The sequence below is a fragment of the Eleutherodactylus coqui genome, chromosome 6, assembly GCF_035609145.1.
Source record: "Eleutherodactylus coqui strain aEleCoq1 chromosome 6, aEleCoq1.hap1, whole genome shotgun sequence".
Taxonomy (NCBI): Eukaryota; Metazoa; Chordata; class Amphibia; order Anura; family Eleutherodactylidae; genus Eleutherodactylus; species Eleutherodactylus coqui.
In genome coordinates this window covers 37,617,102-37,734,987 of record NC_089842.1, presented here as the reverse complement: position 1 = coordinate 37,734,987, position 117,886 = coordinate 37,617,102, and the positions used below count along the sequence as shown (strand labels likewise).

At 44.9% G+C, this 117,886-nt stretch overlaps 1 protein-coding gene and 1 long non-coding RNA gene across 2 annotated transcripts; both read left to right on the top strand.

The window, feature by feature from the left end:
• The first annotated feature begins 370 nt into the window (after positions 1-370).
• Positions 371-11,413, top strand: LOC136632042 (uncharacterized). Its single transcript, XR_010793128.1, has 3 exons — positions 371-486; positions 2,042-2,193; positions 11,279-11,413. It is a non-coding gene; the product is annotated as an uncharacterized lncRNA (long non-coding RNA).
• A 17,732-nt stretch (positions 11,414-29,145) lies between these two features.
• LOC136632041 (uncharacterized) lies at positions 29,146-112,546 on the top strand. The gene is made up of 24 exons (XM_066606608.1): positions 29,146-29,348; positions 33,902-34,028; positions 38,061-38,260; positions 43,507-43,719; positions 47,418-47,563; positions 57,441-57,568; positions 61,364-61,511; positions 73,119-73,251; positions 73,349-73,504; positions 76,537-76,663; positions 76,741-76,952; positions 77,094-77,256; positions 78,290-78,372; positions 79,529-79,689; positions 80,620-80,782; positions 85,300-85,466; positions 88,340-88,406; positions 88,494-88,625; positions 89,920-90,255; positions 90,368-90,483; positions 92,601-92,692; positions 98,432-98,549; positions 105,895-106,014; positions 112,010-112,546. The coding sequence occupies exons 3-24, from the start codon at positions 38,101-38,103 to the stop codon at positions 112,187-112,189; spliced, it is 3,321 nt and encodes a 1,106-aa protein (XP_066462705.1). The 5' UTR covers positions 29,146-29,348; positions 33,902-34,028; positions 38,061-38,100; the 3' UTR covers positions 112,190-112,546.
• Positions 112,547-117,886: the final 5,340 nt, after the last annotated feature.

The window sequence follows — 117,886 nt, the reverse complement described above, 5'->3', positions numbered from 1 at the left end:
ATCAGGGCCCCTGAGCCTTTAGTTACGCCCCTGATTTCATACATCAATTATACTATATTAATAATATATCACATATAATATTTTTATTTGGGCGCCACGTTGGCGTTAACCGATTTCTACGGACTTCCACTCCGCCCACAGCTGACTCCTGCTCGCCAGCTCTGGACAGATTGATCCATCCTCAGGGCTGCTGCAAGGGATCCATGGGAAAGTGTTGCCCTCCTTCCAGAACATCATTCTATAGAGTGTATTACGACAGTATTACTCAACTGCAACGTCTGATATCCCATTTTGTACTTTGCATTGATCTCTCTTGCACAGGCTTATGTTCTGCTGGCTTCTACTGTGAAGGAGAGGCAGCAGACAAGATTCCCCAGAAGACGACCCGCTTTCCGCTCAATGGTCCTTGTCCTGCCGGTCATTACTGCCCCGAGGGAACCCTTTCTCCAAAACCTTGCCCTGTTGGGACCCTGAAAAATACAACAGGTACTGTAGTCCTCCTAAGACCCTTTACACAAGGCTTACATCAAATGTCTCAGCCTGGAGTATAGATGTATCTAGATGCTACTAACACTATCGACATAGTGAGAAGACTATTGGTACAGCAGAATGAGTTTTGACCTCAGGATTTTTGATTTGTCTATGGGATTTGTCAGTATATCTCGACGTCAAAACTCATTATCTTTAAGGGAAGGTTGTATATATGAAGGTAATGATAAACTTTATTCGTATAGAACCAACTTATTCCGCAGCGCTAGGTAACATAGCAACATGGTATGTAAGCTCAAAAAGCCCATAATGATAGAGACAGTAGTGGGGGGGAAGCTAAAGGTCTCTATATTCCGAAATGCCATACAATCAGAATGTTGCATGATTCATTTCTTATGCTACCCAGCGCTAACTCCCGGACCAAACTGCTCTAGGAAGAAGGCCGCCTGCACACGGACGGATTTGCATTGCTGAATTCGGGGCCGGCATACGCCCCTGGATTCCGCAGCAAATACCTTCTATATACATGGTATGCAAAAGCACTTTTCTGTGCCCATCAATCGCGATTTTTCGCTTGCAGGGGAAAAAAATCGCAGCATGTTCTATTTTAGTGCGGGACACACACGGTCGGCTTCCATTGAATTCAGTGGAAGCCGCCTGTCCCGCGGCCCTTCTGTAATGAACATTGCAGAAGAGTCGCGGTATCCGGGTCATCGCCTAGCAATGGCGCAGGAGAATCTGTACTGTGCATGTGCGTCGGCACAATGGCCGGCACATTCGCAGTGCTTCGGCCACCTACACACAAAGACAACTGACAGGTACGCAGGGGTCTCTGACCGGCACATGGTTGGATTCTGCTGCGGTATCCCGCAGCTGGAATCCAACCCATTCGTGTGCAGGCAGCTGAACTAGTAAACTTTCTGTCAAAATACTATATCTGGAGAATCGCTCCACATATCCCATACTTTGTGGAAGTTCTCTGGGCATTTTCTGTTTTTAAAAACAACCTTCTCATAGGGGATGTGGAATTAACCACACTGCACCATTGGGTCACACTAGGGGGTCGTCTGCCATCCATCTTATCGCCACTGCCTTGCATGCAAGTACCAACATTTCATGAAGTAGAATTCTAGGGTAATGCTGCCATTGCTCCTCATTAGAGATGAGCGAGTATACTCGCTAAGGCACATTACTCGAGCGAGTAGTGCCTTAGCCGAGTATCTCCCCGCTCGTCTCTAAAGATTCAGGGGCCGGCGCGGGTGACAGGTGGGTTGCGACGGGGAACGGGGGGGAGAGAGGGAGATCTCCCCTCCGTTCCTCCCCGCTCTCCCCCGACGCTCCCCGCTGGCCCCCGAATCTTTAGAGACGAGCGGGGAGATACTCGGCTAAGGCACTACTCGCTCGAGTAATGTGCCTTAGCGAGTATACTCACTCATCTCTAATTAGTAGGCTAGATTCAGGAGTCACCTTTTGTCCTGGTGCCTTATTGCTATACCGAGGGATCGTATCACCGTGAAGCCTCTGAACCATTTCAGTGATTTGTTTTTCCTAGGTGGCTCTTCCACAGACAGCTGTGTGCCATGCTATGCTGGGTATTTTTGTGCCAGTGTTGGTCTGACTTCACCCACCGGCTTGTGCTCAGCTGGATTCTTCTGCCCAGGAAACTTCACCTCTACCAGCCCTACTGCTTTTCTGTGCCCAAAGGTAATGGTAGCTCTTTTAGATGCCTTATAACTTTACTTACATTGCTTTATTTCTATTTATATAGTGAGCTTGGTTCTGGTGCTGTTTTTATGTATTGACTTTGGTACTGTCTTTATGTACTGAGTTTGGTTCTGGTACTGTATTTATGTAATGATTAGTTCTGGTATAGTATTTATGTACAGAGGTTGGTTTGTGCTGTATTAATGTTATGACCTTTATCCTGATGCTCTATTTATGTTATTAGCTTAGTTTTGATATTGTATCTATGTACGGATGTTGGTTGGTGCTATATTTATGAGTTTGCTTCTTGTGCCGTATTTATGTTAGGAGCTTGATTCTGGTATAGTATGCATACACTGAACTGGGTATGCTGTTTTCTGTGCAAGCAGAATACAGTCAGACTGCCTATCAGAGCAATATATATCATTTTTCTCTTATGATGGGGATGCCAAAAAACATTCACACAGGGTGCCTTCTTACCTAAGTCCTGTTAGCGAAATATTCACTAGTTGGTATGTTTGCAGGGGGCAAAATTAGGTGTTCGAGCACGAGAAAGCTTACAAATCGCGCACAGTATTGAATTTTATAGGAAGTAATCTGATTTATAAGTCAATCCTCAGAGATATTTATACAAAGACATTTGATGCGAGGCTAGAACATGCCTCACTTGTAATAATAATTTATTTTAATTAACATAAAAAACCCACTAGATTAGGTATGCATGGAATGCAACAGCAGAGGAGTATACAACTTACCACTACACCACGAAATATACTGAAAAGTAGACGAAGCCAAAACACACTGAACCAGCAACTGGAAAGCCAATCAAACCATCCCGGTCCTTATTTTGCCTGAATGTCTGATATCTTGAATATTTTTTTGTGATTAGATTCCGAATTTTCAATTAGGTTGAAAGAACGCATACCTTCAAATTTCTCACATCCATGATTGAATACCATAAATCGTTGCTCTGTTCTGTAGAGTACCTTGTACATCCAACAGTGGTAAGTCAAGAGCCTGTGAGGTAGTGTTAAGGGCTCTTGCCTTATCACATGCTATACCATTAGTTATTGCTAGTCCCCAGATCCCCAATACTGATGCTCCAAGAGCTATTATTTCACTATTACTTAACAGTGTGGGAGGTCTCACAGGTTTCATTTAGCTGTCAGAATTCCCTTTTTGCTCTAAATTGTAGTCAAGTATTTGATGCATTTGAATACCTAAGGCCTCGTTCACACAAGTGTATATCGGCCGCGGTTTCCACGGCCGGCCAATATACTACAATCTGATGCATTGAATTCCAATGCATCAGATAACATGGCGATATTCCCGCAGCGTAAAAGTGCCCGGCCGGGTCAATATAGTGCCGGGCGCTTTTACGCCAGGCCGAAAAGATAGTCCTGGAACTATCTTTCTGGCCACAATTCGTCAGCCGCTGCATGGGCCCCTATGGGAGCCAATGACAGCGGCCGGAGAAGGGAGGTGGGAGGGAGTTTAGCAGCATGACTGCTAAACTCCTTCCCCCTTCTCTCCTCCTCTCTGTCTGTTTGCAATGGGGTGGGGCAGGGCGGAGCTAAGTGCTGCCTTGTCCTGCCCCCTCCCATTGCTGGCTGCAAACAAGGGGCGGGGGGGGGGGGCGAGAGCTTAGCTCTGCCCTGTCCCACCCCCTCCTATTGCAAACAGCCTGAGGGTAGAAGGGAGGAGGTGAGCCAGTGAAGGGGAGGGAAAAGCAACAGCATGGCGGCCTTGGTGTATATGCGCCGGGCCCATGCCATCTGAACGGCCACACAAACGTTAGATTTGTATGCCTGTTCACGCATTTTTAAAGCACCGCCGGGTGCATGTGAAAAGCCTACGGCCGTGTGAGAGAGTCCTTAGTGTGGCAAAGTACAAAACATACTGACATATGCCACTCTTGGGCAGCGGTAAGGTAATCTGTAGCTTCCACTAACTAATCCCTCATCCGTAGTATGAATGGACAAAAAAAACATCCTGTTAGCCATGCCCATAGACACTACCTGAGGCTTACCATTTGGTCTTGGCCAATCATTCGCAGCTCTCTTGAAGAGTGTGTGTTCATGGCCTATCGTTTATGACAGACCATCACGCGGTAATACAAAAGTGGCATGGCTACTACCACGTGATCTAGGATTCCAGAGCTGAACATCCTACGCTCCGGCCCAGTGTTCTACCGTTGTCTAACACACTGTACACGTTGATTAGGTAGCCCCTTGCAATTCTGATATGGGGGGTGTTTTGGAAACAGAGTTGCCCCATAATTTGGAACCTCCACAGATGCACACTTTGTCCAGGAGGGATAATAGTGGCATTTTCATGGGCAAATGAGATGGCATGATGATCCCCAGTCCAGGAGCAATTAAGAACCAACCAGGCTTCACCAAGCCATGCTCCAACCAGGAGCGTAACTATAGAGGATGCAGGGGATGCAGTTGCACCCGGGGCCCAGGAGCCTTGGGGGGCCCTTAAGGCCTCTCTTCTCTATATAGGGAGCCCAGTACTATGAATAAAGCATTATTATATTCGGGGCCCCGTTCAAGGTTTTGGATTGGGCCCAGGAGCTTCAAGTTACGCCTCCAACCATTACTGGGGCAGTTGTGCTCTGGTGTTTTTGTGACAATACAGGGATACCAAGAATTCTATCAAATCATGACCTGATCTCCTTCCCAGTGAGGGGGTATAGCCATGAAGGGCACAGAGGATGCTGTAGGGGCATGAGTACATATTCAACAAATATTCAGTTTTCTGCATCATCAACAGCTACAACAAGTACTTCATGATGTTTAACAAACTTTTTGCCCACTCTTCTTGGGTCCGTGTGTGTACGGCGGCACATAACAATAGTCACAAGTCTTTCTCTGGTTCAGGCGCAAGAACTTTTGCAGCCCCTTGCATTCAGCGATCAGTAAGGGTCCCAGCTATTGGGCTTTCATTTATCAGACATGTGTGACTAATATGTTTGATATTCCATAATCATATGTGCTGGTAATATCCCTCTAATGTGTGGACAGTACAGATAATTGGATACAGGACGGAACTGGCTTTAATCACCTGTTGCTAATAACGAACTTTCATATTTCCTTGCCCTCGTGCTTCCAGTGCAATGTGGTTTTGCCTGGTACGATGAGCTCACATTTAGATGCCTACGTCCTTGCAATAATTGCATGCTTTATATTTATCCGAGTTCCTCCCTGACGCACAAATAAATTACATTGTGTTTAGTAAATTGAGCACACAGGGTGACCTCCCTCCCAGAACACCATACTGAGGAGTTATGCAACCATTCATGCATTTAAAGGGATATTCTGGTTCCGGCATGTATAGCTTACTCCTTGTTTAATGGAACGTTATGCAATTGTTCTGTAGATGTTCTATACTAATGGCATTGTCTTACCTCCTAAATATCATATCCATTGTGTAGATCATAAAGACTTGTGGAACTGTCTATAAAAACCCGTCCACAGCAACCAATCACAGCGCAGCTTTCATTATCCACTCTACTGTTCAAGAATGATTCTATTTAACCCTTTGCAATCCAGTTTTGGATTCGGGGTTTCCTTGGGGGCTTTCTCTTTCAGCCATTATATCATCAATGGCGCCATCTGCTGGCTAGAGCCAGTACTGCGGTATGGGACATGCTGGAGAGGCCCCCCCGACAACAGAGCGGTCAGTAATATATAGTAAGAACACCCTGCTGGACGTCTTTCGACATTGAAAGCTGTACAGCCTTTAATCAGAGTGTCTTCAGTGGATTGGAAGGGGTTAACCCCTTAAGGGTGCGGCCCTATGTTTTCTACAGTTTTTGTTTCTCCTCTCCACTCTTCAAAAATCCTAACTCTTTTATTTATCTATCTATCAGTTTATCTGTCCTAGGTCTTGTTGTTTGAGGGACAAGTTGTATTTTTCAATGGCACTATGTAATGTACCATATAATGTACTGAAAAAATTTAAAAAATTCCTAAGTGGAGCGAAATAGAAAAAAAAGGGCAATTTTACCATCTTTGGTGGTGACCTTGTTCCTATGATGTACAGACTTCAGCAAGGACAAAATGCTAACTTTGTTCTGTGGGTTGGTGCAATTCCGACAATACAACCTTTATAGATTTTTTTTTTTTTGCTGTACTGCTTTTATAAATAAAGTATCTTTAGAAAAAAAATTTCTGCCGCCATCTTTTGACAGCCATAACTTTTATTTTTCCGTCACCATAGATGTGTGAGGGCTCATTCTTTGAGGGACATCCTGTAGTTTCTATTGGTATCATTTTGGATTACATATTATTTTTTGATCGCTTTTTATTACATTTTTTCTTGGAAATGGGGTGACCAAAAGAAACCCCGCAATTCTGATGTGTATTTTTCTTCTGATGTGGGGTTGATAACGAGTTACTTTGATTGATCAGACTTTTATGGACACATATGATAAAATAATATGTTTTTGCTTTTTTTTTATTTAGTTTTTTTATTATAAATATTGTAAAGGGCTTTTTAAAAACTTTTTTATTAACTTTTTAATTTTTTTTTTAACCCCTTAACATTCCTTAATGTCCTGCAGCGTAGGGGTATGTATGAAGAGAGATCGCGGGGCGACCTCTCTCCATACAGGTTGGGTGTCAGGGAGCCGTGCGGGTGTCATGGTAGCCAAAGGCCTTCTGAAAGACCCCTGGGCTGTCTTAGCTTGGCTTAGTTCTCTCGTGTCAAAAGATAGAACTTGTCCTATCTTCTGACAGCAAAACACCGGCAGCTCCATAGACTCCTATGGGAGACCATGCGAGCAGGTGGGCAAAGGGAGGGAGTTTAACAGCAGCAAGTGCTGCTAAACAATGATAGGTGCCTCTTGTGAGGCCTTTTTAAGTCATTTTACATTGTTTTGCTCAGCGAGGCATTTCGGCGCTGTGGCATCAGTGCACTGCAAGACCTAATTGCGTACGCCAAAAACACACATGATAGCGAGTCCATGGCTTCTATTTTCCACCAAATGCACGCATGTGCACAAAACTATAGCATTCGAGCATGTGTTCAGCCGCTGGTGTGATACAATGTAACATATAGAGGGGTTACATATTACCCCAACCTGCAGTGTCAGTAGCTCTGGTGTTACGCCCCCCACTGGCAGTGTACATGAGCGCAGTCTGCAGCCGCTCTGCTTGTAAAGTATCATATGAATATTTACCCTACAAGTTTATCACGTCCATCAGATAAGCAGTATGAAGAGATGATGTAATGACCGTCTGGCGCTGAGAACAGCCTGACCCACATCTACTCATCGCTATAAACCGGTTCAAGGCGCTTCAAAAAGTTGCATTTCTTGATGCATATTATATTCACACAAATATTTGCAACTTTTCTCAGTAGTCACTAATTTGAAAAGTAGCCGTGAGAATGCTGGGGGTCTTCCTGGGGTCTTCTGTGGTAGATTCATTCATTAAGACAAAAGCCAGAAAATAGCTCAAATTGTCTGATTTTTAGACCGTTCCAAATGCCTCAACTTTATTATCCCTTTGCAATCCAATTTTGGATTTAGGGTTTCCTAGGGGGCTTTCTCTTTCTGCCATTTCACCATGGTGCCATCTGCTGGCTAGAGCCAGTACTGTGGAATGGGACATGCTGGAGAGGCCCCCGACAACAGAGTGGCCAGTAATATACAGTAAGAATACCCTGCCGGACGTCTTCCGACATCGGAGCTGTACAGCCTTCAATAAGAATGTCGTCAGACAGTGGATTGGAAAGGGTTAAAGGCATTGTGCCAAGTTCTGAAGTTATTCCCTATCCACAGCATAACTTTATGATTGGTGTGTTTCCAACCACTGGGATTTCCAACGATCCCGAGAAGTCTGGTCGGTCCCTGAGAGAATGGAGCAGAGGTCACACAGACTCACCCCTGCTGCATTCACTTCAGTGAGACTGGCAGAGATGATAGAGTTCAAGGACTTCAGCAATCTCTGGTGCCATCATCAAAGTGAAAGGAGCCCCTGCACGACCTTCACTCTATTCACTCAGTGACCAATCGGTCCTCGGGGGGTCCCAGAGGTTGGACCGTCTCCAATCATAACGTTATCCCCAATCCTGTGGATAGGGTAGAACTTTAGAACTTGGCAGAACCCCTTTAAGACATGTGTCTTTTATTAAATCTGCAGTCCAAGCAGCGGGACCATGGACATTGCATCTCCTACTCTCATCTGTGATACAGAGTGGAAAAAATTTGCAGAATGTCCTATTTTCTTTCCATGGACCACTGGTCCAATAAAAAAAGTTCCATGCCTAAGGCTCATTGAAGTCAATGGGTCTGTATGTGAGCCTTTGCAACACAAGCTGTACACGGACACAGATATCAGATGTGTGAATAAGCCCTCAGACTGGCATAAGCCGCAAGCACTCATCTTTTCCCAACAATTGCCGGGCTGAACCTACAACCGTATAGGTGCAGCCTGGCAATTAATGCAATTACACAAGCATTAACAGCGCTCATGTAATAGCAGCCTTAGGCTGCATTCAGACAAACGTATATCGGCTCGGTTTTCACGCCGAGCCAATATACGTTGTCCTCATCTGCAGGGGGGGGGGGGATGGAAGAGCCAGGAGCAGGAACTGAGCTCCCGCCCCCTCTATGCCTCCTCTCCGCCCCTCTGCACTATTTGCAATGGGGAGAGGCAGAACGGGGGCGGGGCTAATACACACAGAACTTAGCCCCGCCCCCATCCCACCTCCTGTCATTGCAAAAAGTGCAGAGGGGCGGAGAGGAGGCATAGAGGGGGCGGGAGCTCAGTTCCTGCTCCTGGCTCTTCCATCCCCCCTCCCCCCCCCCCCCCCCCCCCCGCACACGAGGACAACGTATATCGGCTCAGCGGTCTGATAGCCATGCAAAAAAATCGGCTCCTATCATCGCAGCTGGTCCCCGCGAATTTACACGGCGGGCTGCAGCATCTTGTAGTGCAATGACATCACAGCCTTGAAATTCCTCGGTCACCAGAACAATGAAAAAAGGCATCCCCGCGGGGACTTCCTTCATCCCTCTCCCTCCCTTTGCCTGCCGGCTCACATAGACTCCCATGGGAGCCACCAGCTTTGTGCCATCAAACGATAGGGCAAATCTCGGGGTCAAAAAATCATTCATCTAAAAGAACCCGTAGAAAACCGTAGGTTCCTTTAGATGCTAATTTTTTTCCCCTTTTTTTGCACCCAAAAGTCCTGTTCATTTGCGCACAGCAAAGAAAAACCCGCACTGATTAAAATGTCTAAATAGTCTAATGAGTTCCAGAGGTGTTATTTCTCCTGATGTTTCATGCATCTCCTACCATATTTTGCACACATTTGCGCACCCCTTATTGACTTCTATGGGGATTTGCGGAAAAATAATAGTTTTTTTTGTGGGACCAAAATGATAATATGTGCATATGAATGAACCCATTGAAATCAGTGGGTTCTATTCACTGCGTATTGTGCATGCAAATCCGCCCGTGTGAATCCGGTCTTAGCTGTGGCTATAGCCACCATGGAATTCTTGCGGAATTGCTACAGAATGCCTGCAGTGATTCCGCCATGTGAGAAGGCAGCCTTAGGACAGCTTCACACGCGTGTAGGCGCAGTTTTGCACACCAACATATTTGTGCACTGAGCGAGGCTTTCTGCGCGTGTATCGGCGTATTTTACTGTACTTTTTCTGCGTGCAGGTCAAGTTCATTTGCGCAAATGCCCTGATTGAAATGGCTAACTAGTTGCAGATGTGTTCTTCTGCCAGCAGAATTACGCAGGGTTTCACGCATCTCCTAGCGTATTTTGCGCGCATTTGCAATTTCCCCCATTAATTTTAAAGTGAACCTTTGGTACTAGAGATGAGCGAGTATACTCGCTAAGACAAACTACTCGAGCGAGTAGTGCCTTAGCCGAGTATCTCCCCGGTCGTCTCTAAAGATTCGGGGAGCAGCGGGGGAGAGTTGGGAGGAACAGAGGGGAGATCCCTCTCTCCCCCCCGCTCCCCCCTGCTCCCCGCCGCAACTCACCTGTCACCCCCGCCGGCCCCCGAATCTTTAGAGACGAGCGGGGAGATACTCGGCTAAGGCACTACTCGCTCGAGTAATGTGCCATAGTGAGTATACTCGCTCATCTCTATTTGGTACTCAAATATGCTGAAAAATCCCACAGCGAAATCCGCCCCTCGGCCCGGCCGGTGACCCCGCGTACCTGTCCGTAGTCTTCATATACTGTACCGTGACCGTGCCGAGCCGGCGCACATGTGCAGTACAGATTATGCCGCGCCATCGCTAGACGATGACGCGGATCCCACAACCTTTCTGCAATGATAATTGCAGAAGGGCCGCAGATCAGATGGCTTCCATTTACGTCAACGGAAGCCGTCCGCACGGAATCCGGCTCAAAATAGAGCTTGCTGCGATTTCTCCACCGCGAGCGGAAAATCACAATTGATTATCGCTCATGTGCAGGAAAAACGCTTTTCCATAGCATGCTATGGGCGGTATTTGCTGCGGGATCTGGAGGCGGACGCCCACTCCGGGTTCCACAATGCAGATCCGTCCGTGTGCAGCCGGTCTAAGGGTGGTTTCACATCCACATTGGAACCTCCGGTTGGAAGTTCCGTCACAGACCCGGCTGGTAGAAAAAGTACTACATGCAGCGGAAACCGAACGGACCCCCAATATAGTCAATGGGGTCCGTTCAGCTCTGTATGATTCCGTCATGAAACTAAAACGTTCAGCCAGGGGATTCCACTTTCTGCTCCCTGAACAAAGCAGGAAAACGGAACCCGGACGCAGATGTGAAACCACCCTTATAGGGTTTGGTAAGAACTATAAACTAGTTCGGGAAATGAGAGATTTGCGCTGCGTCTGTGTTTATGGAGAATTAGACATATTTTAGCACACTGCGGCTATGTCAACTATATTTTTGGTCCAGAGATGTAGACCATGAATGTTTCCATTCACTGACAGCAAGCAGATATCTGAAAAAGTTAAGTGATTAAAGACCAAGAACAGAATGTTGCAGACTTTCCTCTACTTTCATAAATCTAGACAAATCTTGATTCTTTTTCCTTCATATTCCCCACCCTGTTTAGGGCCATTTCTGTACTGCGGGCTCTTCCCATCCTCTACCCTGCCCTACTGGGCAGTACCAGCCAAATACTGGGTCTCATTCCTGCACCCCATGCCAGCCAGGATTCTACTGCCAGGAAGCAGTGGCTGGCCACCCGCAGCCCTGTCCTCCATATTCCTATTGCCCTGCAGGTATGTATTATCCCACTGTTATATACCGCACTGCAGCAGTATATATTGGACATGTCACCTTCTTAATTGACATTACTTTTACTAGGGACACTTTATCCTTTACCTTGCCCTAATGGGACCTATACGTCTATGGAAATGAGTGGCCTGAGAGAGAAGGGCGAATGTCTCCCTTGCCCCCCGGGACATTACTGTAGGTAAGACCCCTGTATAAATTCTATATTTATACACATTTTGTAGGTTTGTTGCAGCAATCTGTGACTGTTCCTGTCAACTTAATGGGATGTGCAGAAATTCATGCACCTGCTGCAGAAACAACCTATCCAGAGGTATAGAGCATATTTGCAATTGCAGAACTGTCATCCATAACCCTACCGTATATGGACATAAGCTTACTGCCCTTTCTGATCCACAGGGGAGGTAAGCTGCAGGGTCCTTGTGCAGCCGGTCATTTCTGCCTATCTGGCAGTTCAGAATACACACCCTATGTCCAGAACTTCAGCCGGAGCTCGCTAACTGAATGCAGCTGGGGGCAGATGTGTGCGGGGATCTGCCCGCCTGGTGAGTAGTGCAAAGTAGAAGCTTTTACCATCACTTTATCTGAAGACCATTAGTGTAAGGGAACACTGAACCTCGATATGTGAGTCTGTCTTACTCTAATCATTCATTTTGGCTACGATGGGTGGGCAAGCTACAGTAGATCTCCAATTGCTGTGAGGGAAGCTTTCTGATAAAGCAGACCTCCTCCCAGTGGGACATTGGACTGTATTTTGCAGTATGCCTTTGAACCTTTTCAATGGTTCAATACTTACAGTACTTCTTTGTAGACAGGACTTTTAGCCTTCTCAGAAGATCACATCATCCTTCTCATAAAAGCTAGTACAAGGCTGGAGCATGGACTGTTAATTGCTAAGATCAATGGGTCTAATTGACCCATAACCAACAAAAAGTGCATTGTACATCACAAGAAGCGCTCCACGTGGCAAGCAAGTTATAGCAAAAGAGCTTCATCAATATTTCATTCTTATGTCTCTTAGTAAAAAGGCTCATAGTCTGCTACTCATATTTGCACTGACGTGCCAAAGGTCATGGGATAGCAGTATGTAAATTGATTATGAAGTGGCCGTACTGCAGAAGGCGGCTTGGGACCTGTATAGGTTGTGGGGTGTTATCTTGTGAGTGAGCTTGAAAATTGGCCAACGTGCCCATGGCAAGGTGACATGAAGTATCATAGTGTGGATAGTGGGTGGCTGACAGATGGGAGGCTCCATTTTCAAAGTTGTGCGGGCATTTTACATCCTTCAATCCATAGTGTCATGTGTGTACTGGGAATACATCATAGAAGACATTACCACCCTCCAGTGGACAGCTCAATGGCAATGGCTGTTCATGGGTGTTCTGGCCTAGAATTGTCAGTGCGAACAGACAAATGAGATATGGGAGCAAGAGACCCACCAGAAAACCTCTGTTAACACCACAGCATCGGGCACAGTGCTTCACCGAGTCTCATGAGCTTGCTAACTTGATCCTAGAAGACTGGCAATGTGTGGCATGGTCCAATGAGTCACAGTAGCAATTGTTTCAGGGCAGATGGTAAGGGTTCGTGTGTGGCACAGTCCCCATGAAGCCATGGACCCCGGTCGTTGACAGGGTACTATGTTGGCTGGTGGTGGTTCCATATTGGTGTGGGATGTGTTCTTCTGGCATGGGTTTAGTTCACTGGTTTTCCCATACACATCATCGACTGCTGCCCACTACAATTCACTGCTTGGTGACCATTTGCAGCCCTTTACGGACTCCATATACCCCCACAACGATGGGATATTCCAGCAGGACAATGCACTGTGCCATGAGGCCCAAGTGGTGCATAATTGGTTTTCAGAGCATTCTGGAGAGTTTCTATGAATGGTGTGGTGTCCACGTTCTCCTGACATGAGCCCAATCAAGCATTTTTTGGGTAGTGGTGTAGAGGTCTATTAGTACTTGCACCTACAAACACCTGGGGGAAGCTATCCAGATGACATGGCTCAACATCCCTTTAGATGTCTTTCGTCCCATGACTTTTGGCATATAAGTGTGGAATTTTAAAGCAAGAACATGCAAATAGCCTGTATAACTTGCATCACATTGTCCATGTCCTCATAGTTACTGTACACAGTTGTTCTTGTATGATGAAAGTCTGCTCTTGTTTAGTATCATTAAAGCAATAAAATGGCTTGCCCTAGATACAATAAACAATAATGCAAAAATATATTGGATGCCTTCTCTAGTGCTCACATATTAGTTAAAGGATAGCTGATATATACACAATATGAATGGTCACTGGGGACTGCACCACTCCTCTTTACGATCCCCCATGATGAGGGAGCAGCGATTAATCATGCATGTGTTCACCTTCACCGTAGTTGGGCAATAAGGACTAACAAGGGAATCAGGACTGATTTACATAGTAGCATAGTATGTAAGGCCAAATGAAGCCAATGTCCATCTAGTTCAGTCTGTTTAACCTCTTTGTTGATCCAGAGGAAGGCAAAAAACCCCAAGAGGCAGAAGCCAATTAGCCTTTCGGGGAAAAATTCCTTCCCAACTCCCTAATGTCAGTCAGACTAATCCCTGGATCAACCTCTAATAGTTCCTACCTGCCTGTATACCCGGATCAACAACCCACTGGTCACCTAAAAGTTATATCCTGTAATATCCTCCCCCTCTAGAAAGACATCAAGTCCCCTTTTAAACTCCTCTATGGATTTTGTCATCACCACATCCTCAGGCAGAGAGTTCCACAGCCTCACTGCTCTTACAGTAAAGAACCCTTTTCTGTGTTGGCGATGAAACCTGCTTTCTTCTAGAAGTAGCAGATGCCCTCTTGTTACCAGTCCTGGGTATAAACAGATCATGGGAGAGATCCTTGTATTGTCCCCTAATATATTTATACATAGTTATTTGATCACCCATCTTGTGTTCCTGGTGGGATGGGGCTTATAAAGGCTATGTCCACCTTTGCAACCATCTTTTTGTTACCCCAATCCATATAAAATGAGAAATGAAGCAACTTTGCAATATGTTGTAATTAAAAATGTCCTACAGTTTTTTTTGTTTCTACAGCTCCTATGCAGATCTGTGCGTTTCTATGGTAACAGACTACAAACAATCCTGTGTGGTCTGGTAGCCATATTTACTTCTATCTGTTCTTTATAGTTCAGGAGTCACTGGTGATGGTGGACGGCACTCACTGTTATCTGCTTCTTGCTCAATATAACTGCTTTCTTCTTTGTGGACTTTTCAAGCTTCCTGACGCTCTTCTGTCGTGACTACACACTCTCCCTTCCACTCCTATGTGGAGTCTTATATCGATCTGGGGCCAGGGGCATAACTATAGGGAAGGGAGAAGATGCGATTGCACCCGGACCCAGGAGCTTTAAAGGGGTTGTCTCGCGAAAGCAAGTGGGGTTAAGCACTTCTGTATGGCCATATTAATGCACTTTGTAATGTACATCGTGCATTAACCCCTTGAGTGGCACACCCGGAAATTTTCCGGGAGGAGCTCCACTGCTCATAGTGACATAGCCCGGAAGATTTCCGGGCTATGTATCACTATGGGAGCTGCAGAGCACAATGCCACAAGCTGTGACACTGTGCTCTGCCTGCACAGACCCACAGAGAACAAAGCAAGGGCTTTGAAAAACCAGCAGAAGATATTGCCGACATGTCGGCAACCTCCTGCTTTGTTTACAGGTTGCCATAGAGACCATCGGCTTGTCAGAAGCAAGCCGATGGTCTCTGTGACAGGGAGAGCTGGTTGTTAGCTGTCAGAGGACAGCTAGGTACCAGCTCTTACAGCAGAGATCAGAGAAAACCTCCGATCTCTGCTGTGTTAACCCTTTACATGCTGCAGTCTATGTGACTGCAGCATGTAAAGGGCTGTCACTGCAGCATGTAAAGGGCTGTCACCATCGGACCCCCAGAATGTGATCAGGGGGTCCTGATGGGTCCCTGTGGAAGTCCCCTAAAGGGACAAAAAAAAAAAAAAAAAAGTTAAAAAAAAAAAAAGTTAAAAAATTATAAAAAAAAAATGATAAAAACACTTGTCTCCCTTTACTTTGTAAAAAATCAAAAATACAATCACACATGTGGTATCTGTGTGCGTCGTAATGACCCAGAGAAGGAAGTTAATACATTATTTAACCCCTTAATGACATGGCCCCTTTTTTTCTTTTTTCCCCATTTCTTTTTTTCCTCCCTCCTGTTTAAAAAAAATCACAACTTGTCCCGCAAAAAACAAGCCCTCACATGGCCATGTCAATGGAAAAATGAAAAAGTTATGGCTCTTGAGACGCAACTGCAAAATTAGTTGAAAATCAATGATTAGACCATTTTAAAAAACCTGCCCTGGTGGGCACGACAGGGTGGTAGGAAACCCGCCACTCAAGGGGTTAAATATGAGCCATACAGAAGTTATTCACTTACCCCCTCCGTTGCTGGCGTCCCCGTCTCCATGGCTCCATCTAATTTCAGCGTCTAATCGCCCGATTAGACGCGCTTGCGCAGAAGGGTCTTCTCCCTTCTGGTCGGTCCGGGCACAAGCGGTGTTCTGGCTCCGCCCCCTTCTACGTGTCATTGCGTAGCTCCGCCCCGTCACGTGTGCCGATTCCAGCCAATCAGGAGACTGGAATCGGCAATGGACCGCACAGAGCCCACGGTGCACCATGAGAGAAGACCCGCGGTGCATCGTGGGTGAAGATCCCGGCGGCCATCTTGGAGAAGGAAGAAGTAGGAAGAAGGAAGAAGTCGTAGAGAGGGGATTCGGGTAAGTAAAATTATTATTTTTATTTCAACACATCCCTTGGGTTTGTCCTGTGCTGAACGGGGGGCCTATGCAAAAAAAAACCCGTTTCGGCGCGAGACAACCCCTTTAAGGGGCCCATATATTTGGGGGCCCTGTTACAGATTTTGCATGGGGGCCCAGGAGCTTCAAGTTACGTCTCTGTCTGGGGCCATCCTAGATGACAACAACACACAACACTGTGCCATCACAAAGTCACATGCCATTACCATTATACAAAATGGCCCCAAATTAAAGTGACATAACACACAAAGCAGTTCCATTCCCTACTGCACTACAGAAATGAGAGAATTAATCTTGAACTATGAAATAGTGGGGACATGGCTCCCCCATTCTCAGGGATTGGTGGGGATTCCAGGATTCCATAGTAGCCTATATAAAAGTCCCTTCAAACAAGTTCTGATTGACTAGTTATATCATCACTCCACGGTGTTTGGGCAGGAAATCTGCAGGAAATCTGCTCTTGCAAAAGCAACCGTAGCAAATTAAAAGGTACTTTTTCAAAAATTTGTTTTGTCCTCGTGAACCCCTTACTGACAAGAGTTATAAAAGTACACTACAAGTCGGGTGTCATTGTAAATGTACGTGTCGTTGCTTACCCTAGCAGCCTGGGTCCCTGTAAACGCCCCCAGACCTGCTATTCATGCCGTTCTGTAGCATGGCTTAATAGGATGCCTGCAAATGTATGATGTAATGTGATACTGACGTATTGCAGTATACTGCACATATAGTCAGATGATCACCAATTTAAATCTCCTGTGGGGACTAAAAAAGGAAAATAAGATTAATAAAGTGGGTTTTTTTCATTATTGGAAAATGTTTTTTTCTAAACTTTTAATACTTTTTAAATTTTACTAAGTTCCCATTAGGGGCTGATCCAGGGAACAGTCTGATTGCCATTAGGGAGTCGGGAAGGATTTTTTTTCCCCAAAAGGGCTAATTGGCTTCTGCTCTTGGGGTTTTTTGCCTTCCTCTGGATCCACAACACACGAGGATAAACAGGCTGGACTAGATGGACATTGTCTTCATTCAGCCTAACGAACTATGTTACTATGTTACCAATCATCAACAGAATAAATTCCCAAAGCCCCCTACAACCCCTTCAAATGTAAATTTGAATTTAGAGACATAAATCAAAAGTCTTGTAAATGCTTGAGGAATTAACACACAGAACATATTAGAAAGTTTTACAATTAGTCTGATTTACATAAGATTGAGCAACCCTTTAATTATCCAATAAAAGCACAACTGGTTTGTTTTCTGCAGACGAGACACATTATCATACCCTGAGGATCCTTCTCTGGAGGTGGAAAACACTCTGCTGTGAATATTAATTTCACTGATGCAATCATTTATATTCACTCATTGTCAAAACAATCCCTCCCCTAAAAGCTGTCAGATGGGACGACACTTCCTGTGCGATTGTAACATTGTTATTAGTAAGTGATTACAATATCAGAGCAATTGTGAAGAACTGACAACCTGTAGGGAGGCTCTAGTACCTTGTTGTACCGCCTCTAGCTTAGATGCAAGATGTGATACTAGCGAGCATGGAGGCTCTAGTAACTTGTTGTGCTGCCTCTAGCTTGGATACAAGATGTGATGAGGGGGCATGGAGGCTCTAGTACCCTGTTGTACCACCTCTAGCTTGGATACAAGATGTGATACAGGTGGGCATGGAGGCTCTAGTACCCTGTTGTACCGCCTCTAGCTTGGATACAAGATGTGATACGGGCGGGCATGGAGGCTCTAGTACCCTGTTGTACCGCCTCTAGCTTGAATACAAGATGTGATACGGGCGGGCATGGAGGCTCTAGTACCCTGTTGTACCGCCTCTAGCTTGTATACAAGATGTGGTAACGGGGTGAAATCTCTTCTCTGCGTCGTAGAGGCGTCTAGTGGTCAACAAACTCTACACAAGCGGAAGAAGAGGCCACTACACACAAGGAGCCTCTGAAAGCCTTCTATAGGCCAAGAGGGGAACCACTTTTTTGGCTTCATGTGACAAGACCGGTAATCTAATTACCCCACAACTCTCATCATTTGCATATCTCCCTTAGATGTAACTCCATGACGAGTTTTGCAACAAAACGACAACTTCTTCTAGGGGCGGATTTTTTTTTACAATGAGTGTACACGCGGCACAAGGAAGGTTTTGTTGCTGTTTTATACTTTTATTTTGCTGTCGTTTTCATTGTACAAAATGTGATTTATTTAATTCCTTAATTAGCGTAAAGTAATATACACAGAAGATATACTATATGTCTTAGATCCAGCCTCTAAAAATTTTCACCCAGCTTTCCCATAGCAACACAACACAACACAACTTTAATTGAACTTATGAAGGACATAGAAATGAGTTAAAACCTGACTGCGGTAATGGAATATATAGGACTTGTGTGTTATCTGTTACCATGGAGACGCATGGGTCCGCACAGGGGCTGTAGAAACAAAAGGGTAGGGATATATTTAATGAAGCCTTATGTCAAGGTAACTTTATTTTCCATTTTTTTTTTTTTTTTTGTAAATCAATTTTTATTCAGGTTTTTAACATTAAATGAACATAAACACACAATAGAAGCCATATGAGTTACATCAAGAAAAATGTCTAACAATCGTTAGCCTCTAGATCTGTGTCAACAACTTGTTAGAATATAGCCAAGACCGCTAACAATGGTGCTGAGAGAACTTAGGTATTACACTGAGAGTGCACACAAGGTCTCGAGATAGTGCAGATTTCTACACCGCAGAAAGACCTAGGTCTTAATCTATAGCTCATTGCAACGGCAAATTGAGCTAAAGAGCAAATATGGGGGGGGGGTTAGGGATAGGCAGGAGCAAATGAGGAAAGTGGGTGAGGGAAGCAGTGGTAGAGGGGGAAGGGGGGGGGGTTTGTGAGTGTCACAATAGTCGCATAATTAATCGTTGTCAGGCAGAGAAGGCGCCAAAAGGAGAGATAAACGAAGAACGGAGAAACCAGAGAAGGTAGCGTATGTAGAAGTCACTTACCGGCCGGGTGCTAAGATGGGGGGGGGGCCTCCGCTCACCGGGTCCATATGTCAGAGTCGCTAATGGCCCTCCATGGGAACCACATCTGTAAGAATTTGTCATATGTGTTTCTAGTCCAGCTGTGCATTTCCTCCAGATTGTAGAGGAGGTCCACCCTCTCCTTCCACTGTCTCAATGTAGGCGGTGTGTTTTGTTGCCATAGGGGGGGAATTAAGGCCTTGGCTGAATCTATTAGTGACGCTAGGAGCTTGTTCTTCAGTGGGTGAAAGGAGCTAGAGGGTCTCCACAAAAAGATGATGTCCGGGGATAGAATGAATGTGGGGGAAAGTCTCCGCAGGGTCTCCTCCACCCCCCTCCAAAAGGGCGCCAGGGTCGGGCATGTCCACCAGATATGGAGGTAGGAGCCAATGTCCCCCCTGCATCTCCAGCATAGGTTCTGTGGGGTCAGATGGTGGTCGAATAGCCATTGAGGCGTCCTATACCACCTAGCCAGCAATTTGTAATGAGATTCTTGAGCTAAAATGCAAGGCGATAGGCCAAAGGAGGTTTTAAGAATCAAATTAGACTCCTCAGATGTGAGAGTAATGTTCAGCTCTTTTTCCCATGAAGAGAGGAAAGCCGGTTTATATTCAACTGGCGGGGTAATGAAGGCCCTGCGGAGAAAGGCGATCTTTTTCAGTCCGACCCTGTTTCTGGTTAGAGTTTGTTCAAAAAGCAAAGTCGGTCTGAGTGTCTGGTGTAGCATGAGGAACTCTTCTATGGTATTTTTAATCTGAGCTCTGTGTAAGAAGGAGAGGTTTTCGGTGAAGCCCAAGGATTGAACTATAGATTCTGGGGGGAGGTGAGCTAGGGAGTGTAGGTCGGCGATTGTCAATGAACCGGATCTCCTCCAGATCGACGCCGAGCAAGAGTCCGACGGATATCTCATTAGTCTACCGATCAATCGGAGTGGCAGGATGGGAGATGGGTCCGGCGCCAGCGAGGGTCTCAGTTTGTCCCACATTGCACATGGGCCTCTCAAGAGGGGGTTGAAGCTTCGACCACCGATGCGAGACCTAGCTGGTAGCCAGAGATCCCCCATCAGGGGTTCGTCCGCACAGCCCTCGGCCAGGATCTGGGGCAGATCATCTTTATGAGGGTAGGCAAGAGTTACCCAGTATCCCAGTTGAGACGCCTGGTAAAAATCATGAAGGTTAGGGAGATCGATCCCTCCTTCAGCGCCTCTCCTCATCAGCAAACTGCCGGCCAACCGTGGTCTCCTCCCCCTCCACACGAATCCCGAGAAGGCAGAATTAAGGCACTTGAAAAAGGATCTCGGCAGGAAGATAGGTAGCATACGCATCTTATATAATATTATTGGCAAGATGTATGATTTTATTATATTCTTCCTGCCAAACCATGAGGCCAGTGGGACGTCGTAAGACCCTAGCAGATTCTTCACCTGATCTAACAGGGGAGCGAAGTTAGCTCTGTAAAGGTCCTCTGCTTTTTTAGTGAGCTTCACTCCCAAATAGTCAATTGAGGTATTGGACCATGAAAAGGGGGATTTTGCTCTCAAGATATCATAGCGGGCCGAGGGAATGGAGACGTTCAGAATTACCGATTTCGAGAAGTTGACTTTGAAATTAGATATGTGACCAAACTCCTCTAGTTGTTCCGCGAGCCTTGTCAAGCCCTCTTCTGGATTTGTGACCAGGAACACTATATCATCGGCATATGCTGCCGTATCAAGACATTTATTCCCGACCTTTAAGCCAGTTATAGCCGGGTCCTGCCTGATTCTCCGTAGGAAGGGTTCAAGGGCCAGTATGAAGAGGGTCGGCGACAGGGGGCAGCCTTGACGCGTGCAGTTCTTGATGTCGAAGGGAGGGGAGAGTACCTCATTTATCCTGAGACGTGCATACGGTTGAGTATATAGGGAGAATATCGCTGCGATAAATTCTCCCGGGAAATTAAAATGGCGCAGTACCCCCTCCATGTAGCTCCAATCAACCCTATCAAAGGCCTTTTCGGCGTCCGTGCCTACTAGTGCCAAGGGTATTTTGTGTGACTGTGCGTACCTTGCAGCGTGTAGGAGTCTGAGGCAGTTGTCCCTCCCCTCCCTTCCCCTCATAAAGCCTGCCTGCTCCTCATCGATCAAGCTGGTCATAAAGCCGCCCATCCTTTCGGCGAGGAGTTTCGCCCAAAGCTTCATGTCCAGATTGATCAAGGATATCGGGCGGTAGCTACCGCACGATTCCAGGTCTTTGTTCTCTTTAGGGATCAGGGTGATGTGGGCCTCAAGGGACTGTTTAGGGAGGGGTGATCCCTTCAACAAGTCGTTGAAAAGGTCAGTGAGTTTGGGTATTAGGATGGTTTGGAAGGTCTTATAATAGTGAATGGTAAACCCATCCGGGCCTGGGCTTTTATTTGGCGGGCAGGATGATATTAATTTCTGAATCTCCGATTGGGTAACCGGAGAGGTCAGAGAAGATGTTTCTGCTGGGTTTAGCCTGGGGAGGTTCGCCTGCCTCAGGAACTGGTCTATTAATTGGCTGGCGTCTTCTTGTCCGCACGGGTTAGAGTTGGCTTTCAAATTGTATAGCTTAGAATAAAAGGCCTGGAATTCTTTTGCTATGTCGGGCGAGGCAGTTACCACTTGACCCTTTTCAGATTTTATTGATTTGATTAGATTTTTCGTCTTAGCTTTTTTAATAACAGACGACATGTACCTACTGCCCTTGTTCCCTTGCGCGAAGATAATGTGTTTAAAGTGAAGCTGTTTCTTGTTAAATCTAGCGTCCAGGCGGCGTTTTAACTCTGCCCTAAGGGCTGCAAGGCTTTCCAAATTAAGTTTAGTTTGAGAGAGCTTGGTCACCAATTCCAACTTGGCAATCTCGATCAGTATCCCGTCTATCTCTTTCTGTAAGCGCTTTTTCACACGGGTGCCCAGTGCGATCAGCATGCCACGCATGTAGGCTTTATGGGCCTCCCAGGTCACCGGAGTCGAGGTGTCCCCGACGCTATTTAAGAGGAAGTATTCCTCCAACGCTTTGTTTAGGAGGTCTCTGTCCTCCAGTGACTCTAATATGGAAGCATTCATTCTCCATCTCCATTCCCTCGGTACCTGGTGTGTGGGGCGTAAGACCACGTGCACTGGCGCATGGTCCGAGATCGTAATCGTATCGATTTCCGCCCTCTCGAGGGTCGCAAGGAGGGCGGAGGAGACAAAGATATAGTCCAACCTCTGAAACGAGGAGTGGACTGAGGAGTAATGGGAGAAATCCTTTGTCGAGGGGTGTAGAAGACGCCAGGCGTCCACCACCCCCAAGCCAAGCAAGCACTTCCCTAATTTCTTTAGCTTGCTCTGTGAGACCTGAGAGCGTCCCACTGAGGAGTCTAGGAGCGGGTTGAGCGTGACGTTGAAGTCTCCTGCAATCAATAGCTGGCCCACCGCGAAGTGTTGCAGAGTCTCTAATTGCTGCAACAGCCACTGGATCTGATTAGCATTTGGGGCATATAAATTGGCCAAGGTGACCTTTACGTTATTCAATGTTCCTTTCAGGAAAAGTACTCTGCCTTCTCCATCACTATATTGAGCTTCTACTATCAATCTTACATCTTTGTGTACGTAAACTGAGACTCCCTTTGACGCTGAGGAGGGGTGGGTGCTATGGAAAGCTTGGGAAAAATATTTCCCCGGTAGATTAAATGTTCTGTCTCCCTTAAAATGTGACTCTTGAATGAAGAGGATTTTCGTGCCATACCTTTTGGTGAGAAGAGCTGTGTTGTGTCTTTTAGCCGGTGAGTTTAGTCCTCTCACATTGAAAGAGGTGAGCCGGAGGTCCCCCATGGCACCCGACCTGTATAGAGGAGGAAATAGAAAATGTGACTACACACAAAGTTTAAGAGAAATACTACTGCAACCTGGTACTATTGATGGTACACTGTACAAGGAGTTCCCTGACGAGTTCTTATGTATAGTACTAATGGGAGAAAAGGGAGGGGTGAGGAAACACAGAGAACGAAAAAAGGGGGGGGGGGATAAGGGTACAGGGGCAGACAAAAGCGTCCGCGAGTTCAACAAGTAGTACCTTGGGAGGGGGGAGGGTGTATAGTAACCCGAGTCCCCCACCAAGATGAGGGCGTACTACTGGGGGGGTCTGTTAAGTTACAGGCACCACCGGGGTAGTGGTGTACTCAACACAGCCTGGTCTGACAGGCACTAACGCCGGCCTCTCCGACTGTTTATGGGGTTAGAGAGTGGAAATAGAGTGGGTATATCGTAAGGTGAACCTGGTGCAAATCACTCTAAATCAAGGGTCACAGTTGGGCCACCGCTGAAGGTGTAAAACTTAACACGAAAAAGCCCAACAAACTGTAGAAACTGGGAACGTGGGTCCGGGGTGGGACTCGCCGGTCCTGCTTTTCAGGCGCAACGCGCCACCTGAGGGGACCCAGTCCAAGGGTAGTCCGTGCCGCCTGCTACGGAGTGTGTTGTGTCCGCTATGAAGAGAAATAAATGTCTCTTTCAGAGATGGTAAAGGCTCCATAGTACTCTCCGCAGCAACCTACGGGTGATGGCAACGTAAACCCTCCAGACATGACCTCAGCGACTTCCACCCAACAAGCGGGACTAAATAGCCGAAACTCCTTCATTCGCATTTTATCCAGGGAAATCCTCTTTAGGCCTTTTCTTTTTCTCCCTGGGCGACTTGGAACCTCCGGAGGCCTGCTCTCTCCCAAGTTGCTCCAGTGGGTGGAAGCGGGGGAGATCCGGAAGCGGCTGCCAGCAGGGGAGGTCAAGAGGCTCGATCCCCAACAGCTGCCAGACCCCCTCCAGATCCTCCTGTGAACGGATATTAATCCTTTTATTTTTAAGGGAGAATCCGAGCCCGAACGGGAAGAGCCAGGCATATTTTATTTGTCTCTCTTTAAGGATTTCCAGTAGCGGGCGCATAAGACGGCGTTTAGCCAGGGTAGAAGGCGCCAAGTCTTGATATAAAGAGAGAGTAGTGTCCGCATATGAAAGGGATCTGTGAGTACGGGCAGCCCTTAGTATAGCGAGAGTGTCAGGGAAGGCGAGGAGCTTACAAATTATGTCCCGTGGGGGCTCCGCATCGCCTGGAGGGGGTCGCAGGGCCCTGTGAATTCTCTCAATTAGGATAGAATCAGCTCTCTCCGCGCCCAGGAGCGATCCAAAGATTTCCTTAGCCACTTTAGGGAGGGAGTCACCTGCAAAGGTTTCGGGGAGGCCTTTGATGCGCAGGTTATTCCGTCTACTCCTATTTTCAAAGTCCTCTTGCATCAGGAGGGCTTTATTTAGATGCATCTGCTGGTCTTTCAGAGCTTGCTCCAGTTGCTGCGCGTGCGAAATAACCGCTGAAGAAGAGGATTCTAAATCATCTAGTCTGTGCCCCATTAACCTGCATTCTTCTTTGATCTCAGCGAGATCCGCGCTGATGGGGCGCAGGGCCTGCGAGATCAGTTTTCTCATGAAACCTTTGGATATGGTTTCGCAGTCTTCTCCCTCCGAGGAGTCTCCCTCCCCTTCCCCCTTACTGTTAGACGCGATGAGCTCCCTTGCCGGCGCCATCTTGGAGGGAGGCCGCGGCGAGTGAGCGCTCTTCTCCTTGAAGAAGCGCTGCATGTCCGGTTGTAATTTCGCCGGTCGGGGGGTCCCCTGGTGCTCCACGCTCCTGTCCCTTGAGGTTTTCCCCATTTTAGCGCTTGTTAGCTGCTGATGAGAGGCTTAGGCGGTGCCGTTAGGACGGAGCGCTTCCCTCACACGGCCATCTTGCTCAGCGTCCAGGCCACGCCCCCCTTTATTTTCCATTTTAATTAATAAATGTTGGGGCAGATTTATGATACTGCCTGAAAGAAAAATGTCTGTGTTGTGCACAGCGACCTATCACAGAGCAGATTTCATTTTCAAAGCTTGAATATGAAATGAAAGCTGCACTGTGATTGGCTGCTAGCAACAAGAAAGACAGGCAGCTTTTCTTTTAGACCATTTCATAAATCTGCTTCATTGTTTGTAAATGTGGGCATAGCTTTTAAGTTTGATTAGTGCATAATGAAAAGTTCTGCAACTTTTAGACTCCGGCACAGTTCCTATGTTTGTGAGTAGCATTTGAGAGGTTCAGGCGCAACTTGCATCTACAGCACATCGACACATTACTTATACTTAATTTCTATTCTTCACCATTTCTTATTCTATTCTTCACCATGGAGTGATTAGAATCTAATGATTCTAATCCCGGTTTCCTACAGCAGTCCGGTAGTCCCCGTAGACTTAAGTTTATTAGCAAATCCCAATAAAATTGGCGGGATCCACCAACCAACATCTTATCCTGTGTCCTTGATGATTTCCTTCTACAGGTTTCTACTGCCAAGAAGGCACCGTGTCGCCAACCCCATGCCCTACCAACACAGTAAGAAGCTCTCCGGGAGGCAGGCACAGGGACGACTGTGTGGCTTGCCCTCGGGGATACTGGTGTAAAGAAGGTGCTGTGTAGCTTTCTCTAACTGTAAATCTGACTCATTGATAATCATGAATACTCACAGCAATGGCTTTGTCTTCATGTAGGAAACCCAGTACTTGTTTTGTGCCCACCTGGGCATTACTGCAGTGGAGAGAATCGGAACAATTCTGGACACACGGCTGAACCACAGGAGTGCCCTGTTCACACTTACCGTGCCCTTGCAGGTGCAGAGAGAGCTGCCGACTGCCAGTCCTGCCCCCCTGGCTATTTCTGCAAATTACCAGGTTGGAAACTATATTCATTGATAGTGACTCCCACACAATTTAGGAGACCTTTGAGATCACTAGTGATCAAAATAATGAAGACGCTATTGACTGGGCTACTGTTGTTTGGCTATTTTCCAAATTGGGTAGAAATTGGAAATCAAGCTGATTCTCGGGGCCCCTTCAGTTCTGTGATATCATCAATGTTCTAGTGTTATTTGTGGGAAGAAATGGCCACCTTTCCCGGATATTAATTCAATTACATGTACTTTAGACTAGAAGGTACTCTAGAAGATAAGACACAACTTTAAAAGAACAGTAGGAAAAGAATGTGGAAAAAGGAGAAATCTCTGTGCTTGTAAAGGTTCTGTCACTATTGTAGATAGACTAGAACCATCCGGAAAAGAATGTTCCTAAAAAATTTATTTTTATTTATCACACGACAAAAACAAAGGAGAACATATAAAGGTCTGACTATAACGTCCAATATGCATCGTGCAACGCGTTTCGGGGCTCACATGGCCCCTTTTTTCAAGCACCACATGGACTATTGGATGTTGTGCTTGAAAAAGGGGCTTTAAGGCACTTGGAAATACTACAGTGGACAGGGATTCCGGTCAGGGGCGTAACTAAAGGCTCAGGGGCCCTGATGCAAAACGCAAGCTGGGGCCCCCCCTCTATCTGTATCTGTACCTGTACCCATACCTAAACCATGCTGCCCAGAGACATAACTTGAAGCTTCTGGACCCCAATGCAAAACCTGTAACAGGGCCCCCCAACTATAATGCTTTAGTCATAGTATTGGGCTCCCTACATGGAGAATAGAGGCCTTATGGGCCCCCTAAGGCTCGTGGGCCCGGGTGCAACCACAACCTCTGCATCCCCTATAGTTACGCCCCTGATTCCGGTGCTAGCAGGTAAGGACCTTTACTAGGGTCTTCCCCGCGGGCACGTGGCAAGTTTCCTTCCTTTATATTCACAGGCTCACAATCATTTGCGCACTCACCCACCCATTCCGTTATAGGCGCTGCCCCAAACCATACACTAACAACTTTAGAAAGAAGAAAACAATAGAAAGACTGTTATTGAAGTAAACTAGTAAGATGCCAATACTTCACTGCTAACAGGAATAGACTTAGGAGAGATTTGGGGTAGTTCTCACATGGTATTTTACACAAGTCATCGGTTGAGGGTCGGCCTCAACCACACTTTCCTGCTCCACTGCAGGTTCCACTTTCTGGGTGGCTGTGACTGGTATGCCTTAAATGCGGATTTCCAAGATCCTTTAGTTGGAGTGCTGGAAGAAAAAAGGAGAAGGGTCCCCAGCAGCAGATGCTGCAGGCAGGCTCGGTGAAAGCCTTTCTGGTGGGAGGTAGTGGTATTTCAATATTTAGGGCCTGAGGCCTCCTCACTGATATGAGGAACCCCTGGAAGAAAGCTTTGTTGCACCCCTATCTGTGCTTCAGGCGGTAAGACGGAATTGAAGGTAGTAGAAACCACCTGCTTGCAACACCAAAGTCTTTATTTCCACTTAGCTGTATACGTACAATGAGCTCAGTTTTCCTGAGGTGGTGGTCTCAGTCTTCAACTCATGAATTCCCTCACAAGTGCGTCGCTTCTAGCAAGGAACGGGAGCCCATGGGTAGCTCTATATCTGCTCCCTTCTGCTCAACAGACAGCAACAACTCATCATAACCAACTCTTCTTAACAGAGTCCCCTATTTAACAACTCCTCACAGCCTCCTCCATTGCCAAGACCACCACATTAGTTTTCCTGGCTTTCCTAAAAGTAACAGATGATATATTAATGCAACAATAAAATCAACAGTTACCTAAGCAACAAGACAATCTGGAGGTCTGGTTACCCCTCTTACATCAGCTCTGTGGCTGCACCTGCCATAACTCACTCTGGCACTGGAAAGAGATTGTCTCTGCCACAACATACATTTTTTTGTAACCCCCTAAGAACCAAGCACAGTAAATTTACGGCACTTAGCACTGGGCTTTAATCTTGGCTGATAGTAAAAATACGGCATGGGATTAAAGCTCCTTCTCCTTCAATGTAGCAGGAACAGGTCGGGTCTTTGGCTGTTAGTCACAGGTGATGACCTGAAGGAGAAGGCAGAAGTAGTTTTAACTGCTTCTGCCTTCTCTCTTGCAGGCTACATAGCGCACAATGAGTGCTATGTAATGAGAGAAAGCAGAAGTCTTACTTCCGCTATTCGGGCCAGCGATCACGTGACCACCGAGTACTCCCTGCCACAGCAGAGCTGCAGGGTCTTAGCAGACCCAGATCAACTATTGCCAGTGACTACTGTCGCTACAAGGGGAAGTTTTTCCCTATAATTGGGACTCCTATGGATGTACCAGCTGCAGTGAAAAAGCATGAAATTTAAAAAAAGACAATAAGAACGACCTTCAGAGGTCTTATATGATGTCATGGGGGACATAGATCTTAAAAAAATAGTTACAGAAATAAGTTTAAAAAAATTACAGAATAAAAAAAAAATATATATATATATATATATATATATATACACCCCTGGCGCCAACCAAAACCGTTGCCATATCCCCCCTATAATCTGAAACTATACAAATTATATATCAAAACATCTGAAACAAAATAAGGAACCCGTTCCGGTATTTTTTAAATTAGTATATTTACGCTCAAATAAACAGCTACAAATTTTTAAATAGAAAAATGTTTTTTTTAATTTACTTTTTACCCCTAATAAAACTGAAAAACTGAATAAAAAGTCAATGAAAAGAAAAAAAGACATTAAAAAATAGCCACAGGAAAAAAAATTCAGCAATAATAATCTTGGTAGTTGAAGAAATTAAAAAAAAATAAGGCAGTAATGCCACCATATGGGTAAAATCCCTAGAAAAGTGTCTGGACCTTTAGGACCAAAACACTCTGTCTTTAAGGGGTTAACAAGCAAACCGTTCTGTATATGAGGATGGGCGCTCATAAGCTTTGGTCTGCCAGTAAGCGCATAAAATTTTCATCTTGTGGGGCGTTTCTTCGGAACCCCTTTTTGTCTCTCTCTAACACGGTCGATCCTATTTAATGTAATAGAAATTACTTTTTCAATGTTAGGTACTGTTATGTATGAAGACTACCCATGCCCACCTGGGTACTGGTGTCCAGGTACAAGTGACCCATTGGCCTGCCCTGCTGGCACTTTAAGGACGGAACCAGGAGCTGCATCCATTCAGGACTGTGAGATCTGCCCCGATGGCTATTATTGCCCCAACCCAGCTGTGACTCTGGAAGTTAACATCATTGGAATCCCCTGCCGGTCTGGCTATGAGTGCCCATCAGGTATGTAAATATATGTTCTAAGGCACTTCTTGAACAATCTGTAGCTGCTTAGTGACGGTACAGTGTTTTAGTCCTATTTACAATTTTATAAATGCTCTTGGGCTCAGCCCCCACTTGGTGAATGCCCTACCAGAAGGGGCTATGATATCCTGGATAACTGCAATATCCAGATTTCATTGTGTACCCATTAGTATCTTTCCAATTACACAACACTTTCTCCCCTTCCCTCCTTCCTGACTTGTCCAAACCACGATCTACCTGTACCAAAGCATGTTTGTAACCATAACACAGCTACAGCACGACATGCCCTCTGAACACCAGGAGATGACTGCTCCAGTAAGAAGGTGAAGGGGAGTGCAGGGCAAGTTAGACAGGTCCTAGTGCTGGGGGACTCAATTATAAGGGGGACAGATAGGGCAATCTGCCGCAAAGACCAGGATCGTTGAACGGTGTGTTGTCTTCCTGGTGCTCGATTTTGATACTTCGCGGATTGGGTTGACAGATTACTGGGAGGGGCTGGAGAGGATCCAGCGGTCATGATACACATTGGCACCAATGACAAAGTTAGTGGTCAATAGAGGCCCCTCAAAAACTATTTCACGGATCTAGGATCTGAGCTCAGGGCGAAGACCTCCAAGGCAGTTTTCTTGGAATACTAGTTGTACCACGAGCCAAACCAGAAAGGCAGCAGGAGCTTAGGGAGGTAAACAAGTGGCTTCTCCAGAGTTGGCGTAGGAAAGAGGACTTCAGTTCCTAGAGAACTGGGCTGACTTTGCTGTCGGCTACAGGCTCTACAGTAAGGATGGGCTGAATCTCAGTGGGGAGGGTGCAGCTGTGCTAAGAGAGAAGATGGTTAAAAGGTTGGAGGAGTGTTTTAAACTAGGGACTGGGGGGAGGGCAAAAAGAATAATAAGGCGGAAGACAGTGTAGACAGTGACCTGGGACCAAGTTTTTGTACAGTTAGAACAACTAATAGGACCATAAGTAGCATAATGAATATAAAGAGTAACAACAACCAGATAAATTGTATGGCAACAAATGCAAGAAGTGTGATTAGTAAAGTGAGTGAGCTTCAAGCGAGAATGCCTGAAGAAAATTACAACATAGTAGGAATTACGGAAACCTGGCTTGATGATAAGTGCGACTGGGCAGTGAATTTACAGGGCTACAATCTCTTCAGAAGTGACTGTTGGAAACAGAAAGGGAGAGGCATATGTCTATGTTAAATCCTACTTAATGCTGAGGCTATGAGAAGATATAGATGTAGGAAATTAACACGTGGAATCTCTGTGCTTAGAAATACAGAGAGGAAAAAATAACAAAATCCTGATGGGGTTTTCTATAGGCCACCAAAAATGATAGAAAAACCTGAAAACTTATTATTAAGGCAAATAGAAGAGGTGTCAAATTGCAATGAAGTAATTATTATGGGGGACTTTAATTCTGGATATAATATGGGAAGATGAACCCTGCGGATCTCACAAAGGTGATAATTTCTTGAGAATAATTAAAAATAACTACCTTACCCAACTTGTGTGGGAGCCAACTAGAGGGAGGGCCATCCTGGACTTATTAACTAACAAACCAGACAGAATCATGAGGGTGCAAGGAGAGGGACACTTGGGAAATAGTCACCACAATATAATTAATTTCCATCTGTCATTCAATAGGAAGTCTTATCAGGGAGCGGCAAAAAACTAAACTTTAGTAAAGCACTATTCGATCAGCTCAGAACTACTATCAGCAACAATAATTGGGATAATGTTCTCAAAAATAGTAGTACAGGTGACACATCTAGGCTAGATCTAAGACAGTCTATTGATCTCGTATATCTGGATTTTTCTAAAGCATTTGACACCATGCCTCATAATAGGCTGGTATATAAAATGAGACAGCTCGGATTGGGCGAAAACGTGTGTATCTGGGTAAAGAACTCGCTCAGAGATAGAAAGCAGAGGATGGTAATAAATGGTTTGTACCCTGATTGGGCCGTCGCTAGCGGGGTGCCACAGGGCACAGAACTAGGCCCCATTCTGTTCAATATATTTATCAACGACCTGATAGAGGGGCTGCACAGCAAAATATTAATATTTGCAGATGACACAAAATTATACAATATAATCAATGCAACGGAGGACAATGTACGGCTACAAACGGACCTGGATAAGCTGGGGGCTTGGGCAGGAAAATGGCAAATGAAGTTCAATGTTGATAAATGTAAGGTTATGCACATGGGCAGGAGAAACGGATATCACCAATATACAGTAAATGGGGTACTGCTAGGGGAAAAAATTCTATAAAAAGCAATCAAAAAGTTATACAAACCAAAAGGTTAGAATGAAAACTACTGGTCACCTCCCTTAATGGCGCAATTGCACTTTTTCCATTTCACGGCACTTGGAAATTTTTTAAACTTTCCCAATACATTACATGATACAATAAATGATGTCTTTGAACAATACAACTTGTCATGCGAAAAAAACAAACCCTCATATAGGTTCATCGCCAGAAAAAGAAAAAAGTTATGATTTTTTGAAAGTGGGGATGGAAAAATGAAAAAAAAAACTAACTGAAAGGGCTGCAGCAGGAAGGGGTTAAAAGGCAACTTTGAACCCTGAGACTGAAGATTCAGAGTACAGTTTAGGCCCCCTGTCCACGAACGGGATTTAGCTGGCGGTAAATCGCTGGCAAATCACGCCGTCAAAAGCTTTCCATAGCCTTGCTATGGAAAGCGGCGGCCCCCTGTCCACGAGCGGAGAATCATTGCGATTCTCCGCTTGCGGCCAGCAATTGGCAGCATGCTGCAAATTGTCATGATTCTGTCAGATAGCCTGACAAGCGGAAATTTGTCTGCCGGCTCCTGCTCCCGGGCGGCGACTCCCGCGGTACGGATCCGCCGCGGGATACCACAACACCCGTGCACAGGGGGCCTTAGCCTTAGGACAACCTTTGACTAAAACAGATCAGGAACTGAATGTTTCTCATGGATTTATGGGTAGAGACGGGTACAGTTTCTCCTTATAGGCATGAGAAGACTTGAAAGGCCATGAAATGTTCTTCTGGGAAATTTGGTATGCAAACGGAAGATGGTGCCTCTGCAGCACCACCTATTAGAAGGTAGCCTTCCGACAAGTTGTCTATCCAGTGGATGGATGAAAACTGAAAAAAATGCCCCATCATCGGAGTACACATTCAATCGATTGTCCCCATACAGTTTGCATTAGCCTATGTGATAAACTTGTTATATCATCAATCCATGATGTTCAGGCAGGAAATTATGTACACGGCGGGTGTCGGCTGTCTTTGATAGTTGACACCTGACTGCAATGCTTGGGATCAGACATAACTCCAATCCTGGCAGTTAACCAGTTAAATGTCATTGTCAATACTGATGGTGGCATTAAAATGAATTGACAGAAGGAGAGGGTCCCTCTATCAGCCAGATAGCACCCTCCTAATGAGATCACAGGGTGCAGTTTGGTTACCATAGCAGCCTGGACCCTTGTAAACGCACCCAAACCTGCCGTGGATCTCTTCATATTAATCCCTGCCTATGGCACAGCTTAATAGGATGCCTACCAATGTAGGGTATCATGCAATATTGAAGTATTGCAGTATATTACACATGTGATCAGAGGACTGCCAATTCAAATTCCCTGTGGGGGGCTAAAAAAATTAAAATAAAATTAATAAAGGGTTTTTTTTTAATGGTAAATTTAAAAAATGTTAAGTTTAAAAAAGGGCATTTTGTTCTGTTGATGATCAGTGGGGACTTGGAAAAGGCAAAACTCCCAACAACCCCTTTTAACCCTTTCCAATCCAATTTGTATCCTGGTTTTCCTAGGGGGTTTACTCTTTTTCTGCCGTTATACAACAGCGCTATATGCTGGCTAAAGCCAGTACTGCATGAGGTGACACGTTGGATAGGCTCCGACAGCAGAGAGGCTGGCAATATACAGTAAGAGAGCCCCAACGGATGTCTTCAAACATTGGAGCTGTACAGCCTTAAAGCATAATGTCTTTAGACATCAGACAGTGGATTGGAAATGGTTAACAAGCATTAAAAATTTGGAAAAAAAAAGTCCCCACCACAATCCTCAACAGAAAAATGCCCAAAGTTTCGGACTGCCCTTTGATGTCCCTGAATTCTAATTTCCATCAATCAGAGGTCTTGGTAATGGTGGGGAGTTACAACACAGTACATATTAGAAACTTTCAGAATATGTTTGATTTACATAAGATTGTGCTTTTATGGGGTAATTAAAGAGTTGCACAACTGGTTCCTTTTCTGCAGACGAGACATATTATCATATCCTGAGGATCCTTCTCTGGAGGTGGAAAAGACTTACATTTCCACTGGAGCACTCATTCATGTACACGCGGCACAAGGAAGGTTTTGTTGCTGTTTTATACTTTTTTTTTGCTGCGGTTTTAATGCAGAAAATTGGATTATTTCAAACCTTAAATAGCATAAAGTAAAGTAGTGCTTCAAACTGATACTTGAAGGTTTTTGAGAAACAACTTGAGATAATCCGTGATTTTTTTCGTCCCAGGTTCTATCAGCGAATCGTCTTGCCGAGCGGGATCTTACTGCACGCCACGCACAGGGATTCCCCCGTTATGTCCCAGTGGCTTCTTCTGTCCTGAGGGATCTACTACCTATAACACCAGTGCACAACTGTGAGTATCAGTGTAGTATCTGCTATATAGTTGTAATCAGTGGCATAACTATAGGGGATGCGGTTGCACCTGGGCCCAGGAGCCTTAGAGGGCCCATAAGGCCTCTCTTCTCCATATAGAGAGCCCAGTACTATGAATAAAGCATTATAGTTGGGAGCCCTGTTGTAGGTTTTGCATTGGGGCCCAGGAGCTTAAAGTTATGCCTCTGTGTTAAGGGGTTAAGTTGGGGGGCCCCAAAATAAACTTTTGCACCCAGGCCCATGAGCCTTTAGCTACACACCTGGTTGTAATGCTTCATTGATGGTTTATTGCCCTTTGGTCATATATGTAGAGGGTATAATTCCCAGTTCTTCCCATATACACTGACATGCCAAAGTCATAAGACAGGAACTAATATTGTATAGAACCCCTTGTAGCCCAACGAAGGGTAGTGGATGGATGATATTTGGAGGGATGTTGAGTCATGCTGTAGGTGCAGGATTTTGGGTACAAAAAGGACCTATTCATCACATCCTAAAAATGATTGATTGGGCTAATGTCAGTGAATATGCATGCCATACCATTCATAGGAACGCTCTAGAATGCCATGAAACACTAGCCAATGTTCAACATCACTCACAAGATAACGCCTCACAACTTATATGGGTCCCAAGTCGTAATCTGAGATAACGCCACTTCAATATCAATTTACATACTGCTATCCCATGACTTCTGGAACATCTGTGTTCAGTCATGGCCAAAAGCTTTGAGATTGACACAAATTTGCTGTTTCAGTGTCTTTAGATCTGTTAGTCGGATCTGTTAGTACAATTAAATTATTTCCCAAGTAGAGATGAGCGAATCTACTCGATCGAGCATCGCGATTTTCGAGTACTACAGTACTCGGGTGCAAAGATTTGTGGGGCGCCGGGGGGCGGGGGGAGGCGTGACGTAGCGGGGGGTAGCAGCGGGGAACAGGGGGGAGCCCTCTCCTTCTCCCCCCCCCCCCCCCCCGCTGCAACCCCCCACTCACCCACCGGGCCCCCCGAATCTTTTCGCCCGAGTACGGAAGTACTAGAAAATCGCGGTACTCGGGTGGAAAAGGGGCGTGGCCAAGTAGGCTCGCCCATCTCTATTCCCAAGTTTTTAAACTTTTGTGGACAAATACATCAAAGCAAAGACTCAATATTCACAATGTTGACCCTTATTTTCCAAGACTTCTGTAATTCGCTCTGGCATTCTGGATATGAGCTTCAGGGCCAAATCCTGACTGGCAACCCATTCTTCCTAAGCAGTGCTTGGAGTTTACCACAATGTATTTGTTTTTCTTTGCTCACCCCCTTTTTGAGGATTGACCACTGTGAGGGATTAGCGTTTAGGATCGGTAGCAACCTGGGCATAAGCAGTCAGAGACAGTGACACTTGCGATAAAGTCTTTAGTCCAGGCTTTGCCTGGGTTTATTTCCAAGCAAACAAAGCAAAATACAGGCCTTAACATCAGGCAAACATAAAGTAAATCCTGCTCGTCTGAGCACTTACTATACATGGAGCGTCCCTGTCTACACACTGGTAACCAAAATGGCTCCTGCACACAGCCAGCCAGGACTCTCAGACCTGCAGAGGTCTCAGCTCTCCCCCTAGGCCCTGTAGGCCCAGGCTTTATAAGGCCTGGTACCAGCCCCACCTGGTACGTGGGAGTGACCATCCCACCCTTCACTTTGGTCACTCCAGGAAAAGCCAGCCCGGATTATGTGGCTTGGAGCCACTTACACACTACAACGTGTTAGTGGCTTAATGCTACTAACACTATACTGCCAGCTTCCTCCACCAAGCCCAGGCTGCTCGGTGGCACGTATCTGCCCAAGCGCTCCCCAAGGCAGCACAGGAGAGCATCCTAGGCGACACATACCTGCCCTCCAGCACCTTGCCGGTCACCGTCTCACACCACAGATTCTCAATTACATAAAGATCGGGAAAGTTTAATGGCCATGAACCCAAACTTTCAATGTTTTATCCACAAAGCCACTTGGTTATCACTTTTCTGTTATGATCTGTTGCTCCATCATGCTGGAAAATGCATTGTTCATCACAGAATGCTCTTGGATGGTTAAGAGAAGTTGCTCTTAGAAGATGTTTATATGCCATGCTTTATTCATGGCAGTGATCTTAGGCAAAATTGTGGTGATCCCCCTCCCTTCGAGTGTAGAGCTCAGGAATGGCAGTAGGCAGGCGTGGGTACATCTGCCGCACAGTGAGGCAAAGGCTCTTGAAGGTTGGCCTGATATCAAGAAGGGCAGCGAATAAGCCACTTCTCTCCAAGAAAAGCATCAAGGCCAGACGGACCTTTGGCAGGAAGTACGGGGATTGGACTGCAGAGGACTAGGGAAAGTTATATTCTCTGATGAAGCCCCTTCAGACTGTTTGGGACACCTGGATAAATGATTGTCTGGAGATGAAAAGGTGAGCGCTACCACGAGTCCAGTGTCATGCCAACCGTAAGAGCTCATTCACTGAATGTCACCTGGCCGTTCATTGCGTCCATAATATGTGCCGAAATCATGGTCTTGTGCATGAGGCCTAAAGCATCCTGCGACCATTTATGTGTGGAGTCAAGTTTCATCCAAGGGAGTGGTTCATATCCACAATTTAGCCTAAGAACACTGCCATGAATGAAGAACGGGCTTCTAAACATCCTCCAAGAACTACTTCTCCCAACCATCCAGCAGCAATTTGGGGATGAACAATGCTTTTTCCAGCATGATGGAGCACCAGGTCACTGGGCAAAAGTGATAACTAAGTGGCTCGGTGAACAAAACTTTTTGGGTCCATGGCCAGGAAACTCCCCAGATCTCAATCCCTTTGAAAACCTGTGGTCAATCCTCAAAAAATGGGTAGACAAAAAACAAGAAAGTGTGGTAAACTTCAAGTGCTGAGGAAGAATGGGTCGCCATCAGTCAGGATTTGGCCCAGAAGCTGATATCTAGCATGCCAATGGGAATGCAGACATCTTGGAAAATAAGGGTCAACACTGTAAATACTGAGTCTTTGCCTAAAATTGATGTATTTGTCCATAAAAGTTTAAAAACCTATGAAATGCTTATATTTGTACTTCAGTAACCATAGAAACATCCGACTAACAGATCTAAAAACAATGAAGTGGCAAACGTTGTGAAAACCAAAATTTGTGTCTATTTCAAAACTTTTGGCGATCTACCCAGCATCAAAATAGTCTGATTTATTTTCCTGGGTGCTGTGATGCACGTGTCTTCTAGTGTCTACAAATGTGATTACCCTGTCAAGTATTGCAGTATATTGCACAGCCCATTGTTACAGCCTACTGGGTGAATAGATGGGTTCTCTGATAGCAGAGAGCCCTTTAGCGCCCATTTACAAGCATTGATCATCGTTCAAAAGTGCGATTGTTTTGTGCTCTGTTCTCTGCATTCAGCTCATTTGTTCTATCATGGGGCTGCAAGCTGAATACAATGTAAGCAGCGCTCCCGTGGAGAATACAGCACCATAGACAGTAAACACAGCATGCAGTCTGTGTTAATTTCTCTCCGGCTAAACAATGGATTTTATGCTCACCTAAAAATCATTGTTCAGCCGAAGAGTAAAAAATGGGAGTATTTACACACAACGGTTGACGCTCAAATGATTGAATTTGAGCAAATTTTGAGCAATAATAATTGTGTGTTAATGAGCCTTAACTCTGGGGGACCATCCCATCTGTGCGTTACATGGACAGCTCACTGATTTCATTGGGCTCCAGGTAGTGCTTCAAGGAAAATGATCAGCTTAAACAAGATTCATGGGGGGTCTTCAAGCAGGACCCCTACAATCATCTAGTCACTGAGGGAAGAGACTGCTACATATGTGAGCCCATGTAAAACTTCTGCATATAGCACTAACATATTCTGTAACATGCTTCATCACCTGATGGAAATCTCTTACTTCATCACCAGTAGTTAATGTACTAAATAATTTGCGCTACCTACCTGCCTCTGTGGGGGTTACTTACCTGCCTCTGTGGGGGTTATTCTTGCCTTCCAGTTGCACTTTTCCTTATTACTGCCCTCCTGGAAGTGTCCGCATGATGTCTTGTCCCGGAGGGAGTTCCGCGGTTCCTGGGATCACATTGCGGGATTCAGCAGAAGCATCATGTAGTAAATGTGGACCAGGGACTTATCGCAGTGCCAGCACCTCTGATGTCACATGCCAGCCATGCCCAGCCGGATACAGCTGCCCACAAGGTAAAAGCAAGCTGCCAATTTCACTGCCGTGGTAGTAAAGGTTTTATCATAGGGAATTGGTGGTCAACTAAACGAAATGTGCATCATTATAGTGGAGCTGGACACAAGGGTCACAAAGTACAGACCGATGCATCCGACATTGTGCGGCTCCACAATTCTCAGCTGGCATTTGGCTGAATTTTGTCTCATTTTGACCATTTCTTCATGGTGGGTCATTTTCTCTATGAGGCAGTGTATAAACTCTAACCTAAGGTTAAAAAACACTGTTACATCCTAAGCCTAATCCACCGGCCCATTTTATATATAACAGACTACTGGATAGGTCAGGGGTGTTCCAGCCATAAGGCAGTTTGAGCCCTGTGCCTCGGGCGGCGTCTACTAGCAGGGGGGACTACTCAGCAGATAGGAGAAGAGTAGAGGATCTGGATACTGTTTAGCTAATAACTTAAGGACCTGCAATTATATCGGAAGGGGGTATAGCTGGATGGAAATCAAACGGCCTCTGTTACAGTTGTTACGGCAGAAATGTATGGCCGTTCAGGAAAAGCTGAGTGTACCTTGTGAATGACGTCATGGGTCATATGACGTCATTCACAAGGTACACTTGACTTTCCCAAAACGGCCATACATTTTTGCCGTAGCACAGTAAATAGGGGTCTGTTTGGCGAAGGGAGCCATATTCCTCCTCCCCAAACAAACCAGAAAAAAACTGAACTCCCCAACGCTGATGTGAGCGAGCACCATCTACGATGGGCAGTGGAGCAGAAGGATCTGATGAGATCTTATTGCCAGGGGAATGCTGAGAGTTCTTTCCTTGTAGTTCTCCTACATCCCCTTCCTGTAATGTCTTCTAATATCACATAGTGACAACATAGGCATGCTGGGATTTGTACTTCCCACTCTTATATTCTCCCCTCTCTGATAACCCATCATGTCCTGGCCAAACCGGCATGCCTTCCTTAGGTTAGCTGCACACGGGCGATCTCAAAATCACGTTTTGTTCACGCGATGTTTGAGCATCGGCGCTGCTTTTTCTTGCAAAAACATGGCTGCCGCTTACGATTTTCTCACGAGAAAGTCAATAGGACTTTCTAATGTTAGAAATGCATTGCATTGCACGAAAATTGCAAGTTCGTGTGGCGTGATTTGGTAAAGCGAAGCTCCCTAGGGAAACACAGGCAATAAAAAAAAGAGCAAAACGGAGAAAAATAGGGCATGCTGGAATTTTTTTTTTATGCAACATGGCTGAAAACATCGCATATGTGAAGGAAACCCTTGAAAAGCATGGGTTTCATAGTTCTGGGTTTCACATTCCCTTGTATCGTGCGAAAATTGCGTGATTTTATCGCCCATGTGAAACCGGCCTAAGGGTACGTTCACACAGGGCAAATATACTGTGAGTTTTCTGCAGTGGAAAATCCAGGTTTTTTGCGCCCTCGTGAACTGCATGCACACAAAAAAGAAATGAGAATGAGCCCTCTGACATCGATGGGTTCTATTCTCCGTGTTTATGTGTGCAGGATTTTTCCATGCGCTAAAATACAGTTTTCTGAAGAAGCCCAAATACAGCAGCAGCAGCGAAGTCCACGGGATATAGAGATCCTGTTCGCATGTTGCTAGAAAAATCTGCATTGTAAATTGTCCTGATCTTAAATCCTCAGTTTGTGACATTTTGCTGCAGATTTTTCGTGTGGATGTTATCTCTTTAAATGACCACCAAAATCCACCAAGTAGTCTTAGGGTGGTTTCACAGGTACGAGAAAATTGGGCAATCACTGGTCTCAGCGGTTGCGCGTTGCTCTTACTGCCATCTCCATTCTTTTTTTCGAGACAATTTTTCTGATTGGTCAGAGTGCTCAGCCAATCAGAGGCAGCCCTTTCAGCAGGTGGGAATTTTAAATCCCTTCCTCCTGAAAGCTCTTCATAGCAGTGCAGGAGAAGAGTGTCTGGACACACCTGAGCCCCGGCAGCTGCGGAGAGGTGAGTATATATATATATATATTTTTTTTTTTATTATTTTATTTTATTTTTTTTACACATTTTAGGGATGATTTTTCAGGGAAGGGCTTATACTTTGAGCCCTTCCCTGAAAATCACTGCAGGGCTTGCCAGCAGCTCATTGCTTTCAATTGAATTCAATGGGAGAACATTGCGGTCCTTTGCCGCTGCCGGCCCCATTGACCACAGGTAAAACCCCTGGATGTGACAGAATCCAGGGGTTTCACACCCAAGGAATCCCCTGCTGCAGCAGGGGATAGCGGGCAGTGCACTTTTTGAGTGGAAAAGCGTGTCCAAGTCCGTTTTTTCCAGCGTGCCGCCCACTTCGGTCGTCCGCTTGTGCATTTTGTGCACAAAAATTCACGCATCAAAACGCCCATGTGACTGAGCCCAAAGAAGCACAAGGGGCAAATCTTCAGTAAGTATTGTGTGTGTGTGAGATATATATATATAATAGTATTTATTTATATATGTATACTGTTTTTCCCGGAAGATAATTTTAGGGGATGTCTTATTATACTTACTTAGCAGACTTGGTCCAAGTCTCTCCTGCTACTCTCCGATGCTTTGACGCACTTCTCACAGTCCTTGGCTGCCCAAAGATCACTTTCTGATGGGAAATTCATAAATTCCTCCTCCAGGAAGCAATGGCTCTGATTGGTTCATCAAACGCTGCATTGATTGGCTGAGCAGCACTTGAGAACCAATGAATCCTGTAATCGGGAAGTGATCTTCTGTCGGCAGCCAAGGACTGCAAAAAGCATGTAGGAGCTCCGGAGAGCAGCGGGAGAGACCTGGACCGAGCCTGCTGGGTAATGTATTCCTTTTTAATTTTTAATGTAATGCAGCCAAGGCTTATTTTCAGGGTACGGCTTATATTTCAAGGCTCCCTGAAAATCTTGAAAAATCAGGGTAGGTCTTATTTTCAGGGAAACAGGGTGTATCTATCTATCTATCTATCTATCTATAATGTGTGTGTGTATATATAAAATTATTTTTTAATTCATTCTTTTTAAAAAAAATATATATATTACATTCTCTTTAGTGGGGAGGGCCACTTTGCATTTTGCATGAGGCACCAGGAAGTCTAGGCACACCCTGGGCATCCCATTGTGGTCCAATGACCCTGGTGATATTGCTGTATCTTTCACCTGTATATCAGGTTATTGCTCCACATCTGCCCATAATGTAATATTACTGTAGAATCCGGTTCTCCTGGATCAGTCAGAGTTTGTGTTGCCGGCAGTTCTCTCCGCTGGTGTTTCCACATGACATTACCCGCTGGCCTGGGTGGCGGGCAGCACTTGTGTTATTCATCCCTATGAGGGTGTTCTGTGTTTACATTACAACATGCGGATGTGGAAACATTCTTACAAATGAGGATAAACGCCTTTCAGAATGTTTACATGTATGAAGACACAATGTTACAAGATTCTTCACTGCGATTAGAAATGGTCCTTTTTGAATCTGTTTAAGGTAGCGGTATATATCCTGGGCGGTTATGTTCTGGCGGAACGTACAGTATATTGTATTTATACACCGAGGTGCTCGGTAATTCTGCGTTTCAGGTCCATTCCACAGAGGTTACCTGTTCACACTGTGTGGTCATACAAAAATAGGCAGACAGATCATGACCCTGTGCAGCAATAAAACATCCAGAAAGGCGGCCCCATCGCATAGTTGTGGCGCCAAAGCACCAAAAAAACACAGGTGGAAGTTTATTAACCCCTAAAGGACCGGACACTTTTTTTTAGGAATTTTTACCTATGTGGTGGTTTTACTGCCTTATTTTTTTTCTTCAGCTACCAAAATTATTTTTGCTTTGTTTTTTTTTTTTTCCGTATTGTATAGGGCTGTTTTTTTATGCTTTTTTTCTGGCTGTTATTTTTCTTTCTTCTAGTTTTATTAGGGGTAAAAAGCTAAAAAAAGATTTCTTTCTTTAAATTTACAGTTTATTTTTAAAATGAGTATATCTACACTAAAATAAAGTACAGGAATGGGTTCCTCGCTTTCTTCTGGGTTGTTTTCTCTTATATATATATATAAAATTATTTTTTTTCTGTAATTTTTAAAAACTTTTTTCTGTAACTATTTTTTACCATTTATGTCCCCTATGAGGCCATATAAGACCTCTGGGGGTCATTCGCATCATGTCTTTTTTTTTATTATTTCACCCTTTTTCACTGTAGGTGAGGCATTTATAGGAGCTGCAGATACAGGGAAAAACATCCCTTTGTAGTAACAGTAGTCACTAACAGAGCTGATCTCCTTCTCACTATGGGGGCTGCAGTGAAGAGAACAGGCAAAACAAGACCCCATTTTCAGGATTGCTGAGGGACGCAGCGATCTGCTAGTTATCTCCTATTTTGTGGATAGGGAACAACTTGTCAAAAATCAGAATACCCCTTTGCATACAAGATCTAAGTAGAAAGAAGGCTGCACTGTGCAAGAACTCATTACGGTCCACACCATTAGTAAATTATTGTGCAACCTGCACGTCTCTCACTCCATTCTTCTGCCCCCCCCCCCCCTTATTATTGGTGGTGTGACTATAGGGGTCTCTGAGGTTTAAAGCCTATGTCCACTTTCACAAGCTTTTTCTTAAAATTGCCCTAAAAATATAAAGTGTAAATAAACAGCTTTGCAATAAATATTAATTAAAAACTCTCTGGCATTTTCTTTCTGCAGCTCCAATGCAGACTATGTGTCACCATGGCAACAGACAACAAGCAAACTCTGTGTAGTCTGATCCTGACATCATAATCCCTTCTAACTTTTTTTTTTTTTAGTTTGGGGTAATCTGCCAAATATAGTATGAGATTGCAGGATCACTCTACACTAATTTGTTTTCTGTCTGGCAATTTTTATTTATGACTAGAGATGAGCGAGTATACTCGCTAAGGCACATTACTTGAGCGAGTAGTGCCTTAGCCGAGTATCTCCCTGCTCGTCTCTAAAGATTCGGGGGCGGGGAGCGGCAGGGGAGAGCGGGGAGGAACGGAGGGGAGATCTCTCTCTCCCCCCCCCCCCCCCGATCCCCGCCGCAACTCTCCTGTCATCTGCGCCGGCTCCCGAATCTTTAGAGACGAGCGGGGAGATACTCGGCTAAGGCACTACTCGCTCAAGTAATGTGCCTTAGCGAGTATACTCGCTCATCTCTATTTATGACCTATTGCAAAGTTTCAACTTGAGGGAAGACATGGCTGAACACCTAATGCCTCCATGTGCTTTCCATCCTGTTTCTATAGGTGTGGAGAACTACAAGTCATTTCCCTGTTTGGCTGGCTATTACTGCCCTTCCAGTGCCACAGCACCAGTCCCTTGTCCACCTGGTACTTATGGTAACAGCACTAACGGAAGAGAAGTAGGCGACTGCCAGCCTTGCCCAGCTGGCACATACAACCACCTCTCTGCCCAGGTGTCATGCTTTCTGTGTGGCAGCTCATCCTCTTCTAAGTCAGGTGTGTAGAATCATACATATGACCTGAAATATGTTTAATGGTAATATCGAAAAAGTAATATTTAATGGTTGTAAGTGATGACGGGTGCCTGTAAGCAGAAGTGCATAGAACTGCTTTTGATGCACCATAATGCCTTGTCACCATAATATACTGCTAATCACTGATGCTTTCAATTCACAGTCCAAAGGGAACCCCCTCCACCCAAAAAAATCTTCTACATATTCCCCAATGAATAGTATGTTTGGTAAATGGGATGAACCTGAGGACACAAGGCCGTGTCATGTACTGCTGGGATGTTCAGATGTCAATCAGCGGCAGAAATCAAACCCTGAAACTTGCATTTCTGCAATGGATGGGTTATTCATCTCCCTAGCCACATGTATAGAATCTTATACTAATGTAGCAAACATTAACTTGACATGTAAGACGCTGTGATGACTCAACTACAATCTGCAATAATGTTGTGAATTGAGTTCTCATGATGTACCAGTCATGTTAGTGATTGCTACATCTGTACGCTGTGGGTTTATAATCTGCAACATGGTCATCAGTGGCGGATTAAGTACACCATAGATTCTGGGATGTTTGCACAACTTTGGCAGCCTTCATAATTTTTTTTTGTTACACTCCCAAAAAATAATAGAGCTCACGTTGTGCTCCCACAAAGGAATGGAGCCCACATTGTGCCCCCGCAAGATAATAGAGTCCGCGTTGTGCTCCCACAAAGTAATAGAGCCCGCATGGTGCCCCCACAAATTAGTAGAGTCCGTGTTGTTTCCCCATAAAGTAATAGAGCCCGAGTTGTGTCCCTACAAAGTAGTAGAGCCCGCGTTCTGCCCTCACAAAGTAGTAGAGCCCGCATTGTGCCCCCACAAAGTAGTAGAGCCCACTTTGTGCCCCCACAAAGTAGGAGAGCCCACTTTGTGCCCCCACAAAGTAGTAGAGCCCGCTTTGTGCCCCCACAAAGTAGTAGAGCCCAATTTGTGCCCCCACAAAGTAGTAGAGCCCGCTTTGTGCCCCCACAAAGTAGTAGAGCCCGCTTTGTGCCCCCACAAAGTAGTAGAGCCCGCTTTGTGCCCCCACAAAGTAGTAGAGCCCGCTTTGTGCCCCCACAAAGTAGTAGAGCCCGCTTTGTGCCCCCACAAAGTAGTAGAGCCCACTTTGTGCCCCCACAAAGTAGTAGAGCCCGTATTGTGCCTCTACAAACTTGTAGAGCCTGCGTTTTTCCCACACAAAGTAGTAGAGCCCGCATTGTGCCCACAAAAAATAGTAGAGCCCACGTTGGGCCCCCAAAAAGTAATACAACCCACATAGTGCCAAAAAAATCTAAAGATGCACCAAATGTGTTCTCCAGCATGAGCCACTGAGATAGGTTTGGTGCATTTTCAGACTGTCTGGTCTAAAATTACACTATCTATATGTTAGACCTACCCCAGTGTTTACATTGTAGTGATCGTGTAGATCATTCCAGGCAATGCTTTATTATGGGCCATTTATACGGCGCGATTATCGCTCAAAATTCGTTCAAACAAACTAATCTGTGTAAAAATGTTTTCATTATCAGTCAGCATAAAAAACATTGCTGGATCGCAGGTTTATGGTTGCGTGTAAACGTTCCCCACTTCACATAGCATGGGAAGTTCTGAGCTAGAAGCCAGTGAGAATCCAGCCTGTCTAAACACTCTGCACAAACACTAACGACCTTAGCGGTGGCGTCAGTGCTTGTGCAGTCATTTAGATGACAGTCGTCCCGTCTTTCTTAACCTTAGATTTTTGGATAACCTCCTTATCTCCTATCTACAGGGTAAGGGATACCTTTATAATTGGTGGAGGGTCTCATCACTGAGACCCCTACTGATCCTGAGAATGAGGGTTCTGTGTACCCTCATCATCACCAACTGGGCTAACAACACAGTGAGGAGGAGGCTGAATGGAGTAGCGCATGCGCAGTGCTGCTCCATTCCCTTTCAATGGAGCTGCTGGAGATACCCCAGTACAAGCACTCAGCTATTTTTGTCAATCCCATTGAAATTAATGGAACGGCAACTGTGCATACGTGATCAGCGCTTCATTCAGTCTGACATTACTACGGGAGGGAGAAGTAACTGCAGTGACAAGAAGATGGGGGAAACAGGACCCTCATTCTCAGAATCAGTAGAAGTCTAGCGGTCGAACCCTCATCGATCCTAGAGTTTTCCACTATCCTGTGGGTAGGTGACAACTTTAGATTTTGGGATAACCCCTTGTAAGAGTAACTTGTAATAGTGTTTAGAGATGAGCGAGTATACTCGCTAAGACACATTACTCGAGCGAGTAGTGCCTTAGCCGAGTATCTCCCCGCTCGTCTCTAAAGATTCGGGGGCAGGCGTGGGTGACAGGTGAGTTGCGGCGGGGAGCAGGGGGGAGAGAGGGAGAGAGAGATCTCCCCTCCGTTCCTCCCCGCTCTCCCCCGCCGGCCCCCGAATCTTTAGAGATGATCGGGGAGATACTTGGCTAAGGCACTACTCGCTCGAGTAATGTGCCTTAGCGAGTATACTTGCTCATCTCTAATAGTGTTTTACACATCATTTTTATTACAAGGTTATTATGGTTCATAACTGACTTGTAAAAGCAGTCAAAAACAGACATTACCCATTCAATGGGGGAAGCTTCAGCAAAAGTCTGCTTTCATGTATGTGGTAGATAAGATAACTGCCAGCTTTAGTAAAAGTAAGGCCACCTGCAGATGGCTGGGTCGGATCCGGCTGCGAGAATTCTCGCAGCGTGACCCGAGCGTCTGCAGAGAGCAGTGCATCACTCACCTGCTCCTGCGGCCCCGGCTCTTTCATGTGCCGGCTGCCGGGCAGCCGGCGCATGCGCAGAGCGGAGCCTATGGCCGGGGAGTGATGTTTCTGTGCCACGATTTGTTTGCCGCGCGAGATTTTGCGCGGCCAAATCGCTGCCGTCTGCATGGGATTGCGTTTGTTAATGCAATCCTATGGCAGCTTCAAGGGGTGGAAATTCCGTGGGAAATCCCGCCGTGGAATTTCCGCCCGTCTGCAGGCGGCCTAAATGTTTACTTGTAAGCTTGAGATAAGACAACTGCCAGCTCAATTTTAAGGCTGGAGTCACACAGGGCAGAATTGTCGCAGAATGTCTATGCGGACTTTCTGCACAGAAATTCCGCCTACGTTTTTAATCCTGGGATTAGCCAGCAAAGTGGACGAGATTTTCAAAAACCTTGTCCACACGCTGCGGCTGATCCGTTGCAGCCAAACCGCGATGAAATTGACATGTGGTGCGGAATTCAAATCTGTGGCATGTCAATTCTTTCCCTGTTTCCACGGCGGCCTCTCTCCTCTCAAAAATCCACGGAAATAGGCATTTCTTTGGTGGAAATCTTGTTGAATTTCTGTGCAGTCATTCCGTGAGATTTCGGTCCCGTGTGACCCCAGCCTAAGGGTCCAATTTCTTGTTTGAAAGATCTAATGATGTTGAGTTGGCTCCTGCAGCCGGTTTACACAGGCAGATACAACGCTGTATTCTTCTCTGATGCATCGAATATACATTTTGGCATGTCTAATTGATAAAGCTATGATACCCTTTGAATATCACCTAAATTAAGTGCCTCCTCCAACGCCCTTTAATGTATGTATATTGGTTTGTGTAATGATATAACTGCGTTAACCCACCATGTCTTCATTGGAAATGACCCCAAGGTTCCAAGAACTGTGTCTGCCGAGGACTGAACCGCTCCTTCCAGGAGTCCGATGGTTCCTGCATCTGCCAGGCTGGATTTGTGTTTTATGACAACCGCGAGAAGCAGAGATCAGACAGCAACAGCGACTTAGACTGTCAGCCACAGGTACAGCGGACAGAATGGCACATGTGGGGTCAGCATGATGCAGAGGAAGAAGGCTCCGTTCTGGATGGCTGTCTCTCCCTGAATGAATGGCTTAGTATTAGAGATGAGCGAGCATTGCCCTTCGCGAGTACCTGCCCGCTCGGAAGAAAAGGTTCGGCTGCCAGTGGCGGGCGGGGAGCTGCGGGGGAGAGCGGGGAGGAACGGAGGGGAGATCTCTCTCTCCCTCTCTTCCTCCCTGCTCACCGCCGCAACTCACCTGTCACCCGCGCCGGCAGCCGAACCTTTTCTTCCGAGCGGGGAGATACTCACTAAGGACAATGCTCGCTCATCTCTACTTAGTATGTATGGTTCACCTAAGGGTGCCTTTACACGGAGCAACTGTTCATATAGTCGCTCAAAAAAGTCGTTAAAGCATACAATAGTCGCTGGTTTACTTCTGCGCAGAGCGATGATCATTCATTAGTCATTTGCTCCCGTATCGTTTGTAGAGGGGATCCCCATGCAAATTTGTTTGCAAGCATTTTAAACACGAACAACTGTGACTTTACACCAGACGACTTTTGATTAATGAGTGACTATTCCTGTGGTGAGCTTGAACTAAACAACAAGTGATGAGTGATCCTGTTGGTGACCACTAGAGATGAGCGAGCATACTCGTCCGAGCTTGATGCTCGTTCGAGTATTAGGGTGCTCGAGATGCTCGTTACTAGAGGCGAGCACCACGCGGTACTCGTCTCGATTAAATGAGCACTGACCATTGAATTCAATGGAGCCAGCAATACAGCCGGCTCCATTGAAAGCATTGGGCTGCCGGCGAGCGCGGGATGAATTTTTGGGAAGGGCTTAAAAATATAAGCCCTTACCTGAAAATCATCCTAAAATGTGTAAAAATAATAAAAAAAATGTATACTCACCTTTCCGCTGCAGCCAGAGTTCAGCCGCGGCCGGCCGGCAGTTCTCCTGAACTGCTGTGAGTAGTATTCAGCAGCCGAGGATTTAAAATTCCCGCCCGCTGAATGAGCTGCCTCTGATTGGTCACAGCCTCACCAATCAGAGGCAGCTCTCACTCACCCATTCATGAATTGTAACAGCTGTGGCAGAGGAGAACGATCGTTATGCTGACAGTGCGGGGGGGGGGGGGGGGGTCTCACTCTTGCCACTATTGTGGCTTAATAGTGAGACCTCGGAGCCCGAAATGCAGCCCTGCATGTTGCTCCTCGCCTGCCCTATCCATTTCTGTTTTTTTTTTACATGACTTTGGTGATTTGCTAAGATTTTCACAAATGAAAACCTTAGCGGAGCACCAGTCATATACTAAAATGCTCGGGTCGCCCATTGACTTCATTGGGGTTTGTTACTCGAAACGAACTCTCGAGCATCACTGAATGTTCGACTCGAGTAACGAGCACTCGAGCATTTTGGTGCTCTCTCATCTCTAGTGACCACGTATGGAAATGATGACTATTATAATGAATTCGCTTTTTCGGGTGATTTTTTAGCCAATAGTTACTATCGTTACTCGGGACGAAATTATCGCGATGCTCGAGGGTTCGTTTTGAATAACGAACCCCATTGAAGTCAATGGGCGACCCGAGCATTTTTGTATTTCGCCGATGCTCGCTAAGGTTTTCATTTGTGAAAATCTGGGCAATTCAAGAAAGTGATGGGAACAACACAGCAACGGATAGGGCAGGAGAGGGGCTACATGTTGGGCTGCATCTCAAGTTCACAGGTCCCACTATTAAGCCACAATAGCGGCAAGAGTGGGCCCCCCCTCCCAACAACTTTTACTTCTGAAAAGCCCTCATTAGCAATGGATACCTTAGCCAAGCACCACACTACCTCCAACAAAGCACAATCACTGCCTGCATGACACTCCGCTGCCACTTCTCCTGGGTTACATGCTGACCAACCCCCCCTGCACGACCCAGTGTCCACAGCGCACACCAAATTGTCCCTGCGCAGCCTTCAGCTGCCCTCATGCCACGCCACACTCATGTCTATTTAGAAGTGCGTCTGCCACAGGAAAAGCAGGCACACACTGCAGAGGGTTGGCACGGCTAGGCAGCGACCCTCTTTAAAAGGGGCGGGGCGGTAGCCCACAATGCTGTACAGAAGCAATGAGAAATATAATCCTGTGCCACCGCCATCAGGAACTGCACACGTGGGCATAGCAATGGGGAACCTATGTGCCACACACTATTCATTCTGTCAAGGTGTCTGCATGCCCCAGTCAGACCGCGGTTTTTAATTCATAGACACAGGCAGGTACAACTCCCTATTGTGAAGTCCCTGTGGACCGACAGCATGGGTGGCTCCCTGGAACCCACCGGCGGTACATAAAAATATCCCATTGCATTGCCCAACACAGCTGAGGTAGTAATGTCGTGCTTAATACAGGTGGGCTTCGGCCCACACTGCATGCCCCAGTCAGACTGGGGTTCTTTAGAAGTGGACACAGATGCATTTATAATTCCCTGTGGACCCACAGCATGGGTGGCTCCCTGGAACCCACCGGCGGTACATAAAAATATCCCATTGCATTGCCCAACACAGCGGATGTAACGTCAGCTGTAATGCAGGTGGGCTAAAAATTCATTTGATTACACTGTAGGCGAGGGCCCACAAAAATTGCTGTATCAACAGTACTAATGTACATCCAAAAAATTGGCCATGGCCAACCAAGAGGGCAGGTGAAACCCATTAATCGCTTTGGTTAATGTGGCTTAAGTGGTAACTAGGCCTGGAGGTAGCCCAGTTGAACGAAAAATTGGTTCAAGTTAAAGTTCCAACGCCTTTAAGAGCATTGAAACGTATAAAAATTGTTTAGAAAAATTATATGACTGAGCCTTGTGGCCCTAAGAAAAATTGCCCGTTCAGCGTGATTACGTGAGGTTTCAGGAGGAGGAGCAGGAGGAGGATTAGGAATATTAGACACAGATTGATGAAGCAGAAATGTCCCCGTTTTGGATTGTGAGAGAGAACGTAGCTTCCATCCGCGGGTGCAGCCTACGTATTGTTTAGGTACCGCTGCTGTCCGCTGGTGGAGAAGAGAAGTCTGGGGAAATCCAGCCTTTGTTCATCTTTATGAGTGTAAGCCTGTCGGCACTGTCGGTTGACAGGTGGGTACGCTTATCCGTGATGATTCCCCCAGCCACACTAAACACACTCTCTGACAAGACGCTAGCCGCAGGACAAGCAAGCACCTCCAGGGCATACAGCGCGAGTTCAGGCCACGTGTCCAGCTTCGACACCCAGTAGTTGTAGGGGGCAGAGGCGTCACCGAGGACGGTGCTGCAATCGGCTACGTACTCCCTCACCGTCCTTTGACAGTGCTCCCGCCAACTCAGCCTTGACTGGGGACCGGTGACACAGTCTTGATGGGGAGCCATAAAGCTGGCAAAGGCCTTGGAGAATGTTCCCCTGCCTGCGCTGTACATGCTGCCTGATCTCTGCGCCTCCCCTGCTACCTGGCCTCGGAACTGCGCCTTCTGCCACTAGCGCTGTCGGATGGGAAGTTTACCATCAGTTTGTCCACCAGCGCTCTGTGGTATAGCATCATTCTCGAACCCCTTTCCTCTTCGGGAATGAGAGTGCAAAGGCTCTCCTTATACCGTGGATCGAGCAGTGTGTACACCCAGTAATCCGTAGTGGCCATAATGCGTGTAACGCGAGGGTCACGAGAAAGGCATCCTAACATGAAGTCAGCCATGTGTGCCAGGGTACCTGTACGCAACACATGGCTGTCTTCACTAGGAAGATCACTTTCAGGATCCTCCTCATCCTCCTCAGGCCATACACGCTGAAAGGATGACAGGCAAGCAGCATGGGTACCGTCAGCAGTGGGCCAAGCTGTCTCTTCCCCCTCCTCCTCATCCTCCTCATGCTCCTCCTCCTCCTCCTGAACGCGCTGAGATATAGACAGGAGGGTGCTCTGACTATCCAGCGACATACTGTCTTCCCCCGGCTCTGTTTCCGAGCGCAAAGCGTCTGCCTTTATGCTTTGCAGGGAACTTCTCAAGAGGCATAGCAGAGGAATGGTGACGCTAATGATTGCAGCATCGCCGCTCACCATCTGGGTAGACTCCTCAAACTTTCCAAGGACCTGGCAGATGGCTGCCAACCAGGCCCACTCTTCTGTAAATAATTGAGGAGGCTGACTCCCACTGCGCCGCGCAAGTTGGAGTTGGTATTCCACTATAGCTCTACGCTGCTCATAGAGTCTGGCCAATATGTGGAGCGTAGAGTTCCACTGTGTGGGCACGTCGCACAGCAGTCGGTGCACTGGCAGATTAAACCGATGTTGCAGGGTCCGCAGGGTGGCAGCGTGCGTGTGTGATTTGCGGAAATGTGCGCAGAGCTGGCGCACCTTTCCGAGCAGGTCTGACAAGTGGGGGTAGCTTTTCAGAAAGCGCTGAACCACCAAATTAAACACATGGGCCAGGCATGGCACGTGCGTGAGGCTGCCGAGCTGCAGAGCCGCCACCAGCTTACGGCCGTTGTCACACATGACCATGCCCGGTTGGAGGCTCAGCGGCGCAAGCCAGCGGTCGGTCTGCTCTGTCAGACCCTGCAGCAGTTCGTGGGCCGTGTGCCTCTTCTCTCCTAAGCTGAGTAGTTTCAGCACGGCCTGCTGACGCTTGCCCACCGCTGTGCTGCCACGCCGCGTGACACCGACTGCTGGCGACGTGCTGCTGCTGACACATCTTGATTGCGAGACAGAGGTTGCGTAGGAGGAGGGTGGTTTAGTGGAGGAAGCATACACCCCCGCAGATACCACCACCGAGCTGGGGCCCGCAATTCTGGGGGGTGGGTAGGACGTGAGCGGTCCCAGGCTCTGACTCTGTCCCAGCCTGCACTAAATTCACCCAATGTGCCGTCAGGGAGATATAGTGGCCCTGCCCGCCTGTGCTTGTCCACGTGTCTGTTGTTAAGTGGACCTTGGCAGTAACCGCGTTGGTGAGGGCGCGTACAATGTTGCGGAAGACGTGGTCGTGCAGGCCTGGGACGGCACATCGGGAAAAGTAGTGGCGACTGGGAACCGAGTAGTGCGGGGCCGCCGCCGCCATCATGCTTTTGAAAGCCTCCGTTTCCACAAGCCTATACAGCAGCATCTCTAGGCTGATCAATTTTGCAATGTGCACGTTTAACGCTTGAGCGTGCGGGTGCGTGGCGGCGTACTTGCGCTTGCGCTCAAACTGTGGCGCTAGCGACGTCTGGACGCTACGCTGAGAGACATTGCTGGATGGGGCCGAGGACAGCGGAGGTGAGGGTGTGGGTGCAGGCCAGGAGACGGTAGTGCCTGTGTCCTCAGAGGGGGGTTGGATCTCAGTGGCAGGTTGGGGCACAGGGGGAGAGGCAGTGGTGCAAACCGGAGGCGGTGAACGGGCATCGTCCCACCTTGTGGGGTGCTTGGCCATCATATGCCTGCGCATGCTGTTGGTGGTGCCTCCCCAGCTGATCTTGGCGCGACAAAGGTTGCACACCACTGTTCGTCGGTCGTCAGGCATCTCTGTGAAAAACTGCCACACCGTAGAGCACCTTGACCTGTGCAGGGTGGCATGGCGCGAGGGGGCGCTTTGGGAAACAGTTGGTGGATTATTCGGTCTGGCCCTGCCTCTACCCCTGGCCACCGCACTGGCTCGGCCTGTGCCCACATCCTGACTTGGGCCTCCGCGTCCTCGCCCGCGTCCACATCCTATAGGCCTACCCCTACCCCTCAGCATGGTGTATTACCAGTGATTTGATTTCCCAGGCAGGAAAGAAATTGGCGCAAGCCTGCTGTTAAACGTAGCTGGCTGCGTATGTTTTTTGTTAAAGTTCTGCACCCACCACACACGTACCCAGAACGCTGAGGACTGTCAGAGGCAGGCCAAATAGAATGTTTCCCTTTTTTTTAAAAGAAAAGGCCCACTGACTATATTCAATCAGATAAGAAATGTGTTCCACAGAAATGCAGTTATATGAAGTGCAGCAGAGCGGTGATTTTTCCCAGGAAGGCAGGAAATAAATTGGCGCAATCCTGCTGTTAAACGTAGCTTGCTGCGTATGAATTTTTTACTATCTCCACCCACCACACACGTACACAGAACGCTGAGGACTGACAGAGCAGGGCACATAGAATTTTTCCCTTTTTTTTAAAAGAAAAGGCCCACTGACTATATTCAATCAATAATATATGTCTTCTGGCCCTGCCTACACAATTCTGTCCCTGTAGTATTACTGCAGGGCGCAATGCTCTGCACAGCCGATTTTGGAAAAAAAAATAAAAATGCAACACTGCTAACAGCAGCCTGCACAGTACTGCACACGGTTAAATGTGGCCCTAAGAAGGACCGTTGGGGTTCTTGAAGCCTACACTCACTCCTAACACTCTCCCTGCCTAACCACCACTTCTGTCCCTGGACTATTACTGCAGGGCGCAATGCTCTGCAGACAGCCGATTTTGAAAAAAAAAAAATTGTGCAACACTGCTAACAGCACCCTCCACAGTACTGCACACGGATAGATGTGGCCCTGAGAAGGACCGTTGGGGTTCTTGAAGCCTACACTCACTCCTAACACTCTCCCTACAGCAGCACCAGCAGCAGCACTTTCCCTCAGCTAACTCAGTCACAAGGCATCTGAGGCGAGCCGCGGGAGGGGACGACTTTTATACTCGGGTGACATCTGATCTCCCCAGCCACTCACAGCAGGGGGGTGGTATAGGGCTTGAACGTCACAGGGGGAAGTTGTAATGCCTTCCCTGTCTTTCAATTGGCCAGAAAAGCGCGCTAACGTCTCAGAGAGGAAACTGAAAGTAACCCGAACATCGCGTGGTACTCGTTAAGAGTAACGAGCATCCCAAACACCCTAATATTCGCCCCAGCATCAAGCTCGGACGAGTACGTTCGCTCATCTCTACTCATCATGTAAAATACCTAAAAAAAATTTTTTTAAATTACCAATTACTTACCAATGTACTGCTGCGCAAGGGCAGGTAGAAGCACCACATCCCTCAACATGGGAGGGTAGGGGATCGGCGGGGGAGAGCGGGGAGGAACGGAGGGGAGATCTCTCTCTCCCTCTCTTCTCCCCGCTCCCCGACACAACTCACCAGTCACCCGCGCCGGCCCCCAAATCTTTAGAGACGAGCGGGAATATACTCGGCTAAGGCACTACTCGCTCGAGTAATATGCCTTAGCGAGTATACACGCTCATCTCTAGTCTGGACCTATCTTTTGCCAGAATACGCCAGCCGGTCCCATGGACCAGGGGTCCCCAACTCCAGTCCTCAGGGACCACCAACAGGTCATGTTTTCAGGGTAACCTATGGTAAGTACACCTATGGCAAGGTCTGAGGCATGACCTGTTGGCGGTCCCTGAGGACTGGAGTTGGGGAACACTGCCATAGACTGCTATGGGAGCCAATGAGAGCTGCCAGAAAAGGGAGGTGGGAGGGAGTTTAGCAGCAGCTCTGCTAAACTCCCTCCCCCTCTCCGCCCCTTGCCGGCTGCCTGCAAAGGAAGGGGGCAGGACGGGAGATTAACACACATTGCTGGGAGCCGGCAAGAAGTGCAGAGGATGCGGGAGTTTAGCACACTAGCTCCCTCCCTCTTCCATTGCTGGCAGCCAGCAAGCGGTGGCTAGGGAGGGAAGGGGAAGGGAGCTTGGCAGAGCTAAACTCTCTCTCCCTAACCAATGGTCTGCATGGGCAAAAAAACAGGAGATGCAGCCGTGACTTGGTTATGGCTGCCTCTCGCTCATGTGCTTTTCGTCCGCGAGGTTGCCGAAAAATGCAGCGCCTGTGTGAAGGAGCCCTTATATTGAGGGGGACGGCTGCTTACTACTATACTTGCACATAGATATAGCATACAAATGGTGTTGGGCCACATATTACGTGTAGGGCAACATGCAGGCTTACAACTTATTAGTGACCCAATATTTTAGTCCAGCGGGCTGCTCTGGACCTCATAGGTGAACCATCCTTGGCTCCCCCAGCACCGCATGTTACGGATAAATACGAGGTATTGCTTGATATTTTGGCCAAAATACACGAGCTCACAAGCCCGCAGCAAGGGTCCTCATTTCCTTGTGAGTCCCTACACTGACATCAATTTAAAATCACTGAAAAAAGGGAATATACAGAAAAATCACAGAAAACAACCATATACTTACCAATGTACTAATACAAGAGGGCAGGTAGAAGCACCGCATCCCTCAGCATGCAGACAGACAGAATGCTAAATGGAGAAGCATTGCACAGGTACAAGGCATTGATGAGCAACCACTCACACACCTTTGTATGCCTGGGGAGCCTAGGGTGCCAGTGTGGTTCACCTATGAGGTGCAGTGCAGCCTGCTGGACTACAATATAGGGTGACTAGGTTATAAGCCTGCATGGCGCACTACATGTACTATATGGCCTGACACTCTTCGAATGTTCTATCTGTGTGCAGGTATTTTCTAAGCAGCCACCATCAGTCTAGGGAAGGTTCACATGAGTCTATGCACAAAAATGCTCGCTGCAACGTAGTTGCACCTGCACGAGTGTTGAAGACGTTGCACAAATCTCTGTGCATAGTACTGTACTTTTTATACATGCAATGCCAGCTCACACGTGCGTGGCACACCCTTTCGTGGATTTAATGACTGTTTGAAGCCTAATGAGGTCCAGATGTGTTCTTTCCCCCACGTTTTGTGCAGTGGCACACCCTTCCCCTGACATATTTTCACACCTCCCGTAGAAATTTTTTATGGGACTTTGGCTCGGTTTTCACGCCCAGCCAATATATGTCGTCTCTCTCTGCAGGGGGGAGCCTGGAAGAGCCAGGAGCAGGAACTGAGCTCCTGCCCCCTCTCTGCCTCCTCTCTGCCCCTCTGCACTATTTGCAATGGGGAGAGGCTGGACGGGGGTGGGGCTAATTCTCATAACTTAGCCCCGCCCCAGTCCCGCCTCCTTTCATTGAAAATAGTGTAGAGGGGTGGAGAGGAGGTGGAGAGGAGGCAGAGAGGGGGCGGGAGTTCAGTTCCTGCTCCTGGCTCTTCCATCCTCCCCCCCTGCAGATGAGGACACCGTATATCGGCTCGGCGTGAAAACCGAGCCGATATACGGTCGTCTGAATCCACCCTTATACTGCGCAAAATGCAGGAAAATAGAGCAAGTCCTTTATTCCCCGTGCGCATGAAATGCGTACGCAAAACACACTTATGAGAATAAACACATTGAAATCAGTGGGTTCCATTCTCTGTGTTGAGCGTGCAGATTTTGCGTGTGCAAAGAGCCGTGTGAAGAAGGAAGATGTGTGAGTGGTCGCTCATCAGTACCCGTGCATCGCTCCTCCATAGTATTAATGGCCACTTTCTGGGATTCTTCTGTATGTTCCCTTTTTTTGGTAAGTGTAAAGTACCTTTAGGTTCGCTAATTGTTGCCTAAATTCTGCTCGCAGCTTTCTCCTGCCAAGGTCTACTTTGTTTCCCGGAGTTGTAAATTTGTGCCAGCTAGTGACCATTACTATACAGAATGAGTAACCATAGGCACAAAGCAGGGGCGTAACTATAGAGAATGCAGGGGATGCGGTTGCACCCGGGCCCAGGAGCCTTAGGGGGCCCATACGGCCTCTCTTCTCCATATAGGGAGCCCAGTACTATGAATAAAGCATTATAGTTGGGGGCCCTGTTACAAGTTTTGCATCGGGGCCCGAGAGCTTCAAGTTACGCCTCTGGCACAAAGCTACCGTATAGATTGTTCCATCTCCTTAAAATGTGAGCTGTGAGTGAATGAGAATGTCCTTCTATTCACCCCCTTATTTATTTGACCATTGTCTATACCCCCAAATATTGTAGTCTTTACTCCAAAGGAATGCAATTCTTCTCTATGTACCTTATTACTGTGCAGGTGGAAGAACGCTGTTCTAGCGCTAAAGTGCGCCTCTCCGCTACAAGGAAGTGTGTCTCCCCGGAGCATTATGATTGTACCCCATCCTGCGGCCTCCAGGGCGGAGAGCTCAGCGCAGAGCTGGGAATGTGAGTCTCAGTGATATTGTGGTGACCATTACATGGCGGGGGTGTGGGGTGTATGTGTGTGTGGGAAGAGGGGGGTAGATAACTTTTGAACAAGAGTCATCAGTAAGGGCCTCTTCAAACTAGCGGTTTGCTTTCCGCTTCACTGATCCGTTGTGGAAAGAAAATATTTCCGTTTTCAAGCTTCTGGAGATCCATTCAAGCTAAAGGTGCTCAGTTTCAATATTTTCCGTCTCCATTTTTTAAACTCGATCACTTTTGTTTCCAGTTTCGTAAATGGAAAACACATGGATCCTTTTTTTTTATTGCTTTGTAATCAATGGGTGACAGATGGAACCGGAAGACCATCTTGTTATCATTTCTATTGGTGGTCAGCACGGTTGCCTTGCAATCCTGGGGGGGTCCTTGGTTTAAATCTGAAAAGTTCAACATCAACTTTGAAAGACTCCATCCAGACTTCACACTTGGTCGGATTGGAACCAACAACTCCAGCACTGCAAGGCAGTAGTGATAACAACTGAGCCACCACAACTTGTAACACTGGGGTTCTAGGTTGACATCTGACTATGGGCAACATCTGCATAGAGATTGTGTGTGTTCTTCTCAAGCGTGGTGGCTCAGTCGTTAGCACTGCTACCTTGCAGTGCTGGAATTGTAGGTTCAAATCTGATCAAGCGTGATGTCTGTATTAGCTTCTTCTTGCTCTTTTCATGCTATAGCAATGATAGAACAAGTGTGGTGGCTCAGTGCTGCTGCCTTGCGGTGCTGGAGTTGTAGGTTCAACTCTGATGAAGGGTGATGGGCTGGTGTTTTTCAAAGTTGATGTTGCCCTTGATGAGATTTGAACCTAGGATCCCCATCACTGCTAGGCAACAGTGCTAACCACCGAGCCACATTCCTTGAAGAGCCACCAACACTTGAATGCCGAAAGCTTACAGGAACTTTTCATTTCCTTTACGGTCTCAATGAGACGGGATCAGTTGCAAAGCCGCTAGTGTGAATGTAGCCTGACCTTTGTTGTATATCTGCTGACTCATTCATCAGTAATTGCTTGTTGGCTAAATGATGTATCCAGTTTGAACGAAATGTTACATTTTGTCTAAAAAATATCCACATAAAAGTTTTGTTAGTGAATACATTTGTCAGGACTCCAGTAGAAAAACTATTAATGTCAGCAGCAATCCAAACAGCAAAAGGAATCTATATATTGTGTGTTAGTCTGTGTAATGGCTAGCTTGAGAAAGATCCTGCTTTTTGGATCGAAACGTTGCTGCTGTAATCCATGTCTTGTGATCATTAAAGGGGTTGTCCCGCGCCGAAACGGGTTTTTTTTTTTTTCAATAGGCCCCCCGTTCGGCGTGAGACAAACACAAGGGATGGGTTAAAAAAAAAAAAAGTTTAGTACTTACCCGAATCCCCGCTCTGCGGCGACTTCTTTCTTACCTTAGCAAGATGGCCGCCGGGATCTTCACCCACGATGCACCGCGGGTCTTCTCCCATGGTGCACCGTTGGCTCTGTGTGGTCCATTGCCGATTCCAGCCTCCTGATTGGCTGGAATCGGCACACGTGATGGGGCGGAGCTACGAGGACCAGCTCTCCGGCACAAGCGGCCCCATTCACCAGGGAGAAGACCGGACTGCGCAAGCGCGTCTAATCGGGCGATTAGACGCTGAAATTAGACGGAGCCATGGAGACGGGGACGCTAGCAACGGAACAGGTAAGTGAATAACTTCTGTATGGCTCATAATTAATGCACGATGTACATTACAAAGTGCATTAATATGGCCATACAGAAGTGCTGAACCCCACTTTCTTTCGCGGGACAACCCCTTTAAAAGTAATGATTGACTAAGTGAAGATTCCTTTTGCTGTTTGGATTGTTGCTGAATTTTACAGTTTTTCTACTACGGTCATTTTAAGAGCCAGGATTTAGCTCTTTTCAGCTTGCAACCGTGAACTGGCTGTTTGACCATTCTTTTGGGGGTAAGTGCTGCGACTGCTCTGACTCTGCTGATTTGTCAGGACTCCTTCACATCTGTGCTAGGGATTTCCATTTGAACTTTGCCATGTTTTTGGAGCAGAAAAGCGTAATTTAAACTGAATAAAGAATTTCTGTTTTTCCCCGTTGATATCAGGGGGTTTTCAAGAGAAGCTAAATACTTTAAGTTTGATTCAGTTCTATTAGAATTCAGTTTTATTAACAGAACAAATAGCACAATGTCAGTCAGCACGGAATTCTGGGAAATTTCAACTCTAAAGCTAGCTAAAGTATGAATACAGCTCTGGAGTATAATGCAGGATGTAACTCAGGATCAGTACAGGATAAGTAATGTATGTACACAGTGACTCCACCAGCAGAATAGTGAGTGCAGCTCTGGAGTATAATACAGGATGTAACTCAGGATCAGTACAGGATTAGTAATGTGTGTACACAGTGACTGCACCAGCAGAATAGTGAGTGCAGCTCTGGAATATAATACAGGATGTAACTCAGGATCAGCACAGGATAATTAATGTATGTGCACAGTGACTCCACCAGCAGAATAGTGAGTGCAGCTCTGGAGTATAATACAGGATATAACTCAGGATCAGTACAGGATAAGTAATGTATGTGCACAGTGACTCCACCAGCAGAATAGTGAGTGCAGCTCTGGAGTATAATACAGGATGTAATTCAGGATCAATACAGGATAAGTAATGTATGTACACAGTGACTCCACCAGCAGAATAGTGAGTGCGGCTCTGGAGTATAATACAGGGTGTAACTCAGGATCAGTACAGGATAAGTAATGTGTGTACACAGTGACTGCACCAGCAGAATAGTGAGTGCAGCTCTGGAATATAATACAGGATGTAACTCAGGATCAGCACAGGATAATTAATGTATGTGCACAGTGACTCCACCAGCAGAATAGTGAGTGCAGCTCTGGAGTATAATACAGGATATAACTCAGGATCAGAACAGGATAAGTAATGTATGTACACAGTGACTCCACCAGCAGAATAGTGAGTGCAGCTCTGGAATATAATACAGGATGTAACTCGGGATCAGTACAGGATAAGTAATGTAAAAAATGCTTTTGTCAAGTGACTCAGTTTGGCTTAACATCATACATTGTGTGTACATATCTACGGTACTGTGCCAAAGTTTTAGGCAGGTGTGTAAAAAAAGAAATGCAAAGTTAGAATATCTTGAAAAATAAGTGTTAATTTTTGTCAATTAACAAAATGCAAAGTGAATGAACTAAAAGGAAATCTAAATCAAATCAATATTTGCTGTGACCGTTCTTTGTCTTCCAAATAGTATCAGTTCTTGTAGGTGCACTTGCACACAGTTTTTGAAGGAGCTCAGCAAGGAGGTTGTTCCAAACATCTTGTAGAACTAAGCACAGAACTTCTGTGGATGTCGGCTCGCTCCAATCCTTCTGTCTCTTCATGTAATCCCAAACAGACTGGATGATGTGAGATCAGGGCTCTGTGGGGCTATATCATCGCTTCCAGGACTCCTTGTTCTTCTTTACTCTGACGATAGTTGGTAATGACATCGGCTGGATGTTTGGGGTTGTTCTGCTGCAGAATAAATTTGGAGCCAATCAGATGCCTTCTATTTTTTAAAAAAAATCTTACTGTTCCGTATTTTTTCCTACATCTGCCTAAATCTTTTGCACAGTACTGTGTGAGTATGTATATATGTGTGTATATATATATATATATATATATATATATATATATATATATATATATATATATATATATATAACATATTTGGTTAAGCTGATGTCCAATGTCCTCCACAGGTGCCACTGCTCCCAGTATGTGTCGGCTGAAGAGCTGTGTGATCGCTTCTGCCTCATGAAGGTGCCTCGGATATCAATGAGCTTTGGGTCCAACATGCAGTTTCAGCTGCAAATTGAGGAGTCTGAGAGGAGGAGAAGCAGAAACCTGGTATACGGAGTACAGGCTACTCACTAGCAGATTACTAGGGGGACACATCTGATGCTAATAGATTCCTCCAAGATTTGTCTTTCCTAAATTAGGGCCTCATTCACACGGGCGTCGTTTTTGCGCAGAATAGGCGCATGAAAAAATTGTATCTATTAGGACCAACAGTTTCCTATAGGAATGCTCGGATGAGAAAAACTCGCACCTAACAAAGAAAGGACATGCTGTGCAATGCCTGCATCTAAGATCCGTGCTGCGAGAAAACATAGGACCTGACTAGAGATGAGCGAGTATACTCGCTAAGGCACATTACTCGAGCGAGTAATGTGCCTAAAGATCTCTAAAGATTCGGGGGGCAGGGAGCGGCGGGGGAGAGCGGGGAGGAATGGAGGGGAGATCTCTCATTCCCGCTCTCCCCCGCCGCAACTCACCTGTCACCCGCGCCGGCCCCCGAATCTTTAGAGTCGAGCGGGGAGATACTCGGCTAAGGCACTACTCGCTCGAGTAATGTGCCTTAGTGAGTATACTCGCTCATCTCTAGACCTGACCTATCTTTGGTGTGTGATGTGCAGGAGTCTCCATAGACTCCTATGGGAGCTGGAGTTTAGCTGTGTCGGACGCTCGGAAAAGAAGATTACAAGTCATTAGGAGGATTTCTGCCGACCGAGGGAATTCCAAACAGCAGCGGCGCCGCTGAACCCAGAAACACATTTTAAATGTCCTGCTGTAAAGTCATGTTAGTCGCTACCGGGATGAGGGGAAGCCCCGAGGGTTCAGTTTACCTACCGGGGTTCCCTTAATCCCCACGAGGACTAACAGGAGTTTTCAGCGGGACATTTAAAATGTGCTTCTGGGCAGCAAATTTTAATTGCCCCACTGTAAGCAGCCGAGAATTTCTCCAACCCCACTGCTGGACAATTTACCAGCAGTGGGGGGCAGTAGGGGACTCCCTCAACCTCTCTACTTAGCATCGGATTCCCCAAGGGATTTCTCCATAGCAGGGAGAGAGAAGGGGGCGGGGCTAGAGGGATCTGCGCTCTAGCCCCGTATGAATCCACCCTGGAAACTGTCATACGAGTAAATTTCACCCCTCGATTTCCTGTGTGATATGGGGCGCTATCGACAGATATTGGGGTTTGCATGAAAGCTATTGGGAAATGTTTCATCAGTTGTAATCCCGCTGTGGTACCTAGAAAACCACACGTTAACTCTTTCCAATCCAATTTGTATCCTGGTTTTCCTAGGGGGCTTACTCTTTTTCTGCCATTATAGAACAGCGCTATCTGCTGGCTAAAGCCAGTACTGCATGAGGTGACACGTTGGATAAGCTCTGACAGCAGAGAGGCTGACAATATACAGTAAGAGAACCCCGACGGACGTCTTCCAACATCGGAGCTGTACAGCCTTAAATCATAATGTCTTTAGATGTCAGACAGTGGATTGGAAAGGGTTAAAGGGCAATTAAGCATTTAAAAAACTTCTGATATGTCATAGTGACATCAGAAGTACAGAGCGATGGGGATCCAGGTTCTGAGCCCCCCACCAATTGCTAAAACAAATGGGCAGAAGTGTTCATCTGAGAGCTGTCCCTGTTCAGCTATGTCCATCCCTGCTCAAAGTGGTCTACAGGCTCTACAGAAAGTCTATAAAGTCAATACGCTGCCCGCAATGACAGCTGAGCACTTCTGCCTGTTCGTTTTGACAAGACCTCCACCAATCAGAACGCCTGATATGTCACTGATATGCAGAAAGTTTTTAAAAAGTTTGTTTATACTTTTACCCCTGCCCCCTACAGGATGTAACTTTACATGCTGTCTGTGAAGATGTCCCTTTAAATAGACATAAACTTATGACCTATGGATGGCACAGCCCTAGAAGCTTAGCCCGTGCCAATCGCTGCAGGAGCCAGCTATGATTGATGGCCGGTCGCCGTCTGCAAAAGCAGCGATTAGTGAGAACACTGATCCGCACTGTTAACCCTTTACATGCTACAATCTATGTTGATCTCTGCACGTAAAGGGTTCGTAGAGAGAGGGCGCTCCCTCAGTGATGTCATTGGCCCACTGCGTTGTAATCACAGAGGGCCAATAGTTTGCCATGACAAGTGGATACTTGACAATGGTGCCCGGGTCTGCGATAGCATATTGCAGTACAGATGTACTGCAGTGTACTATCATAGCGATCATAGCTTCACAGATTCAAGTTCCCTACAGGGACATACAAATGTAAAAAAAAAAAGGGTAAAAAAATAGTAATTAAAAAAACCTTTTTTGCGCACTTTCCCCTTTTTGGTTATAATTTTTTTTTTCCAACTCACGTGTTTGGTATGATTGCATCCATAATGTCCTGTACAATACATTGGACACCGCTATTTATCCTGCACACCGAAAGCCGTAAAGAAAAGACTTAAAATAAGCCAAAATACTTATTTTGTTCATTTTGCCTGCCAAAAAAACAACAAAAGTGATCACATAAAGCCGTATGTACCCCAAAACTTGTCCCAATAAAAACTACGGCTCATCACACAAAAAAAACAAGCCCTCACAAAAATAATTTTGGGAAAAAAAATAATTCTGCAAAGGTGACAAAACCTAAATGAATACAATTATATATATATGATTGGTATTGTTATAATCTTACCGACCCACCGAGAAAATGGCTTTAAAGGAGATGTCCCATGAAAGCAAGTGGGTCTATACACTTCTGTATGGCCATATTAATGCACTTTGTAATGTACATTGTGCATTAATTATGAGCCATACAGAAGTTATAAAAAGTTTTATACTTACCTGCTCCGTTGCTAGCGTCCTCGTCTCCATGGAGCCGACTAATTTTTGGCCTCCGATGGCCAAATTAGCCGCGCTTGCGCAGTCCGGGTCTTCTGCAGTCTTCTATGGGGCTCCGTGTAGCTCCGTGTAGCTCCGCCCCGTCACGTGCCGATTCCAGCCAATCAGGAGGCTGGAATCGGCAGTGGACCGCACAGAAGAGCTGCGGTCCACGGAGGAAGAGGCCATCTTCAGCGGTGAGTAGAGAAGTCACCGGAGCGCGGGGATTAAGGTAAGCGCTCCGGTGAGCTTTCTTTACCTCCCTGCATCGGGGTTGTCTCGCGCCGAACGGGGGGGGGGTTGAAAAAAAAAAAAACCCGTTTCGGCGCGGGACAACCCCTTTAATGTTAAATTAATTTGCATGTTGTTCCATTAATGCAACCAGAATCTAACATGTGATGCACAGTATGGCCACCAGGGGGAGCTCTTGATTTGTAAAATGTACACAAGTTAAAGTGACACCAAATATATATTCGTTGCGGCAATTTCTGCAGTTGATCACTTCCACACACGTTAATGGGGTTGAGTTTGCGGCGGCTGCATGGATTCCTGCAAGCCCCCCCCAATCAGTATAGAACAGTCTGCAGTCTATCTTCTCTACACTTAGACAAATGCCTTCTATTCTATTCTGTTATCAGCCACTTCAGACTAGGGAGAGACTGACTGCGGTATTCTTCAGAAGCTTCTACATGTATGACCATCTTGGCATCCCCTCATATAACACTGTTACACCTTCACATAGCAACAGCTTTAGATTTACTGCATCTTAACCCCTTAATGACATGGCCCATTTTGACAATAAGGACACAATGATTTTTTGGTGGATTTTCATTTCCACTTTTCAGCCATAACTTTTTTTATTTTTCCATTTGAGGGCTTGTTTTTTGCGTGGCGAATTGTAGTTTTATTGGTACCATTTTTGGGTGCTTATAATGTATCGTAGAACTTTTATTATGTTCCTTAAAGAGCCAGAAGAAAAACACGTCAATTCTGCTTTTTTGGGTTTTTATTTATTTGGGTTTTTTTACAGTGTTAATTATGCAGCATAAATGACATGATCCATTTTTTTTCTGTTGGCCGGTATAATTACGACAATACCAGAATTATTACATTTTTTTTAGGTTTTTCTGTTTTTGCACACTAAAAACCCATTTTTTTTTTTTTTTTTTTACATCATTGCATACAAAGTCCCATAACTTTATTATTTTTCCATGGTCGGAGCTCCGTGAGGGTTTGTTTTTGCCATGACGAGCTGTAGTTTTTATTAGTACCATTTTGGGGGTACATACAGCTTTTTTGATTACTTTTATTGCAAAATAAACAAAATAAGCATTTTTTTAAGGATTCTTTTAACATTTTTTGTCGCGCAGGATAAATAGTGCATTCCATTTAATAATAATAATAATAATCTTTATTTGTATAGCGCCAACATATTCCGCAGCGCTTAATTTATAGTACAAGTCGTTTAGGATATGATGTTTGATGGATTTGAGATTATCAAATATGTGGGTTTAAAAAAAGATGATACAAACTGGAAAGTGTGTAAAGCAGTGGGGTTTTTTTACACTATTTTTCTTTTATATTTTTATGTTTTTGTAGGGGACTTGAAACATAAAAGCTTTGATAATGCTTTCACAGGCCATGGCAGTCCATGACAACCTATAGGTCCTCTGCAATTTCATGGCGGAGGGCTGGTGATATCATATAGGGAGCACGCATCCATCTGCAAACCCTTTACGTGCCATGATGTACATTGATCGTGGCATGTAAGGGGTTAAAAGTGGGGATCGATGTTCTCATTGATCTCCAGTGTTGCAACGGGAGGCCGGCTAGCATTCTCAGCTGACTCCCGCTGGCACAGGTTCACTTCAGAGCCCACGCCAACCACAGAATGAAAGTTTACTTCCTAGTACCCTGTTGTACCATCTCTAGCTTGGATACAAGATGTGATACGGGAGGACATCAAAGCTCTAGTACCCTGTTGTACCGCCTCTAGCTTGGATACAAGATGTGATACTGGCATGCATGTAGGCACTAGTACCCTGTTGTACCACCTCTAGCTTGGATACAAGATGCGATACTGGCGTGCATGTAGGCACTAGTACCCTGTTTAGCCGCCTCTAGCTTAGATACAAGATGTGATATGGGTGGGCTTGGAGGCTCTAGTACTCTATTGTACCACCGTTAGCTTGGATACAAGATGTGATAATGGGCGGGCATTGACACATACTAGGTCGATATGTTATGCTGACACATATTGGTCCACATTGACCCTCTAGATCGTGCAACTCATAGGCTGTTGAAGTTGGCATCCCAGATGGTCCCATACATGTTTTATTCCATCCTGTAGCAGTCCAAATTCAGTGTTCAGTCACCATTGCAAACAGAGGTGACAAAGGGTGGTTATTTAAAGGCAGTACATGTTATGGGCCCTGTGAGACCAAATGTCCTTCAGTCAAGGACTGTTTCCGACAGACTCAGGGGTGTAACGATGGCGCCACCTGTCTCTAGATGGCGGAAAACAAAACAGTTGGAGCTGCTTGTGCTTGTCGGATGATAGACACTCCTCTCTACTGGTGGTCTGTTGAGGGCATCCTGACCCTGATCACTTCACACATTCACTGTTCCCAACAGTCTGGTCAGAATGGCCCCGGTGGGGGAAAATTCGTTGATACAACCATCCAGCTTCTCAGATCCCAATAATGCGCCCCTCTCAGACTCTGGTACCGGGTGAAATCTCTGGGTCGTAGAGGCGTCTAGTGGCCAACAAGCTCTACACAAGCAGAGGAGGAGGTCACTACACACAAGGAGCCTCCGAGAGCCTTTATATGGGCAAATTGAGAAACAATACTGGTAGCCCAGTGCTTCTCTCCAATGAATTTCAACAGACAGTTTGCTCTACCCCTTTTCTATCTCTTTTTTATGGGCCAAGACTGGAACCACTTTTAGGGCCTCAGGTGGCAAGACCGTTCATCTAATCACCACAACTCTAAACATTTGTATATCTGCCCGAGATGTAACTGCAGACCAAGATTTCAAGCAAAATGACAACTCATTCAGAACTGTTGTACCTTGTCTCCACCACAAGTATGGGTGGAGACCTAGTGATGGGCTGTATACACCCAGTGTACGCCAACAAGCTAGTGATTGGCTATATTGACATAATACAACAGTACCCGGGGCCAGCTTGTTTCCCCCTGATGCCAAACTCATACCCCTTGCACACCGCAGTAGCCAAGACCGCTGTCACTCAGCTCCCTGCTGCTCTCCCCGGCAGACTCTACTCCCATCCCCCCATCAACCGCTGCTGGCCGGGACCGTTATAAATATGCTCCATGCTGCTCTCCCCGACGAACTGCCATGCGGCCTTCCGTTCCCCCTGTGGCTGCTGCAGCCAGGAGCGCTGTCACTGGGGGTCCCCACTCCTCTCCCCCCCAGACTGTCATCTCCGCTACTGGTCCCTCTGCAGCCGGGACCACTGTCAGTATGGTGCACGCTCCTCTCACCACCGCACAGCCATGTGCACTCTGGTTATCCCTGCGGCCGCTGCAGCCAGGACCAGAGCTGTTGCCCGAGATGATGGTAGGCTGCCAGGGACGGGTCGCCTTGGATGCAGGGTGAGGGTTAGTTGAAGTGTTAGGCTTACATTATTAGCTGTAAACACTAATAATGTAAGCCTAACACTTTAACTAACCCTCACCCTGCATCCGCTGCTAGGAGCTTGCTACAGCCAGCCAATCATTAGCTTGTGGCCATACACTGGGTGTATGCAGCCCATCAGCAGGTGTCCACCCATACTTGCGGTGGAGACAAGGTACAACAGTACCAACTCCTTCTAGGTACTGGATTTTTCTTGACAGTTGACTGCGCTACTCTACACTCCAAAAATAATGGAAACATACCATCTCTAAAACTACCAGTGATAAAAACCTTATAATACAGACCCAACAGCTCGAATATGGAGAACGTTAAGAGGGAAAAAAGTTTACTTAAACTTGGATCACTGGTAAAACTTTCCTGTGATGTTACGGCTAGGCTTCTCAAAGCTCTCGGCTCTTGCGCTGTACATCTGTAACCTGCACCTAATGGCTTTTCTGAGAAAACGTTAATGAGCCGTTGCGCAAGTTCACAAACCAGGTGAAGATCTGACCCTTCATGCTCTGACACCTTACATATATCACAGATCTATTGATGTTTCTCGCTCTTATCTGTCTTCATCTTTTCTTCTGAGAGTAAATCGTCTAGCCTCTCATGGGGGCGGATGTGGGGAATAAGCCTGGTAGAAATGGGGTGGAGGCTTAGCTATAGTAATGGCATTAAAAAAAAGTCCTTAGTGGTCCTTCTGGTTCAGCGGCAGCTCTTTTCTTCTAGTTTTTTGTTTGAAAGGTATTTATTGAATAAAAGCACTTACTGTATGATAGAAGTGAGCAGTAGAAGCGTAGAACGTGTCAAGTAGACAGGTCCACAATAGTACATGGGACATAGAGAACAATCAATCAGCAATAATACAGAACTGACTCTAGCCAGCAGGTGGCGCCATTGTATAATGGCAGAAAGAGAAAAGCCCCCTAGGAAACCCTGAATCCAAAATAGGATTGCAAAGGGTTAATTCAGAGAGCAAACAAACTTATCCGAAGAGACCAAAAAAGTGGCTAAGGTTCTCATTGTTCACTTATCGTGGAGCAATAAGGTTTATTATTAGTCCTCTGGAAAGAGAACGGTACCAATAGATGTGATATTATAAGACTTTCAAACCAGCTGGTCAAGCGGATGTAGAAACCTAGAGAGTTCTTGTAGTGAAATACCGCAGAAGGTGAATACTCCACATAGGTTTTTTTCTATTATACTAACGAGGTTAAAAGTTGCAGACATTAAAACACAATATAATGTCCTCACAGTAGTTTGACATATAGGGTGGTGCCTGGGGTCTGGCAACCTCTTAAACAGGATATCAAGGTGGTTGGGAAGATGCTATGCACCTTAGTGGGGACCATATACAATACTGCACAAAGTTGGAAAAGTTCAAAAATAGAAATGTTAATAGTTTTTTCATCCAATTCACAAAGTGACTGAAGAAATGAGAAATATGAATCACATCAGTATTTGGTGTGACCACCCTTTTTGTCTTCAAAACAGCATCAATTCTTCTAGGAACACTTGCACACAGTTTTTGAAGGAACTCAGCAAGGGAGATTGTTCCAGATATCTTGTAGAACTAAGCACAGATCTTCTGTGGATGTCGGCTCGCTGCAATCCTTCTGTCTCCTCATGTAATCCCAGACAGATTGGATGATGATGAGATCAGGGCTCTGTGGGGCCAAATCATCACTTCCAGGACCCCTTGTTCTTTACTCTGAAGATAGTTGGTAATGACATTGGCCGGATGTTTGGGGTTGTCCTGCTGCCGAATACATTTGTAGCCAATCAGATGCCTTCTATTTTTTTTTTATTCTTACTTTGCAGCATTTTTCCACTCCTGCCTAAAACTTTTAGCGCAGTTACTACCGTGTTTTCCCAAAAATAAGACAGTGTCTTATATTAATTTTTGTTCAAAAAGGTTTAACTTTTTTACATGTATAGCTGCCTGGACACTATTTAAATTGACTTTTTTAATTAACTGTTAGCAGGGCCTAATTTTTGAGTAGGGCTTACATTTCAAGCATCCTCAAAAAGCCTGAAAAATCATTTTGCATCCTTAAAAATTTTGGAAAATCATGCTATGTCTTATTTTCAGGGTATGTCTTATTTTCAGGGAAACAGGGTATATATGAGGCTATAGCGATTTCTGGGTACTAGAAAAAGGCCTGAAGTGAGGCCCGTTCCAACAACTATGACTCAGAGGCCACCCACAGAGGTGGATCTACTATACTGTGCTAGGCTACCACTTGGGCTAATGTAGCTGCTATATAATATTTATGCTAATTAAGGACAGGTGAGCCTCCCCCTTGTTCGTGGAGATACATGGTATTTCCTGTTCTCCTGGGGTCTCTGCCCCCAGCATATGTACAAAAGTAATAGAGAAGTCCTGGAAGAGTAACCACTTTCACAGTATTAACCTGCTCCACCCAGTAAATTCCAGGGATGTCCCATGAGATCATATCTTTGGCCACTTGGAAGAGGAGTGGAATATAATTTCATTAAGCACTAATTCAAGGGATTTAATGAGATTTATCCCTGGATACATAAATATCTTAATTAATTTTGGGTGTGTTGGAGATTATTCCAGAATAAAATGTCTGATTTATTAGGGTTGGCCTGTAGGCCGGACGTTACTGCACACTAATCGAGCAGGTCTATGAGATTTAGGAGGGAAGTAAGGGGTTAATAAAGCTAAAATTGAAGTAATCTGTGAAGAAGCTTACATTGTATTTATTGTATTCTGTATGATCAGTGGAAACACCATAGATATATGGATGACATCTTAAAGGGGTTGTCCCGCGAAAAAAAATTGGGGTATACACTTCTGTATGGCCCTATTAATGCACTTTGTAATGTACATTGTGCATTAATTATGAGCCATACAGAAGTTATTCACTTACCTTCCCTGCGCTGGCGTCCCCGTCTCCATGGTGCCGTCTAATTTCAGCGTCTAATCGCCCGATTAGATGCGCTTGCGCAGTCCGGTCTTCTCCCTGGTGAATGGGGCCGCTCGTGCCGGAGAGCTGGTCCTCGTAGCTCCGCCCCATCACGTGTGCCGATTCCAGCCAATCAGGAGGCTGGAATCGGCAATGGACCGCACAGAGCCCACGGTGCACCATGGGAGAAGACCCGCGGTGCATTGTGGGTGAAGATCCCGGCGGCCATCTTGCTAAGGTAAGAAAGAAGTCGCCGCAGAGCGGGGATTCGGGTAAGTACTAAACTGTTTTTTTTTTTTTTAACCCATCCCTTGTGTTTGTCTCGCGCCGAACGGGGGGCCTATTGAAAAAGAAAAAAAACCTGTTTCGGCGCAGGACAACCCCTTTAAGGCTATGGGCAGAAGCTCTAATGATGGCAAGGGCAAAAAGGACCAGGAAAAGGGGTAGCCTTATCGTATGCCAGAGAATACTGATTGGAGTCGGGGTTGTTATAAGAAGTTTTAAATAGGCTGTAGGGTTATTATATTTAGGAGCCTCATGTAGTGCAGAGTGTTAAGGCAGCCGAATTGCAGTCCTAAGCTCTCGCTCACGACCTGAAGATTGCGGGTTCAATGCCCGCTTGGTTCAGGTAGCTGGCTCAAGGTTAACTCATCCTTGAAAGAGCAACATAGTAAAAGTGTGTAAAGATTCATCCTTGCAGACGTCTACAGCACTATCCATTATGACCAATGGAAATAAGTAGATAACTGTTTTATTTCGCAGATTGTTACTAGTGTTACATGCACAGCATCTACTTAGCTATTCAATTATATAAATGGTGTATGTATACTCATGAATTACATTTGCAACACTTGGAAACATTTTTCACATGGGTTAGAACTCTAGATCTTAAAGCTACAGTATGTAGTCAGGGGGCGCCCTTTTATAGAAGAGTGGCCTGATGGTATTCAGAGTAAATCTTTGTTAAAGGCCAATAAGGCCCTTTTCAAATCTGCTTAATGGCTCTGTTGGGGAAATCCATCTGTTTTTCTTTTTGGGGTAGAAAATTGGAATAAAGACGTAAACAACCCGATCCTTTTGTTCCTATAAATTCATGAATGGGTGAGTGAGTGCTGCCTCCGATTGGCTGAGCACTGTGACCAATCAGAGGCAGCTCTCAGCTATTAAATGATAGCTGAGAGCTGCCTCTGATTGGTCACAGTGCTCAGCCAATCAGAGGCAGCACTCACTCACCCATTCATCAATACATGAGCGAAAGCTGCCTCTGATTGGCTGAGGGCTGTGACCAATCATAGGCAGCCCATTCAGCAGGCGGGAATTTTAAATCCCCGCCTGCTGAATACTACAGAAAGCAGTTCAGGAGAAGAGCCGGCTGGACACGGCTGATCTCCGGCAGCTGCAAAAAGGTGAGTATATATTTTTTTATTTTTTACACTTTTTAGGATGGTTTTCATCCCCGAAAATTCATCCCGCGCTCGCCGGCAGCCCATTGCTTTCAATGGAGCCGGCTGTATTGCCAGCTCCATTGAATTCAATGGGAGAACATCGTTCTTATCTACCACAGCTGTTACAGCGGTGGCAGAGGAGAACGATCTTTAGTATATGTTCTCAATGGCGTCGGCGCTGCTGCCGCCCGCCCCATTGAGCGCATATACAAGAACAACGATTTGTGCAGAATGCAGTTACATGCTTTCTGCGAATCGTTGTGTCATATAATTTTCGGCACATCCGCATAAAAAACGGCCATGTGACCGATCCCATTGCTAACCATTGGGTATATATATATATTTGCAGATCGCAAGCGCATCTGCAAATCGGACAAAAAAACGCGCGTGTGACTGAGCCCTCACACTCCTCTTCTTCTGGCTTCTTGCGCCTCTCCCTTCCCCTCCTCTTCCCAGGGCTTTCCTTCTCTTTCCTTCCCCTCCCTCTAAGGTCATCTATTGTTTTGTTTGCAGTGTACTGACAAAAAGTATCCCTTCAATCGCTTTCCATTTTTTGAAAATCTATTGAAATCAATGGGAAAAAAAACTAAGCCTTTTTTTTATTTTTTTTGTTTTAACTCAGTTTCTCTGTTCCAAAAACAGAACCGAGATGGAAAGCTGCAACGGGGCCCTAGTGCAAGTGTGAATGGGCCCCAACAGCAGTGCAGCCTCCTCCCTACCATAAGTGCAACTAGAACTAAAGTTTTACCTTCCTGTCTCATTTAGGAGGTCCTGAACGTCCTGGGCCCTGATCATCACGTATGGAGCAGCGAACAGGTCCACCTTGTATTGTTCGGTCCTAGTGGTGTATTTGGGGTCATTCTTTCCAGCACACAAGTCATCGAGGTGTTCCTGACGGGTAGGAGCAAACTATCATGTATAAAGTGCAATCCTAGTAGCAGTTTGTCATAAGTTGCAGTGTCCTGTATCTGAAAATGAATTAATTATTGTATTAGGAGACTCATGGTCAGTGCCAACACCCAGGAAATCACGAGCTGGAGATCAAGTCCAATCATCAACGGGCCTGGCCTCTTTACCCAGAATACCCAATCCCATCCTGTGCCTCAAAGAGGGTGACGTCGTACTATTTCAGCTGAGCATATCACCAAATGGTAATGTGACCAGATCACAAATAGATTTCACTTGAATCGTAAGTTACAAGTAGGCTTTATCCATGATGATTAAACATTGCCGCAGGAACATATTCACCAACACCATTAAAATGTAACATAGTAACATAGTTCGTAAGGCCGAATGAAGACAATGTCCATCTAGTCCAGCCTGTTTATACTCCTGTGTTGATCCAGAGGAAGGCAAAAAACTCCAAGAGCAGAAGCCAAATAGCCCTTTTGGGGGAAAAATTCCTTCCCGACTAACCAAATGTGTGCCTAGAATTATGAATTATATTGAATGACAGCTGAGGGCTGCCTCTGATTGGTCACAGGGATAGCATTGCGGTCCTTTGCCACAGCTGTGACAGAGGATTTCTTCATTTCTGCGGGGAGTGCCCTTGTCACTGGACACTGTGACAATGCTGTTCAGTGAGGAGGGGACTCCCCTCGGAGATGAAGAAGTCCTCGGCCACAGCTGTCGCAGAGGATCGCGTTCTTTTCTCTATATGTCAATGGGGACGCCGCTGCTGCCGCCAGCCCCTTTGACCACAAGGTGAAACCTCTGGATGTGACAGCATCTAGGGGTTGCACATCCAAAAAATGTGGAATGCCACGTTTTTTTGTGTTTTAAGGTAAAAATTGGGCATCTGACCGCTGCCATTGAAAAGCATTGGTTCTAATTGATGTGGATCGCGAACGCAAGTAAAATGAGCAGCAAAAAACACCCGTCTGACTGAGCCTTAAAGCAGTAATGCCATTCATTTACCAGCTACGTCATGAAAAGTAGATGACGTATACACTGTCCTATCAAAAGCATTAGGACACCCCCATCAGTAGAATGGATCATGTCCTACTAGCATGTAACGTGTCCTAAACCATGCTACATAAGACAGACCCTTGGAGGAGGGGTCATCTCTAGTTTGTGACGGGAACTGCTCACTATTGGATATATGGGTTTTACCACTGCACACAAGCCATCCATCACGAAGTGCAATACATCGGCTCACCTACAATAGTGCGTCGTTGGACAGTTGTTCAATGGAAGAACGTTCTATGGAGTGACGAATCGTGGTACTCCATCTTCAAAAAAGGTGTTATGTACCTGGGTGTGGAGGACGCCTGGGGAATGCCTCTTGCAGGAGTGTGTTGTGCCAACAGTTAAGTACGATGGAGGTTAGTTATGGTCTGTTGATATTTTACGTGGCATGGTCTCGGTCCGTTGGTTGTAGTGAAAGAACCATGAATACGGAGGTGTACCTTGACATTATAGCCAATGTGACAATACTCCAGGAATGGTTGGCCATACTTCCAACAAGACAACGTGCCATGTCACAGATCCAACATTGTTTTACATTGGTTTGAGGATACAGATGTCCCACCATTGGATTGACCTGCATAGAGTCCTGACCTGAACATCCATGGGACAACTGGAACTTTGGGTCAGAAAATATGAAAAGTGCCGATCTTCTTTGTGAGAACCTGCCAGACGTTTGCAGGATGAACGGACAGAGATACCAGCTGAACTGTATCAGACGTTAGTTGAAATGCCACGGAAAGAATCTGATGTCATTAGCGCCAAAGGAGCCCCACTAAGTATTAATATACAGGAACAAATGGTACTTCTGATTCTTACTAAGGTGTCCAATTACTTTTCGTAGGAGAGTGTACATTTAATGGATCAGTCCCTAAAGACCCTTTTACACACAATAATTATCACTCAAAATTCTCTCAAAAGCCATCTTTTGAGCAATAATCGTGGTGTGTGTAAATGTGCGCCCATCGCGCACTTACCGTGCACTTTTCGTCCATCGCTGACTTCAGGTCCGCATGAAATCCTCGTCCCTCAGGATGATAAGATAAGACAGACCTCACGCTGTGTTCTCTGCAGGCAGCGCTGATAACATTCTTTAACAGCTGTTAACAGCCGCTGTCCCACTGGAGAATAGCGATGTATTTAGAGAACAGACCACCCGCTGTTCTCTAAATACATGCAATGAAGTACTAAAGGGCTGATTACGTATGTATATCCCTTTCAGACTCACGTTTGTTTTGTTCTTGGAAATGATTCTCAAAGTTTTTCTGCACTATCTGTGACTATTAAATGTCATTTCTGCTCTTAGATTGTTACTGCACACAATGTACAGATCTTTTCATGTTGTCTTCTCATGCTGCGTTTTACCGCTTGTTCCAAGTACACTTACCTTTTTTCAAAGTAAATGGGGAAAATTACATCACCCTGCTTGCACATATTCAGTAGAACATCAGGACATGTACTTATATGTGATTCTGTCTGTCCATCTGCCTGTCTCATATATACTCATGTGCCAAAAGTCATGGGACAGGAACTAATGTCATGTAAATCCCCCTCTAACCAGACGAAGTTCATCAACTGGACATGACATCAATTCCACAAGTATCAATATTGTCAGCAGCACCTCCAAACACCAGTATCTGGGAAGCAACATCCAATTGCACGCTCAAATAAAGGGTTCCAGCTTAAAAAACCCACAGCAATGATGCAACACAAAGTTAATGGACATCATGCAGGGAGTCAAAAAGGTTCCTTCACATCATAAGAAGATGCAACGTTATAGGGCTTTCTTCTATGTGGGGGTAATAAAGTTGTATCTTTTTTGTATGATGTGAAGGAACCTTTCTGACTCCCTGCATGCTGCTCATTAACTTTGTGTTGCATCGATTCCACAAGTGGCTGGACGACATCTGGTGGGATGTTGAGTCTTGATAGCCCACCCAACTCCGATTAATTCACATCATCTTGCCATGAGTATGATGACCAGTGGTCAACCTCACTCACAAGATAACACCCCACAACTTATACGGGTGTTGGTCTTCCCAAGTCTTCACCTCAGGTAACGTCCCTCCATAAACAATATCCTAAGGACTTTGGCATGTCTGTGTATGATCTGTCTCTCCATATTTGAGCTCTCTGTCTCATGTACAGTATGATCTGTCTATGTCATATATGATCTGTAAAGCATAAAAATAATGTATGACCCACCTGCATATTACAGATCGGATGTCCAGCCATTACCCACTGTATCAGAAAGACCACTTGTTTAACACCAACCCGCACTGGGATTTTGGGGCCTTCAGGAGACTTGACCATCTCATTCGAGAGACCCATATCAATGTTTCCAGGTAGTCACAGTGTAACCTCAGTTCAATAACTTTCATCCGAATCACAGAAGCCTGATTACGTATCATCTATGTTGTAGATTTGCCCATGTGTTCACAGATCCTGGCACCTACGTGTTCTTGGACAACGGGATTAAGGATCGATTCCTTTTTGTGACGGTGAAAGATAGCAATGTGTATTGTGACCCAGCAGCCTCTCGTATCCAGCCATCATCTCCTTATCAGCTGGTCAAGCAGGGTATAGTCACCCAGCACAAACTCAACTTGGCACCAAACTGGGCAGCTATCCTTGGTAACTCATTGCGTAATCCATTCATACCTTGGGTTTAGTGCAATTATTGGAGCAAGTGTTTCAGTATTTTGCCCTTTTACTGCTATCTTCACTATTTTACCTTCACTTTTAGCTGTAGTAATAATAATGTACGTGATTTAGGTATTCTGCTGCTGCTCTTCATAATAATGGTCACTCTGCTGGTCTTGACCTTGGTGTTGCGACCCTCGCTCTTCACTCCCAGCCCTCTGAAAAGCTGGAAGCCCAGGTGGAGAAGTCTTGGAGAACCCTATATCCCACCAGAATATGTGCTTACAAAAGACAGGTTGTACTGGTGATAAACGTGTTGATGTCATGTACAGAATAAACTGATATACTTGATAAACTGCATATATTCAGACCTGATATACATTGACATGCCAAAAGTCATGGGACTGGAAATAATATCATATAGGACCCCCTTTAGCCCAGTGAAGGACAGCAACTCAATGTTGCATTGATTCTTCAAGTGGATGGAAGACGTCTGGAGGGATGTTGAGGCATGCCATCTGGATAGCCACCCACAGCTCCATTGTATTTGTAGGTGCAGGATCTTGGCCACCACAATCCCATAAATGCTTGATTAGGCTCATACCGGGCAAACGTGCACATCACACCATGCATTGGAACTCTCCATCATTCTCCTCAAAGCAGTTCTGGACAATTTGGGCCTGATGGCACGGTGCATTATCCCGCTGAAATATCCCATCATTGTGGAGGTTTATGAAGTCAATGAAGGCCTCAAATGGTCACCAAATAGTGAAATGCAGCAGACATCAGTCAAGTACTTGCTTAGGTGGACCAGCAGACCAGTGAGCGGCCACTGTTGGTGGTAATGCCTTCTATGATGTATTCCTGGTACAAACATGACACTGTGGATCGAGAAATGTTAACTGTCCACACAACTTCGGAAATGGATTGTCCCATCTGTCTGTCCTTGTTCTAACGTCTTGCCATGAACATGCTGGCTAGTGTTCAACCTCACTCACAAGATAGCATCTCACAAATTATACAGGTATGGGCATTCCAATGCTTCACCTGAGATAACACCATTTCATAATCCATTTACATACTGCTATCCCATGACTTTTGGCATGACAGTGTATCATACTATGTGACCTCCATACATGAAGTATATTGGACATGACCTCCTTATATACATTATAGCATGTGAATTTCATATATCCTGTATATCATAGGCCTTATATACTGTAAATTATGTAATCTATAGTACTATTACATGTGACCTTCTACCATACTTTATCTTAATGCCCCCCACCTCCTATGGCCCTCTCTGAAATCTGTTGTCTCTTATTCAGTCTCCAGTTTTATGAAGCTGTCGGCTGCCATGGCTCTGGAGAGATACTAGATATTGGGAAGAAAGAAATCTCCTATGGATTAGGTACATAAGTGTTGTCTGCGTTAATTGTGTGCTGCCTCTCCTTAGCTGGTCACTGTGCTTTTTCTGTAGAACTCCTATACTATATATATAAGTGACTTCGATTAATTCACATATAAGGCACAAAAGTCCCTAAAAAGAAATCTTCGAAATGAGACTTAAAGCGACCCTTCAGCAACGGACAACCCAAGACTACCTGATGCATTCTGTGCAATGGTTGTACATCTATGTTGGGGCTTCCATGGTACCTGGATCTATGTCATGCTGAGTTTTTTTACATTATTACTGTATGTTTGGCATTCTTGTGCCCTATTTTTCTTCGCGGCAGGATCATAGTTGCACTAGTAAGGTAGAAGGAGAGCAGGCTCTCGTGTAAAGTTCATGGGTTGGCCTATATAAAAGTTGATGATGCACAAAAACCCAGGTGTGGTGACATAGCTAGAGGTCTATGTAGAGAGCGAGACAAGTGAATGGTCACCTCATGCCATTGGAGCGGACACCGTTGGTGCTATGTGCCAGTCTGCCAGTACGCTGTTGCCTCCCTGAAGCTGTACCTTGAGCATTAAGTACCTATCTAAGGCCCTGCCGATGGCAGTGGAGACTATGTAGCTTAGCGAGAGCCTGTTCGACTAGCACCAATCCTGGGCAACCAACAGTCTTGCAACTCCCAAAGTGGCAAGTGACAAGGCTTCCATGTGAAGCTATTAAAGTATTGTGTGGTCTTGGCTTCTTACATCCCCTTTATGCCAGCCAGTCCTGACAATTCTGGACTTTTCCAAGAAATGGGCCTCCCTAGGCCTCAGCCCCTAGGGAAGCTCTCTGGACTCTGCCTATCAACACCTTATAACTCCGGGCTTGGCTTGGAGAGTAAGTTATACATCATACATCGGTAGCCTAAGATACTACATGCTGCTTTGATTGTCCACTGTTATTCACATGACCACTCAGAGTAGCATGAAGTGTCTTAGACTACTGATGTACTACCATCTGGTAGTCAGAAGATTGGGGCGGCCATCTTGATTTGTTCAGGATCTGAGGGTCACTTTAATATGCAAGCTCTTGCACTATATAACCAGATAATAAGCACTAGTAATACACTCCATCCATACATGACACATTTGTGGTGGCCACAGAACCATTGTTGTAAATTTGTTTTCAGATCAAAGGAGCTCAGGACGCGTCTTGGAGGATTTCAATGTACGGACTTTGTTTGACAAACTTGAAGATCAAAATCTCCACTTAACGTCTCAGCTGGGAAGACACAGAAATGAAACGCTCTCCTTCTATAAGGCCTTTATACATAGGATACAGGTGCTCAAGGTGAGCCCAAGGTCATCCCAGGGTTCCCAAGCCTTTAATCTGTTAATGGCTTTGGTTAGGTCATAGGTTTAATTTAAGTTGTTCTTCAACCCTCCCAGGTCCTCGTTCCTGTTTAGATTATGTATACATGTAGATTTATGTTTACACAAGAATTGGGCAGCTCTTTCCAGTGAATTATAGCTGTACATGTTGCATTACGTCAGCTACTTTCAGCTCTATAAGCTAAACTTATGGGCTCATAGTAGGTGATATGCTAAGTCTGGGGATGTACAAGGGGTGGGCAAAAATATGGAAAACCCATTAAAATGCATGGGGTTTTAAGCACTGAGCTGCCCTTTTACCCCTCTTTGGCTGAGAGCTTTTCCACCAAATTTGTTTTAACTTTACCTCTTGCCCTGCTCTGAGTGGTTTTTGGAGCTCGCTGGTAACCGCAGCTGAGTGGCTCAAATCTGTGACCAATGGAACCTTGTTGCTCGGGTAGATGTTCACTTCTGCCCGGTAGCATCTGTGTCATATTACCGCCACTTAAAATCAGTCTCTACAGGTCTTATTGAAATATGAGTTATAATCCCATGTAATTTAAGGCATACATTTCGTACGGTGTTTCCATATTTTTGTCCACCCCCTGTTAGTTTTATACTTGCCATCCCTAAAGTTCCCCTAATGTCAAATTTCAAACCCAACACTACAATGTATTCCATGGACTACATAGGCGCACTATGTAGTCCCCTCATTCTATGACCACATCATGTAGTCCATTGGAAGCGTTCAGCAGCAGATCTGATAGCTAATACTGATTGAGCGTCAGGGAAGGCAAGTCTAAAACTTACATCCTTGAACTCAGCAGATCAACTACTTAGAGCCCATGAATTTAGATTATAGAGTTCAAAGTAGCTGATGAAGTCTCTCTCACCTTGGAATCTGTTGCAGGAAATGTTACAGAGCCTAGAACTGGGGACCAATAAATGTGTTGAGTGGAGGACAATTCCTCTGGAGGGCGAGGAGGAAAGTACAAGAGCCACAATGACATCTCAGCAGAGTCAGAGCTCATCCTTGAGCATGAACCAAGGGTATAATGCCGACCAGATCCAAGGTGAGGCACTTGTATTATCGGCCATGGCATGAAAACCAGAATAGTATAAGCATCTGCTTTACGTATTGGTGCGGCCAATCAATAAGGCTGGGATGAAAGGGGTTGTACCAAGATAGGTGATAAAAGTCTGATCGTTGGGGGTCTCACCATCAATCCTGTGAATTGGGGCATTGTCTCCTCCTTTTCTCATCACTGCGGGTTCCTTTCTCTCACCCATAGATTGAATGGAATGCTGGTTGCACATGTGTAGCCGCTGCTCCATTTATTTCAGTTGGGCTAATGGAAATAGGCAAGTCTAAAGCGCTTGGCATTTTCCGTCAACGCTATTGAACTGAATGGAGTGGCACTATGCATGCTCAGCCATAACTCCATTCACATCTCCTCTGCACTGCGGGGGGTGTAATAAGCCCACAGTGAGGAGGTATTGTACCAGGAAATTTTCCGGTGGGCCGAATGCACTTTGTGCTGGCCGCCATCAGTGACAAGTAACTACAAGCAGCCGGTCCAATGTATAATGACCCGCAGCACCAGCCGCCTATGCTGTCAAGCATGCCATCCAGACTACATTGCACTGAAAAGAGAAGGCGTAGCCAGCTGAACTGGTTTAAAATCTGATTGGCACCGCCAATGGCACGGCACTTAGAGGTGGCACCTTGCTATCTTTCAGGGGCCTCCACTGTCTGTTCAGCGGTGCGTTGGTCTTGCCTACGGGCCGTGCTGATCGCACTACGATCTACCAGCCTGGAAGCTTCAACATGCTCTCAGTGGAGCGGGCATGATGGCGCCAAACCCCCACTTTGATCCAATGAGCACTAGTTAGGCCCAGCAGCAGCCAGCAAAGCTCCAGTAGCCACAACTGCCTGCTACCTTAGGAAGAACCGCAGGATTTGAACTTGTTCATATGAGACTTGCTCTGCCTCAGGTTCAAATTTCCAGACATAAATGAAATAATCTATAAAAGTATAGTATAACATGGATCCTGCCTGCAGAACCCACTATATTGTATTATAGCCTGCACTGCACTTTATTTTGGCCATACTTATATTATACCTAGCACTGCCACTGAGCCCTATATAATCTATAGGTGGTTAGGCCACTCTGTATATATTTCTGCCTCATGTGTCTCCTGTAAGGTATAAGGGCGAGCACCCACTGGCGATTGCGTTTTCGCCGCGTTTCCCGCGATTTTTCCGCGCGTTTTTCGCGGCGTTTTCGCGGCTTTTCCGTTAATTTCCATTGACATTCATGGGTGCATTAGGAGAAAAATAAGGACACATATGCAACTGACAGTTCCTATGTTAAAAACGCAAACGCAACGCAAAAAAAACGCCAGTGGACAGGAACACATGTTATCTCTATGCCTGTGCAGAAAAAACGCAAAACGCAAAACGCAGGTAAAAAAACGCCAGTGGGTGCTCGCCCTAAAGCATATAAGCATTAACCCCTTAGTGACGTGCCTATTTTGCACCTTAATACTATTGATGCCCTATTATCCTTAGCATAGCTCATCAATGGTCGATCACCTAGGGTCTGCCATTCGGTACCCCATCTGATTGGGCGTCTGCCGTTAGCCCCGCAATACGCAGAGGTTGGAGCAGAATCTGCATCTCCTACCCCCGTGGAGTACCCAATGCTTGTAACTGCAGGCGCAGTTCCCATTGATTTTAATGAGACCCCAGCCTGTAGGTAGAAGCACCAGCTATAACACAGGGGCCTCAGCAGTAGATTCCACTCTAACCCCTGTGTATTGCAACGCTGACAACGGGCACCCAGTCAACTGAAGTCTGAGCGGCGGACCCCGGCCGATCAACCATTGATGACATATGCTGAGAATATGTATTTTCCTGGAGAATGCCTTTAACCCTTTAAGGACCGGACACTTTTTAGAGGTTTTAAAATGACATGGCCCTTTTTTTTCATTTCTGTTTTTTCCATCATCCTCTTTAAAAATCGTAACTCCTTTATTTATCCATCGACGTCGCTGTATGAGGGCTCGTTTTTTTCCGGGACGAGTTGTATTTTTCAATGGTTCTATTTACTGTACCATATAATGTACTGAAAAAGTTTTTAAAAATTCTAAGTGGAGTAAAATGGAAAAATAAAAACGACATTCCGCCATTTTTCGTTGCGTCTTGTTACTACGGCGCACAAACTGCAACAAAAATGACATGATGACTTTATTCTATGGGTCGGTATGATTACTGCGATACCAAACTTGTATGTTTTTTTTTTTTTGGGCTGTACTAATTTTTTTTTTTCAAAGACATTTAATTATTTAAAATAATTTTCTGCCATCTTCTGCGCATCATAACTTTTTATTTCTCTGTCGACGTAGTTGCGCAAGGGTTCATTTTTTGGGGGGCATCCTGTAGTTTGTGTTGGTACCATTTTGGAATACATACGCCTTTTTGATTGATTTTTATTGCATTTGTTCCTGAAAACAGGGTGACCAAAAAAAGTGCTTTTCTGGCGTTCTTTTTTTTTTTTTTTGGGACGACATTCACCGTGCGGGGTAAAAAATGCATTACTTTGATAAATCGGACTTTTATGGACGCAGCTATACCAAATATGTATTTTTGTTTCATTATTTAGATTCTTTTTTTTTTTTGTAAATATAGCAAAGGGGTTTTTTTTGTGAATTTTTATTACTATTTTTTTTTACAATTAGTAAAACTTTATTGCTCTTATTTTTAATAACAACTTCTAGTGCTTTGATCGCTCCTGCAGTACATCATACTGCTATCGGGCAGGCAGTCTATCAAGCCAACCCATAGGCATGGCTTGATAGATACTCTGCCAAGACAGCCCTGGGGCCTTTTTAGAAGGCCCTCAGCTGCCATGGCACCCGCCAGGCTCCCTGCAATCTCATCTTATCTTGCTACAGTGTACGATAAGCATTGGAGTCCTTCCAAAGTTGTCTGAACACTGTGGAGTATTCTCAATGATCTGCGTGTGCTCTGGAGTCATCAATATTCATGTTCTATAGGCTCCACTCACCACTGATAGACAGCACTTTCCCTATGTATAGTAATAGAGAGAAAGCTGTCAATCAGTGGTGGAAGGGAGGGGACCCACCGCTCATTAATATGTGGCACAAGCCAAGTCCTGTTAATGTAAGAACACTCTGGGGTCCCTTTAATGATATGTACATGCTCTAAAGTCCTAAATATTCTGACAGTTCCACTCTCTGCAGATTGACAGCTTTCTCCCTACACATAGTATTAGCAAGAAATGAGTCAATTATTTTGTAGACTTAGAGGCGCAACTCTTATAATCAACAGAGGATGTTGCAATGAATGATTAGCTGGGTCTTCTTTATTAAATTATCAATTAGAAACAGCCAATATTAACACGTTTCGGGGACGCAACTCTTTCTTCAGAAACGGCTTTGAGAAGTGATATGTATAACTGAAATAAAATGGAACATGGGTAAGGTGTGATATAATAATAAGGGGAGAGGGGAGAGAAATGTACATAAAAAGCAAGTATCAGTAGACATAAAAGCCAAAACGCATATTGACAATATTGCATACATACAAATAACATTGCTAGATGCAAAGATGTGTGTGTATATATATATATAATTATAGAATATAAAATATAGAAATCATCGGGCTTGACCCTGATGTACATAGTGAATCTGCATTAAGAATATCACTTAAAGAAGCAGTAGTTGAATAATTAGGATGATGAAAGACGCGTATAAAGACATGAGCTGCTCATCTAGAGGAAAAATACAGAATGTCAATTAGTGGCTCGTTAAGATAATGGATGTGTAATAAAAAGTGCTTTCTATTGTGACCGAAATAAACCAATTAGGAAGCGTCCAAAGTAAAACGTATGGAGCGTATATAAAAGAAAGAATAATACTTATATAAAAAGCACCAATAAATTATATAATACATCAAAAATATTGCATCTAGTAATGTTATTAGTATATATACAATGTTGTATATATGTGTTTTTTTGTTTTTTTTTCATGTACGCTTCTCTCCCTGGTTTATTTAACTGCACATTGCCTTTTTTGCCTTTATTTCAATTATTATACATATCACTTTTCCTCACTTTTCGCAGTCATTTCTGAAGAAGAGTCTGCATCCCCGAAACACGTCAATATTGACTCAGATGGGGCAGCATAAACCTGGTGACAGATTTCCTTTACCAAGATATCTTGTTGTATAGAATACTGATCTGTACCCCCTTAACGGGGAATATGCCAAAAATGGCTTATCACCTATGCTCCATTCAATCTCTTCGTACGGAGGGGTGCAGTGAGCCCACATTGAGGGGGAAGGGGGAAATGGGATCGGTGAGGGTATCCGTGGTGAGACCATCCGTGGTGAGACCTCCACCAATCAGACTTTTATTCTGCGGATAGGTGACAAAACTTGTTTTTGGTACAACCCCTATAATGGTGTATTCGAATGGCATGGTTAAAACCACAAGGGAAACTGCGCCAAAAAAAAACACGTGGTTTTCGACGCGCTTTTTATGCAAACATTCACTATAAATTGCAGGGGTCTTCATGCAAGAAGCCGCCACACTTATGAAAGTTGTCAAACTTACTCTGGTGAAAGTTACCTCTGAACTAGCTGCAAAGAAGAATATGTCAGCGACAGAGCAACACAACCACATGAAGGGTCCTAATGACCCCAGAGCAGCCGGACCCCCAGAGCAAAACCAGGTGAGACTTTACTTATCACCCATCTGTACAGTGAATTTCATCTTCTCCCATTAACATGATGAAGAACAGCCGTGTTACATATTCTGCCTGCTAGCTTGTATATCCGTTCCTCGCCTAGCTGTGGATAAGCAGGTTAGATTTGTATTATGTAAATACAACAAATAAATACCCCGCTAATTGGCTTAACGTATAATAATAACTTCTTAGAATTCGCGGTTACGTAGTATGATATCGGCATTTTCTCTGAATATAAATGTTGCAGATTACTGCTTATGTAGAAACAAAGTCATCGGAGGAGAACTTCACTTCAAAGTACCGGAGACCTTTTGTAGCCTCAAGCCAACTCCACCTGCGGTAAAAATAACCTGGTGACGTTTTTCTCTGGATCAGCACTTGTTATGTGTTAGTACATGTGCCACTAAAAACACGTCGTAAAAATAATCCCGCCGTCGTCACCTTACAGGACGCGTAACGCTTTTATTTATCCATCGACACAACTGTATGAAGACTTGTTTTTTTGTAGGACAACCTGTAGTTTTCATTGGTACCGTTTTAGGGATTGCTTTTTATTCCATTTTTCGGAAGTAGAAGTAGCAAAAAAAACTTTCACTGTGTGGCATAAATAGGAGAAAGAAAAGGGGCGGAGCAAACCCAAGGAAGTGTTGAAGGCATATAACCAGGACTCAAACAGAAGGGTTATAGAAAGTAGGTGGTGGAGGTGCTACCAGCCAGGTGAACCCACCAATGGTGGGTGAACTAGTTATGTGGAAAAAAAGCTGGTACCTTGGTGCTACTCCCCAATGAAAGTCGTGAGACAATAGGATGAAATATCCAACCTCTCTTTTATTTAGTGAAGTAAATCCAACAAAAGATACGCACTTTGAGGTGAACCCCCTTCATCAGTCAAGCTGGGAGATACATTACTCTTAGGACTGCAGAGGTATGGACCCAAAGTGCTGGTGGCACCCGGAGCACCGTGGCTGTGACATTAGTGGATTCTTCTGGTGTCACCAGCACTTTTGGATCTATACTTCTGCGATCCCGAGAGTAATGTTTCTCCCAGCTTGACTGATGAAGGGGGTTTACCCCGAAACGTAAATGTTTTGCTGGATTTTAACCCTTTCCAATCCACTCTCTGACCTCTAAAGACATAATGATTTAAGGCTGTACAGCTCCGATGTTTGAAGACGTCCGTCAGGGTTCTCTTACTGTATATTGCCAGCCTGTCTGCTGTCGGAGCCTATCCGATGTGTCACCTCATGCAGTACTGGCTTTAGCCAGCATATAGCGCCATTGTATAATGTCAGAAAAAGAGTAAGCCCCCTAGGAAAACCAGGATACAAATTGGATTGGAAAGGGTTAATTCACTATTTAAATATTCACAGACAGAAGGAGGCAGTAGAGTCTTTCAAGAGGAGGTAATCTGACATTGACTTGCAGGGTAGCTAAAGTATGTATATGTGGCATTAGACTCCTTTCAGAGTAAATAACAAAATATTTTAACTATTTGGGTCATTACATGCCCAAAGATACTTATTATGTAATTTTTGGGGATTTTTTCTATTTAAAATAAGCTTTTTGGGGGAACAAATGTTTATTTTTTTATAATGGATTTTTTTTAAATTAAACTTTCTTGAACTTTTTGACACCTCTTTTTAGACACTCAAGGTGACTTGAAGATTCCATTGTTCGATCACTTGCATATTACACTGCATTACTTATGTAATGCACTGTACTAGGCTTACGACAGGGTCTGATAGGCTTAGTTACATGGCGGACGTAAGTTCTTTTGTAAGGCCTCCAGCTCCCATGACAACCCATTGGCACCTCGCAAGAGCATAGTTGGGTGCCGATGGGTGACAGGAGAAGTTGGCAGTTGTGGCATGTAAGGCATCAAATGGACAGGATCTGAGATTTCTCTTCTCCTGGCTGTTAGAGCAGGAGCCGGGCCCTGGGTCTTCTCAGCATGAGACACATGTGTCAGGTTAAACCTGCACCATAGTAAAAAGGCATTTGTGTAGGTTTAAGGTGCATTAGTCACTACCGTAAAAAGGCGTATTGGGAGTCATTATGGGCTTAATTAACCCAATTGCATTGACAATTCTCACTTTTCTACTGCCTAAGGCAAAAGCTTAGGTGTCACCCCACCCCATTTATCTCCAAGAAAGGTGTAGGTCTGTAGTGCACCTATTTTTATCTCAGAATGCAGATGAAATAAAAATGTAATGGAGCGTTCACACCCGTCTGCCTCCATGCTACTTCTACTGTTATTATAGTTGCAGTGACAGATATTTGGAATCAGTTGAGTAACATCCTGATTAGTCCCATTGAGTTATTTTGGTTTCTGGAAGGACAGCATGGCATACTCCACGTGTCAGACCAAGAAATATAGGAACATAGTAATTAACCCCTTAAGGACACGCCCCCCTTTTTTCCCCCCATTTTTGTTTTTTTCCTCCCTCCTTTTAAAAAAAATCGTACCTCCTTTATTAATCCATCGACGTCTCTGTATGAGGGCTCGTTTTTTGCGGGACGAGTTGTATTTTTTAAGGGTACTATTTAATCTACCATATAATGTACTGAAAAACTTGTTACATTTTTTGCAAGATGTCCTGTAGTTTACATTGGTGCCATTTCGGAATACATACGGCTTTTTGATCGCTTTTTATTGCATTTTTTCTGGGAGACAGGGGGACTAGAAGTGCTTTTCTGGAATTCCTTGTTTTTTTGGATGACGTTCACAGTGAGGGGTAAATCATGCGCTACTTTGATGCTCAACTCGCCTCATAGTTGATGCGGCCTGGCGCAAATCTTCAGTTACTGTTACAGTAAAACCGTCACTGTATTCTGAATATTGTGTTACTGTGTTTTAGACTTTGGCCAATAAGAATGCATACGAAGGTCTCGTGAACAGCCACATACCAATGCTTTCTTCTATAGGTACGTGATATCCAATAGATAAGAGTATTTAAGAGTTTTATGTAAGATTTCATTTAGACCTGAATGTTTAATTTTTTTCTCTCCTAGGTTTGCAGTTACAACCGCTGCTCTTTATGACCGCTTTACATCGGGAGGACAACCTAAAGAGACTGATCACTGTTAGCCCCATAACAAAGACTTTGGAAGAGATCAAAGAAGCCCTTAAGAAACAGGCTCAAGGTATCGAGTATGTGAAGTCTTGTCTACGATGAGGACATTCTTTTCTTTCCCATCAAATTGGCAGAACCTATTGAGGCCTTGAAAAAAGAACATTTGCATAACTTCTAGTACAACATGTGCAAAAACACAAGGAGGTCCATCCTCAGTCATAGGGGAGGGAAAGGCAAATAGTTTCCTTAAACTCTAGTGCCTGGCCCATTTATGGTCAAACCAATGGTGTTTATCAGATAGAGCCTTCACATAGAAGGCAATTTATTCTAACTTGCATACAGCTACATCAGGCTGGTGGGCCTTCATCCTTACAAGATATAGAAGCCATAGATCTATGGAGAAAGGCCTGGGGAAGACCACTATAGGATATACAAGTTAAGTCAGTTGATTCAAAAGAACTAAAATGCCCAATAACCCTAGCAATGTGAAACACATCTAAAGATATTTTATATATACTTTCCTTTTGTATGCAAAATCATTCAAAATCCTTTTGATCATTTTCTTATCCACATACTGGAACACATATCACCTTTATTGTTTGCTTTGGCTGAGTTCACACGTTCAGGATTTTCTAGAGGCAATTTGCTGGTCTGGAGCATTCAGGCGCATGTTAACACAATGCCAAGGAGGAAAAACATCAGCAATGATCTTAGAGAAGCAATTGTTGTGGTCCATCAATCTGGGAAGGAAATTCAAAGAGGGTATACTTAGTTTTTCTCATGATTTTAATGCAATCATGCTAATTTTCACTGTTGCATCCACTTGGATGTGGAAAGTTGGTGGATTTGATGAGAATTTCTTTGTGTGAACATACGCTTATTCTCTGCACTGGCCATTTATTTCTTTCAAACATGTCCTTCTGAGAAAATGGACATCCTCAGCATGAAAGGTCTTTATCCATCTTGAACCATCACACTGACCTTCTGCTTGCCTTCCGTGTCCACCTATGATTATGTTCTCTTCTTCTCTGCTGGACTAGCTATGTCAAGTTTGACAGTAACTACTAAGAACTGTATAGTCAATTGCAACCACTGAGCACCATTTTGACTTTTCCTCAATGTGTTCAGTATCTCTTACTAGACATATGCATTTCTTAATAGTTCTTTATAGCAATTGGAGTTTTGCTTTTTTGATGCAGAGAACCAAATCTGATGCATAGACATAAATTAAAAATCAGCATGCTGTCTGCCTTAAGCCACCACTAGGGGGAGCTGAAGTGCACACTGCATACAGGTTATCTTTTAGCTAAAATAAGTGTAATGCCGCAGCCTCATTGCCCTCTACTCAACTTTTCGTTTTTCAGACAAAGAAATAAAGGCAAGCTCTGTGCCGGTAACCATTGGCAATCTTGTTCCAATGGACATGAGCCAACTCTCACCCCGTCAGTTAATTATATTCCGGTTTGGCTCCGCTCTCCTCCATCTTGTATGTCAGAGCTGCTCCCAATATCCTCTGCTGCTTCTCATAGCTCAAACAATTCCAAGGATTCAGAGTTACGGACAGATGAAGGAGGATCTGCATCTTGGAGACTCCTACTATGATACAGAAAATAAAATTTTGTTTGTGCCATCCACAAGTCTGCATCATGTCGGGGAGTTAGCAGTGATCATTGTGCATGCAGTGGCACAGATCAGTACAGGTAATTAACAGATAGCAGATATCTTTAATGAATTTTTAATTACCTTGCATTTTGGGGATTTTTTAAACATACAATACATACAATGGATGAAAACTTTGCTCTTTTTTTTTAGGGCTGCATCAAACACCGATTAGTAGTGAATATCTCCAGTGCATGAATGGAGCCATCAGAGCAGTATCTGCTGCTTTCTTCCATTCCTGGGGGACAGAGGGAACGCAGACGGGCAGAGTAAGTGCTATCAGATCGTACACCAGACTTTCTTTATAGAGTAACTAATAGGAGCTCAATGTCCGCACCTAAGAACATGAAAACTTTTAATTGATAGGAAATGTGCATTTTTGCATAGGGTCATCATATGTATTTTCTGTGCATGCAATTTAGGTACCGCTAAACATGCTTCCATAAGTACAAAGTGCTGTAAATGCCTCACGCTCCATGCCCCGTAGAGAATACTTTCAACTAATTCATATTTTCCTAATGAGACTGAGGTATTGGTTAAGGTTCCTGACAAACCAAGATGGCCACCCCATTTCTTTGACTACCTGATGCATTGGTAGGGCATCGGTACTCTCAAGGCACTATATGCTGCTCTGATTGCTAGTATTGCTCACTGGCCATTCAGAACATACTGTCTTAGACTACCAATGTACTACCAATGCACAGTGTCTATCAGGTCAGAGAAATGGTTTGGTTGGTCTAGGACTAGAGGGTCACTAAGTTTTTTGAGCCCCTGTACAATAGGGGCAGACACCATATTTGCTCTTCTTATAATTCTCTGCTGGTCTTATCCTTGCTAATAACATAAGTAGTTAAAACCAAAGATAAAGCACATTACTGTATATTTACTGATCCTGTCTAATAACTAGATGGTGCAAACTTGGACTGTCCTAAAATGCGCCAGTTTCATCACGGTGACTCTGCTGGATGATACATCTGGCACATCATTTGACTGCCTAGTGTAAGTTTATACCACCTATCAGTTGGCTTACTTAATGATAGAGTTTGTGCCAAGAATTGGGGTATTTTGATGGAAAATTGCATTTATGTCACTCCCCGATTCCCGGTAAATACACACCCCTTACCATGAAGCCACACCCCTTTTTCAGATATGACAAAAAAAGCATCTAAAAGTGTCTAAAACATATCATAATTCTGATTCAGTGCATGTAAGACAGTTTTCTGCTGCAACTTGGGCCAGAAAGGTGACAAATTTTCAATAGTGAATCTGCCCCATTGTGTATTCCAACCTGAAATAGTGTTGTGGAGACATTAATAATAAACTGGAATTCGGGGAAATAACTTACAAGATGATGAAAAGAAAGGGGTTAAAGGGGTTGTTCCAGAATTGACTTTTATCGCTTATCCATAGGATAGGCGATAAAAGTCCTATTGGACTGAAAACAGGGGTCCCATGTCCTATCCCTCCCCCCTTCCACCTCCTTCTCTTCACTGCAGACTTGCTGCACCAACTGGCAGTGGTGTGGAGATTGAACACAGCGACTGTCGAGCATGTGCGGCTCACTCTATTCATTTAAGTACAAGTGCTTGGCTATCTCCAACAGTCCCATTGAAGATGAATGGAGTGGCAACCATCACTCCCTTCACTCTCCTCATTGGGGGAATGGTGGGGGGGGGGGGTGCAGTGAGCTTGTAGTGAGGAGGAGACAGGGAAATAGGACCCCTGTTCTCAGTATTGGTGGAATCTCAGTGGGTAGACCAACACCGACCAACCTCTTTAAAGCAATATGTAAGGTAAAGGTTTTCAGCAATAAGCCTACTTTGCATAACCATATGATATGGGAACCCAAAGAATGCTGCGCAAAAAAAGAGAAACAGGATGCAAATCTCAATGTAGGTCGGGAGGGATATTATCTGTCCTTGGAGAGCCCCTAGATGATGAGTGAGGAAACTTATAAGGCCATGCATGCTCCTCTGGGTAATATGCAAATAATGGAGATGAAACAAAACCTCTGCAGCGCCACCTATTGAATGGCAACATTCCTTCAAATCAATGTCTGACTCTTTAAGACTTGTATAAAGAGTTAGACATTGATTTGAAGAAATGCTGCCATCCAATAGGTGGCGCTGCAGAGGTATTTTTTCATCTCCCTTATTTGCAATCTCAATGTAGTATTGGTAAAATAGATTAGGGAACTGAATACAGATGATATCATATGGGACTTGTACCTAGTTGGGTTGTCGTACCCTGTGCACAACTCCACTAACCACAGGCTCATTGGGTTACTGCTGGGCTGGTTCTATATCACTGCCTTTTTGGAGCCCACTTTTTCCTGCTAAATCTCTATTAGTCATTTTTATTTATTTTGTATAATTCTCTGTTCCAGGATAAGGCTGAAATACGGCCTGACATGAAAACAGCAGTCAGAGACCTTCTGAACATACACAAGTTACCAGATCACTATGATAAGCGGAGGAGGTATGTATTGCATTGACCCTCTCCCAGGTGACCGATTGCACAGAGGTAGCATTCTGGTATATACCATAACTAGCTAATGGATTTCTCATATCAGTCATTTTCCTAAAAAGGCCTTGTTGCACCCACTCAGCCATCCTCATACAGAAAAGAGGAACATGTGACAACCTCCCTGTGCACCCATTTTAGACATTTTCCATCAGTTTTGGGCATTTTTACCATACAGAATACTGTAGTCGTGGACCAAAGCTGCTATTATTTATTTTGTCCCCCTGTTTATCCTGTTATGGTTACGTAAAGACAATATTGCCAGTATTTGCATGTCAGTAAGGGTAGCTTAAGGGTTTATTCAGACGACCGTATATCGGCCACGTATTCACGCCGGCCGATATACGGCGTCCCTCTCTGCAGGGGGAGGAGGCTGGAAGAGCCGGGAGCAGTTCTCTGAGCTCCCGCCCCCCTCTCCGCCCCTCTGCACTATTTGCAATGAGGGGAGGCGGGACAGGGGAGGAGCTAATTTCCAAAAAAAACTTAGCCCCACCCCGTCCCGCCTCCTCTCATTGCAAATAGTGCAGAGTAGTGGAGAAGAGGCGGAGAGGGGGCGGGAGCTCAGAGCACTGCTCCCAACTCTTCCAACCTCCTGCCCCTGCAGAGAGGGACACCGTATATCGGCCGGCGTGAATACCCAGCTGATATACGGTCATCCGAATAAGCCCTAAGAGTGTATTTGAGTGTGTATTTGCATGCGCAAAATTTGCATGTGCGATATGCATAGTCTAGAATTTATGGATTTCAATTGGTTTGTTCTCATTTCCCTTTTTCATGCGCAAAAACAACCCGCAGAATACTCTACTTTTTGAATACCAAAAGACCCCGTAGAAGTCTATGGGAGGTGTGCAAATGCACAACTGGATGTGCAATACGCTGCGCAATTCAATAAAAAAATTGAACACATCTGGAACGTCTATACAACCAGACCATGACTGAACATGAGAATAAGGGCAAAGAATAGAACCCATTGATGTCAGTGGGTTCATACACATATCTTGATTTTTCACACACGCAAAAAATAGGGCCTGCTCTCTTTTTCTGTGCATTTGAGCTCCTAAATGTCCCCATAGAAGTTTATGGGAGGTGCGCCAATGTGCGGGAAATGCACAATGGGATGTGCAATACGCTGTACAATTCCTTGATAAAGGAACCCATCTGGAATTCATTAAGCTAAATAACGATTTAAATGAAGACGATCTTCCTGCGCAAAAGTACAGTAAAATACGCCGATACTCATGCACAAAAGCCTTGTACATAGCACAAATATGTTGCGCTGAGGCGTGCGCAAAAACGCAAATGTCTGTGTGAAGGAGCCCCATGCACACAGCAGAGCAGAGACATGGTTTAATTAATTAGCATTTTTAAAAAGATAATGAATGGGAGGAATAGCAGAGCTTTATATAATGAGGAGCCAGAGTCATAGAATAAGCTTTGTAGATGAGATGAATGGGGGAGAGGAGATAAGCTAGGAAGGTGCGGTTCATGGGTGTAATGTGCATAAACTCAGGTCTTATATTTAGCTCAGTGTCTGGAAAGTTCTGGAAAGTTCTTATCAGGTTGAATTTCCATATTTTTATGTCTCTTGTTATTTTTAAAAGGTTCTTTGAGTATTAAGATTGTTAGTCTGGTCTGGTCCAGAGGAATGGTTCCCCACGGGCATATCCAGCTTCTCCATTATTGTAGGTCTGTGTAGATACATTCTGAATTGTAGTCTTTGCTTTCTCCTATGCCTTCAGGGCACCTTATACACGGTGTCCTCCCATCACCATCAGACAGGCACGTTCCCGTGTAACAGCAGAAAGTGCAAGACCTGTACCCACATCCTACCAACAAACACAGTCAACCAATACATAACAGGGCTATAAATGAAACGGGGCGGTCATGTTCCTGCAAGGGGACACTGCTAACCGCTATGTTGCTTTTTCTTTCTTCCTACTCCGGAGGAAGAGAACAGCAAGGGTTGATAGAAACACAGGGAGAACATACAAACTCCATGCAGATATTGTCTTTCATCAGATTTGAAGCTAGGACCCCAATGCTACAAGGCAACAGTGCTAACCACAGAGCTTCTTTGTTACTCCTCTTCCTCTTTCTCATTTTCCTCCTTAATTTTCTTCTCCTGCTACTCCTTTTCATTCTTCTCCTCCACCATTTAATCCTCATCCTCCTTCTTATCCTCTTTTTTTCTCCTCCTCTTTCTCCTCATTTGCCTTACTCTTCCCCTCCTTCGCTTTCTTCTTTTCCTCCTTCACTTCCTACTCCATTTCCTCCTTATTTTTTTTTCCTTTTTCTCTCTTCCCGTTTTCCTCCTTCTCTTTAAGCTTCTTTTCATCCTCCTCCTTTTCCTTCTGTGGTTTCTCCTCCTCTTCCTTCTTCCTCTATACCCTCCTCCTCTTTTTCTCCCCCTCTTCTTTCCCCTCCTTTTTCTCCCCCTCCTTCTTTCCCCTCCTTTTTCTCCCCCTCTTCTTTCCCCTCCTTTTTCTCCCCCTCCTTCTTTCCCCTCCTTTTTCTCCCCCTCCTTCTTTCCCCTCCTTTTTCTCCCCCTCCTTCTTTCCCCTCCTTTTTCTCCCCCTCTTCTTTCCCCTCCTTTTTCTCCCCCTCCTTCTTTCCCCTCCTTTTTCTCCCCCTCTTCTTTCCCCTCCTTTTTCTCCCCCTCTTCTTTCCCCTCCTTTTTCTCCCCCACTTCTTTCCCCTCCTTTTTCTCCCCCTCTTCTTTCCCCTCCTTTTTCTCCCCCTCTTCTTTCCCCTCCTTTTTCTCCCCCTCTTCTTTCTTCTTCTCCCTTTACTCCCCCTCCTTTTTATTTTTCTTCTCCTTGTACTCCTCCTTTTTATCTTTCTTCTTCACCTTGTACTCCTCTTAATTTTTCTTCTCCTTTTACTTCTCCTCTTTATTTTTCTTCTCCTTTTACTCCTTCTCTTATTTTTTCTTCTCTTTAACTCCTCCATCTCTTTCTTCTCCTTTTGCTCCTCCTCCCCTTTATTCTTCTCTTTTTACTCCTCCTTTTCTTTCTTCTTATCCCTTTACTCCTTCTCCCCCTCATCCTCTTTCTTTTTCTCCTTTTCCCCTTCTATATTATACACAACTGAAGATATCACACTCTATTGTAATTTCACATGACCATAAGAGAAGCCTTCTCAGAAGCAGCATACTTTATTCTTGTAAATACAGCTACAAAGCACAATTTATTGTCTACTAGCTTGTTACCTGCGACTTTCTCAGCGTGGAATTTGTATTTTTTAATCCAATCTGTGTTTTGCTGTATATTGAAACGTAAAAAGTTGAATTAGTGAAAGGAATGTAACGGAAATCTGCTGTCAGCAGTTCTCTAGTTTTTGGTCTTGTCTTCTTTTGCTAGGATATAAAGGTTTTGTGGGCTGTATACACGTGAGTATGCCACATACAGCTGCCCATGAGAAAAACATGTTTTCTCTAAATGTACACCTACTACCGTAAGTGTTTGCCCTCGAGCCTTATTGATCGTCATCGCAAATGCTATTTTAAGAGGAAATGCAGCCTTTTGAATTGAAAAAACAAATCCAATGGTATTATCGGAATGCATGGAATTAAAACACTTTCTCCTTTTGGTATTCCAGTCATAATAATGTCTCTTACAATATTAACCCCTTAATGACATGGCCTATTTTGGGCTTAAGGATGCAACGATTTTTCAAAAGCCATAACTTTTTTATTTTTCCGTCGACACGGACGTATAAGGGCTTTTTTTTGCGTTGCGAGCTGTAGTTTTTTATTGGTGCCATTTTTAGGTACAAAGACTATATTGTAAAACTTTTATTATTTTTTTTATGACAACAGGGAGAGAAAACGCATCAATTCTGACATAGATTTTTTTTTACAGTGTTAATCATACAGCATAAATGACACTACATTTTTTCTGCGGGTCGGTACGGTTACAACGATACCAAAATTATAATTTTTTTTAGGTTTTTCCACTTTTTTGCAATAAAACACCCTTTTTTTGGAAATCTTTTTTTTTTTCTCTATGGCTGCATTCAAAGTCCTGTAACTTTTTTATTTTTCTATGTACGGAGCTCTCTGAGGGCTTATTTTTTGCAAGATGAGCTGTAGTTTTTATTGGTACCATTTTGGGGAATATACGGCTTTTTTGATCACTTTTATTGCATTTTTTGGGAGGCAAAATGTTAAAAATTAGCATTTTGCCTCTGTTTTTAGCGGGGTTTTTTACATCGTTACGGACGCGCCAATACCAAATATGTGCCATTTTAATTTTTTTTTTTACGCTAATATTAGAAAAAGCACAAAAAAGGTGTTTTTTAACATTTTTTTTTATACACAATTTCAGTCCTGTATGATCGCTGTGATAAGGCATGGCAGGGCTACTGCCCTGCCATGCCTTATCACTTATACAGCGATCATAGGCATTGGCACTACAGGACGCCAGTGTCTGGTGTTCTGTTGCCATGGCGACAGGCCGGGCTCTTGCCATAACATCGCGAGAGCTGGCTGGAGACAGTGAACTCTTTCCCTGCCGCGATCTACTTAGATGCCCCCCGCCTGCTGTTGCAGCGGGAGGCCGGCTATCACTGACAGCTGGCTACCACTGCAGGATAGCGCGAGATCAGTCATGATCTCGCGCTATCCCGATGATGTAAGGGTACGTCATTTTGTGGGAAGTACCAGCCTGCCATGATGTACCCTTACGTCATGGGGCGGGAAGGGGTTAAAGCTGTGCTGTGATTGGTTGCTATGGGCAACACAGATTTTCTTTAAAATCTCAAACCATGTTAATGTGTCTTTTAATCCAGCGCAACGCCAGGTATCCCTGCTAGCAACAACGTCTGCCCTCACGTGTTTGCCCATTTAGGGAGTCCTAACTTATGATGTACACCCCCTTCCCCTCAGCCCCACTGTATAATTGCTTAAGTGTGGCAACGACGTCTGCCCTTACGTGTCTGCCCATTTGTGCAGACATAGTTTATGATGTGCACCCCCTACCTCTCCGCCTCGCCGGATGGTGCGTCAGTGGAGCGGAGGTGCGTCTCCACATCACCAAATAAATCTGTCTTGTCGCGCTCCCTAGAGAACTCTATACATTTTGTGGATAACACATAGCCCACGCCCTTCCTCAGGATTCAAGCTATCTCTCTGCCAAACTTTATAAAAAGCCATGAAAAGGTAAAAAACAGAGAGTGTTATTTTCGCATTTATGATATTACTATGGATAAAACTGACTTTTTCAAACACTTTGGATGCTTGAAAAAGGTAGTTTTATTGCAAAAATGTGCACTTTGTATCTAGATTTACTTGAATGTGCTTCTGAGAAGGCTCCTCTTGCGATGCTGTGATTCTTTTTTGGGGGTCTTGGAATCTGGGTTCTGGCTACCTAATACCCATGTGCAACAGCAGTTGATTTTGTGGTGACCATTACCTTCTACTACACTTTATTGTAAGTATGAGTCTTCATAATAAGGCCACTAGGTGGCGATGATCTTGGGGTAGTTGACCTGCACCTCCTCAGAGTAAGGTCAGACCTCACTCTATACTCATATTTAACTCTCAGGGAAAACTTTGAACCCTTTTAAGAGACATGTAGTAAACAAAGTGTTACATGTATGTTTACCAGACCCCATCGACCACAATATTCAGTATGTCGCTACATAATTGATCCGCAGATTCAGGTCCACATCTCTGTTCTTGTCATCTCCTTTCAGCTGTGAATTTTACAGCCGGTTTAAAAGCCAAAGAACCATGGAGAGCGTATTTATAAAGAATTCTGGACATCTCCGAGAAATTCCCAAAGAGGAAAGCTCAGATCAGACGGTTCTGCAGGTGGGTCATTGATGTGGATAGATTACATCTTGTATGGGTTATTAACTTTACTTCCCAGTATTCACAAAAAAAGGAGCCATTGGATAACAATCAGGGAGTAAAACCTATATAAACAGTAAACATAAAGCAGACATGTGCAAACAAGCTCTACATTCTCTGCCTCTGTTACAGCACATATGTCTGCACATTATAATGGGTTTACTAACCATTTGGTTAGAAGCCTAATCTGGTCTGGGAAAGCAGAAGGGCATACAATCAGACTCTGCCTGTCTTGTCCAAACTGGACGCGCTGGATCTATAACCCTGAAATACTCACTGGCTGTGAACAAACTATCACTATTTTGTGTGCACTAGTGGTAAAAACAATAAAGAAAACCGACACAAGTAAAACACTGTCCCTATAGATCAGTGGTGGCGAACCTATGGCACGCGTGACAGAGGCGGCATGCAGAGCCCTCCCTGCTGGCATGCACCGCCGTTGGCCGCTCACCATGTTAGTGAAAACCGGTAGGGTACCACGGCTCCCCTGCCAGCATTCACTCAGCAGCGCTGAACCCGGTGCATGCTGTGACGTCAGTGTGCTCTGGAATCCTCCTCCCCCCTCACCTGTCGTCTCCTACTTGGTTCCGCTAGAGTGGAGGAGGAGGGGGTAAGTATATGGGTCTCGGGTCGGGGCACTGTTATTACTATGGGATGTCACTATTACCAATGGGGCCCCATGGGATGTCACTATTACTACTGGGGCCGCTGTGGGATGTCACTATTACTACTGGGGCCGCTGTGGGATGTCATTATTACTACTGGGGCCGCTATGGGATGTCACTATTACTACTGGGGCCGCTATGGGATGTCACTATTACTACTGGGGTTGCTGTGGGGTGTCCCTATTACTACTGGGGGCTGCTGTGGAGTGTCACTATTACCGCTGGGGCCTGCTGTGCGGTGTCACTATTACCGCTGGGGCCTGCTGTGCGGTGTCACCATTACCGCTGGGGCCACCCTGGGGGTCACTTTTACCACTGGGACTGCTCTGGGGGTTCACTATTACCACTGGGGTTGCTTAGGGGGGGGTCACTATTACCGCTGGGGCCGCTGGGGGGTTACTCTTACCGCTGGGGCCACTCTGGGGGGTGCAGGTTGGGTCACTACTACCACTGGAGATGCTCTGGGGGGAACTATTACCGCTGGGGCCACTCTGGGGGGGGGCACTATTACCACGGGGACCGCTCTGGGGGGGGTCACTATCACTGCTGGGGTAGGTTTACATAAGGCGGAAATGCTGCAAAATGTCCACAGCGGAAATTTTCATTGCAAATTCCACAGCATTTCCACGTCCAAAAGCAGTCAAAAATCTGCAACCGTTCTATTTTGAAATACCATTGTCTTTTAAAAAAACGATGGACATAAAAATCATACCTCGTGATAAGCCCCGCCCCCTGACGTGTTGGCACTTTGCGATAAATAAGTGGGTTTTGGGTTGCAGTTTGGGCACTCGGTCTCTAAAAGGTTTGCCATCACTGCTATAGACCCTTTACCCAGGGAAGGGAGCTGCCTATGCACAGATAACACAGGTCAACAAAAAAAAACTTTTTGGAAGCATCAGGCTTAAAATTTTCTTAATCAATTTTTTGCGCTGATTTCAAATCTGTTCTTAGTTTTTTTTCCAGCACGTCTAGTTATTGAGATATTCTAAATTCCGTTTTTGGCATACTGTATATCGTTAAGCATATAAATATAATTCATTATCTAATATTTATTTAGAACTGAATAGTTAATTAAAACATTTTTCATCCATTCAAACTTTATTAACAAATATAAAATTAAAAGCAACATTCTCATCACACCTATCTATCAAAATCTCTGTGAATATGACTTTCTTTTGTAGACTTTTTCTGGTTCATCACGATAAAGCATCCAACAGTAGTCAGCCATCATGCTTTCATTCCAAAACCCTTGATAACGTGTTTCCATCAGCTGTATATCTTGGTGGAATCGTTCACCTTGTTCATTGCTCACAGCGCCCAAGTTTTCTGGAAAAAATGTCCATCGTCGTCAGGTGTAAATTCGACATCAGTCGCGTCTCTAGACGCATCATCAATCACCAATTCGTCTTCGACAGAGTCCAAACCATCGGTCGGTGTTACTGGAACAGGCAGGGAGCTGTCGTGAGGAACCGGTCTAATGGCTGAATCCAAATTCGGGTACACAATTAGGTGCTTATTTTTCGACGAAAATCCGTTGGTATTAACAGCACAAAAGTAGTCTTTCGGTTCTCTCCAAATCATAGGTACAGCAAATCGAAAAGAAGGCTTCCGTTTGTTTAACCAATCTCGTAATAGGCTGGAACAACCGGTACAAACCACATGTGGCGCCCACTTTTTGTCCTGATCTCCCAATGGACAACCAAAATACAATTTATAAATTTTCGAAATTTCGGGTGTAATTTTTCTTCGCTGTGACAATAGCGTAAATTGCCCACAAATGTAACAAAAGGCGTCTGGTGAATTTTTGCAATTTCTAGCCATTATAAGGCAATTTGAGTAAATTCAATGAGTCTGAAAAAGAGAAAACTGGATTAATTTTTGCGTTAAAACCATATCTTAGCACAAAAACGACATATGTGTATCTCAAGATTCAGACGTGTGGGGAAAAATCTGAAGACAGATTTGGAATCAGCGAGAAAAACTACATCTAGTACACCTAAAATTAAAGCTGATGCAAAATCAATGTTGACCGGTGTAACCTAACCTGACAAGGGCAAATCTGATCATGTACCTAGGGCATCAGCGAATCCTACATGGAATAGGAGAAAACCACAGAAAACAAGATGTGAATAATAATAACTGCAGTACTTAACTTTGAGGAGAATCAGGTAACCAGGAGATTCAAGACCAAGCTTAGACTTCTACCACAGTCAGAGGAAGACTGAAATTAAACAGAACTGAACTAAGCACAAGGCCAGGTTTAATAATACTCCCAAATTACCCACAGGTGAGGCCAAGCATGTTTCACCTAATACCACTCCCACCAGAGCCAAAAGATGGAGAAACAAATACAAGACCTGTACCAGATCAATATGGGAAGGGAAGTGAAAGGCCAGGTAAAAATATACAGCTAATTAATACATTTGAGAACCTTGCTATTAGAAGTGGAAAGGAAGAACAGAGACAAAAATTCTGAAGAAAAGTAGAGGAGCAAGAGACACCGATCACAAACTAAAAGGTTTTTATACAAATGCCCAGAGCATGGGAAACAAACAAGGAGAATTGGAGCTCCTAACACAGGAAGAGAAATATGATGTCTTAGGCTTCATGGAAACTTGGTGGAATGATACACATGATTGGACTACAAGGCTTGAAGGATACAACTGATTTATAAGAAACAGACCTAATAAAAGGGGAGGAGGTATTGCATGTATGTTAGGAAAACATACATCTCCACAGAGATTCAAGCTTCAGAGCGTGGAAGTTCTGTAGAAACTGTTTGGGTAAGAATACAAAGAGAGAACAAAAGAAAGGACACCATTGTAGGCATTTACTAAAGGCTGCCCGGACAAGCAGAAGATATGGATGAACTCTTTCTACATCAGATGGCCAAGCTCTGAAAGAAGCATGACATAGTGATCATGGGAAATTTTACCTATCCAGACATTTGTTGGGAATCTCTCTTAGGTAAAAGTAATGGATCCAACAAATTCTTATCCGCTCTTGCTGACAACTTTATCTTCCAAAAGGTAGAAGAGAAAACAAGGGGATCTGCTATCTTGGACCTAATTCTTACCAACAGGGAGGGAATGGTTGAGAAAGTACGGGTGGCTGGGACCTTAGGAGGCAGTGATCATGCTATCCTTGAATCTTGGTTAAAAAGGGGAGGAAGACCTGAGAAGACTCGGACCTCAAGGATGGATTTCAGAAGGCAGATTTTAATGGATTCACTACGAGGGTAGGAAGATCCTGGAACATGGACTTACCGCCTTGTTTCATGCAGTAGCGGCTTGATAAAGACCATAAGTGGTCAAAACGTTGCCTGTGTTGCGATGAAACAATAAAGAAGTTCTTTTACATAAAGATGAAGTGAAGCACCTTTTATGCTGCCACTTCTTTAACAATCTTTTAATAGGGTAGGAAGAATCCAATGGCTGGATTTTCTTAAGGACAGAAATGTCCAAGAAGGTTGGGAAATATTAAAAAATGAGATTCCGAAAGCACAAATCACTAACAATCCCTAAAAGAAGGAAGAATGGGAAGCATTTAAAGAGACCAGGATGGATGAATGCAGAACTTGCACACATGCTAAAACAAAGAAAAATATGTTTAGCAAATGGAAAGAGGGAGAATATAATGGGGTCTGCAGAAGCTGTAGGGCAAGTGTCAGGAAAGCTAAAGCTAATAATGAATTGAGGCTTGCAACAGAGGCCAAAAGCAATAAAAAAGGGTTTGGGGGGTATGTCAAAAGCAAGAGAAAAGTCAAAGATGCTATTGGATGCTTACAAGATGAAAATGGTGAATTGGTTAAGAATGATGTTGAAAAGGCAGAACTTTTAAATTCCTATTTTGTATCTGTTTTCTCTGAGAAAGTAGATGTAACATCAACTGATCTTCCCTGTACTGTTGGGGGAATAAAAGAATGCAGGCTATCTATAAGCAGAGAGATGGTGAGGGAACACTTAGCTAACTTAAATAAATTTAAGTCTCAAAGTCCTGGATAGGATAGTAACGGAAACAGCGGAGGTAATTGCTGAACCACTCACTGTAATCTTTGAAAATTCCTGGAGATCAAGAGAAGTCCCAGAGGAATGGAAAAGGGCAAATGCTGTCCCTATCTTCAAAAAAGAGAAGAAGGTGGATCCAGAAAACTACAGGCCTTTGAGCCTTACTTCTATACCAGGAAAGATCTTTGAACAAATTATTAAACAGCATGTATGCAAGTACTTGGATGAAAACGGAGTAATTAACCAGAGCCAGCATGGGTTTGTAACAGACAAGTCATGCCAGAATCACCGACTGGGTTAATCAGGGAAATGCGGTGGTTATTGTTTATCTTGACTTTAGAAAAGCATTTGACAAAGTATCTCATACCATACTTATTGAAAAAATGACCAAATATGGGATTGACAAGGCAACTGTTAGGTGGATTCACAACTGGCTGAGTGATCGTACTCAAAGAATGGACATAAACGGCTGCACATCCTAATGGAGCAATGTATCAGTGGGGTACCACAAGGCTCTGTCCTGGGCACAGTGGTGTTCAACATTTTTATAAATGATCTGGAGGAGGGAATTGATGGGAAACTGATCAAATTTGCCAAAGACACAAAGCTAGGAGAGATAGCTAACACTAGGGAAGAGAGAGTATTCAAAAAGATCTAGCAAAGCTTGCACAATGGCTGGCGACTAACAGAATGGCATTTAACAAGGAGAAATGCAAAGCCCTACATCTGGGCAAGAAAAATGAAAAAAAAACAAAAAAAACACATACAAAATGGGAGGCAATGGGCTGAGCAGCACATGGGAAAAAGACTTGGCTATACTAATAGATCATAGACTGAACATGAGTCAATAATGTGATGCAGCAGCCAAAAAGGCAAACACAATTCTGGGATGTATTGAGAGAAGCATAGAGTCTAGATCATGTGAGGTCATTATCCCCCTCTACTCTTCCTTAGTCAGACCTCATCTAGAATACTGTGTCCAGTTCTGGACATCCCACTTTAAAAAAATACATAGACGAACTGGAGAAAGTTCAGAGAAGAGTTACCAAGATGGTGACCAGTATGCAAATCATGTCTAATGAGGAACAGTAAAAGAATCTGGGAATGTTTAGCTTGCAGAAAAGAAGGCTGAGAGGAGACTTCATAGCTGTCTACAAATATCTGAAGGGCTGTCACAGTGCAGAGGGATCAGCCCTATTCTCATCTGTACAAGGAAAGACTAGAAGCAATAGGATGAAACTGAAAGGGAGGAGACACAGATTAGATATTAGAAAAAACTTTCTGAGTGGGACAGGTTGCCACACGCGGTGGTGAGTTCTCCTTCAATGGAAGTGTTCAAACAAAAGCTGGACAAATATCTGTCTGGGATGATTTAGTGAATCCTGCACTGAGCAGGGGGTCGGACCCGATGACCCCTGAAGTCCCTTCCAACTCTACCATTCTATGATTCTATAATTCAGATTACTAGGGAACCCTAAACCACCACAACAGTTTCTCACTACTGATTGGACCTGAGACAGCATGCAACATTGGAAGTGTGGGAAAGGAAGTACAGGGCAGTACACTACTGGCAGACTGCCAGACCTGCAACACACCCCCTGCCTGAAAGTAGATTGCAAACAGAAGAGCAGCAGACAAATAGGGAAGACCATCTGAAAATCAGATCCTAAAAACATGAAACCGGGTGCAAACAGCAGCAAATGAGAGTCTAAAGCTGCCACATTGACCACACTCTTTCTCTTGTTTGCGTACGCGAGGACAGTGCAGTGATTGACTGCTTTGCTGGAAAGTGGTGAAGGAGCAGGTAGGAGATTATTACATTTTGTTTATGGGGCTCATAGAATCTGACAGGTTCCCTTTTTTGAGGAGGTGGCACAGTTGGATGAATAAATGCATTGAGACCAACAACAATGGAGGACAAGCGGTAGTTAGAGACTACTGTATCTGACTTTTCAGGTGCTTTTTCAAAATCTGTGTATTTTAGAAATAACACGATTTCTGTCCATGAAATGACTTGTCTATGCCATTGTCACCTGTTCTCTCCTTCTGTAGGCTGTATATCTAATTCTTAGTTTTCCCTGAGCTGGTGGGTGTAAAATAACCTCTATGATGACTCCATAGACTGCATACATAGGAGAGCAGGGTATCCTCTGCGCTGTAGCACACCCTCATAGGTAGCAGTATTATGAAGGACATCATACAGCAGTACTGAGCAGTGTGTATGTCATTTCAGCAGCTTTGAGACAGTAAACCACTCCCTAATAGCTGCAGAAGCATGTCCATGTCAGTTGTTTCCTTCTATCTCACCCTAGAGTGATTGTGCAGCAAAAGAAAACATCTTAGTTAAGGAATGTGATGTGTATTTTACTTGGTATCACATGGTTATCCCATAAGCACATTTGTTGGAAAGTCAGTGACCATTTAAGACACATGGATGTAGTCGTTAATCACAACCTTTTCTTGAACTGGCAGTCATGTTGGTGCGGGGCCCCATTCTACATTTTGCCATGGTGGTCCATAGCTACTTATTGTGCCACTGCTCTTTTCACAATGTACCAAAACATTTAGGATCCGCCTTTAAAAGAGGAGGAGTTTATGTCATCTACAATGTTTGCTTCCTCTATTGCATGGCAGGAGGAGGCGGTAGATGCCCTCAATGAAGAATTCCTCCAGCTGGTAAAACAAGCAATAAAAAACAAAAGAGAATGCAGTGAACTGAGCACCGGAACGGAGAGCATTAAAGATCCAGCTGTGGTAAGTTCTTAAATGGATAATATAGTTTATGATAAGTTTTGTGTGAGCCTATGATGGACCCATATGAAAAACCCAGAGGATGACTGCCCCACTTACTGCCCTTCCCATAGTGCAAACCACAGTCATTCTGATTCATGGAAGCAGCTCTGGAGTATAACACAGGATGTAACTCAGGATCAGTACAGGATAAGTAATGTATGTGCACAGTGACTCCAGCAGCAGAATAGTGAGTGCAGCTCTGGAGTATAATACAGGATGTAACTCAGGATCAGTACATGATAAGTAATGTATGTGCACAGTGACTCCAGCAGCAGAATAGTGAGTGCAGCTCTGGAGTATAATATAGGATGTAACTCAGGATCAGTACAGGATAAGTAATGTATGTACACAGTGACTCCACCAGCAGAATAGTGAGTGCAGCTCTGGAGTATAATACAGGATGTAACTCAGGATCAGTACAGGATAAGTAATGTATATACACAGTGACTCCACCAGTAGAATAGCGAGTGCAGCTCTGGAGTATAATGCAGGATGTAACTCAGGATCAGTACAGGGTAATGTATGTACACAGTGACTCCACCAGCAGAATAGTGAGTACAGCTCTGAAGTATAACACAGAATGTAACTCAGAATTACTTCAGGATAAGTAATGTATATACATAGTGACTCCACCAGCAGAATAGCGAGTGCAGCTCTGGAGTATAATGCAGGATGTAACTCAGGATCAGTACAGGGTAATGTATGTACACCAGCAGAATAGTGAGTGCAGCTCTGGAGTATGATACAGGATGTAACTCAGGATCAGTACAGGGTAATGTATGTACACCAGCAGAATAGTGAGTGCAGCTCTGGAGTATAATACAAGATGTAAGGCCACCTGCATATGAACATGTTGGATTCCACATGCGGGAGCCCGCAATGGAATCCGGCCCTGTGCCCAGCCAGAAACTGCGCGTACCAGTCTTCTTTCTTCTTCATCTGTACTGCGGATGGACCCGCCGTTGCTGTACAGATTTTTTTTTCCTTTTTTTTTTTCCTGTGCTGTTGCTATGTGATGATGCGGAATCCGTGATCTGTCCACAATGTCAGTTGCGAACAGGCCGCGGGTCAGGCAGCTTCCATTGACTTCAATGGAAGCTGTCTGTGCAGACACCACACAAAAATAGAGCATGCCGCCACTTTTCCTCCACTCGCGAACATCGCAATTCGTTACCACGAGTGTGAATCAAGCTGTGATTTTCCATATCCACGGTGCGAACGGCGACCACAGATGCGGCAATGCAAATTTGCTTGTGTGCCGGCAGCCTAACTCAGGATTACGTGGAATCCACGACCTGCTCTGCAATGTTCATTGCGGATGGGACACGGGTCAGATGGCTTCCATTGACTTCAATGGAAGCCGTCCGTGAGGAGCCCGCATGGAAATGGAGCATGCTTCGATGGATTTCCGCTCATATGCAGGAAACAGCAGATCTCCATAGGTAGTAACAGGCAGTATTTGCCGCGGATTCACGGTGCGGACGCCAACTGTGGATTCCACAGCAAATATCCGCCCGTGTGAGGGAGGCCATAGGGCTCTTGCACACTGGTGATAGCAATACCGCCGCGACAAAAATAGTACTTTTTTCCCACGATTTTTGAGCGTCAGCACTGCTTTTTCTCATAAAAAACATAATTTTCAGTTGCAATTTTCGTACGCGATTTTTTTAACGTGAAAGTCAATAGAACTTTCTAATGTTAAACACGCATCGCACGAAAAACGCAAGTTCATGCTTTGCGATGCGATAAAAAGGAGGCTCTATTGGGAAACATGGGAGATTAAAAAAAACTAAACACAGAAAGACAGTAATAGTGCGCCACATAGTGAAAGTGAAATATTTTCTACCATATACAGTAATAGTAACATCTTCTGTACCCCACAGAGTAATAGTGTGTCTCTTAGTGCCTCACATAGTAATTATGCCTTTTTTTCGTGTCTCCACGTAGTAGTAATGCCCACTGTTGGTGCTTACGCAGTAATAATGCCCTTATCAGTGATTAGTGGCACCCTTATAGCTTTTTGATGGTAATAATGCCTCTTGAATGCCCCCTAAAGAGTATTAGTGCCCACTTCTGACTTTTTAAAAACCAGTAATGCCTCCTGAGTGCTCCATTAAATTTATAATGCCTCCTGAGTGCTCCATTAAAGTAATAATGCCCCTGAGTGCCCCCTTAAAAATAATAATGTGGCCAATAACCTGTTCAAGAGAGGAAGAAGAAAAAAACGTTTTAACTCACCTTGATGAGCGAGTCCTCCTGAGGCCTGGTGGCGCAATGCAGTAACTTCCTCATGCCATCTGCATTGAGATGCTGATGGACCTGTCGGTGATCTCAGCTTCCTGGTATTGCTGAGAGCCTTTGCCTCCCTACTATGCTATGGGTCACACCTGTATCAGCATACGTAGGACCTCAGTACAGTGGAGAGTGGGGTTCACTTGAATTACCAGGTGGGCCCAGGGCTACACAGTGCCTTTTGCCACATGACCTGCGACCTTGCACTGCGACCTTGCAACTTCCTTGAAGTCGGTAGAGTCATGATGCAACATACCAGTTGCCATGACCAACACATCGCAAGACATCCACTCAGGTTGGCCATTTTTTGAGATGTGTCGGTCGCAGTTGTGGAAACTTATCAGTCTCACCACAATGACATTGACGTCAATTAGAGTGGGAGGTGGCGGGCCTACAGTTGGCCATCGTTGCTGTGCAGCTCTAGCATAATCCACCTAATCACTGATTGGTGGCTCAGCTGTGGCATACTTCCACTATGTGTGGTAGCTGTAATGGCTGCCTGCATTTTCTCTTATCCGTCCGCCTGCAGCTTCCACACATTTCTCTAACAATCCCAAATGTTTTAGTGTGTTGGATCCCGCCAACTCAGCTATAGGGTCTTTTCCAGCAACCTCAAGTCTTACAGAGCTGTGAACCTGCTCTGTGTCTGAGGGTGCAGAATACTCTCCTAGTTGTTAAATGCAGAGACTGGAAAGCAATAAAACTTGTTACAAACTTCGGGTCATAAACTGGTCTGAAAATAAACTGTCTCCTAATGAGCCATAAAGTTCCCAGTACCTCACTGCAGGTGATACACAACTATGTAGAGGTATTAACACAGGAGAGGACAGAAGGAGGTTGCATGAGGATCAGGATACGTTGGGGGCAGAAAAGTGGCAAGTGAGGTATAACAGTGATAAATGTAAGATTCTGCACATGGGCAAAGGAAATACATGTCACCATTACACACTAAATGGGAAACCACTGGGGAACACCGACATGGAGAAGGACTTGGGGATTTTACTTCACTGGAGCAAACAGTGTCAGGTAGCTGCTGCCAAGGCAAATAGGATCATAGGGTGCATCAAAAGAGGTCTAGGGACACATGACAAGAACATTGGTCTTCCTCTTTACAAGTCACTGGTCAGACCACACATGGAACATTGTGGACAGTTTTGGGCATCGGTACTCAAGAGGGATATATCAGAGCTCGAGCGGGTACAAAGGTGCGCAACTAAAGTAATAAATGGAATGGGCGGACTACAATACCCAGAGAGGTTATGAAAAATTGGGGGTTATTTAATTTGGAACAAAAAAGACGGCTGAGGGGCAACCTAATAACTATGTATAAATATATCAAGGGCAATGCAGAGATCTCTCCCATCATCTATTTATACCCTGGACTGTGACAAGGGGGCGCCCTCTATGTCTAGATGAAAGAAGGATTCTACAGCGACATAGAAGAGGGTTCTTTACTGTAAGAGCAGTGAGACTGTGGAACTTCCTGCCTGAGGATGTGGTAATGGGGAACTCCCTACAAGAGTACAAGAGGGGCCTGGACGCCTTTCTTGAGTGTTACAATATTACATGTTATAGTCAGCGATTACTTCAAAAGGGTCGGTGATCCGGGGATTATTCTGATTACCAGATTGGAGTCGGGAAGGAATTTTTTTCCCCTTAAACTGGTAAAATTGGCTTCTACGTCATTGCTTTTTTTTCCTTCCTCTGGATCAACATTGGGGGTAATAGGCTGAACTGGGTGGACATATGTCTTTTTCAGTCTTATGTACTATGTTACTATATATGTATCTATGTCCAGTCTTATTCAGAAGACGAATGCAATTATGACTTTAGTTTGAACCTGCTGAATTAGTGGATATTCTGGATTATTCAGTGGCCATATAAAAGTAGAGAATACATGTGAGTGGAGTATTTCCATTCAACTGTCTGTTAATAATACTTGCATCCTCATGATGTATGTAGAGATATTACGTAGGTGCAGAACATCTCCCCGTAGGACACCCGTATCAATCACTCCTGCGCCAAAAGAAATGTTGCTGCTAGTAGCGGTGGTTGTTATATAGTTCTGGGCTGCACCGCGGCACCTGCAGCCCCCCTTGCTGAAAAGGATTAAGGACATTTTAGTATACAGTATGTGTATCTAATATACACCGATTAACTATAATGTTAAAGCTACTAAGCTTATGGGCTAACGGAGGTGATCTGCTGAGTCCGGGAAAGTAGATTTGTCAGCGTTCAAACCCACCATTGAATGCATTGAGACGCTATAAGTAGTCCTCCCATCCTAATTGTGCGCCTTTACAGTCCGCTCAATGGATTCAGTGGCGCATTGACAATGGGGGAACTCGTCCATCGTCCCATTTCTGCTAATAGGGGGGTCCAAATGCTTTTGGCAGAAAAGTGTAGATGCTTTTATTGCATGCTAGCAGTACGATACATTAATTTGCGGTCTTCATTGTTTCTTAGGCTGGGTCTAAACTTAGTGATTTTTAGAAAGATCTTCTAGGCAATTGGGCAGACAGAACTGCATTTAAAAAACCGAAACCGAACGGATCAGGAGCAAACTGAAAGCTTTCCTTTAAAAAATAATTTAAATCCATGGGGAAAAAAAACAGATTTGTTGTACTTCAGTTTCTCTGTTTTTTGCCATTATGGCGTGCCCTATATCCATATGACTGCTACAGCGGCATGAGACACTGAGACCAGTGATTGGCTGCAGTGTTCATGTGACTATACGGGCATGTCAATGCGACAGCCATGTAAATAAAGCCTGATGGGGAGAAGCGGAGCAGGGGTGATGAAATGGCGCGGGATCAAACTGGTGCGTATACCTCTTTTCGTTATTTTATAATGTAACCTGCATTTACACAGTCTTTTTATGGCACAAGTAAGGCTGCTCTTACACCTGCGTTAGGGACAGTTCAGGGTTTCCATCGCCCTTCTCCGTTTTTTCCCCATTGATTTCATTGGGTTCAAAAAACTCAAAAAGCCTCCATTTGCTTCCATTCCGTCAGGATTCCATTTTTGGGGGCGAAAAAAATAACATAACAGACTGCGCTATTTTCCTCGCCCCCCAAAAAAGGAATGGAAGCAAACTGCAGCTTTTCCACTTGCTTTCCATTTTTTTTTAAACCCCATTACAATCAATGGGGGAAAAAACAATTTTTTGGTTAGTCCCCCCCCCCCTTCCCCCAAAAATGAGCAGAGACGGAACTGACCCTAAATTAGATATAAAAGCAGCCTAACCCCCGTAATGACATTTTGAGTAAATACCATTTAATTATGACAATTCTGAAATGTTCTGTTGTACTTTTGTTTCAAGTCCTTGCTATTTTCAAACCCAACAGAGAAACTGAAAGCCCCAACGGGGCCCAAACGCGAATGTGAATGGCGCCGTAATGACCAATTCTATTGTCTAATTCCCTTCCCATTACAAGGAATGAGCTGTAACGCCCCATGAGCCGCTGCAATAATAGACTGCAGCTCACAATACATTGGAGACATTCAGCTTCTCTGTGTGATATTGTGAAAGACCGCGTAAATCAATATGCAGAATACTTCTCCAGGGCGGGTGACTAATCACTATTAACATTTTGGAATCATTCTTATCGTTTAGTTCTTTATTCCTGAAACCTAAACAAACTAAAGGAGATTTGTCTTGTAGTTTAATAGGTTGGCAGAGAAAAGGGACCTGGCTGTACTCCTTGAAATAGAGAGGCGGTGCACATCGGAGAAAATCAACGCTGCAGAATCTGAGCTGCTTTATCTGCATCCACCTGACACTACATCCTCTGCTTTGCAGACATCAAGTTGCAACCAGTCTATTGGCACACTCGATAAGTAACTGCCATGACATAGAGAAGCATGGATACAAAGGCGGGCAACTAAAGTAATAAATGGAATGGCGGACTACAATACCCAGAGAAGTCATCAAAATTGGGGTTATTTAGATGGGAAAAAAGATGGCTGATGGGCGACCGAATAACTATGTATAATATATCAGGAGACAATACAGAGATCTCTCCCATCATCTATTATACCCAGGACTGTAACAAGGGGTCACCCTCTATGTGTAAAGGAAAGAAGGTTTCTACACCGACACAGAAGGGGGTTCTTTACTGTAAGAGCAGTGAGACTATGGAACTCTTTGCCTGAGGATGTGGTGATGGCAAAAATCAATAAACGAGTACAAGAGGATGCCTTTCTTGAGTGATACAATATTATGTTTTCTCACTTCTTACTCCAGAAGGCTCACTGATTCAGGGATTATTCTGTTTGTCACATTGGAATCTGAAAGGAATTTTTCTCTTAAATGGGGAAAATTGGCTTCTACCTCATTGGCTTGTTTGCCTTTCTCTGGATCAACAGTGGGGGATAATAGGCTGAACTGGATGGACAGATGTCTTTTTTTGGCCTTACATACTATGTAGATAATCCTCATCTGCAAACTAATAGCCTGGATTAAAGCTGATACATTTCACATGCACTGATACAATGTAGCAAATGATTGGGGAAGCTCTCTGCAACTGATGTGTTTAGCTTATTGAGGATTTTTGACAGCGTTGACAAGAATGTTTCCACTTTTTTGTACAGTGATATTATAATACAAGGTGTCCCAAAATAATACACACTTTAACAGCTAATAACTCATTATTCACTGGGGCAGGTGAGTCAAAACTGGTGCTAAGGAAAACTGGCTTAGCTGCTCATAGCAACCAATCAAATTCCACCTCTGGAAAGAATAAGCAGAGACCTGATTGGTTTCTATGGGCAATTAAACAAGTTTTGCTTTGAACCAATTTTGATTAGAAGTAATGGATGAAGCCAGACTGAGCTGCGAACCTATTGCAGATGATCCAGAGCGGAGGGTGCAGTATTCCGAGCGCTACTTGTTAGGCCTCATTCACGCAAATGTTTTATCGTGGAAAATGTTGGCCGAAAATCACGGCCATCTGAAGCATCAAATTCTACTGCATTCATTCAGGTGGGTGAATTTCCGTTGCATAAAATCATCCGGTGAGAAAGATGCCACATATGGTGGCGTTTCTGGACGGTCCTTTTCATGTGCGGCTGGGAAAGATAAGTCTTGCCCTATCTTTTGGCTGTAACGAGGCAAATTTGCTGAGCACTGCCTGTGATTGGCTGAGCATTCAGCCAATCAGACCCAGTGCTTTCAGGAGGTCGGGATTTTTGAATCCCTAGCCAGGGGAAAGTGCTTCAGAACAGAGCTGGGGAGCCAGGGAGAAGACGCCCCAGGGCTGCAGAGGTGATGTATGTATATATTTTTTTATTTTTTTCCAGCACCTAGGGGTGATTTTCAGGGAAGAGCTTGAAATGTAAGCCCTTCCCTGAAAATCACCCCTGGCTGTTGGAAAAAATAAAAAATCCCTGCGTGGGTTGCCTGCAACCCATTGCTTTCAATGGGGTGACAGTAGCGCCACTCCCATTGAAAGCAATGGGCACGGAGTTTCGGTTAGGTGCATTTTGCACATCCGTGCAGTGCATTATAGGTGTGCCAAAATATAAATGCTCAGCTGACTGAGCCTTTAAACTGCACCACACTATATAAGCAAAGGGATTAGATGTACCATTCTTTTCTATGCTGCTGTGACTTGTGCCTTTTACTTGAACTTGCTGCAGCCATCTGTCATGCCACACACTCAAGAAGTGAGGCTACATTCAAACAAGCACGAAACTTGCACCTTGCGAAACGCACAGAACGCGAATATGAACCCCATTCTTTTAAACAGAGTCACACACACGAGTGATACTGCAAGATAAAATATCGCTGCATGTCCTATTTTTCAGCGTCCCTCAGAATGCATTTCCTATTGTTTTCAATGGGACAGTCAAACACATCGCATGCTGTGCGGCGTGATGTCTGACAGTTTGGATGAGGAACCCATTTAGTTTTAAAGCTTCCTCAGAACCCCAGCTGGCCATTTTCTGACATCATCAAGGCAAGGTTGAGCAAATGCTAGGGTAGATCTGTAGGAAATCCCGATTTAATATTTCGGCTAGGAGGCATTCCAAAGGGGAAGATATGGTTGTCATGTTTAATATCAGGAATTTGCCTATTCATGGATATTAAGCATGGTAGGAGACAGATGATCAGCTACACCTATTGGCAATTCTGTAGATTCTGGGGGTTGGACAGAGACAGAACTAACTGTGCTTGGTCCATAGTGTCCTCTCGGTTCCAAAACTCTACCTGACGTTGACCTGGGGCCTCCGTGTGACCCATAATCTCCAATATTAAATTTTCCTTTGACACGGACATTAGCAGTCGCGGTGCCAGAATGTCTATGAGAATTATCCGAACTCAATAGAACAGTACAAGAGGGGCCTGGACGTCTTTCTTGAGTGTTAGACTATTACATGTTATATTACGGGGGTCAATTAACATCTACCCGTCACTGGCTAACCTTCTTGCCTTCGTGATCAAAAGGCGTCCTGAGGAAGAATACATATCAGGGACATCTTCTCAGACGACCCGCTCAGCTCGGGGATTCCCCCTATCAGCTTCTCGAATGGAGCAGGAAAATGGAACCCCAACACAGATGTGTAAGCCGCCTTATACATTTCTGCATGAATGAATGAACTGTATGTTAGTAAACACTGACTTTATACATTTTGGGGATACTATGTAATCATATATAACACTGCTGGCCTCCAGTGTTGGGGGGCAGAGAGCTCTTTGGATGGTCGGCTATATCTGCAACCTCTGAAGCATTTGAAAGAAGGCTAAACTACTGTAGGGTTTCCAGAGAGAGATCATACTTCTATCTTTCCTGCACGCCTGTTTAGTGAATATTTCCATGTGACCCCTGAGCTTTGTGCAGTCAACCCCTCCCATTCCAGCAGGACCTCACAGGTACTTTTTGCTTCTTTCTTCTTCCTGAATTGTTTATGTGAACAATAAATTGATCAGATAAGGAGGCACTCGCTGAACTCCGCAACCAGGAACACCAGGAGGAAGGAGAAAAACACCCAGAACTCGTTCCAGCAGCAGGCTTTATAGTTGTTTTTGTTCTTGTTTCTGTTATTGCCTGTAATATCACTAAATGTGTAAATAAAACTTTGTATTGTGTTGCATTGTTCTTGTGTTACTTTATAACACTCTTGTCTGGGTCTGAGAGTTCCTTCAGACAAACCAATTTGGGCACGTGGGAATAGCATGTGCAATACACAAAGAATAGAACCCATTGATGCCAATGGATTTGTTCATTTAATGGGGTTTTTGTGCGCATTTCACACACATAAATAAAAGTAGGACCTGCTCGATTTTCTTGTGTATTTGCCAATGGTCCCAATAGAAGGAATGATGCACAAACCCTCTGGGAAAAGCACACCGAGACTTCATTAGGCTTTGTAGCCATTTAACTCTTTCTAATCCAATTTGAATCTTGGTTTTCCTAGGGGGCTTACTCTTTTTCTGCCATTATACAACGGCGCTATCCGCTGGCTAAAGCCAGTACTGCATGAGGTGACATGTTGGGTAGGCTTCGACAGCAGAGAGGCTGGCAATATACAGTAAAAGAACCCCGGCGGACGTCTTCCAACATCGGACTGGTACAGCCTTAAAGGGGTTGTCCCGAGGCAGCAAGTGGGTCTATACACTTCTGTATGGCCATAATAATGCACTTTGTAATGTACATTGTGCATTAATTATGAGCCATACAGAAGTTATAAAAAGTTTTTTACTTACCTGCTCCGTTGCTGGCGTCCTCGTCTCCATGGTGCCGACTAATTTTTGGCCTCCGATGGCCAAATTAGCCGCGCTTGCGCAGTCCGGGTTTTCAGCAGTCTTCTATGGAGCCGCTCGTGCCAGAGAGCGGCTCCGTGTAGCTCCGCCCCGTCACGTGCCGATTCCAGCCAATCAGGAGGCTGGAATCGGCAGTGGACCGCACAGAAGAGCTGCGGTCCACGAAGACAGAGGATCCCGGCGGCCATCTTCAGCGGTAAGTATTGAAGTCACCGGAGCGCGGGGATTAAGGTAAGCGCTCCGGTAAACTTTCTTTACTTCCCTGCATCGGGGTTGTCTCGCGCCGAACGGGGGGGGGGGGGTTGAAAAAAAAAAAAACCCGTTTCGGCGCGGGACAACCCCTTTAAATCATGATGTCTTCGAAGGTCAGACAGTGGATTGGAAAGGGTTAAATCAAGACAGGGAACATGTGAATGTGCCATGGTTGGCACTGTTGTCTTGCAGTGCTGGGGTCTTAGGTTCCAATCTCATCAAGGACAACATCTGTGTTAACTTTGAAAAACTTTTTACAGATGTTGCCCTCTGTCAGATCCAGCAATGCAAGGCAAAAGTGCTAACAACTCTGCCACCATGCGTGTACTTTCTTCTACCTTCTCCAGACAAGAACAGAAAGAAAACATGCAAACTCTATGCAGATGTTGTCATATTTGAACCTAGGACCCCAGTGCTTCAAGGCAACAGTGCTAACCACTGTGCCACCATGCTGCTTCTTCTTTCTCTTGCTCCATCTTGCTCCTCCAGAAGAGGAAGAGAAATGAAAGCCTTAGGGCTCAGTCACACGGACGCTGATCCGCCCGTGTTTCTGCACGATTAAGACCGCTGCACTGCAGGTGCGGTCAACTCTCCGCACCGCCGGAAGACAGAACACATGGCTGGCAATGGAGCCGGTCATGCAGAGAGTCGTTCACACGTGGTGCGGCCATCTTATCGTGCAGAAACACGGGCGGATCGGCGCCCGTGTGACTGAGCCCTTAGGAGAAGGATGAAACAGCAGGAGGAAGGAGAAAAAGATGCTTGGTACATTAGTGGCTAGTGCTGTTGACTTGCCATGCTGGTATTCTAGGTTCAAGTCTGACCAAGAGCAGTATATGTGTGGAGTTCTTATGGTCTCTTTGTGTTTCTTCGTCTTGTTCTTTCCCTTCTTCTCTTCAAAGAGATAGAAGAAAAAAGAATAAGCAAGGTGACTCGATTGTTATCACTGCTGCCTTGGTGGAGCTGAAAGAATATTCATTGTACCTTTATTTTTATGTCAATTTTAATAGTTTATTAGAAGGAAATCAGGTATTTGATCTTTCTGGTGAACATGATGTTCTTGTTTTGTACACATATGCAGCTAGTAGAGGTGATGGAGTGCTCATGACACGGACTGATCATCTGCTCTGCTCCTTGGTCTCTGCCTTGGGTGCCTTGTTCCCTAAGAAACACTAGGATCTCAATTTACACTTGTCATTGCTATATATCTAGCTCAGCTGAGCGGAAAGCGGAGGGGCTCCATTATTGTCAATGGGGTCCGTTTGGTGCTGTTCGGTTCCATCCTAAGACGGAGCCATTCAGCCATGGGGATTCCCCTTTCCTGCTCCTCGAATGGAACCCCCGATGCATATATGAAACCACCCTAATATTGCATGATTTGTATCACAATTGCTTTAATATTTGGAGTAGTCGGAGTCCTTCAAAGAGATAGATACTGTACACAGGGTAAGGTATTTGGTGACTGCACAATGTATTTGTCAGCAAGCGGATGTGGATCCGTTTTGCCACACACTGATTCGACTT

Excerpts from the sequence above, each read along its gene's own strand:
- LOC136632041 (XM_066606608.1), top strand. The coding sequence starts at position 38,101 with ATGATGTCTTGTCCCGGAGGGAGTTCCGCGGTTCCTGGGATCACATTG. Across the intron at positions 76,953-77,093 it reads AAACTGGGCAGCTATCCTTG|GTATTCTGCTGCTGCTCTTC; the intron begins GTAACTCATTGC and ends TACGTGATTTAG. Across the intron at positions 88,626-89,919 it reads CCTTAAGAAACAGGCTCAAG|ACAAAGAAATAAAGGCAAGC; the intron begins GTATCGAGTATG and ends TTCGTTTTTCAG.